Source organism: Schistosoma haematobium, chromosome 6, assembly GCF_000699445.3.
Source record: "Schistosoma haematobium chromosome 6, whole genome shotgun sequence".
Classification (NCBI taxonomy): domain Eukaryota; kingdom Metazoa; phylum Platyhelminthes; class Trematoda; order Strigeidida; family Schistosomatidae; genus Schistosoma; species Schistosoma haematobium.
This window is the reverse complement of record NC_067201.1, coordinates 6,926,421-7,070,599: the sequence shown is the minus strand read 5'-3', so window position 1 is coordinate 7,070,599 and position 144,179 is coordinate 6,926,421. Positions and strand designations below refer to the sequence as shown.

The 144,179-nt window shown below is 33.7% G+C and overlaps 1 protein-coding gene across 2 annotated transcripts; it reads right to left on the bottom strand.

Annotated features, from left to right (window-relative positions):
* Window positions 1-35,150: 35,150 nt before the first annotated feature.
* On the bottom strand, window positions 35,151-126,052 carry CANA14F (Serine/threonine-protein phosphatase 2B catalytic subunit 3). 2 transcript variants are annotated; one of them, XM_051216761.1, is made up of 12 exons: window positions 125,888-126,052; window positions 109,868-110,068; window positions 95,587-95,711; window positions 82,610-82,721; window positions 79,986-80,131; window positions 78,487-78,704; window positions 73,864-73,958; window positions 64,534-64,659; window positions 56,118-56,192; window positions 49,744-49,825; window positions 48,090-48,184; window positions 35,151-39,405 (listed from the first exon to the last, which is right to left on the bottom strand). In XM_051216761.1, exons 1-12 carry the CDS (start codon window positions 125,934-125,936, stop codon window positions 38,789-38,791), a joined length of 1,941 nt encoding a protein of 646 aa, XP_051065370.1. In that variant the 5' UTR covers window positions 125,937-126,052; the 3' UTR covers window positions 35,151-38,788. The 2 variants fall into 2 exon arrangements, with proteins under 2 accessions (XP_051065370.1, XP_051065369.1); XM_051216762.1 differs by lacking the exons at window positions 35,151-39,405; window positions 48,090-48,184; window positions 49,744-49,825; ... (5 more) ...; window positions 82,610-82,721; window positions 95,587-95,711 and adding an exon at window positions 105,601-105,900.
* Window positions 126,053-144,179: the final 18,127 nt, after the last annotated feature.

Sequence of the window (144,179 nt, the reverse complement as noted above, 5' to 3'; positions counted from 1 at the left end):
ATCACAATCTTAAGAAGTCTCGATTTACATAATCCTAATTTAGTCACAAATTCCATAGTAAAGAAAATAATTTATTTCATTTATGTTTCTTTAATGAACACGGTGGATCTGATGCAGATGTGGAGGGGCGGATCGGCAAAGCAAGAATAGCACATCTACAATTGAAGAACATCTGCAAATCAAAACAACTGTCAATCAACCAACATCAAAGTCACAATTTTCAATACAAATGTCAACACGGTTCTACTACGAAACACATCATCCAGAAAATACAAGTGTTTATTTACAGTTGTCTACTCAATATACGTCGGATCCATTGGCTGGACACTATCAGCAACAACCTACTGTGTGAGAAAACAAATCAGATACTAGAGGATGAAGAAATCAGGAAGAAGATCTGGAAGTGAATAGGACACATAGTGAGGGAAGCACACAACTGAGTCACAAGGCAAACTCTCACTTGGAGTCCTCAAGACCAAAGAAGATGAGGAAAACCAAAGAATTTATTACATCGAGAAATGGAAACAGATATGAGAAGAATGAACAAGAATTGGATAGAACTAGAAAGGAAGGCTGAGGAGAGAGTGGTTTGGAGAATGCTGGTCGTCGGCCTTTGCTCCACTGGGAGTAAAAGACCAAAGTAAGTAATTTATCTTTCTTTAATAGATTTATTAATTTTCATTGACAATAGATTAGAAATTTCTTTTGTCAAATAAAAATATCTAATAATTAGACTTTATTCTATTCAATAGAAAAAAATTACAAAATATTGATTAATTGGAAAATTGATGTACTATAATCGATCGATTATAGTTGGTGATAAATAGATTATGATCATTATTATTGAGTAGTCTTATTGTGTTGTATTTCAGGTGAGACTATAATTTATGGGCAACCTTTGAGCGACGCTAAAGTTACCTTGAGAGTGTCTACTTACTTACTAGGGCTAAACAAGGATTATAAACCATTTTGAAGAATAAGGATTATGACTTCCAGTTAATGGTTAGGGTTATGAATTAGATTAAGGGTTTTCATTATAAACTCAAACCATTCATAATGCCAAAGCTCTATTTAGCCAAATGAATGAATGAATTTAGTGCCAAAATATCAGATCTTTTATCGTAAACCTGATTAGTTTGTGCACAAATTATAGTCTTGCCGTATTTTATCCTATTAATAAGTTTTCACAATTGATTGATCACTGGGTGGTGATCAATGTCATGTGTGTCAAGTTCTTATTTAATCCAGATCGAATGCTATCGACCAGGTTTCAGTGTGGCTACCAATCTAGGTGACTCGACACTGAGTGCACTATTATGAGATTAGATGGTGGTTGGAGGTAGTCGACAAGAAACCCTGGACCCGGGTTTTGCGCTACTTCGCACTCGTCAGCAAGGTGTACCTGTAATCTTGAGGGAACTAGTGCTCCCCGGCGAATTCGATCCCGTGTCACTCAGCTTCACAGTTAGAGACGTTACCACTGAGCTCTCCGGGCCGCGACCGACTTGCTGTAGGACTGAGATGTAATCACAGCTGATTGATCACTGGGTGGTGATCAATGTCATGTGTGTCAAGTCCTTATTTAGTACAGATCGATCGATCGGGTTTCATGTCGACTACCTCCTACCACCATTTAATTAATAAGCTATATTTACTAAAAGATTTGTCACATTTTACAACGATGTAGTATTTCTACAGTAAAAGTTCATATTATTTAAAGGTCAATTCTGTTTTGTTTCTAGTTAAAGAACAATTAAAAAGTATGGATATAATTTCAATATCTATTTCCCATTAACCTGATATGATTAAACAATTCATAGTTACCATTTAACTAATTTCATAATCTTAAAGTGAGCTCTCTTTAATCTAACTAATAATTGAATACTAAACATTTCGGTATTTTATTAAAACTTATATCATTAGAGAAGTAAATCAGAATTCCTTAACTTCATTTTCGATTTTATAAGTCACACTGATTTTCATTCATTCACCTGATGATATCATTTATTCATGATTGATTATATGATATAAGTATTTATAAACAGTTGTCTATGCAAGATACTGAATGTCTGTTGGCTGGATATCATCAGCAACTGTCTACTGTAGGAGAGAAGAAACCAGCTTAAAGCTCAAGAGGAAATTAAGGAGAGAGGTTGTAATTGGATAGGACATATATTGAGGAAATCATCAAACTTCATCACAAAGCAAGTACTAACTTGGAATTCTGGAAGAAAACGGAAATGTGGAAAGTCAAAGAACATATTACACCGATAATTGTAAAAAGACATGAAAATAATGAATAGTAACTGGAAAGGATTGCCGAGGACAGTATTGGATGGAAACTGCTGGTGGGTGGCCTATGCTCCACCACGAGAAGCAACAGGCATATGTAACTAATATATGATATAATTTACTCGACATTTTCGGAAAACAAATTGTTGTTTAATTTGACTAATCAGTTTACCAGTTATGAATAAAATAAAATATGATTTCAATACATATTCATTTCATGTTGACATATATACATATACTAGGACGAAACGGTCGTCCAGTGCTTCCAGGTTTTCCATGGTGGTCTAGCTTCAATTGACTCATGATTTCAATCAGTGAAATTTTTAAAATCTTCACAAAATCCCTTCTGATATATACATATAACATACCAAGTGGAAATTAATAAACATCCAAAGACTTATAAAAAGTGAGTAATAATGAATGAATAAAACTTACCAGTTTATGATGAAGTGTTGCTTTATTGTTTAGTGGACTATATATTGTATTTTTAAACCCTATACCATTTGTTTCGTTTTTCATGCTGGTGTATTATCACAATTCTTTAAACTTAATGTTTATCATGAAATTAAGTAAACGAGCATCGGAAACGAGGAAGCACTCGAGTGATATTTCATTCCAGTAAAAAACCGTTCAGTAGTACATACTCATAATCGTATCAGAGATTTGAACCCAAGACAAACAGATGTCACAATGAAACCTTAACCAATAACACCATTAAATTGATTTCCATTAATACATATTTTCAACTTCAATCATATTGTGCATTAACCCAACAATCATTCAATAACTTTGGCAATTTCAACAAATCTGAACTTTACCAGTCACGACTTTTTATTAGAACTTCTGAAAGATCTTGAAGTTGATCATTAATGAATTGACCATTATGAATCAATTCAATATAATTCAACTTAAATCACTGTATGATGATGGAAATAACGCACTCGTCGAATGAATATTCGGGTGTTGATCTCCTATCAGGAGGTCCATTTATTGACTTAGAATATGCAGATGATATAGTCCTGTTTAGTAGACACGGTGATAAAAATGCAGTCTTTTCGTAGCACTGAGTAACAATGCCAAAATGGTTGAGATTTGCTTCTTCCCCTCCGAATACAAGTTGTTGCTTCAGGACTAGATTGTGTCAACACCTGAACTAAGGATAGGGAGTGAAGTAGTCGAACGCGTTGACAACTTCACATATCTTGGAAGTCTGATCAGTCCTAATGGGTAAGTGTCTGACAAAATCTCAGCACGGATTCGAAATGCTCGTTTGGCTTTTGTCAACTTACATCACCTATCCGTCTATCAATTAAGGGATGAGTATACTGCAAAGCAGTGCGTTTTGTTTTAATTTATGGTTACGAAATATGGTCATTCGGGGTAGAAGATACTCGCAAGCTACTAGTATTTGATAACAGATACATTAGAAATATTTCTCGCATCTACCGGGATCATCGGGTAAGTAACAGCAAGGTTAGACACAGGGTATTACGGAATGATGGTAAATTGGTTGATGAGGTTGTATATCTTCATCGACTGACATAGTTGGGCCACGTGTTACGTATGTCTGAACATCGATTATGGCGACGCGCTATACAGACTAGTGTTGGGAATAGCTGGAAGAAAGTTAGAGGCGGCCAATCTGAAACGTGGCATCAGTCCATAAAGTCACTAACGTCTAGTCTGAGCCGTGTTGATAGATGGAGACTACTTGGTTGGAGTCCGCGTAACTATCGACCACAATGGTGTCGGTGTATACACTCTTTGTCTCCCCTTAAACTATGAGATTAAAATTGCTTCATATCTTTCTTACTACGAACTAATTCTTTCTTCCTTACATATAATCTTTCTTTTATATATCACTACCATTGAAGTGACTACTTCTATGAATTTGGTGTTCATCTTGTTGTGCTAATGATGTATGACAACTTGGACCAATGCATATATGTGTGCTTAGTCCTACGTTGTACCTGACTGACTGACTGACTGTATTATGAATACCAACTTACAAATTTATTCAATCTCTACAAATTGCTTCAATGAAATCAAGTATTTTTTAAATTCATCATTCATCATTTTATGAATATTAAATTCAATCAAATGTAAATGAAAATTCTACACTTTTCTTTCCTTCCTTCCTTCCATTCATTTCTTTTTGTTATTGTTGTTGTTGGTGGTGTTGGACGTCAATGGTAAATTTTCATAAAATCACATAATGAGCAGAGAAAAATCTTTTATTATTATTTCTTTTTTTCATTTTTTATCATAAACTCCAGATATTCTTGTTCCGTTTTTTCTTTATTTTTTTAAATTTTTTTTTTGTTTCTAACTAAACAAGTTGATCTTTGTTTTGTTTGTTTGTTTATTTTTTCTTCAGAAAAATCTCATTAGTTAACAAAACATTTTTCTCGTTGAATAGTTTTCTTTCAATTTTTGTTGTTTTTCTTTTCAACATTTTCAATAATTTAAAATTAAAAATAAACTTTTTTAGAGAGAAAAAAATGTACTAAGTAAATTGATCCTCGTCGTCGTTGTTGTTGTTGTTGAAATGTTTTAAATGTATTTGTTTCCTTCAATATGGAAACATTTTAAAATCAATAAAACGATACTTTTTAGTGAAGGTCAATAGATAAGATTTCACTGATTGAAATCATGAGTCAATTGAAGCTAGATCACCATGGAAAATCTGAAAGCACTGGACGGCCTTTTCGTCCTAGTATGAGACTTCTCAGCAGTGCGCATCCGTGATCCCGCCCCTCGCAAGATTCGAATCCAGGACCTGTCAGTCTCGTGACAGGCGCTTAACTAACTAGACCACTGAGCTTGCCGGCATCCAACGGTGTTAATGTCTAACTTCTAAAATCTCCACAAAACCCATTGTGATAATAATAGATAAGATGTCTATAATTTACGTCGTTCTTGGACAATATTAAACGAATTGAGACTTCTTATAAGATTCGAGGATATATTATCAATATGTAGTGACCTACTTTTATCAAGAGAACGCGATTAGTGTAATGGAAAAAATCATCATTATAACCAATTGTACCAGGGATTGTTTTACTGTACTTGTTTGTTTAACTGTACCAAAATATACAAATTCTTTCTTTGATTGTGATCTTGTACGAATTCGGCCACGCTCAGTAACTACACTTGTACTCCTTTAGGCACGATCTCGGTATTTTTTCGATACCACGAGATCGCCAACAAATGCATCTCGACTACATCCATCAACTGCCTTATGATATTTGACTTCCGGGGTTCTTATCGGTTAACTGGCACGTAGTCTTCCTGTAGTGGTGATCATAGTCAACCGCGACACGACGCCACACTACAAATATTATTATTATTATTAATGACTATTAACAATAGACTATCGTTCAATAAGCGACAAGAATTTATTCATTTTACGGGGATATGAAGAGATGGAAATCGATGTATATACAGTGAGATCATCCGCTTATGTAACAAAAGTGTTTTCTGTGGAATATGGTAGATCATACGGAAAAAAAAGTAGGAGTGTAAAGGCGAAAGAACAGACCCTTGTGATACAATTTCTTCGGTTAGTAAAAACTTCTAACACTTTTCTTCAAGTATAGTATATTGTTCGTTTGGTTGTAAAACACACCTAATTGGTTATTTAACTTTCATAGTGATAGGCTTATCAGTGAGCTATCAATAGAAGTTACTTGACCTCCTATAGGGTTGACATTTTTAAACTGATTAGTTACAGAATAGAAACCGCTATTATGTATGTCTATATCTATTAAATTAAAGTGTGGTAAAACTAAGAAAAATTCGACAGCTGTTGCATTCAGTAATCTTTATACATAACCTTGAATAGGATCTGACTCGGAACCTTTTGGTCAGAACATTGCGTTCAGTGTGCCAAGTTATAATCTTTCTGATCTAGATGTTTGTAAATTGAGGCGCCGAAATTAAACTATGTTAAACTGATTTTCTTACTGTGACATCACACTAATTATCCTTTCTTATCATACATATAACTAAGACTGAAAAGGTGTTATAACAATGATCTGTATAAAGCTAATTTTATATGGATTGCATTCCTAAACTCGATAAAATTTATGCTGCTATAGGGACCGTTTAACAATTGCCTAATCTGGTTGTGACATAATCAATAGCTTTTCAATGATCCATCGACTTACATTTATGATTATTTCTAGTAGAATGATTTTGACATATTATGGACAGATGATATCACTATTGAAGATTATTATACTGTAGTATTTGTTCAATAGTTAGATAAACGTAACTTCGAGAGAATAAAACATATACATGTACAAAAAGCTGTATATTTGTGCAAATATAGACATTTGAGAACACTTAGTTAGAGTCAATGTTATAACTGAACAAAATTAACTTGGCTAACTCGGTAATGCCGCTGACAAATTAATGTAACACAATGGAACTAAGCATATTAACAACAACAAAAAAACAAGATCAAAAATCATATTCATACATTGATTATTACAGATTTCATTTACTTTAGTGAACAGTTAGGTTTTACATTGAAATGAATACCACTTCCCGCTGATCAATGGTAAGTTTACTGTAGGTAAAAAATTATGAATATAATAAGATCGAAGGAAATTCTAGAACGAATCCAAAAGGACTGACTAATTCAATTAAATACTTTCCCTTCTCTGTGTTTTTTTATACATTATTTTGTAAAACACTGATAGTTACATACTTACTTACTTACTTACTTACTTACTTACTTACTTACTTACTTACTTACTTACTTACTTACTTACTTACTTACTTACTTACTTACTTACACCTGTTACTCCCGATAGAGCAAAGGCCAACGACTGGCATTCTCTAATGCACTCTGTTCTGAACCTTCTTTTCTAGTTCTATCCAATTCTTGTTCATTCTTTTCACGTCTGTCTCCATTTCTCGATGTAATATATTCTTTGGTTTTCCTCATCTTCTTTGGTCTTGAGGATTCCATATGAGGGCTTGCCTTGTGACGCACTTGGGTGCTTTCCTTAATATGTGTCCTATCAACTCCTAGCACTTCTTCGTGATGTCTTCCTCCAAGGGGATCTGATTTGTTCTCTCACACAGTAGGTTGTTGCTGATAGTGTCCAGCCAATGGATCCGACGTATATTGAGTAGACAACTGTAAATAAACACTTGTATTTTCTGGATGGTGGTTTTCTTGGTAGAACTGTCTCGACATTTGTATTGAAAATTGTAGCTTTGATGTTGGTTGACAGACAGTTGTTTTGATTTGCAGATGTTCTTCAATTGTAGATGTGCTATTCTTGCTTTGCCGATCCGTGACTTCACATCTGCATCAGATCTACCATATTCATTAATAATGCTGCCCAGATATATAAAGGTTTCCACATCTTCCAACGCTTCTCCATCAAGTGTGATACGAATGGTGCATGCTATGTTCTATCGAAGAATTTTGCTTTTACATTTGTGTATGTTCCTGAGGCTTCTGATACACTAGTTGTTTTCTGTTGCATTTGTTATGGAAAGCACTAAAACTATCCAAATGATTATTGTGATCAGTTAGTTGGGGATGTTATGTTTTAACATAACATATGAAATATAACACAACTAAACATTAACAACAAAAAAACTAATGATTGAGATCTTGAATCGATTGATGTTAGACCACCATCGAAAACCTGGAAGCATTGGACGGCCATTTCGTCCTATTGTAGGACTCCTTAGAAGTGCCCATCCACGATCCCGCCCGCGGGATTTGAACCTAAGGTCTTCAGTCTCGCGCGCGGTTGATTAACCTCTAAACCACTGAGCCGGCCGGCATCCAACGGTGTTAATGTCTAACCTCAACCAATCCACAAAACTGGACGACCAACTAATGACAAAAAATTGAATTACCAGAGTAGTAATAAGTTTATTATTATCTCTTTTTGAATACATAGATCGGGTTTGGGTTTTTTTATCACGATCGCCTAAGCAAAACAGAGGGAAGCAGTATTTCTTTGTCTATTAATAATTTTAAAAGCATGAGGAATATTATTGGTATACCCAGTGTCAAGTAAATGCCAAGCTATTGCACTGTTGAGAGCCGTTGTCCTTCGCAGTCTCAATTTCTTTGGAACGTGCTCAGAAATGTGAACTTGTACTATTCTCTCAATTCTTCCTATGTATATGCTTTGGCACGTACATGTATATTGGTAAATGCAGTTGGAACTACTGAAAAAAGAGGACTTGTCGAACCGTTCACTTAAACTAAAATTGACAAGTTCTCTTTTCTTAGTAGCTTCAACTGCATTTACCAATTTACATGTACGTGCCATAGCAAATACATTGGAAAAACCGAGAGAAGAGTAAATGTTCACATTTCCGAGCATGCTTTAAAGACATTGAGGCATGAGGAATGCCAATAATATGCCCGGTGTCAAGTAAATGCAGAGCTGAGTATCTAAGTAAAAAGTGTAACTAAGGGTGTAAACAACTAAATCTTATCTGTTCTAGTTGAGAGAAGTCATAAATTCACCATTGATCCAGTTATTTTCGATAATTTATCATGTTAGTATTATTCTATTTAGAATCCCTGAAACAATAGAAACAATACAACGAAACGGCCGTCAAGTGCTCCCACGTTTTCTACGGTGGTCTAGCTTCAATTGACTTATGATCTCAACTGTTGAAATTAGTACAATCTCCACAAAACCCCATCTGATACCAATAAATTAACATTGAGTAATTGGAAGAAAGAGGATTAATAATAATAATAATCAAAGTAATTATTCGAAAATCAAGCAGTTGCTACGTTACATATTATATGGAAAAGAGAAGGAACAGAATATTTTGATGAATGGTCAGTAGAACAGTAGTTACATAAGAATTAAGAGATGAATGTTGAGAATAAGTAAAATACAAAGTTTAAAAAACAAAAAAGGAAGGAGTAAGAAAATAGTTTATCAATGTTCTGTTACAAACGCCCATATATCGATAGCCAAGGTAGCCAAAGTGGTTGTACAAACTTCTTTTGGATTTAAAGGTTAAGTTTGTGAACATGGATTGCAATGACTTCATCAATATGCAAAAGATGCACTCGTAAACCATGTGACAAGTTTGATGGAATATGGTAGATAACCTCTTTCTTCTAATTACTCAATGTTAATTTATAATTGAAATGTCATTATGTAAATAGAAACAGTAGTCAGAAGGTTTAAAAAATAAGTCATTATAGAGTGTTTCAAGCTGATATATTACTTTAGTGAACTTCATATTTGATAAGTCAATAATCAATTCATATCAGATGGGTTTTTTTGTGGATATTATAGTAATTTCAATGGTTAAGATCATGAGTCAGCTGAAGCCAAACCGCCATGGAAAACCTGGAAGCAATCGATGGCCGTTTCGTCCTCTTGTGAGACTCCTCAGCAGTGCGCATTCATGACATCGCCCCTTGCGAAATTCGAATCAATTCAACTTAAATGTGACTTAGTTCAAGTAATGTTAGTCTTCTATCAATTTTTATACGTATTTGCATGAATTCAATTCATTTGACTCGATTGTTATTACGTAATATTACCATTTCTTTTATAATATGAAAAGTTCATTTTATAATCATCCAACTTTTACTGTCAGTCAGTCAGTCAGCTACAACGTAGGACCAGGCACATATGTGCATCGGTCCAGGTTGCCATACCGCATCAGCACAAGATGAACACCGGATTCATAGCAGTGGTTATGTCAAAGGTGGTAATATATAAGAGAAAGATTGCATATAGAGATATAATACAAGAAGAAAGAATTGGTTCGTAGAAAGAAAGATATGAAGTGATTTTAATCTCTTAGTTTAAGGGAAGACAGGGAGTGTATACACCGACGCCATTGTGATCGATTCTGAGCCATGTCACCAAGAGTCTCCAACCATTGGTTACGATAGTCACACGGACCCCAACCAAGTAGTCTGCATCTACCAACATGGCTCAGACTAGAAGTTAGTGTCTTCAAGCACTGATGCCACGTTTTGGTTTGGCCGCCCCTAACCTTCTTCCAACCATCTCCAATACCGGATAGCATTGCACGTCGTGGTAATCAGTGTTCAGGCATACGTAACACGTGGCCCAACCATCTCAGTCGATGAAGATTCATAACCTCATCAACTGATTTACCATCATTCCCTAATACCCTGCGTCTAACCTGTGTCACTATTACTTACCCGGTGATCCCAATAGATGCCAGCAATATTTCTAAGGCATCTGTGGTCAAATACTAGTAGCTTACGGGTGTCTTCGACTCTTAATGGCCATGTTTCGCTGCCGTAAATTAAAACAGAAAGGACTGCCGCGCAGTATACTCGTCCTTTTATTGATAGACGGATATCTCGCCTTCGCCATAGGTGACGTAAGTTGGCAAAAGCCAAACGAGCTTTTCGAATCCGTGCTGAGATTTCGTCCGATACCAACCCATTAGGGCTGATCAGACTTCCAAGATATGTGAAGTTGTCAACGCGTTCGACTACTTCACTCCCTATCCTTAGTTCAGGTGTTGACGCAGACCAGTCCTGAAGCAACAACTTGCATTTAGAGGGAGAGAAGCGCATTCCAAACATTCTGGCATTGTTGCTCAGTGCTATCAAAAGACTCTGCACTTTATCAGCGTCTTCACCAAACAGGACTATGTCATCTGCGTATTCTAAGTCGATAAGTGGACCTCCTGGATGGAGATCAATACCCGAGAACTCAGTCGACGAGAAAGTTATTTCCATCAGTAGATCTATGATGAAGTTAAACAAAAATGGGGAAAGTGGACAGCCTTGACGGACACCACTTGAGGTTGCAAAAGTAGATGACAGTTCGCCATAAGCTCTGACTCGACTAGTAGTGTTCGAGTAAAGAGCCCTTACAAGGTTTATGTACTTCTGGGGTACGCCTTTCAATGACAGACACTGCCACAGAATCTCGCGGTCTACCGAGTCAAATGCTGCTTTTAAATCAAGAAAGACCACCATTGTCGGACGCCGATAAGTATCCCTGTGTTCTAGAATCTGACGAATGGTGAATATGTGGTTGGTGCAGCCACGACCAGGTCTAAAGCCAGCTTGGTTCTCTCGTGTTTGCAGTTCACGAGTCTTAGTTAGGCGTCTGATAATTATCGAGGCTAGTATTTTAGATATTATATTAGTTAAACTAATCCCTCTGTGGTTGTCACAGGATGATTTTGACCCTTTCTTATATATTGGGACGATAAGTGATTGTGACCAGTCAGATGGAATAACGTCTAACTCCCAGATTTTAGCTAAAATATTAGTCAACCTAATCGCTAAAATTGGACCACCATCCTTAAAGCCCTCTGGAGCCAATCCATCTGGACCAGCTGCCCTTCCTCGCTTCAGATTAACTATAGCCTTTTTAACTTCAGCAAGAGTTGGGGGACCTACTTCAATGTTCCATTCACACTGTTTGGAGATGGAGGGTAGTTGTAGAGTATCTGAAGGCCAGTTGAACTGTTCTCTGAAATATTCCGCCCATCGTTCTAAACGTCTGGACTGGGAGCAGATGAGAGTATTGTCTTTTTCCGAAATAATCTCACTTACACTTGACTTATTAATTCCAGTTTCTTTTACTAGTCTGTAAAGCTGTCTTGTGTTCCCTATAGTCGCCGCCTTTTCCATCTCTTTTGCTTTCATTGCCCACCACTGCTCACGGTCGTTTCTTAGACTTTTTCTTAACCTAGATCTGATTTGTTGTCGCTCTTCGTCATGTTTGCAACCTGATGGGACGAGTTTGCGAGAATCCATCAGTGTGATAGACTTTGAAGAAATCCACTGGTTCTTTGTAACTCTGTGGTTTAATTCACCAATAGATTTCATTGCTGTTTCCACAGCTGTTTGTATATCTTTCCCAGCAACATCTGGGTCAGCCTCGTTTTCAGAACTACCTAAGTGTGACCTCAGTTGTTCCTGGAACCTACTTTTGGTTTTCTCGTTACTCAACTCAGTTCTAATGGGTCTTTTAATGTGGCTTTTTGCGTCCAGTGAGGCGCAAGCAGATGCGTGCCCGTATTAGGGCGTGGTCGGAGTCCAAGCAGGTACTCCAGAATGAGCGACAATCTTCTACCGACCCTCTCCAATGATGACTGATGGCAATATGGTCTATTTGAGTCCATCGTTGGTTTGGTGTAGGGGGTCGCCATGTTAGACGATGTCTCTCCTTATGCTTAAAATTTGTGTTTGCTAAAAGTAAACGATTGTCTGAGCACAAATGCAGCAGACGGTCACCATTATCTGTTCGCTGTGCCGGAATGCTAAAATATCCACCTAAATGCATTTCTGTTTGGTTTAAACTACCTATCTAAGCATTAAAGTCACCCCCTACGAGTACTATGTCTGAGCGTTTAGCTTTCTGAAGAAGTTCGGACAGCTTTCTGTAAAATTCATCTTTCACATCATCTGAGCTGCAGTCAGTGGGAGCGTAGGCAGAAACGACGAAAAGGCAACGACGTGTGTCCCTATCCTTCGGAGTTCTTACGGAGCCGTTTAGCCGATCAGCACATAGACGACTGTTGACGGGGATCCACTCTAGCAGTGCTTGTTCCGCCCTCATGTTTAGTGCTATGCCTACACCTGCCAGTCCACGAGAACTGGCCATCGGGTCACCAGATACACAGAGGGTGTATCTCGTTGGCTCTCCGTTTTGCCGTGGTGAGGTCAAGTGAATGACCACACTGGAATCCTGTATGCGTGTTTCGGAGACACAGCATACATCAATGGAAAGAGACTCTAGGGTTTTAGCCAAGGAAGCCTGCTGACCGATTTGACATAGAGTGCGTACGTTGAAGGCTCCAATGTGTAGTTTGGAGCGAGGTTTCAGTAGACCTGGGACAGAGTTTTGAGCACTAGAATCGTTGGCTATGGTGACACTTTAGGAGGAAGCCGAAAGAGGAAGTTTAGAGTTGAAAGTCGATGTAGGAGGAATAATAGGAATTAAAGAGGAAGGTTGATTATGAATACAGTGGTCTCGAGTGCTGTTAGAGGTATGAGGGCGGTTATCACTTCCCGGTTGCCCACACCGAGGAAGGGTTGTTCTGAAGGTACCTGAAAAGGAAATTGGATTAGAGGTGGTCTTAGTGACCTGAGAGCATGACCGCAGTGCCCAAGGGACAACTGCTTGAGGCCGGTCGCGCTCGGCCTTTTCGTGGAAGGTTTTTAATGTGTTAGCTCCGTTCTTCAAAGGGCCTTACCGCCGGAGACGGAAATCCGTGAGGTAAGGTGAGGTGTGCATTTTTAGGGTCGACAGTCATCAGTACGACTTCGCCTTCGATCCTTGGGTTTGTCGCTTTTAGTCTTACCGCTCTTCAACCGACCTGTCTGACATGGTAGGACCTTGAGGAATGGTTGTTCCAGCCAGTATAGCTCGGTTGCTTCATCACGATAGGCAAGCCCGACCACCACGTCAAGGTAGCAACAACGGTCGGGAACTTTTACTGTATGTGAATGTGAAATTTTGTTTTGCTATTATTACCTAATATTTATACCTGTTGGCGTAAACAAAATCTATTCATCATTCCAAATGTAATCCCGTAAACCAATTCTTAAATTTCTAACGAAAACTCATAAATGATCAATTTTGTTGTGATTAAATAGTAATCATTAATGTTACTGGACAATCATCGTGATATTTAATAAAATGATTGGATTCGAGTAAGTATAATTTTATTTCACTGTATGAAATCATGAGTCAGTTGAAGCTAGACCACCACAGAAAACCTGGAAGCACTGGACGGTCGTTTCGTCCTAGTATGGGACTCCTCAGCAGTGCGCATCCACGATCCCGCACTCCGCGAGATTCGAACACAGGACCTATGAGTCTCTTGCCAGGCGCTTAACCAACTAGACCACTGAGCCGGCCGCCACCGTACACCATTGTCTTCAGTGAGTTGATATCTCCAGGATTTTCAAGGTGATCTAGCTTCAAGCAACTCATGATTTTAATCAGTGAAATTTCTAAAATCTCCACAAAACCCCTTCTGATATACTTTTATTTACCAAATAATCTAATGGTTGATAAAAATTATTATGAAATCTAAAGTTCCATTATTCGATTTCTAGAGAATTCGAGTGTATTCACAGTTGATGAGTCCTATACATGGATGAAACAATTGTTCAGTGTTCTCTGTTTACCAATCGTATCAAGGTTAACATTATTTTATCAAATGAAGAAAATGGTATGATTGTATTATGAATAGTCTGTTAATATATGTTCCACTCAAAGATAAATTTGATCAGAATCTGATATTGATAATAACACAAATATGGAAAATTAGTGAGCACTGGATAATGATTTCATCGTATTCTAAACCTATACACAAGGGAATGTCCCCTACACAATACATTTGTTAATCATGTTTAAAAAACACCAGCATCTAGTTGAAGGGCTTTCGTAGAGATTGGTCTCATTTGTAGGTTGCATCGACAGCAGACTAATTTCATTCAAGGTATTGTTGATAACCAAGGAGCAATTGACAACTGTTTATTATTATTATTATTATTATTATCATTATTATTATTGGCTTTATTCAGTATTATATTTTTGATACGATATAGAATTCTCAGTGTAAAACATTTCAACAAGTTTTCTTTTCTTATCTCTTGATCAGTTCTTGAGATAACGATTGAGTGGCCGCCAGTTAGATGTTAGCAGCTCAAGAATCGACATTTGATTAATGTATATTCTTTTGGATTTATATTGCCAGAAACCACGATGTCTTTGATTGGGCTAGTTTGTAACTTGTACAACGAAATGTCGTAGGCTTTTCACAAACGCACCTGAATAGGTTATGAGAATAATAGACATAATTATGTGTTAAAACAAACAAGAAAACGGATAACTTCTTGAAATATTTAAATAATAGGATCAGATAGCACAGATATTCAAGCAGGTTGCCTTGTGTGAGACTCATGAGCAATGTACACTCAAATCAATTTACAACAAAGCTCACAACGGTGACAACTGCTTCAGTCTCGTCACGTGTAATTCCATCAGTAAGAGCTTTTCATTAGAACCTACAGAACATCTCAAAAATCAGTCTAATTTGTAGACTATATTTTTCATGAACTGATTCACATAAACTTCGCAAATGCCCAATCTACTACGAACGAACCTCAATATAAAACGAAAAAGTTATTGTGGTATCGGTTTTTATGTTAAACCCATATACCTGATTCTAGCTTTCGGACAAGTCAATCTATTTATTCTACTTGAGTCACATTTTGACCTTGTTAATTATTCACTTATCAATCTTGACTGTTTTTATATGAGCGCATATGTATGTGTACATTTCTTATCCCATTCATCACATGTCTAACTTAATATTTGTGTGACTATAAATATTGATTATCGCTTGACTAAATGGAGTTGGCTCACATGCCTTCTCCACTATGCATCGTTTCGCTTTGCTCTTTTCTCTTCGCTTCTCCGATATTTTGTCTGAATCAAAGATTGTATGAAATATATACGTATTCAGAATTCATTCTTGTTATTTGACTTATTTAATTCAGTTATTGACTAACTCGATTTAAGTCGATGATTATATACGAGAATAGGTGACATATATATTTCAGCAACAAACATTCATTACGATCAAATTGGAGTCAGATCACGGGCCACTAAATTGGAGAGCCCGTCAACAAACATCGTCCGATCTAAAAGACGACAAAATCAATGGCTCCACTTAACTATCTAGTCATCTCTAGTATCTAATACTTTCTCAGCCAAGGTCATTTGATTATGAGTATAACCCACAAATATCAATATGGTAGGCTTTAAAATAACTCTCCATATATATGTCAATCTGTTATACAAGTCGGGGTTTTTCTAAAGGGAAAAATATAACAACTAAGATTCGATATACTTCAAAGTTATTTTCTAAGATGGGATAAACAGAAGTAATATGTCTATTATCCAATATATTTATATTACTAATTCCCTAAGGGAATGATACATTTCATGTAAATGACATTGAGTAAAATGAACAAATCAATACATCTTGCAACTATAAAATATTGTCATCATTTATGCTTAAATAAGATAAACAACAATTGAATCACCTTGAATTGTATACAAAACAATCATTCCTAGACAGTAGATTAAAAAAAAGATGGATATTATAGGAATTTTAATAGTTGAGATTGTGAGTCAACTGAAGCTAAACTACCATGGAAAACCTGAATACATTGTATAGCTGTTTCGTTTTATTGTGCGACTCCTCAGCAGTGCGCATCCACGATCCGACTTCACGAGGTTCGAACCCACGATCTGTCGGTCTCGCACACGAACGCTTAATTTCTAGACCATTGAGCCGAACGACACCCAACGGCGTTAATGTCTAACTTCAACTAATCCATGAAATTGAGCAATGCATGATTCATTATTCTAATGATTATCTTTGAATGCAAATTGTATTGTGTTCATCAGTATACTGAACTGACTTACTTAATTGACACTAAAAAAAATCATAAACTAAAAGAAAGAAATAAGAATATGAAGATGATAAAGAAGGATTTATTTGATATTCAAAGTAAATCAAATGATATATGATCCTAATAATGTTTATTTGATTTATATATAGTCATATAGATATTCAGATCTAATCAAAAATCAATCGATAAGTTACTGTGTGAACACATATTTACAATTTCATATAATCATGTGTTTATGGCAGATAGATATAATTAATTGTTCCCAAATGTCCTGATACAGCCAAGAGTGGGGAGAGTCATCTCTCCCTCTCGAAATGCACTCAAATGGCCACGTGAATACAACCACTGCCACGGAAGTCTTACTCACTGCGAATGTTCGGTGCTTTAACTTGGTTGATGGACACGAAGGATCCACCTACAAGAGTTGGAAAAACCTGATTCCAAACCATTGGTGCACATGGGCTCCAGCATCACCAAGGAACAAATGTCATGTGAACCAACCATTGGTCACCGGATACCATGGAACTGCATCTCTTGTAGCTGCTCTATTGCCTTGTAAATCAAACCTTTAGGTTGAAGGCTCCGTGTGTGGCCCACTTAAGAAAACCACCTGCTTCGGTTTGGGCACCTGAGCAGTAACACAACCCACATACAAATCAAGTGACTTATGTGGTGTATATGTATTCGGTGCCCCTTTGTACCAATATTTATGTGTTTAATTAAATAAATAAAATAAGCAATTGACAAATACATGAAAAGTACCTTCAGGTTAGATGTGAACCGCAACATATTTGGTGAACCTGTTTCAAGCTGAATGTTGCAGTACCAACTACCATTCAACTTTTGAATAGTTTTATGGAAGGTATCTTTTGCTTAGTGACAAATTCATTTGAAACTGATTAGAAAAGTCTGTCATGGTATTATCTAATCAGAACAATATGATATTAAACAATAATTATATAAAACGTTTACTTCTTTTAATGTTTATTCCATTCCACATAAAATCCAATAAGCATTTGTACCCACTTTTTGTTTAAAATAGACATTGAATCTAATGATGCCATCACTGATGCCACGAGCTAAAGGTAATTTTGTATTGTTCACTTTGTTGAAGGGATTAGAAATTTCATTTTGCTTATTCAATTCATTACTATTGCAGTTCTTCAGCAAATCTGTATACAACTATTCTGAAAAACATCTAAAATCATTTGCTAAATACAAATACGATCGTATAAAGGACTCAGTTATTTACTGTTTGATTGAATGAATCTCCATAGGAACTGTATAAGGTCATGTAGACATGGGGTTGATAGCCGTTTTGATAAATTGTAATTTGATTTTTAGGTATACATCCTCCTATTATTCTTAATCTTAATTTTAATGATTCAATATTATCATCTTCATATTTTTAATCTATTCTTAATCCTTTTCATATTCATCAAGTGGACAGTTATCTGTGTCATATATCTGATTTGATCTTATTATCTCTATTCAGTTCTAAATGATCAAGCAACTTTCTTTGACATATGATATGATGTGATAATCCTCTCATATATACAATTTGCAAATTAACTATAAATATGGTTGTACAACTTGAGTAAATGAAATCGTCGAAAAGAAACTTTCATTCGTAGAGTTGTCTTTGATTCTTCTTCTTCTTCTTCTTCTTTGTTGATACGATGGGTTACTTCGGTTATTTGAAAATAGTTTTGTCTTATACCAAACCCCATAATTGTATTACTGTATTATAAATATTTATAATATCAATATGAGTTATTAGCTAGACTAAAATTATTTGAATTTCACTTGTTAACCTAAATACCTGATTTTCTTGATCAAAACATTGTTTAGAAACAGTGATTTCTTTGATTCTTCCATTAATCTACATACAAACAATATGAAAGGTATATTCATCACTTATAAAGATCATCCAGATAGAAATTGATTTGATGTCAAATGAATGAGCATTTTAGTTTTAAATCAAAAAATTTAAGAGAAATTATCATAATAAGATCTTTGAGATTGTTGAGTTTTTGATTGAGATCATGAACTGATCAAAGTTAGACCACTACTAAAGACCTGGAAGTACTGGACAGCTGTTTCGTCCTATTGTGGGACTCTTCAACAGTGAGCATCCAACATACCGAGTCGCGAGTTTCCAACCCAGGACCAATGGATCTTGCGTGCGAACACTTAACCTCTAGACCAGTGAGCCGGCCGGCATCCAACAATGTAAATGTTTATCTTTAACCATTCCACGAAGTCGCACAACAATCTTCTTACAAAAGCTATTAATATGTATGATCTTACACAGTACTATTTAAACAATAGATTCTTCATACCATATTTCTGTCTATTCATTTGTAGATGAAGTGTATTATTATTTTTAGTTCATGTTCAAAGCTACTCAAGTATTATCAGCATATATGGCAAATTAATCAATGATAACATTCATTTTATATTTACAACGGTAATATAAATCATTATTTTTCAAACGGTTAGAAATGAACACGTCTTATCATGGTAATGATGATGATGATCATCATCATCATCGTCATTCACGACTTTAAAAAACCTTTGTTTATGTCTGTTTTTTCCCCTCCTCATACACATGAATATACTCAATCATATTTATACTAATAAAAACCAAAAACAAAACAGGAAAGTGTTACAGGTAACTTCCGAGGACTATTAATGAACTATTATTCTATAAATATTCTTATTGTATAACTATTCATTATGTATATTTATATTCCTCTTATTATAAGCTTCATTTTGACCTATAATTTATTATTATACGATTTACTGTCCCTAAACTTATGCTCAGTTTATTAACTACTGACTCCCATGTTCACAGCCACTTTTTGGCTTTATTGTGTACAAATGTTATTTCCTATTTTATGGTGCGTTGAGGTCTGTTTGTTTGATATATAAACACAGTATGTTTGAAATATATGATCCGCATATTGGAAGCTGGTATTTGTGTTCTGGACTCAAGCGGACGGGCTAAGCGGACATGGGACTAATAAATACGCTAAGCTGCTCATACCGGCATAGTGCTAAGACTGAATAAGTCGCATTTTGATTGGTGGATAAACCGCGTGACAAAAAGCCGGATATAAAGTCATAACAGAAAGAATACGAAGTTTTATTTTAAAATGGGTAGATGAAGTTTATTCTTTTTAATCAAGTAAACTTAATCGTTGAACGAACTTTAAAGAACTGATATTTCAGAATTAACAGCAATTGAAGAACTAGTGATAAATTGAAGAAAAATAAAAGTCGTGAATACTTTCTTTGTTTTCAAATTTGAAGCTACTCATTGGTGTGTATCCATGACACCACAGTGAATATGACTGTATGTTTAATAATGACTTGATTTGATAAATCAATTTATGAACTCACGAGTAAACAAATTACCTATGCTACTGAAATGATCAGGTTGATAATGGGACAGGAACTCATCAATAATATTGGTTGAGTATTGTATCATAAGGATAAATAATGTACATTAGATTTGATAAAAATCTAATGCCAATTCAATAGTCTGAAAGTTAAATGCTCATTGCGAAGACTAAAGATTCTCTGTAGGATCAGTGACGTTGATTATTAAAGAATCCTATGCTAGGAAGAAATAATTATTCATTACTTTCGTTTTTTTGTTTTCTTCAGTATTTGTCAAACTACTGTCATTCTGTACTGTGAAACTACAAAAGAATCTTTACCATGAAACTTACTTTCTCTACACAATCACTGAAAAATCAGTATACAGTACATAGCTAGTTTAACCCAGTTTGGAACTCTTCAACAATGCATAAGTCTAAATTTTTCTTAGATAACTAAATCAACATCTACTGTTTTACTTTAATTAGCTAGAAGTATTGTACACATTTACTCACAGCTAACTTCATAAATATCCTGTATTAAAGGATAATACATTCTTACTTTTCAATGATTATCTATTAGAAATCAATTCAAGATATGACATAACTGCAGATTGAGCAATTTTCATCATAATAAAAGAAATCATCATTAATTACCCAACTGAATATCAATAAAATGAATGCTGATTATAAATAATAATAATAATAATAGTGACGATTAAGTTTTCATTAGTTTATGTCTGACGAAATCTCAGCACGGATTCAAAAAGCTGATTTGGCTTTTGTCAATTCATGTCACTATGGTGACACAGCAGTTTGTTCTGTCTTATTTCACACCTTAGAAATGTGGCCATTAAGGGTAGAAAATACTCGTAAGTTACTAGTATTTGAAAACGGATCTGTTAGAAATATTACTCGCATCTACTGGGATCATCGGGTAAGTATCAGCAAGGTTAGACACAGGGTATTACGGAATGATGGCAAATCAGTTGATGAGGTTGTAAATCTTCATCGACTGACATAGTTGGGCCACGTGTTACGTATGCCTGAACACCGATTACCACAACGCTCAACGCTGATTAGTGTTGGGGATGGTTGGAAGAGAGTTAGGGGCAACCAAACCAGCGAAAACGTAGCATCAGTACTTGAAATCACTAACTTCTAGTCTGAGTCATGTTGGTAGATGTAGACTACTTGAATTGGATCCGCGTGACTATCGTAACCAATGGTTGGAGACTGTTGATGACATGACTCAGAATCGATCACAATGTTGTCGGTGTATGCACTCTTTGTGTTCCCTTAAACTATGAGATTAAAATCGCTTAACATCTTTGTTTCTACGAACTCATTCTTTCTTCCTGTACTATATCATTATATGCAGTCTTTCTTCTATATATCACTACCATTGAAGTGACTAATTCTATGAATCTGGTGTTCAGCCTGTTGTGCTAATGAGGCATGGCAACTTGGACCGATGCATATAAGTTTGCTTAGTCCTACATTGTACCTGACTGACTGAGTTTCTATGCATAATTCAAGTTTTTTTTCACCAACCAATCAATAACATTAGTTATTGATTGAATTTCATAACTTGTATATTTTGTTAATCTTTTCTCCCAGGGTTTATTGGGTTCTTTTTTTTGTTAAGGAAAAAATTTAGTGGATTTTATGTATCTGTCTCTAATACTAATTTTGATAGTTTGTTAGACAGTTTTTTTTTTCAAGTTGTCGTTGTTGCTGTTGTTGTTGTTTTTTAAAGACGACAATTTATGAATAAAACTAATCTATTCAAACAAATGAAATGCTTGATTGATGAGAGATAAAAGTTAATGTAGAAAGATAGAATGAATAATAGATTTGGATAAAATAGTAAAATCTATCCGTTTGATACTATAATATTTGATAGGATGACATAATCTACAATTGTGTATCCCATAGACAGAAACACACTAACAATTTCTGCTCATGTTACATTGTTTAACCTAGCTATCAAACAGGTTTTTTTTCTCAGTTAATATATGATGATTGATCACTAGTGTGGTGATAGAAGTTATGTTTGTCCAATTCTCTTATCATTAACTAAAGTCTATCTATCAAGTTGTGAGATGATCACTATTTTGAATGACTCGACATCTCTCAATATCATTTTGAGACTTAAGGTGGTTGTGGATAACCGGCAAGAAACCCTGCTTGACTTAGGTTTTGTGGTGGTTATCACTCGTTACCAAGTAATGTTTGCAAATTTGAGGAAACTTATGAGCTTATAATATTCTCTTATATGTTTACTGGGTATGCTATTTTTTATCAGATCCATGGATACGTTTTATTTTTCCGTCTTTTTATTTCGTTCGAGAAGTATTTCTTGATGTTAGAATTTCTGTTAGTGACTTGGAAGGGATGAAGATACTATCGAGAAATTCTCAAATAAGCTGTGAGTTGAACATGTTAGTGGATATATGGACCCAGTAACTCAGTGGACGATGTAATAGAGTTTGAAGCATAATATATTGTCTTTTAAGGCTACTATGGTCACCAAATGACTGGTATTCAGGTACATCGTGCTGACATGTTCTGAATACAATAATATGGAAGTTCTGTAAAGCATTATAAGCTACAATACATCAATTCTAAGAAATATAATCAGTCGAGAATGAACACAATGAAAAATAATCATTATGTGACACTGACTTGCCGGCTCAGTGATCTAGTGGTTAAGTGCTCGCGCGTGAAACCAGTAGGTCCTGGGTTCGAATCTCGCAGGGGAGAGAGGTCATAGATGCGCACTGCTGAGGAGTCCCACAATAGGACGAAGCGACCGTCCAGTGCTTCCAGGTTTTCCATGGTGGTCTACCTTCAACTGACTCATGATCTTAACCACTGAAATAAATAAGAGTTTGTTAAACAAAATGAGTTTATTCTATTTGATGTTATTTCATCGCATTTGTTAATTGACTTTTGTCCTTACAATCTACACCATAGACTAACACTAAATACATCAAATTTTCATAAAATGGGTAGTATCAGTTATTTGAAGATTACAGATACACTGTACCCACTAGTTCAGACTAGCAGAAATCTTATGTACAGTGCTTCCTGTTAATTGATATCATCACAATATCGAGTTACTTAGGCCACTTAACAACTTGTAATTTGATCAAGAAGATTAACTAAGAACTAAAATTTCAGATAACACAATAATGATTGTTAATAAATATTGTATAATTTCAAAGTAGAAACCATTTGGAGAGTATAACTTATTCTGAATTGATAGAAATGAACCGATCACTTTCATTGATATACTTTTTTTTATTTGAAATCAGCAGATATATTCTTGAAAACTCATGAATTTAAAAACAACCAATTCATAAGATTTTATGATTCCATTGTTCATTTTAAAACATCCCACTTATTATTCTAATAAAATTTGACAATAAGAGTATCGTTTGAAATACTAAAAATACATGTGCACAGACTTATTGTTGAAATGTACAAAAACATCATGTAATCAGAAGATGTTTTGTGGAGATTGTAGTCATTTCAATAGTTGAGATCATGAGTCAATTGAAGCTAGACCACCAGAGAAAACCTAAAGGCACTGGACAGCCGTTTGATCCTATTGTGGGACTCCTCAGCAATGCGCATCCACAATCCCATCTCGCGAGATCTCAACCTAGGGCCTATCGGTCTCGCGCGCGGACGCTTAACCACTAGACCACTGAGCCAGCCGACATCCAACAGTGATAAAGTCTAACTTCAACTAATCCACCAAATTGAGCAACAAACCCACCATTCTCTTCAATGAGTTATTATCTCATGACAAGCTCCAGTTGACCTCCATTAGTCACTGCTTCTCACTAGTTTCGCAATAAGACAAAACAGACATCCAGCGCCCCCAAGTTCTCATGACGATCTAGCTACAGTTAACTCATGATCTTAACTATCAAAACTACTAATACTATTCACGAAAACCCCATTCTCATACAGAAGTATGTATTGTGGGATTCCTCAGCAGTGCGCATCCGCAATCCCGCTCGCGGGGTTCAAACCCAGAGCCTTCAGTCTCGCGCACGAACGCTTAACCTACTGAACCACTGAGCCGGCATCCAATGGTGTCAATGTCTAACCTCGACCAATCCACGAAGTTGAGCGACCATCTTCCATTTTACTGAGGTAGACACCTGTTCCTATCCGACATGGACTAGCTCCACTGTTCACGGCTTTTCACCAGAACTCCGAGAATTTTCTCACGAAGCTAGTCACTAGTGAGCGATTGGTAATTATCAGTTTAGGGGTTGTGGAGATTGTTAATTTGATTTAAGCTAAGTCTAACATCAATCGATTCATGATCTCAATCAAAACCTTAACAATCTCCACAACCCCTAAATTGATAAAAGTACATATGTTGGTGTTTTTAAAAAAAAATTAAATTCACCAATAAGCATAATTAATAATTTAATTAATTCATGGATAATAATAATAACAATAATGAGAAGCGAATGTTCAGTGATTTAACCGGGTAAATGGATACGGAGGATCCACCTAAGGATGTTGGAAAACTCTAATTCCAAACCAATGATGTATATGCACTCCAGGATCCTGAAGGGAACAAACGGTATATGAATCTGTTGTTGGTCATCGGATACCATGGGACTGTATCTCCTGATGTTGCTCCACTGCTTTGTGGATAAGACCTTTAGGTTGAAGGTTCCGTGTGTGACCCTTTATGAAAACCACCTGCTTTGGTCTAGATACCTGGGAAGTATCCTAACCCTTACACTCTCTCTATGGAATATTAATTAGAATAAAACAATAATGATTATGAATATTAGCATTATCATAGAAATAATAATAATGATAATCAAAATGAAAATGAATTTCTTATCTTATATCGAGTTTTTCTATTTGTTTTAAGAAATGATTCTTAATATGATAATTAATAAAACCTTGAATCGATTGTTGTGTAAATGATTTATGGAATTCAAAAGTGGATATTTATTTCCTAAATTTTATAATGCCCTGGTATGATTGAGGGTGGGGAGAATCGGCTCTCCTTCTGGAAATGCTCTCACATGACCACGTGAATATAACCACTGACAGGGAAGTCCTACTCACTACCTTCTCGTACCACGGGTGTTGTTTACGAAATTGAGAGAGCCAAAAGAGAATATTCGGTGCTTTAACTGGGTTAGTGGATACAGAGGAACCACCCACGGGAGTTAGAAAACCGTCATTACAAACCAGTGATGTACATAGGCTCCATATGAAGCAATTATTGGTCACCGGCTGCCATGGGACTGTATCTCCTGATGTTGCTCCACTGCATTGTGGATTAAACCTTACGGTCGAAGGCTCGTGGTGTGGCCTCCTAAGAGATCCACCTGTTTTGGTCTGGACACCCGGGCGGTATTTCAGCCCTCACACAAATCGAATGATTTATTTGGCGTATATCTATTTCATACCTCCTAGTACCAATGTCTATGTGTTTACATAAATAAAATAGTTAAGCTCACTTTGGCTTATCATTGATATGTTATATTCAACATCAGATATATATTTTCTTTTAATTACTGAGTGAGTTTTTCATATTGAAAAGTAATTTTCATGAAAGATTTTATTAAAAGCCCTAATTCTCATAGTATGTGTGTTTATTATCAGGTATTCTGGGTTGTACCATTGTGATATGTTCATAATAATAAACAGTTGTGGTACACCTCTCCTCCTAAATGAGCAGAAAAATAGTTGAAAGTGATGGAGTAAATGCATTTATTGATCATTAATAACACTACAAATAACTTCAGTCATTTTTTTTTATATAAAATATTTTGTATGTACGTACTATTACAAGTAACAATACATTTCTGTTTAGTAAAGGTTTGTAATTTCCAATTGAGGATACTAACTACTTCAATGAATCAGTTCCTATTGTTGTCACAAGTTTTAGTAAATTTGGATTATCAATACCATAGAGATCCCATTCAGAAATCATCAATTATATCATTTAGTGGTTATAAAGATTAAGCAACTCAGTAGATGATATATTGAGAGTTCTCAGGTTAACGTATCAGTTACAAGTCTCAATATATACATATCCGCATTGGATTACAGGTACTTTTAACTGACATGTATCAAACTGAAAGTGACATGTATCTTAAATTTCACTGTTAACTACAATGTAAGTCCACTAAGATATAACCATAACTATGTAGAAATACTTATAAAGTAATGTTTTTAAAAAGACTGACTTTAAGAGATACTCCTAGAGTTCTAGTGAGAAGCCGTTACCAGTGGAGTTCAACGGGGTCTGTTGTAAGATATCAACTCACTGAAGACAATGGTGTACAGTGGCGCAATTTTATGGATTGGTTGAAGTTAGACATTAACACCGTTGGATGCCGTCCGGCTCAGTGGTCTAATGGTTAAGCGTCCGCGCGTGAGACCGATAAGTCCTGGGTTCGAATACCGCGAGGCAGGGTCGTGGATGAGCACTATTGAGGAGGAGTTCCACATTAGGACGGAACAGCCGTCCAGTACTTCTAGCTTTTCCATAGTGGTGGTCTAGCTTCAATTGACTCATGATTTCAACTATTGAAATTACTGAAATCTTCATAAAACCCCTTCTGATAAAAAAAAGAAACAAAAACAAAAGATATATTAGAGTGAACAATTGTTTCCTAATATCTTCATTATAGTTATATATACAATGGATCAAAATGGGTCATGCATGAATTTAGTAAATTAAACAATGTTCTATATTAAAAAATAAAGTCAACTATAATATTTATTACACTTGGAAATATGTTATTTATGAATTTGAGAAGGTCATTTAAGGAAGTTGGTTGTTACATAGGATGAAGTAATCATCGATTGAAATAAAACAAAAACAAACAATGAATGAATTATATGAATATAATAGATGATAAGAGTAATGTTATGTTAGGTTAATTAAAAGACAATAATAATAATAGTGATAAACTTCTGTCAATAAGATGTTCAATAGTAACGTTGTCAAGGTAAATATTAATAATAATGATATGAAATGATGATTGTACATTTAATATTGTGATAGTACAGGTATATATATATATATATATATATATATATATATATATATATATATATATATATATATATATACATATATATTTGTATATATATATATAATGAGAATTGGTTAGAGGTTAATATATATACAATATATAACCTGTTTATGAGATGACCTAATTGTTGATTATGTTAAATAGATAAGTTAAATATATATCTCTTTTAGAAATACCAGTTCGATTTCTTAGAAATAATTCCAATAGTTTTGGCTATAATCATAATTGATTGATCACTGGGTGGTGATCAATATCATGTGTATCAAATCCTTATTTAGTGCAAATCGAATACTATCGATCATGTTGCAATATGACCACCAGTCTAGGTGACTCGACATTGGTAACGTCTCTGACTGTGAAGCTGGGTGACATGGGATCGAATCCACCAGGGAGCACCAGTTCTCTCAAGATTACAGGTACACCTTGCTGACGAGTGCCAAGTAGCACGAAACCCGGATTCATGGTTTCCTGTCGACTACCTCCAACCACCATCTAATCTCAGTTTTGGCTATTTGGCGAAATTAAGATATCGTTCCTCTACATAGGTTGTGTGGAACTTCATATGAAATCGATAACCCTTCTTTTCTTCAATGTAATACATATATATATATATATATATATATATATTATTTTTGTAAGCAATGATGGATAGTGGTTAGCAGTGGAATCCAAAACGCACGTTTCGTCCTATCTCGGCCTCGTCAGCTGGGTGTACCCGCATCTCAGAGTTGATGTTCAATCTGAGACTCGAACCCAGTACCATTCGCTTCAAACGCCATCGCGTTATCCACTCAGCTACTAAGTCCTGATAGCCACTTGCTTGTGCAATGGGAAGAATTTAAATTCACAATCCATATTTGTTTATAATGCTTGTAAATTAAGGCAATATCGAGGCATATGCACTGTATGCACATATGCCAATAACAGACTGATCAATTCCAGTCTTAAACCTCAATGGGAAAATACAAGCAAAACAATACCAAGTGAATCTGTATATTACAATTGTTTTAACGTTTTGTCCCTCTTTTCTTCAAAGTTATTCAAACTTGTGAATAATCCATTATTTTTTTACAACTAAACTGAATTCCTACTTTGTATTTATCCTAGCTAATTACATATTTTTTAAACCCAACAACATATTCATATCTTTCTTTCTTGGAAAAAAAATTACACAATCGATCATGAAGCTAAAAACTGTAAAAATTAGAAACGGAATTTGTATAATTTTCTGCTATTTTACCCCCCCACACACACACACACACAGAACGAGACAATAACAGGACTGAACCACAGCTCTGTTCAGTGTTCTTCTTTGTCGCTGTTATTGGTTTTTAATGGTTGCTTAGTTAGGGCTAATCAGTGGTGTAAAACTATAAAAGTGATTATTGATAATGATTATAACTAACTAGATTTAATAAGTGTGATATGGCTATTTATATTAAAGTTTATCATGAAAGCTAAGAATAAGTGAGTTAACAGGTAATAACATTAAATGTTATTTATTTATTTAAACACATAAATATTAGTACGAAGGGGCACCGAATAGATATGCGCCACATAGATCATTCGGTTAGTGTGAGGGCTGGAATAATGTCCGGATGCCCAAAGCGAAACAGGTAGTTTTCTTAGGGCCCCATACACGAAGGCTTTGACTTAAAAGTCTGATCTACAAGGCAGTGAGACAACGTCAGGAGATGCAATCCCATGGTAGCCGGTGATCTACAATAGGTTCATATGTCATTTGTTCCCTCAGTATACTGGAGCCCATGTACACCATTGGTTTGGAATTAGGGTTTTCCAACTCCCCTAGGTTGATCCTCCATATCCACCAACACAGTTAAAGCACCGAATATTCCCTTTTGGCTCTCAATTTCGTAAACAACAACCGTTGTACGAGAAGGTAATGTGCAGGACTCCCCTGTCAGTGGTTATATTCACGTTGTCATGTGAGAGCATTTCCAGAAGGAGAGCTGACTCTCCCCACCCTCAATCGAAGCGGGGCATTTGGAGGCAATAACATTAAATGATTAATAGTAATCACTGAGTCATGAACTGTTTATCATAACAGTTTATTTTACGTTAAATATTTTTATTACAATTTTTTTAAATAATTTCAGATGTTTCTATAGTATAATTTTTGAGGTAAGAAATGTTTTGTATGTATGAGATAATAACATTTACATCCAGTGACTCTATGGATTCAGTAGCTGAGTGAATAACGTAATGGAGTTTGAGGTAAATGGTACTGCTTTTGAGTCCCAGGTTGAATATAAATGTGGTATGCACGTATTTCCAGTTGACGAGTCTCAAACAGAACGAAACACCCGTTCTAGATTCCACTACCAATCATTATTCATCTCTGCTTATTTATAATGCTTGTGTTTTAAGGCAATATCGAGGTAATCCGTGCAGGATGGTAATATGCTAATAAGAGACTGATCAAGTGCAGTCCCAAACATCAATGGGAAGCTTCAAATAACCAATACAAATGTCTTTTACTTAGTTACTTTCAAATATTACAGTCGACAACGGTCCAATTCGAATTCTACATACAAATTAGAATGCTCTTCGCAAAAAATATTTCATCAGTACTATAATCATGTGCTTACTAGTGATTTGCTTTAAGTAACTTTCTTAAATTACCAGCGACTAGGTGTGAACGTTAGATTTCAGATGTGTTGGCCATAGTATAGTCGTCATCGATAGCATTGAATGATCAGCATGCTCTGTCGGGAATTTATTGATGTTGGTAATGCGTACAACTGGACACTAATACAGTGCTCTTATGATTATTCGCTCACTGTTTAGCTTTAAGATCTTTTGTTGAAGCTCTGGCGAAACAGATGTAACATTTTAATGGTACTTCAACTGAGATGAATTCGTGATAAGTATCATTCACAAATAAAAATACCCTCCATGAAACTACTTGATCTAAACTTTATCAACGAATAACTTCGAAACTTAATGATGACACAAAAATATCATGAAGCCAGATTCATCTAATCAGTAAGTGAGCATCCTAAAGTATTAATAACTTGAATTATGTAATATAATATACTATTACAATATTAAATAAGTTTAAATAAGGCTTATTTACTAATAATCAAGTATCTTATTATGGTACGAACAGTGATCACATAACAACTTCTTTATGGATTTGTAGTGAAGAAGAACGCAGGTGAGGACAACCGAATTATATATAACACAAAATTACAGAGTTACTTGGTAAAATAGAAAAACTATACTATAATACTTAATTTGCAAAATGTCCAATAATTGTCTCGGACTTCATTGTTCTTGCATTTCTATACTAAGTGCTTTCTACTACCGTTCTTTCTTTCTTGATCTTCCCAATCTTTTGCTGCCAGACATTACATTCCTGACTTGCGTTATATACTACTTATATCAATATAATTGGATCCGTTTGTTTATCGTTGACCTAATATTTCGTAAACTTTCAATCAACGTGAAAATTTCTTAATAATTTACGGCAACTAAAGAGTCAGTGAAGGCAAAAGTGCTTGATGTGATGTCAATTTTAGACTTGGAATTTTCGGAAGTATATAGACATGTTCGATAACAGGGATCAAGCAAACTTTGTTAGAAATTGTAACAGGCATACTATAATATCAAACTATCGGGTTGGTTAACTCGACATCATTTGATTTGATATATCACATGTGAACCATATGTATCAATCCTGCCAGCTAGATGGACTAATATGATTCATTCTGAAGTAACATTAGAATGGAATATCTGTATGATAATCTTGGTTTCCATTAATTCTCTGACGAAGCTAGGATTAATCTGTTAGGTCGAACATTGAGACCATTTTATATTTTAAGCTAGTTAAAGCATATGCTTGAAGGTAAACGTTAGACATTGAAGGACATATGTATCATCATCTCAACCGGTTATCATTAGCAAGAAATGTCTTTAATTCTGAAAAAAACTGATGTGCTTGATGGGCCATTGGATTTCTCGTACAATGTATTAGTCAAATAGGTCATCGAGGAGCTATCTGAACGATAATCCGACTGTAACATAAGGTAACACAATCCTATAACGAGGACGAGCTTTATTAAGATTTCAGAAACACTTCATTGTTGAGCATCAGATAGAATGAAACATGATCTCCAAACACCTAGTAACGGATTTATAAAACTGAAGAAAAAAATACAATGTACTCACTATAATGTATCGTAAGATGATTGCGTTGAGATCTAGCCTAGATTCAGAATGAACTCCATAAATGAAATAATAGGAATATATCTTATGCGTAACATTTAATAATCAATATACATTGATTAAACCCAAATAGAAAGAAACATTTTCTTTCCAACCAACATGAACCTTCATTAGTATAATCCAACCTTGACCTTATATAATTAGTATACTATAACTATATATATAATGTATACATATTCACATAATACATGATAACAACTACTCGATGTCAACATAACGTTCAGTTTAATATGTTACAAAAGAAACATAACGAATGATTAATCTGTAGTAATAATTATAACATGAATTATCCAACTGTTTATATTTTGATTGGAATTCAATCAGTTCCAGTTGGTATAGATGTATCCTTTTCTGATTGCCTCGATTTAGTCATTCAGTCATTAAAAAAGGATTAGTACATAATAGATAGAATGGGGCTAGCGACGCGTTTTATTCTAACTGGTATTCGTCACAGTTGTATGTATGCACATCTTGAATTATAGGCAATTCATATCATAAAATAACGTGTAAATGTATCACATGATATATGATTTTCACTTTTTCAGAATTCATGTATTTTATCCGCTATATGTAAAAACATTTATTATGTCACTAGGATTAAAAATGATTGCGTTTTCTTTAAGTTTAGAAGTGAATTAATTGATTTAAATGAATAGATATTCAATAGTTGAGATCATGAGTTAATTGAAGCTAAACCACTATGAAAAACCTGGAAGCATTGGACGGCCATTTCGTCTCCTCAGAAGTACACATCCACGACCCCGCCTCGCGGGGTTCGAACCCAGGATATATCAGTCTCACGCGCGAGTAGTGTTTAAGGTCACGTAAGTGAGGCCCTTCTTTAGTGTTAATTGAATTCCATCGATCACGTTCCAGTGAGACCACTGGTATAAATGACTTAACATCGTTTGTACTTTGTTGAGATGCAAAGTGATGGTTGAAGGTAGTTGACAAAAAACTCTGAACCTAAGTTTCGTGCTATTTAGCACTCGAAAGCAAGATATATATATTACATGGTAGATAAATCAATCATTTTCATCCTAATTCATGTTTTGTTTAAATTTACGATGTTTATGATGAGCTCACACAGAAATCATTTTAGTGATCAATTGAATAATGGACAAAGTGGTGAAGTAGGAATACTGAAATATTTAACTAATTTTAAGCACAAATTCCTTATATCTACGGTTACCCTATAATTTCATGTCTTCCATCTTTTAGGGAGTTTCTTAACAGAGACTTTATAAGAAATAATAAATTTTCCACAAAACTAGTTATTTGTAAGAAACATTCAGAAGTAAACCATCAACTCACAATAATGATGTTATTTGCTGATATTTCTATAAATGTAAGATCCGAAAACCGATTTTCTACCCTGGAAAAACAGTAAGCTTCCTAAAATCACTAAACTCTACACAGGATTCATCGGTTCTGTTTAGAAATACTATGGATTTATACAAACTTTCTACTGACTTTTTTTGAAATAAGGCTTAAAAATCACTTAGACATCTCAGGAATCACTCAAGCTGGTCTCTATATCATACTTTTATTATATACACCATAATATAAACCGATTATTTCTCAACCATTCCCTATCCTATAAGAGCATTTTTAATAGGAAATAAAAGCACTTAATGAGTCCCTTATATGCATTTCAAAACGCTTAATTCATAAATATGAAAGCGAATTATCTGTCAAAGCTCAACTTTAACTGTATGAGTCCTGATGGAGACTTGACAGATGACATCAAATTATTAAGTGATAAATAAATCAACATATACAAAGCTGTATCATTCTTGGCACCATTGTGTTACTATTCTGACTGTTAGAAATCAGATGCACAACGAAGTGGTGAAAGCAGTACTTCATTAAGCTTGCAAAAACTGCCCCTGCACTTTTTCTCCTTACCTTATTTCCTCACAATCTGAGTCTCAATTGTACCGAAATCGATGTGTATAAAGTATTTAAATAAATAGTAAATTACTTACTTACTTACGCCTGTTACTCCTCGTGAAGGAGCATAGGCCGCTCACCAGCATTCTCCATCCAACCCTGTCCTGGGCAAATAGTAAATTAGCAACCAATATTGAATTATTTTAATACAACCATAACATTGCTATTTTTTGATTATTAAAACTATTCAAGTGAAAATTTTCAGTCTAAACTAACCGCTACACTTGCATGGAACTACATTTTTTTTCATTGTCTTTCGTTTTAAAACTAACATTGTTACATAGTTTGATTAGTTTAATGAACTCCATTACCAATTACTTCATGAATTATAACAATGTATGTTTAGTTAGGAGACTAGTTGTTCTTTATTAATTATCTGATTTTTCTTTTTAGCTTTTAAATAAATAAACTTTTTCTCAGACTAATTTGTTTGTGTTTAATTACTTGTGTTTTCTGTTTCGTTAAATTATAATCTAGTCAGTTAGTCAATCTTATCGGAGTTGTTGTTATCAATGGAAGTATAGATACGTAGTGTTAGCTGGTGTTCGACTGTCTGACAAGCCTGGATTTGAGTTGTGTATTATCTAGGCAAGGGAATATAGGTTGAGACTTTAAACTAAGTACATAACTGGGGTCTTGTTTATCATCTACCACCTACTGTCTGACCTTGAGATGGCATATGGACACGGGCATGTAATATATTGGAATTCTCTAAGCTTATAAATGCCTCGGTCTCATTTGAGACCCGTCAGCCAGATGTGTTTGAGTTTCAGTGTGTTAATACTCATTAAGAGATCTATATATATAGCAATTGACAAACGAGGACTTTCTGTTTAATATCTTAATTAAAAAACATTTTCACATCTATGATACTAAAACTGTGACAAATAGGGTAGCAGGGCATATGTCAACTTGTTATCGTGCCGAAACAATCCAACCACACTTAGATTGTGATAAAACTTCAAAAATAAAAGAAAACAGAACCACTGTATATTAAATTTATGTTGAGATATCTCATAGTAACGGATAGGAATTAGTGAATCTTAACAGCTCAATACTGTATCAGCTATGTAGACATATTAGGTGATTGGAGATGTTCGTCAGGAAACCTTGAATCTGTGATTTATGCCGGCCGGAATTTTTTCAGTAAATATTATCTTTGATCTTATTGGAAAGAGCATTACTATCTGTGCGATTCAAATCAACTTCATCTAACATCTAATTCCTAGTTTATGTACAAAAACTAATATATTTGATAAGGAATTCGGCATCTGGTATTTGATATAGGAATATGTCCAGATTTTTGTAGATAATGTTTACAACGTTGTAAAACGTGAAAGCGCTTTCAGTGAATCGATTATCCAAGAATTATCATCCAATGTTTAGAAATGTTGAAAGTTAGATTATGATTCAATGGTTGAAAAGTATAGTTCTAAACATTAGACTTGAATTCTATACACTTTGGATATATATGTGCATACATTGTTTAAGCGTATTGAACTAGGATAAAATAGCTTTGCACCAATTACTGGTGACTTCTAATAGTTTACTGCCTAACAACAGCACTCAATAATTACTATTTGTAATCAAACTAACACAAGATCTTAAATGATCAATTTTGTTTGAGTCCTAAAACTATTAATGATAAAAATGGAAATAATCTTTCCGGTATGAACACTACAATACACCATAGAATTAGTTAGCCGGTCAAAGAAATAGAAAATAACTCAATTTGTCTATAAATCCAAAAATTCATTTATTTATTTGTTGAGGTAAGTATCCACACATGCACCCACACACACACACACACACATCTACATCTACATGAGTATATGTATGCAAGTGAGTAATGTTTGGAAAACAACTAGTAATATTACATTTTTATTATTAAAATTCAACCGAAGGTGAACTGTAATTCAAAAGGAAAACGTAAAACGAATTCAAGGCGAACAACAATAAGGAGGTGGTTGTGAAGACAAGGAAAAACACCTGGCAAATCCAAACGGTAATTGTAATAATATTTTTTTTAAAAAATGATTTCTGGAATAGAGGGAAAAAGACCATATGTGAGAAAGCAAACCAGTTAGGTAAATCATCATCTCTGTGTATATGAAAAGTAGACAAAAGAAAAAAAAAACACCAATCATATTACCAGTTGATAGATGTTTCATTTACTAAAAACAGAGTAAACAGATGAGCACAAAATTTCTTTTAAAAAAAAAGTACTCATTTGTAATTTTGATTTATCAGCAAGAGAACAGCAGTAATTGTAGTTTTAGTATAATCGAAAGATGATACAGAAAACACAAAATGGAACAAAGTAGAAAAATGATGTGTCACCAAACGAATTGGAAGCTACGATCAGATGCGGTACATGTTGAAGGAAAAAAAAGGACAATATAGTAAAATATATTTATGAAGTATTTTATTAGGAAACTTTATTGACTAATCTCGACAAAAGTGAAATATCAAAACCCGATACAAACACACGCACACACACACACGTACACCTACTTACAAGGGACGATTGTGTAACCAGTTCCCTTCTATTGAATATAAAGTAGTAGAATAAAAAAAAAAGAACTACACGGTCACAGGTGAGGAAATATTTAGTTGATATTAACAATATTGGAGGTGATTAGGGATGGCGGATGTAGGATGTAACTAGTACTGATGTGTAGATATTAGTCAAATTCGACAGAGTAAAAAAAAAAATCGAACAAATCAAGGACTGTAAACAATAAAAACGAGACAAAAGTTAATCTGATCATATACAAGTTCAATTACATATATATGTAGTAACAAGTAGTTGTATACTAGAAAAAAAAGGTTAATAATAATGCATCGTTCTTCATTACTTTATATATGTATAAACTTTATGCCAGTTTCATTCTGTTATCATATCGAATTTCATTTTGATCTTTCTTTCTGTATGTGTATGTTAGTTCTTTGTTTAGTTTATGTTATCAATATGTCACTTGTAAAACAATTGACCAGAAAATAAACAAATAGTAATGATATTGAGGAAATGGGAGATAAATTAAAGATGTAAATGAGTAAAATAGAGCAATTATTAGTATCAGTATCAATTAATATGAATAAATAGCATGAAAAAAACTGGAGAATTTATTGAGTCATACATTCATAGTTGTTGTTATCATCATTATGCTTACATTACATTGTGTAACAAAGAAAATAAAAGATAATTCTAATTTGAATCACAATGTTATCCTATACATTTGATGATACTCACAAAGATACACAGAAAGAAAGAGAGAGATCGAGAGGAAAAAAACATCACCAACCTCATTAACCGGTAGTATATATCCAGTGACAACAAGTATGCAAAAACTGAAGACAATAGGTCATGATGAGAGTTGGACACTAAGAGCATAATAATGAAGAAAACAAACCATGATTGTGGTTAACGGGAAAAGCAAAAGCAAATCTATATACGTTCACATTAGCATATACACATACATACAAAAAGACAAGTGAGTCATGTGAATTTTCATTTAAACAGTATAAATGACACTGTACACATCAAGGAAAACAGAAGATACTTGCCAACCTGGATGTACATGGAAATATGTTAAAAATCCATTGACAACTTGAGTGTCAGTAATTTAAAACATAAACAATGAACATAGTAACATAACAGAAGAAAACATTTCAAAAAAAAAGTAGATTGAGAATTAAAGTGAATACATAAAGAAATGAACGATTCATAAATCCGATTTTAGTCTATCTAATTAAATAGCTTGAAAAAGTAATCGAACAAAAAGATTAGGGAAAACATACATTCATATACAAATCAGAAATGAAAGGTGACTAAACAGGAACACTTGGAAACTGTTACCATATGCATTTTAATTAATACTGATCGAATTGAGGATACGGATAATCATTATTATCGTCAATATGTTATCAAAACAAAAGTAAGCCAATCAATGATAGACACAAAAATAAAATTGAACAAAATATTGATCGCCAACAACAATTAAAACAATAGTAAACACAATATTCCTGTATATCCCAAATTTTAAGAAAATAATAATTCAATAGCAACTTTTACCCTCCACCCCCCGCCCAATTACCAATTTTGTAAAATTTAAAAATACATTTTAAACATGAAAAATAAGTGAATCATGTGTACTTCTTTTACATTCTTTGTTTAGTTTGGATTTTTTGCTTAGTTACTGTGCAATTCACGTTTTGCATTCATGTAGACCATGATTTTGTAAGATGGATATTATTATTATTATTATCAAATGTGCATGTGTAGAAATAATAAACAAGACCAAACAAAAAATCTAATTTTGTTTAGAAATTTAGGAGAAAAAAAGCAAGCGACAAGAATCATGTTAAAAATGGAAGAAAACGCATTAATTACAAAAAAAAAACGGAAGTTCCACGCCAAATTTGACGGCGAACAAGACACATACCCAGGCGCACACATGGGGCAGAGAAAAGCGGACACAACAGGCAAACAAAGAGACAATAAATGAGCACTTCATTATTATTCTCATAGAATATAAATTTGCTGATTATTCAAATAGCTATCTACCTTAAAAAGAAAATAACAGTTGACAGGTCGAATACCGCGTGTGCGCGAGAAAGAAAGAGAGAATAACCAACTATAAGATCGGAGAAAGGTAGATAAATAGAAAAAGTAACGAAGCTTGTAAGAAATAGAGAGCAAAATCTAAAAAGGTTTATTTGACCGCGTCTTCGTATGTTCTATGTATAATTTCACTGCTTATCAGAACATAAATTGAATAGTTTTTGGTCCTCAATATATAAGTATAAATTTCTTTTGATATAAGTGCACACATTACTATTATTTTTACCAAGAATGTAGTATATATTTACAGTGTATTTGGTTAATCAATCATCCACACACTATGACTATAATGTCACTATGTTTCCACGTGAATATCCATTTTCAAATATCATTCAGCTAGGAGTGAAGAGCGGTGGCAAACATGTAATACTATCATACTGATGATTTTATGTTGAAATTTAAAACCCCCATCCCAAAAATACACGTAGAGGAAATGTACACAAAGTAATCGAGAAGGAGAGAGAGTCCAACACAAATGAGGAAAGAAACAAAGAGAAAAGTCACTATGATTATTAAACGGACAAACAACAGTAACAACAACTGACCAAAGGGAAAAAGACAACAACACAACCAACCACAAAGAAAAATGAATGAAATGAATTGCATAATATCTAAATATATGTATATTTATAGATTATATATCTATTTGATTATTAGCTTAGTTAGTTAGTTGTAAAATACGAATTTTCAGATCAAGTCATAATAGACATGGATAGATTGAATGTTCCTACGGAAGCACTGATGATTATAGGTTGTCATTTTTCGATTTATTAGGTGTTATTGTCCTTATAATTGTTCTACTTTGTAATGTTGAACTACTGCTACTACTACTACTACCACCAATAGTAGTAGTACTAGGAGTTTTAGTAGTATTGCTTAAATCATTTTTATTTGATTTTGTTGAATCAGCAGAACTAGTCGACTGCTTGGGATCATTTGATGTGTTGATTGTATCAAGTTGATTAGTTAATTTTGTTGATTTGAGATCGTTAACAGTATCGATTTGTTGTCTGAGCTTTCTTCTATCATTTTTGACTTCAGTATCATCATCACCAACATTATCGTCATCAGATGAGTGTTCTTCACAAATCGATGGTGGTTTTGGCATTGATTTTTGTGAGCTAACTGTAAGTAGAGAATCATTATCATCGTCTACAATTGGGTCACGACTAATGATAATATGTGAATCAGACAATTTAATTTCTTGTTCATCATTTGTATTCATTGATGTTGTGGAAGAATATGGCCAACATCGTTTAGAATTCATATCTAAATGTGGTGGCATTCGTTCATTGACTTTGTCAAATGCTTTTGCTTCTTCAAAACATTGAATTTTATGTGGTGTCCATGTTCCAGAAACAGCTATGATGCAAAAAGAATATATAGATGTTAAGGATCACGATTGTGAAAATTAGAACAATACATATAAGTGAACAATAATGTTTATCAATAAGATCACAATCAGAATTTACTTTTATATAATTGAATATTTATATGGAAAGATCAAACCAAGTAACGCAATATTTTTAGGAGACAGGATCGAAGCCCATTAGGAAATGACGAAAGTATACAATAGATCATTCGAAATTATTTGGCTTTATCTACCATACGATGACTGTCAACTAGGTTTCTAAAGAAGTAGCCGCGTATTGTCCTTTTCTAGCCCTTTAGAAACCTAAATGAAAAGTGTTCACTCGTTCGTTAAATAAGTTACATGATAGTACGGTCAATATAGCTTTCTCTTCAAGAACAGAGGGATACGTAAATGCATATCGAAGAGCGAAACTCGGGTAATTTATTCTTTGTTTGAGTAGATTTCACTTATTTACTACAAAATGTCAATGCGAAATCAGCCTCTCAGGATATCCTAATAAACTGCTTTTATTAATTTGTCGTGCAAGACATTACTAACCACATCCACGTTGAATTTTAGTTTTAAGAATAGGGGGTTTCTTATGAGTGCTTAAGATCTCTAACTCATTTTTCCCCCATATACGTGTACACGTTTAAGAAAACTTCCAGGGTAGCCCCATCTCTGTCATTATGTATATTATCAATAAACTCCTTCTTTATAGTAACATCTGAGCAGTGTCCATACACGATTCAAACTATTGAAGATCGAACCCAGGACACTGAGTTCTAATATGGAGCCTACTAAGGTGACATTGAATGGCGTAAATACTTGGTTTCTTTTTAAAAAATCACCAGCGGATAAGTAACGGAATTTTTTTTTATCCAAAATAATTGAGCCCCTTATATAGATTTTGATAAGGTAACAAGAGGACAGAGATTATTAAAATAAAACAACAAATTAAATTAGAATAGACCGTTTATGTGAAAATTACTCCAAGTGGAATAATACAGATTTCATCACTAATTTGATATCCAACTTAGTGAACTGTTGAAAACTACAGAAATACGTACATAAAATTCGCTGAAATAATGAATCCAATGTTTTTTTCATTTTCCAGTTCAGTCAATTTACCGATAATAAAGAAAAAAAAATCACTGTCCATAAAACAGTTATATCGATTTTACTTCAGTTATCCACATGACTTAAACTTTAAGTAATTAATCTAACCTGTTATTAAAATCAATAATCGAAGTCACATATAACTCATGATTAACAGATCCAAGCAACAACAACAAAAGTACGAATAGATAGGATGAAAAAGTTTTATTAATGTTTTTACTTATTGTTCCTAAGAGTTAAAGCATTTGATAAATTGAACGGTCAAGATAATGACTTTCTAGTTAAATAGTAAACTTTCACAATCTACCACATTTTAACCTCAAATGGGAACAGAAAGCAGAGATATGAATGAAACTTTACTCCCAAGGTTGAGTTATATACAGAAAATAAGGGGTATTTGTAAGGCTACAGATAGCCTCGAAATTCAGTAATCCGTTGAAAATGACTGATAATTATCCAATCCGATTACAGTAAAGCATAATGAGTTGTTTTTCATGAGTCAATTGAAGCTAGATCACCATGGAAAACCTGGAAGCACTGGACGACCGTTTCGTACTTCCAGGTTTTCCATGGTGATACAGCTTCAATTGACTCATGATCTCAACTATTAAAAATTACCATAATGAGTTACTTTCTAGATATTTCCTTAAAAGATGCCGAGACCATTAATTGGCCAAAGTAATTTTGTGCATCTTTACCATACTATTTCGAATTATTATTATAGGTATTATAGGTAGATATTATAGAAAACTTCTAATTTGCATAAGATACCTTTTGATTTCACTTTATTTCTACCAAAAGTAGAACATTTTCTTCAGAAGTTTCAAGTTATATACATTAATTGGAATCCATAGATTTTAACGCTTTTCATTAACTAAACATAAATTTATAAACATGTCTTACATACTAATAGTGACATGTTGCAATCACTGATCCTATAGAAATGGAAAGAGTAAAAATTTCCACCCAGTGTTACAATAGATTCAATTAAAACATTTGATTATACGATTGAACCATGTGTCCTGATATTTGATTAAATATGAATAATAATAATAATAATAATAATAATAATAATAATAATACTGCACAATCAATAGGTCAGTCTGTTTATCTGGTCAGTGAGATTGGAACAATTTAACAAGCTTGTGAAAGCATGTATATAATATATATATATATATATATATATATATATATATATATATATATATTCATTTCAAGGGGAAAATGATTTTCCACTAGGCTAATCTCTATTTCTCTCCTTAAAACATTGACAAAAAATGAAATTAATATGATAATATGATCAATATGTTCTATGAGAAAGAGAGAGAGAGAGAAAAAAAAAAGAAAGACAGAAAGTACATAAAGGGATTAGATTAATCTTCATTCATTTCCATCTATTTGTGTATATAATTACGTTTACATTACATATTCAATTTATCTATCTCATCTGACCTTAATATTAAAAAAAAATTCTTAGGAACAAATAAAATCTAGAATCATGATGATCAACAACCATTTCTTTTAATAAAAAGAAAAGTAGACAGACAGTACTTTGAAGGGAAAAAGAAGTTTCAACTGTTTACTTTCTAAAACAAACAAACAAACGAGAATTAATTAGTTAACCAACTTAAACAACTTATCCATCTATCTATCTAACAATATTCATTTATTCTGTAAAACGCTATGTAAAATAAATACAAACTAGAAATAAATGGCGCAAGTAGTGAATTATTCTCCATAGAGAAAATATCTATTGTGTTGTGTGTCAAGAATGTTGAATTTGAAGTTTCACATTATGAACTAATTTAGATTAAATAAACAAGCATTGTACAGAGACATTTAGTTGTAGTATAGAACTGATTATTTTATCATTTACTAGTGACTATTTGCAAGAAGTGATTGATGGAGATCTAACAAAAAAAGTTTTGATTAATGGAATTTAAGCATATAGTTAGTGAGATAACGAACTCTCGCATTAATGAAAATGGATGATAATAATAATAATAATAATAAAGTAATATTAAGAATTGATTGAAATTAGTCCTGTATTAGTATGAAATCTATCTTTCAATACTTCTTGATTTTCAATGGTAGTCAAACTGAAATCAGCACGTAATCTAAACTATAAAGTGATTTTTTATATTGTTATTAATTTGTAGAATACTTACTAATATAAAGATTTCAAAGTGTTTCCCATCACTTGTATTAAAAAATAATTCAATTGTAGTTGATCATTCGTTGACATTTTAGAAAGAATTTGTACAAAACAATGAATTTTTTAAAAAAACTTTTCTCTTCAACCGATGGGAAGGGGTCTTCATTTAGTAGTTACTCATAGATCAATTTTATTTTCTATTGAGATCATGAACCCATTGATGTCAGACCACCGTTGGAAACCTGGAAGCACTAGACGGCCGTTTCGTCCCATTGTGGGACCTCTCAGCTGTGCGTTTCCATGATCCCACTCGCGAGACTCGAACCCAAAGCCTTCAGTCTTGCGCACGAACGCTTAACCTACTGGAACACTGAGCCGGCATCTAATGGCGTTAGTGTTTAAGCGTTCGCGTGCTAGACTGAAGGCCCCGAGTTCGAATCCCGCGATCGGTCGTGGATGTGCACTACTGAGGAGTCCCACGACAGAACGACACAGCCACGGTTAAACAAAGTGTACATTTCGTTTGTAGATTGTATTCTACAATTTAGTTATGAAATTTACTATAAACAGATTACATTATCAGGGGATTATTTGCGTAGGTAATTCAAAAACCACTCAGTTGGTCGGTCGATCGATAACTGAACTGACTGAAACATGTTCACTTTTCATGCTATACAGCTGTTTATTGATATCGATGTAGGATGAAACTATTGTTTGGTCTTTCCTGACTTATAATGATTTACCGACTTATGTCAGTTGGTAACGAAGACGATCTGAAAACTATTAGATGTTTTATGCAAACAATATGAATCATTATGTGCTAACTAAAAACTAACTTCAAGAAATATTTCTTGAAGTATTACTAAGGTGTGATCATTGGAGTTTAACTATGTCAAATGTGTAATATCTAGAACTAACTGAAGTTAGAAGTATACGCCACCAGTTACCACCTCAATGATCTGAAGGTTAAGTGGAAGCTGCAAAACTTGACGGTTTTGGATTCGATCCCCAATGAGTGCGGTCGTGGATGCGCACTGATATATATGTTCTAGCACATTACGACATTTATGTAACAGTCATTAAGATAATTAAAGATAAAGAAAAGCAGAAAAGAGGAAAGAGAAGGGAGTAAAAAACCAACAGTTCGGTCACTAGGACAAATCTATCATAATTGATAATAAATAGAAGTGGATGTATTATAATGTCAAAAAATTGGTTACATTGATAATGTATAACTTCTTAGTATATAACATGTTTACACATTGATACACATACATATATATATGCATCAATACATACATACACTGCACTTGAACTTAGAAACAATTGACTCTCTGATGATTTAATTATTAGATCAATAAAAAGCATAAGGATAATATGCGTGGAATAGGAAGAAGAAGAAGAATAGGAAAGAGAACAGCAAATAAATAAACAAATAAGTAAATATTCAAAGTAGACCACACACACACACTCATGTACACGTACACTCCATATTTATTGTATTGTGTGTGATACTTATACAGACAGATATAAGTAGTATGTATTAAGGATTGGAAGTACAATTCTTACTGTCAGAAGAAGAAAATGAGAAAAGAACGAGAAAACAAAAAGTAATCAGAGTAATAACATGAATGGAAGAACGACACAGTTCATGATTGAATGTACAAAGATAGAGAGAGAGTGAGAGAGAGAAAAACAACAGAATTTTCATTTATTCAGATATCAAATGTATTAATCTTGGATATGTAATGAATAAATATATTTCTATTATATGACAATTACGTAGACAATTTAGTAGTGAATTAAACATTAATGATTTTTCATTCATTATCATCATTAATATTTACAAGATAAGTTATATGACTCTGTCCAAATGAAAATAAGTAGGTTGAAGAGTAAAATCTAAAACAAAAACATTGAAATATGAATCTAATTCATATAACTTTAAAAAAGATTGTACGAATTTCGGACTATTGACAATGAACAAAGATCAGTAATGTGACTGAAGCTGTACATCAATGTAGAGATTTTTTTAATGCTTGAAAATGTAATCGTTTCTACTTTTTTTTTATATCAGTATAGGAACTAACAGAAATATATTTATTTATCGAGTTTACTCTTACAGGTACTGATTATTCAGACGTATTTTAGGTGTTTATGGGCTTTTTTTGACATTTCTTCATAAAATTATTGACTCTGGGATCACATATGAAAATGTATTCGTAATACAGTAAGGATTGAGTGTTTTGACTTTACATCCTGCTTTTGAAACTGTGAGCGTATCTCAATCTGTAGTTATTATCATGATTAGTATCGATAGAGCTTGTGGCAAAATGATTCGTATAATTCAGTAAGTATATTCGCAATTTCACGTAAGAAAATCACTTAACTTTGAAGTGATAAATAAGGCAAATTTTAACACCGTTTGCAAGTAAGCCACACTGATGAGCCTCGACTAGCACGAAACTTACGTCAAATAAAGTTTCAAAACGACTACCTCCAAACAACTAATGTCACAGACTCCAAATATCCTGGTACGGTCAAGGGTGGGGATGGTCTGCTCTTCCTATCGAGATGCTTTTATATGGCCACGCATATATAGCTAATGTCGTGGAAGCTTTACTCATTGCCTTTTCGTAGCAAGGGTGTTATTTACAAAATTGAGCGAATGTCCAACGGGGGCTTTAACAGGGTTGCTTACCTAATTACTTCTGTTACCCCTAGTGGAAGAGCATAAACCGCCCACTAACATTCTCCATCTAGCTCTATCCTTCCCAGTTCTTTTCAGTTGCTATTCATTTTTTTCATATCTGCTTCCAATTCCCGACTCAGTGTGTTCTTTGGTCTTCCTCTTCTCCGTTTCCCTTCAAGATTACAAGCTAGGGCTTACTTCGTGGTGCAGTTTGGTGATTGCCTCAATGTGTGTCTTCTCCACTTCTAACGTCTTTTCCTAACTTCTTCTTCAGCCAGAAGTTAGTTTGTTCTCTTCCACAGTAGGCTGTTGCTAATGGTATCCGGCCAATGTATATTCAATATCTTCCATACAAAATTGTTTAGAAATACTTATATCCTCTGCATCGGATCCTCCTCGTTCATCGATGATGAAAGATTCCACCTCTTCCAGAGCTTCCTTATCAAGTGTGATTGGGCTGGTGTTCTCTGTGTTGTATTTCAGGATCATGCTTTATCCTTTGTGTATGTCGAGGTCTAATGATGCAGAGGTTTCTACCACAGCAGTTGGCTTCACCTGCATTTGTTCGTGTGTATGGGATAGAAAGACTAAATCTTTTACGAAGTCCAAATCGTCTAGCTCTATACAAGCTGTTCATTGTATTCCGTGCTTCCCACTCAGATATCGAGGTCTTTATAATTCAGTCAACCACCAGCAGAAAGGGAAAGAGGGAAAGTGAGCACCCTTGTCTGACTCCTGTCCTCACTTGAAATGCATCTGCCAGTTGTCCTCCATGCACCATTTTGCAGGATGGGTACGGAAGATCTACCTCGAGGAGTTGGAAGACCCTGATTACAATTCAGTGATCTACATGGGCTCCAGGATGATGACTATTTTGCGACACATATATATTTGGTTTCTCTTTTGTGCTACTACTTACGTGTTCAAAATAAATCAATAGGTTAATATCAAGAAATAGTGCGCGTGATTTCAAGTCACTTAGACTGAAGGTGATCACACTGCAACTAGGTCGATAGGATTTTACCAGCAATCAAAAGAACCAGACAAACGTGACATTAGTCACTACTCAACGGTCAATCAATAATGATATACATCATGATTGGGAAAAATCAATAAGAAGGAGAAGAATACATACAAAGTACAATAGTGAAACAAATTAGACATTAATGCTTAAATTATTTAAAAAGAAAGGCGTGAATGTAAAAAAGACAGGATTAACTTTGTTCTTTCCTTCTGAACACTATCTGTTCCTATCTTCTTAAAAATTCTGCCCTTCTTCATTCCTCATTACTTCCATAAAAAATTATGTATTTTTATGGGCTGTATTCACTAGAGGTTGGTCTCGCTCAAGGTTCCAGTATGAGATTCCGCAAGAGTAGGCATCTATGATCCCACCAGGGATTGAATACATGCCATTCAAATATGATAAAACGTGGTTTAAATTATCACATTTATCAATCGATTGTTGTTTATTTATTTGTCTATTTATTCGTCTGTCCTTTTTAATAACAATGAAAGTGTATAACACATTGTTGATCAGGAACAGAATATAACAAGTTTTAATCAATTTACCATGAAGTAACATATATTAAAGTAAAACAAAACACAAACATCAAAAGCCACGATTGTTTCGCGTTTTGTCGTTGTTATTATCTTTGTTATTCCTGGTGTTATTGTTATAATTGTTTGTCTTTCCCCCGCGTTACGTTTATATCTACCAACCTAACTAACTAACTATCTGTAAACATCGAGCGCCGTATGGCATCTTCTCTACAGGTTTTCAGACAATGGTAGCGACAATTCAAACATAAATCCCGATCCAAACACACATGCACACAAACACTTATACACAAATGTTAAAAACAGAGGAACAGAATGACACAAAATAGAACAAACTGAACTAGATTATAAATAAATGAACAAAATCCTCGTTTAGGGATTTAATCTAATTGGATCAATAAAACAGCCCGAAAAAAATCTATTAACTACTATCCGGATATATATATATATATATATATAAGCTTAATTGCTAAGGGAATGAAACAATACATATAAGATTATTTGAAGGTGTAATTCCCGAAGTTGTAAAACGAAGTCATAACAGATGGAGAACAATTCAGTCAGATATGAGGCAGTTACCCTCCATTAACTTTGGAAGATTGATGGTCGTGGGTTCGATTCCGCATGTAGGGTCGTGGATGAGCACTGATGAGTTATAAGACAAAATGGCGTCCAGTCCTTCCAGGTTTTCAATGATGATCTATCTTAGATCGACTCACGAATTCAACAGTGAGAATTAAAGTATGACCCAGTGCTAAATAACTACTAATTTATTAGCTTTACGTTAATTTTATTCATTAACCAAGTGTGCAAATAATACAGATTCGAATCTCACGTGAAGTACCAATTCTTTCAGACCACAAGTTCTTCTTTTTGGCAAGTACCAAACCTACGTCAAATAAGGGTTCCTGTCAATTACCTGTAACAACCTAGTAGGTTAATGTACGTACGGCTTGAAGCTACACTTTGTACATGTGTACAGATAAATGAAACAAATACCGCAACAAACTGAGTAGGGACGTAAAATGCCAAACGGTAATATATCTGAGAGCTGGAAAAACATAATGATTTAGACAGTGACTAATTGCTGTAAAGTAGTAGATAACACCAAATAATAATAATAATTCCAATAAAACAATAAATAACAAAATTACAACTATATTTACCTTTGATAGCTTCTCGACCACCGGCTAATGCTCCTAATGGAAGCATACCAGTTGGAGTAAGTCCTTTGAGTTCAAGTATAGTTTCACTCTCCTCTCTGAAAATAAAATACAACAATATTAGTAAAAAGAATAATGCAATTTTGTTTTAAATAAATGACTATGAAGTAATACAATCCATTTGTATACGATTATCACACAGTTGAATATACGGACAGAATAGTAACAGTCAGTAAGAACCTTGTGAAAATGTAAACTAAAGAAAAATGGAGAACATACAACTGCGACATGATAAAAACGGTATCTTTGATGCAACATATAATAAAAAGACAATTAAGTATAGAGGAGTATGTGTAGATTACATAATTTTCATAGTCACGAATTGATCTTAGTTAAACCAATATTGGAAGCCAGGAAATACTGGACAGTTGCTATTTCATTTTAGTGTTAAAATCCTCAGAATTTCAAATCCATGATTTCACCAAAAGGAACCAACACCAGGATCTTCAGTTTCACAAGATATTACTTAACCTATAAACCAGTAAACCGGCACCTCATGGTGTATATGTTTAACTTCAATAAATTTGCTGATGATTCTCATACTACGATGAAATAGATGTACAGTTTTTTCCGGCTTTCATTGGCGGTATAGATAAGGTCATTTCGTAATTTAAATTATGAAAAAGACAATTTGACAGTTACATCTACATTTACACTAATTGATAATCGGGTAGTAACGAATATTATTACCCTTATAAAGTGCTTATTGTTAATCAAATTAAATAGACCAAATTTTAATGTACCCACTAGCAACCGTAATTGCAATATTCTTACAGGAGGTGGTCAGTCACTGTGTACAAGAAGGCAATAAGCTCAAAGAATGTTTATGTATTGTGAGAAGTGACAAGGTATTTACATAATACACATACATAGCCTTCAATAATCCGTGTGTATTTTTTAATTTGTTCTGGAATCTGCAGTTTTCTAATCTGACCTTCAAGTGTTCTGCCAACGCCGTGCCTTCACTGTACTAAAACCATTCACTCCATCCGACAACTTCGAGGCCACGTTCTGCAACATACTACTTACAGGCAATCTTGTGAGTTGTGTCCACTACAACAGCCCAAACAGTTTAACAGGGCTGTCTCAATGCTAGGCCACGCACGTTCTAATTGCATAAGGAGTATCAGTTCATGTCAGATTCCAAGTATACCCTGGTGAGAAGTTCTAACTACTAATACGAAACATAAGTCAAACAGAACTTCCTGACAAACTAACGTCCACCACCACCAAACATCCAATTATATATATTAAAGAAAAAATTTTGATGACTGGTGAAATGTCAAAGAACTAATGAAATAAGTCACATTGAATTGAATAATTTATTAAAGTTATTTACCAAACAAGATATTAATCTAATCAAACAACAAATTGACTGACATCTAATATTAAATACAAACAACAAAAGAAGAAAAACACAGAAACAAATACAAACACTACGGAAGAAAAAAGATCTTAACAAATTGTACACAACATTACTTTTCTATTCCCCTAAATTATATTTCATTATTGACTAATGTATATTCAGTTTAGTTTTTATGAAAACATGTAAATATTATTGGAAATTTGTTACACATATATGACTAGGGAAACTAACCTTAACACAGTGAATACACGAGCCATTTTACCAATTGCTCGAATTTTATTCCTGATAACATCTTTACGCGCTGTGATTTGTGCTGTAGTGAAGAATTGGAAATGAGAAAGAAATTACTTTTCATCCCAAAAAAAAAGAAACGAACAAACGTAAAGAAATATTTGGGTAGTGGCACCCTGAGAAAATCATCTATTTAGGTTTAGGAGCCCAAGCAGTATCCCAGCCCTCACACAGATTGAATGATGAAGTGTGAAGTATATATATTTGGTGTCCACTTTTGCTAACATTTGTGTTTATATAAATAAATATTTACATTGTGAAGTTGGTATGATTTATAATAATAATAATAATAATAATAATAATAATAATAATAATAATAATAATAATAGCAGCGATTAAACTAGGCAATTATCAATAATTACACTAGTTGAAATCATGAGTCAATTGAAGCTAGACAACCATGGAAAACCTGGAAGCACTGGACGGCCGTGAGCATGCACAATCCCACCCCCCGCGAAATTCGAACACAGGACTTATTATTAATAAGTGTGATCAAAGAATAGTTTACAACTATTCTCCGTCCGTTCATAAGCTTCAAAATATCTGATAGTTGTTGAGCGTAAATAAAAAAAGATCGAAATTTCTAGCATCGATCTTTGTTAGATTCATGGATCCGTACAGCTAACGAAACAACTGTCCAATGCTTCCTAGTTATAGAGATAAAATCAATAAATGTTTTTATTTCTAAGTTAATAGTTTTTAATGAATAATGACTGGTCAAAGGTTTCTATTCAATCTGTAGTGAAATTACAACTAAACGTAATGATGAATATGAAACGGTTTATTTTTAACTACATCACAGTGAGAAACAGTCCTGTATTGAAAAAAATTTATTAAGACGATAATACATTTGCAGAAAAGATGTTTTTGGCATTACATTAAAAAAATATGTCTGAAATGAAATGAAACTTCAGAATAATACTGAGTGTTTATGATAAAATTATTAGGTGTAATTGATGATTGAAGCAGTCAATGAATAATGTATCTCACAGGTCAAATGATCGTCTAACATAATGTGCAATACCAAACGACAGGTGATCATAAACTTTAATTACATAAAATGTAGAATGTTGCTGAAATCCTGAACTAACCAAAGTTAGATAACCGAAAAAACTAGGAAGCTATTTCGTCCTAGTATGGAAATCTTCAGCAGTGAGCATCCAATACCATACTAAGTATAGGATCAAGGACCTTCAAGTTTCGCGGTGAGAGTTAAACCTTTAGACTACCGAACTATATTTCTGACTTCAAACACTTCGTGACATTTTGCGCCCATCTTTCAATGCCATTGAACTCCACTGATCCCGGTTCGTCAATAGGACTCCCGAACCGGTGATTAAAAAGATGTCAAGTAATTCCTTATTTTCAATGCTTATCTAACTAAGATCGATTCGTGATGTAAACCATGGAACTTAACAAACTCTAAAGACTAATATCAAAAACGTTTTAGCTGATTTTTATTAAAGAAACACTAAAAATAGTGATAATCATATATGGGATTGCGAATAGGTATTTTTTTTGTAAGGATATTGTTTATTATGAAGATAAATAAATCAATAAACATATTGTGTTTAAAAAATATGGAGAAGAAGAAGAAGAAGAAGAAGGAGAAGAAGAAGAAGAAGAAACGGTTATATATGACTCTTTAAAATGTCACAATCTAAAGACATGTAACTTAGAAAGAAAAGCAACACAACATCTACAGTGCAAATTGGGGAAAAAAAGACAGCCAGCTAGCTAGTTTATAAAACATGAAATTGTTTCCTTTCATTCTGTCGGTTCTTTCTAACATTATTACCACTATTATTATTATTATTATTATTATTATTATTATTATTATGATAGATAGATAGATAGATAGATAGATAGATAGGATAGATAGGATAGAAAGGATAGATAGGATAGATAGGATAGATAGGATAGATAGGATAGATAGGATAGATAGGATAGATAGGATAGATAGGATAGATAGGATAGATAGGATAGATAGGATAGATAGGATAGATAGGATAGATAGGATAGGATAGGATAGATAGGATAGATAGGATAGATAGGATAGATAGGATAGATAGGATAGATAGGATAGATAGGATAGATAGGATAGATAGGATAGATAGGATAGATAGGATAGATAGGATAGATAGGATAGATAGGATAGATAGGATAGATAGGATAGATAGGATAGATAGGATAGATAGGATAGATAGGATAGATAGATATAGGATAGATAGGATAGATAGGATAGATAGGATAGATAGGATAGATAGAAGGATAGATAGGATAGATAGGATAGATAGGATAGATAGGATAGATAGGATAGATAGGATAGATAGGATAGATAGGATAGATAGGATAGATGGGATAGATGGATAGATAGGATAGATAGGATAGATAGGATAGATAGGATAGATAGGATAGATAGGATAGATAGGATAGATAGGATAGATAGGATAGATAGGATAGATAGGATAGATAGGATAGATAGGATAGATAGGATAGATAGGATAGATAGGATAGATAGGATAGATAGGATAGATAGGATAGATAGGATAGATAGGATAGATAGGATAGATAGGATAGATAGGATAGATAGGATAGATAGGATAGATAGGATAGATAGGATAGATAGGATGAGATAGATAGGATAGATAGGATAGATAGGATAGATAGGATAGATAGGATAGATAGGATAGATAGGATAGATAGGATAGATAGGATAGATAGGATAGATAGGATAGATAGGATAGATAGGATAGATAGGATAGATAGGATAGATAGGATAGATAGGATAGATAGGATAGATAGGATAGATAGGATAGATAGGATAGATAGGATAGATAGGATAGATAGGATAGATAGGATAGATAGGATAGATAGGATAGATAGGATAGATAGGATAGATAGGATAGATAGGATAGATAGGATAGATAGATAGATAGGATAGATAGGATAGATAGGATGAGATAGGGATAGATAGGATAGATAGGATAGATAGGATAGATAGGATAGATAGGATAGATAGGATAGATAGGATAGATAGGATAGATGGATAGATAGGATAGATAGGATAGATAGGATAGATAGGATAGATAGGATAGATAGGATAGATAGGATAGATAGGATAGATAGGATAGATAGGATAGATAGGATAGATAGGATAGATAGGATAGATAGGATAGATAGGATAGATAGGATAGATAGGATAGATAGGATAGATAGGATAGATAGGATAGATAGGATAGATAGGATAGATAGGATAGATAGATAGATAGGATAGATAGGATAGATAGGATAGATAGGATAGATAGGATAGATAGGATAGATAGGATAGATAGGATAGATAGGATAGATAGGATAGATAGGATAGATAGGATAGATAGGATAGATAGGATAGATAGGATAGATAGGATAGATAGGATAGATAGGATAGATAGGATAGATGGGATAGATAGGATAGATAGGATAGATAGGATAGATAGGATAGATAGGATAGATAGGATAGATAGGATAGATAGGATAGATAGGATAGATAGGACAGATAGGATAGATAGGATAGATAGGATAGATAGGATAGATAGGATAGATAGGATAGATAGGATAGATAGGATAGATAGGATAGATAGGATAGATAGGATAGATAGGATAGATAGGATAGATAGGATAGATAGGATAGATAGGATAGATAGGATAGATAGGATAGATAGGATAGATAGGATAGATAGGATAGATAGGATAGATAGGATAGATAGGATAGATAGGATAGATAGGATAGATAGGATAGATAGGATAGATAGGATAGATAGGATAGATAGGATAGATAGGATAGATAGGATAGATAGGATAGATAGGATAGATAGGATAGATAGGATAGATAGGATAGATAGGATAGATAGGATAGATAGGATAGATAGGATAGATAGGATAGATAGGATAGATAGGATAGATAGGATAGATAGGATAGATAGGATAGATAGGATAGATAGGATAGATAGGATAGATAGGATAGATAGGATAGATAGGATAGATAGGATAGATAGGATAGATAGGATAGATAGGATAGATAGGACAGATAGGATAGGATAGACAGGATAGATAGGATAGATAGATAGATAGGATATAGGATAGACAGGATAGATAGGATAGATAGGATAGATAGGATAGATAGGATAGATAGGATAGATAGGATGATGGATAGAGGATAGATAGGATAGATAGGATAGATAGGATAGATAGGATAGATAGGATAGATAGGATAGATAGGATAGATAGGATAGATAGGATAGATAGGATAGATAGGATAGATAGGATAGATAGATAGATAGGATAGATAGGATAGATAGGATAGATAGGATAGATAGGATAGATAGGATAGATAGGATAGATAGGATAGATAGGATAGATAGGATAGATAGGATAGATAGGATAGATAGGATAGATAGGATAGATAGGATAGATAGGATAGATAGGATAGATAGGATAGATAGGATAGATAGGATAGATAGGATAGATAGGATAGATAGGATAGATAGGATAGATAGGATAGATAGGATAGATAGGATAGATAGGATAGATAGGATAGATAGGATAGATAGGATAGATAGGATAGATAGGATAGATAGGATAGATAGGATAGATAGGATAGATAGGATAGATAGGATAGAAGATAGATAGATAGATAGATAGATAGATAGATAGATAGATAGATAGATAGATAGATAGATAGATAGATAGATAGATAGATAGATAGATAGATAGATAGATAGATAGATAGATAGATAGATAGATAGATAGATAGATAGATAGATAGATAGATAGATAGATAGATAGATAGATAGATAGACAGACAAATTAACTTCGATCATTATATAACTTTTGTGATAATGCTTAAGTTAATTCATTTGATGTCATACTAAACAACTGGCTATGATGTTAGACAATGATAAGGTAAATAACTCAATTATCATCAGGTACATATTTGGTATCAAGACATATTCTAAACGTAAGGATTAGTGATCTCACTCGATTGTCAGTCTGAAATGGGTAAAATAAAATTCAAATCTTCAACTGTAATGACTGGAAGTTGAAGGTACTGAACTCTATCACTGATTCACTAAAATGGAAGCAATTCCCAGATTGTTCTGAATCTAGATTTTATGTTAGTTAGCATTCCCTCTCATCAGTGCTAATACTTCTAGGATTTAAACACATCATATAGTGTCAGACATTACCACAAGGTTGTTTGGATCATAGTCGATAATATTTGGAAATCAGTACAGAATATTTGTGGAGATTATCGAATTTTACTTTTACGTCACAGACTGGTTTCAGTGAGACAGCCATTAAGAAATCCAGCAAGTAATGGACAGAGTCTTTTTCTTATTATTAGACCCCTCTTAACATTATACACCCATAGATTCACTAGGTGGGATAGAACCAGAGTTCCTTCAGGAATTGTGATGAGCATCTGAGCTTTAAAATAATGAGTTAAGGTCTAATAGTTCACACTTCTAAATTCGATCAGATTATGATATTGCGTGTCCATCTTCTAATGACATTGATAGATAACTAGCCCACATCCAACATGGCAAAACTCCATTGGTTATAGTTTTTCAACAGAACTCCAACAGTTACCCCTTTAAATCGCTCACTAATGACCAGATGGTTATTATCAGCATAAACGGCCTACAGAGATAATATAATTTTGACACAACACCTGTGAGGTCCTGGAGATCAACTCCAAGTACCTTTATCGATGCGAATTGATGAAGATTTCCGTGTTTTAGAAATACACCTGTACAATGTTTCCTGGTCTTCAAATACTTAATTTCTTAAAGTATTTAGCCTTTTCAGGAAAGTATTTTTATCGATAAACGTAACTACCTCTAAGGGAAAACTATGATTTCAATTAGAATAAAGCTTCAGTTTAGATTGGATTTTAACCGGAGGTCAATAGACTACTAGTATACTTCTCTTTACTACTATTAATGTTACTTCCACTAATCCCATATTGATTGATCCTTGAGTAACAAAAACAGTTAATCAAAGAGGAAATTCCAGATTCAACAGGATTTCCGTCACATCCTTATATAACTTGATGTTCACGTATTTGACTAAATTAATGAGCGCCAAGCGCTGAAATTGCGCAGAAAGCATTAGACTACAACAAGGTTAAAGATATCAAAGTTCGTTTCAGCATGAAACTTAGGACTGTCATCTAACCACCAAGTAGTTCTTTAAAACTGTCTAAGTAGTGATCTCCAACTGAAAAAATAAAAAAAATAAAAGTAATCCACTCAATATATATATAAACTTACATTCATCTTCTGGTGTGTCCGATAGCAGTTCATCATCTGAACATATATTAAGTACATTGACCAACATTTCGGTAACTAAATAATACAATTTAATAAATAAAATGGTAGTTCTATTAACTTAATTTATATGAAAATAGTTTTCAACAATCCAATGATAAAGAGAATTTACAGGTCAAGTGGATTAATAATATTTTTGGTGATGTATTCTCTGAGTCAAATAACATAATTGAGATTTCTCTATTTAGACGGCAAATCATGGACATGAATTTGGTTGAAGAAACACCAAAAATCTGAATCTAAGGAATTCTAGGAATCCCAGAGAATTTCTACAAACCCGATAACCAGATCAATTGGCAATCAAAAGATACCTCAACAAAAATCCAGTCCATCAATCTATAAGGAAGGGGTTAATCGAATAAATAGTTAGAGATCGACCATAAAGGATCATCAACAGGAATCTGGTATGATGAGCCAATCAGAAGTAGCTAAACCAGAGGGTCACTCGATGACAAACAGAAATGACCTGAAGGACAAACGCATATCATTGGTTAGGAAATGAATTGATTGTCTAAGGGGTAGAAAAAAATATATATATATTATTCGGTAGCTCAATAGACTTTCTGTTCTACTCTTGACATATCGTTCAGCTAGTCAGTTAACGTGTAGCACGTTGTATATTAGTATCAGATCTCGGACAGCACCCATCACAACAAAATTCAAAAACAAATGAAGGACAACTAATCACAGACAAGATTATCAGAATGAACTGAAAAGCTCATTTCTATGTTAAAAAGAAGCTGATGGTATCTTCTAGAAGACAACCAAAGGTTTAAAATCACATCATCCAGCTAATAGAAAACAACGCGATCAAGAGTTTGCATTACGAAGTTTTATTTATTTGACACATAAACATTGGTACAAGGAGGCACCAAATAGATATGCCCCACATAAATCATTCGATTTGTGTGAGGACTGGAATACCGCCTAGGTGCCCAAACCGAAACAGGTGGTTTTCTTAGGGGACAACACCCCGAGCGTTTGACATAAGGGTCTAATCCATAAGACAGTGGAGTAACGTAAGGAGATGCAATCCCATGGTAGCCGCTGACCAATAATTGGTTCATACGCCATTTGTTCTATTAAGATCCTGGAGCCCATGTACAGTAAAAAGGGGTATCATATTATAAATAAGTCATAGTAATCTTAAAATCTTAAACAATATGGATCGAACACAGCTGTGAACATATTATTGTAGGCCCACGCACTGTCCAATAAATCCACACTACAACGAAATAACTGTTGAATCAGTGCTCGCTAGTTTTTTTTTGTTGTTGATTATTTATCAAATGCTCTACTACATCGTGATACAAATTAGAAATGTGAAAATATTACTCGAAAAAAATTTATAACCACAATATTTTGTAAAGCAGACAAACAATAGCTGGCAGTAGGATCAAAGAAGCACATTTCTTCCCATATAAAACTCAACATTATTTTTTAATTATCAATTATTTACAAGTGACAAACAATTCAATGTTCAGTGATGGCATGTTTTTTTTAGAGAGATAAACGCTTATTCCAAAGAAGAAAAAAAGAATGCGAATTCCTCACAGTTTGTCATGAAGAGAGACTCAATGTAATAAAATGATCAACACAAATTTGAGAGGAAAAATGTGGTTATATGTAGAAATGAGAATCATCAACCCCGAGATGAGGATAAACATTTACAAGACCCACATGCGAATTTTACAGATGTCTTTTTTCTCTGAGCTGTATAGTTTAGTAGTGTATATTGTACTATTGAGGAATTTTTCATTATGAATACGTTCTCTCGTTTCCAAACAGTAAATGTATTGCACAGTTAAACCATTCAGCTCAGAAAATAAAACATCTTAAAAATCCCAAACTTTTCTCATTTAATATAGAAAGAAACACTGTTCTATTAGAACAAGACTTTAGATAAAAAAAATCGGGAGTATGTTCATTGATAATGATAAAAAATTTTACATTAAAACGAAGCAAATATCATTGAAGTGTCAATTTATCATTTAGACATGTTCTTGAACTAAACAAATAATTCAGTTTAACATAAAGTTAGTGCTCACATTCACATCGTTATTAATGGATAAAATGGTGACTCTGAGGTTGAGGCGTTCAATTTCAACCACTATGATCCAGATTTCAACCCCGTCTTACATATTTCAGTCTGGGCAACCAGATACGGTATGTGATATGTCAACCCGAACTGATGTACGTACGTATGAAGTTCTACGTTGTTGACTGACTAGGCAACCAGGTAGTATTATAAACCCTTCCAATCAGAGTTGATCTCATAGCCAAATACATAAACATGTAACTGGTAAATGAGCATAGCCATAGTTTAGCTGTATTCAAGAAGTTATGACAGTCTTAAATTCAAAGGATTTGTAAAGGCTGTTCAAAGTTGAGAGTTATTTTACATTATGAAACTTATAAACACAATTAGAGAATATTGAAGGATAGTCTTTTCAGTTTAGTGTTTTTACAACTCCAACACTTAAAAAGTATGCACCATTCAATGATCAACAAGGACTTCAAAGTAAGATATTGATCTATTCACGTCACGTTACAAACATGACATAATCATTGAACTACTATTAAGTCACAAAAAATTGCTTATATTTCCAATTTTAATTAATATTTACAATTTCTACGTGAAGTAATTTCTGATAATTTTGTTGCCAGGATTGACAATGAAAGTCTTGGAACTGAACCATTTATCTCAGAGAACACAATGTAACCAGCCCCCCTCCCCATCTATGCGACAAATTTACTATAAATTACTGCAAATTATGAAATTATTGTAATATGACTGAATAATTCTATTCTTTTTATGGGAAAAACAAAACAATAAAAATTAATTCCTACTTGTAAAACCCAAAACAATATAACGTTTACATATTTATAATTGATATGTAGTTAGTTAGTAAACCTGTTTTTCCCTCAAAAAATAATGTACACACACTTTATATTTGTGTTCCATTTACTTCATCTCATCCATAAATCAGAAAAGAGAGAGAGAGTGAGAGAGAGAAAGGATGAGAAACAGAGAGTGAACAACTGAAAGAGGAAACATTTTAATTCTCATGTCAAAACGAGTTAAAATATTTACAACAATAACAAATTGAGCGGAAAAAAACTGAATTCTCTGTTCATTAATAATAATGAATTAATTCTCGTTTTTAAATATCGTCACGAACACACATATACACAGAATAAAAGTACACTGTAAGAAAGAAGTCAACAAAGATGGAGAACGCAAAAGTGAGCGTGAAAGGGAGAGAGTACTCATGTAGATAAATCACATAATCAGTAAGGAAATATATTGAGACACGCATATATATGGGTTGTATTCCCCCCCACACACTTAGTAAACACAACGTACATTCTAATGTTACGAAGAATTATATCACAGCGATATTTTTTTAAAGAAAATACAGAGAAAATAACATTTGAAAAGCAATTGATAACAAGTAAGATATTGACGATGTAAATGTAAGCTGTCAAAGTGTAATAACAACGAAAACAATAACAAAACGAAATCCATCATCATCAGTTTATTTTTGTGTGTGTATCACCACCGAAGATAGGCGACCAATGGAAACAATGATGCATACAAATGGAAAAAAAGGCAACAACAAGGAAGGCGAGGTGAACAAGTGACAAGCGGCAAAGACACAACACAACACGAACAGGATAATGACATAAGTAAAGAGACAACTATTCAGGAAAGAGTAGCAAACGAAGCTGAGAAAAAGGAAGATCAATCTTTGTTCGGAATTATTATTATTGTTTTACTATAATTATTAATATGTAACGTAAACAAGTGGGACTATTGTGAATAGACTGAGTGAATGTGATAAAAACATTTGGTCATCATCATCTCAACGACATCAACAGTGTGAAAGTAATATTAGGCAAAATATGAACAGAATTTTGAGATTAATAGTATAAAAGCAGTTTCTAATTGTTTTGTTAGGAGAAAACACACATGCACACCACCAACATCCACCAATCCAGTCTCTACCAGTTGGAAAGTAATAACATCAGGAGATTGAGAACAACAAGAGACAGCCATGCAGTGTGTGAAGGACATTGAGGAGATAAGGAGAGATAGGAAAGAGTATAGGATACAATTTAGAGACGAAGTAGCAGATACGACGCTATTTTATTTAGATTACCAAATAACATAAACGAAGTGGATTCAATGGTGAAAGGATGTTTGTTCCCAGTTATTTTTTCCGAAAATAATTAAACAGTGTGCACAAACAAATCAATAATCGTTGATGATAATGACGCTGATTGTATGAAAGGGTTGGAAAGATCGAACTAAATATAATACTATATGAAGAGTAGAACGAAAAGATAGTGTTAGTGAAACTATCAACATATTAGGTACAGGGAAGAGGAAATAAGGCGGAGTAGAATTACCAACTCTTGTAAATAGAACATTTTTTAATATGTAACTAACTGATCGACTTTTAGTACTGAACTTCAACCAACAATAAAGTAAAACCATATTCAAGTGTTCTTGACAAATATACAGATGCATCACATGACTGAGCTATGCTATATTCGGACTTTAGAAAGCCTGAATAGTGTCTAGTTATCCTGAAAAGTAATGTGAAAGTACCCTCTTACAGGTTGCGTCTATAATTATCTAAAGACTAACATAGATCACTTGATCTCTTAACGTTATTCTTAAAGACTGGATGATTTTGTTTCTTATATCTAATCATTATTTTAAGAAACATTAAAACTTTGGCATATGCATATATATATATATATATATATAGGGTTGTGGAAATTATTGAGATATACAAGTGCGCAGTGCAAACAGACCTCGACTAGAAAAAACAATGAAAATCAAGAATCATAGGGCAGCAGTTTCGTGAGAATATAGATTTGTCAACAGTGCGCATTTATAAAGCCACTAGAGATAGAAATCAGGACCTGAAGGCCTCTTAGTCTGAGGGTTAGAAACCCGTAGAGATATTAGAAGGCTTCAAATTTGATATGCATATCTCATCATTACGGTAAATAGATTTGATGTAAATGTCAACAATTTAAAGATTGTTACAAAAGAGATCCAATATTAATGTTAATCAAGAATTCCAGATACAAAATAATATTTATAATAAAATTAACAAGATAGAAACAAATTTTTGTACAACTAAGCAAGTAAGCTGTTTATCATATTCAGGAGCACCCATGTGTATAGGTATAATCAATAGGTGATACAGAGAAATTAGGTCATTTTATTTTGCAAGAATGTTCTGTGTTTTTTTTATATCATTTGTAGTGTTCAATTGAAAGATTCCATCTGATTTACACTTTAACCTACATTACACTGAAGAAGCTTTGACAGTTGATGATTGGAAGTCAAAATAATGTTAGTAAAGCGTTTAATAAAATTTTCTTTTTCACTCTCATTCTCTTTTCATACAGTATACTCAATAACTATCAAAAGATCAACTGTCTTAGTACTTTTGATGCTTACTAATAGCATCTCAATAAGCCATTAAAAGTATAATGTAGAGCGCAATTCGTTTCTTTTAAAAACATTCTGTATCATCTTGAACTCTACTCAACTAGTTTATCGTAATAGGAATAGACATTAATGCGAGATGTTATATGATTAAAAATAGTCAACAGAAAACCCTGAAACTACGTTGCCTGTTGGTTACCTCTAATCGCTTACCATCCCAACAAAGTCCATGTGCTGTTGGGTCACCTAGGTTAGTCGTTACATTGGAACTCAATTGACAGAATTCGATTGGCACATGACACTGGTCGCTACTGAATGATTGAACAATTGTAACTATTAAATTATTTTATGTGCAATCATACTATAGCTAAAATTAATAAATAATAATCAGGTTTATAAACTGCACATTTTCTGTCACTTGAGATTGTACTCAATACCCAAGTATAGTCATTTTAAAATGAATGACTAATCATCTTTCATTTGTGTCATTTTGATGATCGTCTTTATTGATATCCGCCCGTTTTGAATGACACCTTTATGTTGAAGTAAACGAAGATAAATGTCGTTATCATCATAATCATCATCAACAACAATTTTTAAGGCTATTTAACTATCATTTGGGACGAGAAGTAAATAATTTTTTTCATTTTAAAACCTTTCTCAACTTAATTTATTTACGAAGTAACAAACAAGCTGCTTATTACTTAACTTCTGTCAATAGTGGTAAAGTCTTAACAAAAACGATAATAAATGATTCCTTTTAATTAATTCAAGTTTTCTCATGACCTTACCCTTTTCGGATTGATAATCACTATATTGATTCAGCCAATTTTCGGCGTCATTCAAGGTCAACCCCCCTCATTACTATATATATACTAAGTTGTACCTTCTCAAGTTAACTGCTTTAATGACAAATTTTCCTATACTTCACCTTTTCCTGAATTAAATGCTAATTATTGAAGTGTTGTGTATCAGCTGTCATTGTCGAATCCATGAGAGAATTAATTTTTGATTAGACTAGTTCAATTATTTCTTAATTTACAAGTATCGTGGGAAAACCGGAGATCACAACACTGTAACCCTTGTTACAACGATTTAACACAAACAAACAAACATTGAAATAAGTCCATTCTTTTCTACTTCTACCAATAATAATAGTAATAATAACAAAAATTATAATAATACCGTCATTTATAGGAAAACCTTAATTATGATAAAATGAAAGAATAAAAATTAATTAAGCTCTAAAAACGTTTTGCTTTTATTATCATTTTTATCTCTGTTTTTTTTTCTTTCTGTAAAACCGGGATTTTTGTTGACCATAATTAGGAACAGAGAGTTAATGAAAATGTAAGGGAACAAAAAGAAGGGAAAAAGAGAAAAGGAAATTAACAATGTAAAACACACATATACACAACAATTTAATTGGAACAAAACTGATTATTCTCGATCATGATAAAAACTGATTATAGAAAAGAAAATAAACAAACGAAGACTGAAAAGAAAGTGTTTTACTACGCTTGGACATAAATCTATTTTTTTCGATCACATTGAAGATGTTAACCAAATTCAATATCATTTAAATTACAAATGATTTTTTTCTTCTTTCTTTATTCATTTATCTAATAGAAATTCATGGAGTGCACTTTAAGTCATCCGTTAAATGTGTGAGCTATTAATAATATTATTTAGTTGCTCAAATGGAAATAAATAGAATAGGATTCAGAACTGTAACTTAGTGGATGAAAATCGAACAACTTAACCATTAAATTTCACTGGTTGAAATCATGAGTCAATTGAAGCTAGACCACCATGGAAAACCTAAAGGCACTGGACGGCCGTTTCGTCCTAGTATGGGACTCCTCAGCAGTGCGCATCCACCTGCTCACTAGTGACCGACGTCAGGAGATACTTCTAGAGTTCTAGTGAGAAACCGTTACCAGTGGACTTCAACTAGGTCTGTTGTGAGATAGTAACTGAAGACAATGGTGTACGGTGGCGCAACTTCGTGGATTGGTTGAAGTTAGACATTAACACCGTTGGATGCCGGCTCAGCGATCTAGTTGGTTAGGCGCCTGGCGCGAGACTGATAGGTCCTGGGTTCGAATCTCGCGGGAGGCAGGATCGTGGATGCGCACTGCTGAGGAGTCCCATACTAAGATGAAACGGCCGTCCAGTACTTCCAGCTTTTCCATAGTGGTGGTCTAGCTTCAATTGACTCATGATTTCAACCAGTGAAATTTCTAAAATCTCCACAAAACCCATTCTGATATTAACCGTTAAATCACAGTAAAAACAATCGAACTAAGTTATGTCATATTAAAAAACCTGTAAAGTTTAACTAATATCACTATTCTTTATGATACTTAGTAAATGAGTTATATTACTCATCAGTAGTGCTATCCTACAATTTCTTACTCATTGTTTTCATGAATAATTAAAACAAATAGTTTCATTTTATTCATGTGTTTAAACTGTCATTATATAACTGTAATTATTACGTATAAAAATAAATGTATATTAGATAGAGAATTGAATGTAAAATCGCTCATTCCATATACAATCTTGACTACAGGTGGACTGTACTGTGTTTTGATGATCAGTTGCACAGTTGATTCTTTTTATGGGTATATGTTATTATATGTTATTATTAGCACCAGTATACTAAGTTGAACTAAGATTCTTTCTGTTTAACTAATCAGTTATTCACTTTGACCAACTTTTTCTGGAAATAACGAAATCAAGTTCCGTACAACTCTCTTGATCTTTATATCTTCTACATATATAAACATAAGAGCAATCAGTTTTTATTTTAACCTCACCAATTCATTTTATAAACATTATAGACACAATTTTCTTTTATTTAAATAAACAAACATCATCACCTACCTTTTTCACCAACAAATGGTAATGACCAAGTAAATACATCCATGAAATTCGGTAGCCAATATGGATGTGGTGAACAATTAAACTGACGTATATTCATTACATTATTTTCATATTTTAATATAGCGGCTAAAAAAACATTTAACAAAAATTATCAATTTAGTAACCAATCATTCCATCGGTTGGTTGGTCAGCGAATTGACCAAAAAAAAAAGAAAACAAAACATAACAAATCAATAAAGCTAGGGGAAAATTAGTCACAGCATAAGTAAATAAAGAATAGCAGACAAAAATATGGGAGAGAAACAAATCCCAAAAAACACACGAGATTTCAAGTGTTATTTTAAAATAAAACACTCAATTAGGGAAAATATCTAGAAAGAAACAAATAATTTACAAAAATGAGCAAATATAATCACTAAGCTAAAGTAGTATTCAACGATGTCTTGGTAACGTTAAATAGTAGTTTGGACTGCAATAAATGATGCGCGTTCCTCCTAATTTGAGACTCGTCAGTTAAATGTGCACCTGTATCAAACTGTGTTGATGTCCATAATAAGACTTGAACCCATTGCCTTTAACTTCAAACGCCTAGTGTTATCTGTTGAGCTACTCAGATCAGACAGAAACCAAGGTGAGCAAAATACAAACCCTTAAAAATAAATCTCACACCTCTTGTACAAGTTAACGTCTCTTTTGACTTAGTAGTTTAGTGGACAACAAGTTGAGCATCTGAGGTGAAAGGTATCGGGTTCGAGTTTCAGTCCAGGCATTATTATACTAGGATAAAAGTACATCCGGTTGATAAGCCCTAAATCGCAAGAAATGTTCGTCCTAGATTCCGTTGATTCCCACTACCCAACTTTATTAAAATACCTGTGACTAAATGGAGTTATCAAAACAATCCACTCAATGATCCACATATACCAACAGAAACTGATCAATTGCAGTACCAGTACCGTACTAGAGTGAAAGTTGTCTTGCTTAAATCGGTTCATGAGTTCAGCAACCGCTTTTTTCGAAAATCCAATATACCAATATAGATGAAAAACACTTCTGTCATTATTGAAGTTAGCCATCATTAAATTTGAGAATTATACTACAAAGCAATAGAACACTAGATGACCGTTTTGTCACAATGTAGAATATCCCAGATAATAAATAAATGAGCATAATTCTACACAAGATCATTTAATCAGTCATAATCAACAAAAGAGTCTGGTAGAAATATCCGTTAACTCAAGTTGACATATCTCATTAAAACGACAAGATAAATAAACACGCGTCCTGGATTACACTACTAGCCACTATCCATCTTTGTATATAATGCTTGTAAATTAAGGAAATATAGAGGCAATACGCACAGTATGCACATATGCCAATAAGAGACTGATCAATTGCAGTTCTAAACATCAATGGGAAGATTCAAGTAAAACAATACCAAGTGAATTAAAAGAGACATCTATCTAAAGCAGGCATAATTATTCTCAATTTAGTAAAGTATGTATAATGTTATATGGTACGATGTGAATAAAAAAACAATCATGTACAAGTCTGTGTGTGTGCGTGTGAATGCGAATGTATGAAATAAGAGATACAACTTTATGTTCACGAAGTAAAATAGTTTAGAGTCAATAAATCATGTGACTACAAAACACTAACCGAAGGTATCTTCATTCATGTCAGTAAATTTTTTTTTTCTTCTTAAATAATAATTCTGTTGTGACCGCTTCTTTGACCTTAAAGTAACTTTATATTACTAAAAAAAATCGTGGCTACATCTATAACACGTAAAACAGTCAATCATTGTACAGTATGATTATTTTTTATTATATTTATGCTGATTTATACAGATTAATGAGTAGATGGTTCAGGCAAAGAAATTTTGTACTAAATGATGTTGTGATGCATGCTACTTGTACAGACAAATAAAAGTAGTATGTAGCATCAGTAGAAACTGAAATGCCTGGCAGCAGAAGATTAAAATGAAGAGAATAGAAAGAAAATTGGAGAGCAATAGAAATAATAACAGAATTTGAGGAATAATGGGGTGTGTAAAGGATAGCACAAATAGGATGTGCAAATGATGCATTTAATGTATGGTTTTCAGATTTTACTAACCCACTGTGTGATTTTGTTTTAGACAATAAATTGGTCTTCCCCACCTAAGTTCTCGTCCACTACAATGTAATTTACTTAAACTATCTAAAAGTATTTATTTTTCTAAACAGCCCCCAAAAAGAGAGTGAACTGATAAATGAACACCGAAGTGACCAAAAGCGCTAGTATACGATGAACCATTCTCCTGAATAAGATGTTCAATGGAGAAAACAATTACGAATTTTGATAAGTATATATATATATAGTTTACAAGAATTATCTTGTCGATGTTTCACTGACGCAAGATTCGGAGTTGATTAATAATTGATTGAGATAAAAAAGTTATGGAAGGGGTACATCTATTTGGAAGACATTTAACGTAGGATGTTGCTCTGATTTGGATACGATTTCTACTTCAACAGGAATTACTATCAAATAAACACTAAGCTTAAGGCCTGAAGTTCCTGAGTTCGATCCCAGATGGGATTGTCGATATTCTTTGTACAGTGCTTACTGATTTTCAAAGGTTGTCTAATCAAGGTCAGTTCTTGATATCAACTACAAAATGGAAATGGTCACAAATTGATGATAATTAATGATGATCACGTTATCTACATTTTTAAATTTATTACTGAAGTCAGTAAAATATGAACTGTTAGAAATTGTGAATCGATGATACAAGAATACTGTATTCGCAACAAGGTGATGGAGAATATTTACATCTCAGAATGAGGAGTTTGGTGGTGTTGTGTTTTATCAGCAAGATAACTCAATCACGTAAAGCTTTCATTGGCCTTCTAGAGAATATTTCATTTTCCCCCCTAACACAGGAAACACACAAAAAAGTCCGATTTTTTCAGAAACCTGATACTCTAATCACATACGCACTAACCAGTAGACACATCAAAATCCGTCTAATCTGTAAAGCAGCAAGAAAAAGAAAAAACAACTGCAATATCAGGGGGAGAAAACACTTGGAATAAACATCCAAACAACAATCACACGAAAAACTGATAACATTTCAAGTGAACAGAATAAATCGTCAACCGACTATCGTAAAATTCTAATAAGTCGCAATATGCGCTGATGCTGATGTTTAGAAAGCTTCATACGAATAAATCATTCAATTAAGATATCACAACACGTTTCCAAGATCACTACCAAGTCTTCAGTTCAATAATACATCAAGAAAAGAAACATAATCACCAAATTAAATCAATAGACAAGTAATTACATCCTATAAGAATAAATCATCATCTTGATAAGAAAAGAATCAGTAGATTGTTTAGCTCTCTACTTCAAAAATACAACAAGAAAACAAAATGATGTAAGTGTAACGTTTAAAATATGTTAACATTAAAGATAAGAAGTTAATTTAAGAATTTCAATAGAATTCCTAGTACAGCAATCCTGACGAGTAACAACTACCATAAAATTTAGATTCAAGATTTCCTATCAATTTACTCTGACATACATATTAATTAACAAAGCTCATTGGTCATATTAAGTTCTGTCAAAAACAAAAACAAAAACAAATCTTTACTTCACTGAAACAATTCTGTTTGATGTTAAGTGTTATGTGAAATGGAGATTTTTTGTTGCTTAGCTGAGTAGATTGATCTACACTACACTATGGATAAATAATCATGCACTAAGGCAAACAAGTTGGTTAATTATTATTTTGTATTACTTCCAATCATTTATACATATGAATAACATAGTTTGATAATGAGATACAATTATCTGTTATAGTTATCTGATAATAAAATCTCTTTATACTTATTATAAACAGTAAACAATTTGTATCAATGTTTGTTTGTTTTGTTGAAGTATCCGGTTAATCTTTAACAAAACAGTGAAATTGAACATATCATTAATTATTTTAGATTGTTACCAAAATGTTTGTAGGACTAGATTTTCTTTTTTCTTTGAAAAGATTTCTTTTCATTTAAGAAAAAGTGTGAACTTTATTCGATCTTCATTTTATCTTTTTCTATCATGAATTATTGACCCGATTGAATTGTCTTTATTCTGAAATAATTAACAATTATTTATCATCCGAAGGGGTTTTGTAGAGATTGTAGTAATTTCAATAGTTGAGATCGTGAGTCTATTGAAGCTAGACTACTATGAAATACCTGGAAGCACTGGAAGGCTGTTTCGTCCCACTGTAGGACTCTTCAGAAGTGCACATCCACGACCCACTTCGCGGGATCTGAACCCAGGACCTATCAGAGGTTAAGCGCTTGCGCGCGAGACCGATTGTTATCTTAATTTTATTTAAACAATATTATAAATATAAATATGACAAGAAAGTATTTTTTTAAAGAAGAAAAAAAGGAGTGTTATTTTGAAAATCTACACTCGAAAGAGAACATCAAATAAAACAAATGAACATGAAACAAAATTAGTAAACAACTAGAAAATAATTGATATCTGGAAATAATCTAAATGAAGAATTGGTTGACTTAATGATTAAAGTATTACATTTTAAGCCATTAAATCGTAGATTCGAACTCAGTTCCATCTATTATGATTCAAGCAATTGAATAGTACCACTTGTTTTCATCATACTTAAATATATATATATATATATATATATATATATATATATATATATATATATATATATAAATCAGTATCTCGTAAATGAGTTAATAGTCAATAATTCTAGTTTGAATGAAATGGTTTTTTGTGATGATGATTTTAAATCGTAGGTGGTTTTACTATAGACTAGTTGATTTCATTCGAGGCATTACTGAAAATCAGGAAACATCTAACAGATGTCTCATTCTAGAATAAGAAGATTTAGTATTATGCACCCATAACCGCATCAAGAACAGAACCTTGGATCTTTAAAGTATAACCACTAGACTACTGAGTTATCATGTATTATTACAAATTTCCAGATTAAATCAAATTCATTACATTGAATATCACCCCTTAATGCCACTCTAGAGAGAACTGCTTCACATGTAATATGTCTTAACCTAATCAGTTACGATTCCTCATCAGAATTTCAGGAATTCATCTAGAATTAAATCACTAACAAGTCAATGTCTCCTTCATATTGAAGATGTTAAAGAAGTTTACAAATAAAAAAAGAAACTTATGATGCTTTTGTTAGTCTATATACGTCTATTAATAGATGTGAAAAGAAGGAATGAGATATATAAAACTGATTTACAATCAATCGACATGTAACTATATTTAGTTAAATAAACCATAAATACCATATATTAATAACAAATAAAAATATGTAACTGATATCTTTAACATTCTTATGAGTCAAAAGACAGATGAACGTTAAGAAAGACAAATTATGTGGAACAGAACCCATCAGAATATATCAATTATTAAGTATACTTCTTAAAACTATAATTAATCAATAACCATTTTACATCAATATCGTTTATGAAGTATTTGGAAATAATTTTGATAACATTAAATAGACATTTCAACGATCACTGAACCGTATAACAAAATTAATCGAAGTTAAAGTACTGTAAAGTATTCACATCTTCGAATAATGTTATGTTTACTTTTATGATTTCAAGTAATAGATCCTATTAAGAATTCTATTGAAAGATAACACATAACCGAGGAAGCCAAACTATGATAAGCAATCTGTCAGAATTGATCTTTTAATAATATTCACAAACTTTCTTCATATTCTATAGTTGTGAAAAATTCGACACTAATAAAAACTATTATAATTAATATAACCTTCGTAAATTCATGTCAGTGTTTAAATGTTAGCTATTCACAAATTAAATGTGATATATGAGATGGTGGAGAAGATTTGTAACTCAATAAGAACCAACCAACGTCGAGGTGTACAGAACAAGCTGTGAAACGCATATGGAGAAATTGGAACACTTCACCTCTACCTGAAGTTTGTGCTAATGATGTCGTGCAGAAGAACGATGAAACCTCCACGACCAAACCATCCAGCTTAGAGAATAAAACTCCATCAAAATTTGTACACAAACAGTTTACTAAATTTTTGGATTTAGTTCGTCTTAAAATTACAAAACATGTTTATTTTGCAATTTAGGCGACTCAATAAATTCTATTTAAGCATCCATCATAAACCAGTAAAGATTGGACAGTTACATTATCCTAGAATGAGATAGTTCACAAATTGGTGAGCACAACTTTATCACAAAGCAGGCAAAATATCTTAAAATAATCTAGCGAGAGTTTAACCTTTAAACTGTTGAGCTGGTATCATCCATTAGTTTATATACATAATCTTTAGTAATTGAATTCATGAGTTGATTTAAGCTAGATCACCAATGAAAATCTAGAAACACCAGACGGCCGTTTCGACCATATATAGGACTACTCAGCAGCGCGCATCCATGATCCCACAAACAGGACTCAAACATAGGACATTCGGCTTCGCGCGCGAACGATTAACATCTAAACCACCAAGCCGAGATCCAACCGTGTAAATGTCCAACTCCAATCAATCCATGGTCCTGCGCAATTCTACATCCAGTGTTTGATATGGATAACTGTCTCACACCCAACACTGGTCACGGCTTCTCACTAGAACTCCAGAAAATACATCTTAAAACCAGTCTTTAATTTGACAGTTTTGAGATCTTCAAGCTAGACAGTTTAATTCTGAAACTCTCATTGTCATTCTAGACAATATCTTTGGAGGCTGATTCATGTACAAGTGATTTTTTCTAATTACTTCACAAATATTATATCAGCTCATTTTAATAGCTTTATTTGTGTTTAACTATCATCATGGGTTTTTCCATCTTCATTTTCCTTAGCCTTATTCACACTGACTATCTTAATTGGTTTACCTCTATCCTTGTAATTAATTCGCAGTTCTGTTCGGATTCATAGACTGGATCAATATCAACTTGTGTACTGATTGTTTATTACTTTAAAATTCTTGTACTTTCTTCAGTTAATAATCGGATATTTCAAACAACGATAGAAAGAAAGAACAGTTCATAGAAGACACGAATCAGATTCTTCAAAAGCCTGATATGTTCTTCTATTAACGACAGTTAAATATTCATGACTACAAAGTTTAATGAACAGAAAATAGAGACTGATTTGCAATCAATTCTACTTGTAGTGAAAGTTCCAAATGAGAAATAACACATTAATATCATGAGTCGATCAATGTTAGACCACTGTTGAAAATCTGGAAGCACCAGACAGTTATTTAGTCCTAGTATGGGATTCCACATCAGTGCGTATCCTCCACGACCACCGAAGTCGGGAATCGAACACACGACCTTTCATCTCTCGAGCAAACACTTAACCTCTACACCATTGAGCTGACATTCATACTAGGACGAAACGGACGTACAATGCTCCCAGGTTTTTAATGTTTGTCTGACATTGGTCGACTCATGATTTCAAAAAAACTCAACAATCTCCACAATCTTATACTTACATATCAATATAATAAGAACAGTGAATAAAGTCACATGGTATTCGAAGTAATGGGTGCACATACAAGTTCCCAATATTGATATGAACATCAACATTGAGACGAAGATAGATGAGTCTTGTTGAGATGTCCCATATAGGCTGAAATAAGCCTCCTGAATCTCACCATACAGATTGTTAATATTCCAAAGTACAAAACATAGTCACAGTTTCAAACTAAACATACAATTTTGACTTGACTTTTTTTCTAGAACACTAAGATTAGTTGCATGTGTTTGAAACGGGAGATTAAAAGATAATAAATATAAGTCGGATAGTAAATGGAGTAAAACAAACTGTCGGTAAATAACCTGCACAAATTTGTAATGACTAATACGACTGATATTAGAATTACACTCATTTCATTCATTAGATAACTAGCAAAGTTTTATGTGTTAAAAGCTTGTTCACAGTTTTATGAATGTATTATACATTTAAGTCAAGAATCTTTATTAAAGTTTGACTGTGAGTGGGACTGAAGTTCAAGACCAAAATTTCCTATTCGGATGTGACAACATCACAGTATTAATGTTCAAATCGAGATTTGAGTCCAATAATCATTGTTTCAAACGCCATAAACTATCCACTAAGCTAATGACTTTAGATTATTACAGCTTAACACAAGAGGATTAACAAGATTTTATTTTAGTGAAAACAAATTTTAAGTAAAGAGGAAAAAAAAATTTTTTTCTTATTTTTAAAGAGATGGATATTAAATTTCAACTAAGGTTTATCACTGATAATGTTAAACACATAGAAACACGAAACAAATTTTTCACATTTCCAACTTGTCATTGAGTTGCTAACATGTTTATACAAACAAACAAGCAAACATCTAGTCAAGTAAGATCTAACTAACAAAAAAGTAAGTAGAACAATATGAAATAACATGATGTGCTGTTGTTGACCATGATAATGAAGACGACAATGCCAGGAACAAATTAAAAGCACACATGTACACAGAGCGTGTTTACAATTACACATGTTTCTTTTATAACTTTTATCTTTGTTTTTTTTATTAAGGTTTAACTTCTTTTAATAGGTTTAAAAGTGGATCGAATATGTCGTTTTATGTCGACATGATTGTTGTTGTTCTTCTATTCATCGTTTCTCGAATTCAGATTCTTTTCAATTTCTTACTATAAAAAGTTGAGTTGATTAACTCATATAAAACAAGCCTGAATAGGTCAGAGATAAACAACATAGACTGTGAAATTGGATAATGTAGGCCCAAATCTTAAAAGGGAATATTATATGTTCCCTGAAGATTACAAGTTTCAACACTAGCATCAAATTTAGACACAAGGTATTTTCATATCAAATGCCCATCAATCACTTTTTTAATGTTGATTATTATACTGAAATGATCAGCAGTGTAAAATGTGAGCAACTCTAAACAACTCTACGTGATTCAAGAGATTAGAAAACGAGTGATTGTACAAACCATTAGCTTTAAGTCTCAAATTTTATTCAAACAGTAGTGTGGTGTATGCTACTTATCTAGACAGATATAAGTAGTATGAAATGTCAATCGCAGGTGGAATGAATGTCAGAAGATTGAGAAGATTGAAATGAAGAGGACAGACAGCAATTGCAATACCAACGGAATTGAAGAAATCATGAAGAATGTAAATGACAACTCATGGAAGATGTGCAAATAATGTATTTAATGTATAGTTTTCATAATTTATGATAGTACTCTGTAATTCGATCCCCACCAAGTGGTTTGTTCACTACGGTATTAGTAAAATAATTATTAACTGAACTTACCTTTATTATTATACACATCTAAATAATTTGGTGCTGAGAAAATTGTAATTAAAGCAGGAAATCCAGTTTGTCGACTTTTTCTGTACATTCGATAACTAAAATTGGAGAAAACAAAAATAATGAAGGAGAAAAACAATTCAATCAAAATGACGATATTCAAACAGGTTCCTTTATTAAAGGATTGATAACGTGCATGTATTTTTTTTCAAAAAAATATTTTTAAAAAAGTGAAATATAGTTGAAACATGGATTATTTATGTCCAACTACCACCTACATCGACGCATAATATTTGTCAGTGATAGCAGTAAGTTGAAAGAATGCTAGAAGTGGATCAACTAAGACATAGAATCAACCAATGAAGTCATTAACAGTTAGATTGAGCCATGTTGGTAGTTGCAAACTATCTGGTCGAGGTCTACATGGCTATTACGATGGATAACTGGAAATAATGGTTGTTATGGTTTAATTATTGGTCGCGATGGAGTAGATCCACATACTTTTTGTTTTTACTCAGATATTGGGGTTTGAAAATTATCATAAACCCTTAATTTATTCTTTTCGAACCATCCTATAGATGCCTGACCTTTTTCAGTATCAAGAATATTATCAACACTTCCACTACTCTGACATTTATCTTGATAATGTTATTTCTCTGTACTGATACAGTATGGCAACTTGAACGGATTTAAATATGTGTCAGGTTCTATGTTCCATGTGACTGTTAAATGTGTCTGATCAATATTAAATCGTATCTTTCTAAATATAGATATGCATATTTTTTTCATATTCTAATTACTAAAGGTATATTTTTTCTTAAATTGTACAAAACGTCTTTATTATTATCGATGATACTAAAACATATCAACACAAAGACAATTTATAACATCAGAAGAGAATGAAGTATATGATATTAGCTAGAGCACCAATGAAAATCATTAAGAAATGAATACCTGTTTCGCCCTAATAAAAGACTTCTCAACAGTGCGCACCCACGGCCTAACCACGGAAAATCGAACCCAAAACCACCAATTAGGTATATACACTATTGGACGCTGGGAATAATGGTTTAGGCATTAGGAATTTGCACGTGAAACCGATCCTTCATGATTTTCGACAATGGTCTAGCTAAAACCAGTTCGTGATTTAACCTATGAAAAATACTACAATATCCATAAATCTCTTATGCTAATACAATAGATTTGCAAATATGTTTAATAATGATAGGTTGTACATTCACTTTGGGTTTCGCTTATATACTACAAACATTTAATGACAACCAATTTATGGTTTTTTAAATGATTTAAGTGAGAATTAATGTAAATACTTCAAAACAATTCATTAATTAGCATTATTCACTTCACACTATGTAATTAATGCCAATAAATTACAATAGATTATGCTAACAAATGATCAGTATCCCTTGAAGACGATTTATGCTAATAATAATAAGCATCATAAGTTTTGGTACTCTTACAACCACAAAAACATACATATTGACATAAAAAATTTGTTCAATTTATTAGCTAATGTAATTCACAATGAAACTTAACAACAAATGAATATGCACTACTGAGGAGTTCCATCGTCAAATATGATCAACCCATAACAAATATGACCTAAAAAGCCCTTCATCAGTTTCTCTTTACTGAAGTTTACATCATGGACTGGCTTTAATTAGATAACCAATGGAGACTATGAAGTATTGGATAGCTACTTTGTTCCTGGTATGGGACCCCTTAGGAGTGTATATCCACGACCCCATACATCGAAAACCGAACCCACAACTTTTATGTCTGGTGCCGGACAATTAATCTTTAAACCATTGAGTTAGCATCAAATGGAATAAAATAGCAGAACTATATAATAACTGTGTCAGAATTGAACAATCTGTGAGCAGAGAAAGGATCAACTATCCCCACAAACCCCCTGTAGAGTACTAGTTACACATTTCCAGGAATAATTACTGGAGTACTGGTGAAAAGCCATGAACACTGATGTTCAATTATATCAGGTATGAGGCCCAACAATGGTATTGGGAGGTGGTTGTACCAGACAGTACTTACTGAAGTTATACATGTAAATCATCGGATCCCAGCTCAGTGGTTTGGAGGTAAAGCGATCGCTCAGAGACATGACGGTCTCGGGTTTGATTCCCGAGTGTGGGTTTGTTGATGCGCACTGGTGGGGAGTCCCATACTAAAACAAAACAGATTTCTATTGTTTCTCAGTTTGCGGTGATTGTTTAACTAACATTTATTCAATAATTTTCGATCGTTCCTTCTTCACAGGATAGATACATTTTTATAAATAAAAGAATCCATCAACAATGCAGAAAAAATCACAAAAACCTTAAGTATAATAGTATAATAGTAAATTTGTTGGAAATATTACATTTATTGTAATTAAAGCTTTCATTTATCTACACAAAATGTTACAAAATTACGTCCTATTAGTCTTGGCATTCTTATAAACAATTTTAAAAAGACAACTGAAACCAAAGATTGTTTTTTTCTGCAAACGATAACGGAAGTTGGGAAACGTTTATTAATGCAGTGTATCTTGAAGTGCTACGATAAAAGCTAATAAATTATTGGCTACTCTATTACAATCGACTTTCATTATGAATTGTTTTCATCTAGGAAATTATTGTTGAAAAATAAAGAGCACTTGTAAGCTATTTCATCCTACCTTGGGACTCCTCACAAGAATAAACCTACAACCTGAAAGCATCTCAGACAATATGACACTATTCAACAAGAAAGTCACGAAAAATATAGTATATTTCAAACATTCTACGCGATTAACGTTTGAATTCAATTGTAACTTGGATCATAGAAAGGTATATATGAGAAATCTCAAACCATGATAAAACAGCTTTCTAATGTTTTCTGAAATTCCGACCACCATGAACATTAAAAGGTGATAAAACTGGTGATGGAGAAAAAACGTTACATCGACTAATGTAGTTCCGTGTTATGTATTACGTATTTCAATGTACCGCTTATTGTATATCAATATCCAATGTCAATTCACAAATAACTACATTAAAATTACTACTAAACGATAATTGACACCAGTACATGGAGTTAATGCCTACTGAACTAGGATGCAGACATTTACATCATAAGAGTCCGTAACATATGTGTAAGTGAGAACTTAAGTGGAAAGACCAATTTATTGTTTAGTGCGAAATTACAGTGCTTTCCTAAAATGTGAAAACCCTATATCAAATACATAATTTGCACAACTAACAGTTGTTTCTCACAAACTTCCTTGTCCCTTCATTCCAATTATTGTTGCAATTACTCTCTGTTGACATTCTTGTTCTCTTCAATCCGATCTTCTCAAACCTCTGCTGCCAGGAATTCCACTTGTGATCGGTATTACGTACTACTTATATCTGTCAACATAAGTAGCATACACCACATATATATACAAGGTATGATTAGAGAACTTAGTTGATATAGTTTGAAAGTGATTACAATACAGTGTATGTATTCAATTTTTACTTAACTCCATGCTTTGAAACATTTTCACTTATATTTTCCCTTGAAACTTATTACAGTCTCTACTACTATTAAACAGAAGTATCTTGAATTAAAAGTTTTATATTTCGGTAATACGGTAACTGAAAATCACCAAAATGTATCCTGTTAAAAAGATAATAAAAAAATTACCAAAAAAACTATTGAAAGTCTAAATATGAAAAGTGATCAACAGTTGCTTAACGAAAAGAAAGTCACAGAATGACTAAAAGGAATAAAGACGATTCTCAGTGATGACAACTTTCTTTATGAAGATATCATTTTCTGAAGACGTACAATCGTATTTATAGGTAGTTTTTTTATATAGGTGATAGTCCGCGGTAAAATAGTAGAGTCTTACAAAATTGTTAAAGACAGTCCAACTTATTCAATTATTTGAATGTGAAAGTCAAGGAATTAGTGTTGCACAATATAATCAAGATAATCGGGTCACATCCGACCACGTGAATCATAGTTCGAAATCCTCTACAAAGTAAGACGTACTGACTCTAAAAAAGGTTTGGATGAAAAACTTGTGCATAACGGAGAGTATACCTATTCTCCATTTCAAACCCGATTTCTGGGTACAAAAGAGTCATGTTCAATCCCTCATTTTCCTATGGCATTGTCTCAGCATCTCTTCGAATATTACAAATCGCAAGTACTGATTATTTCCTTACTCTTCACTTTCTACTTCGTAAAGCAGATAGTTATCTTCTGTTTTTGTTCTATAAATTATTACTTCTTCTTACTTCCAACACTATTACACAACTTTAGGTCTTAATGATTTCTGATTACCTTACCAAATGGTACAACTTCCATCCCTTCGATTTGTTCAATACTTGAAATCTTTTAATAATCTTGAATATATTATGTAATACCACTTCATAGTTTTTGACTATTTTTGACAATTTTGTAAAACTCCTCTGTTTTGCCGTAGACTATTACATGTATTTAAAAAATTACCTATAAACATTACGATTGTACAACTTCAGAAAATGATGTCAACGAAAAGAAAGCCACCTTCTCCGAAAATTGTCTTCATTCTTTCTTCTTAATTAGTTTAATGATAAAATGCTAAAAAACAAATCAACTAACCCGGCATCTTGTGCTTCATGAGCTCGTATAATAGACAGTAAATTATTAGCTTGTAAAAAATGACAACATGCATTAAAGCTGTAGAAATATGAACATCCACGAACTGTATTATGACTGAAATGTTCCGAATTTCTTTCTTGACCAAAATCTTCACATGGATCAGCCCATAATAAATCACACATTGCACCAAATGCTGGTGGTTCTTTAAATCGATCCAACTTTGAGAGAAAAAAAACAGTGAAAGTTATTGTATAAGATCTTCAAATTGTTGACACTATCATTAAATTGTACATAACTGCGATTGATTATGAAATGAATTTACACCATAGAGTAGCATTAGTTCTTTCAAAATTGACGGTACACTTTACTGTGGACAAGTACCAAGCAGTATAAAACTTGGGTTAAAAACGGTTTACTGACAACTAACATCAACCATCTAACATCTTAACATAGTGTACACAATATTGACTGTTACTTAGACTAGCAATAGTCACATTGCAACTTGATTGAAAAATGGACCATACAAACGTGATATTTGGTCACTACTGCTCAGTCAGTGATCAATTCATCGTAAAAGTGTGAATTTAAAAATTAGTTCAAATAAAACACTGACAGTGATCTACTGAATAAAGAAAAATACTCCAATCCCATTGACTAACGTTGAAATAGTTCTTATCGAAAAAATGGAAAAAAATTCCCTGCGTACATTTAATTCTCATTACAGATTAATTACCAGAAAAAGAGAGATGGAGAAAACAGTTTCAAACATATAACAGCAATAAAAAGTCGTCTTCCTCTAGTATGAGACTTCTCATCGACAATGTTCCAACAGTTTTGGTGAGATTAAACGGCATTACATTCTCTTTTTGTGCATGGAAATATTTCAGTATGATGACGATGTGTCATATCAGAGGCCAAAACAGCACCTCACACATATTATTTAACAAACAGGAATTATTTGCTTGCTATGATCAAATATTTCTCTAGATTTTTGGGCCATTCAAGTCGTCGCCTTTCCCAATCTATCTCATCTACACACACACTCAAACCTATGAATATAACAGTTTTGATGTTATGAAAAACTAAAAAAAAAGACGACGATCAATTAAAATCACTGAGTATCACTAAAACAGATTAATGGATGATAAATATATTTTCATAGTTTGCATTAGGGATTGATAATAGTTAGACCATCATCAAAAGCTAGAAAGCATTGGACAGCAGCTATTTCATCTCAATATGGAACACCTCAATAACAGTGTGCAACCACAATCTAACTGATTATCAAACTCAAGACACTCGTTATCTTACAATGATTTCCTAACCTTTGAATCAATAAATTAAGTCAGTTAATTTTCAACTAATCTATACGCTAAAGTAGATAACTATTCAACTTGTCAGTTATACCATGTATTTTCAAAATAAAATAGTTAGAAAGATGTAACAAAGTAAATAAGTACAAACAATAAGAGGACGAAAGAAAAGGAACACTACATTACCTTACGTATATCATTTAATGTATGCAATTCAGGCGATAGCCCACCATGTACGCATAGAAATTGTTGATTGATCAATGCAGCTAATGGTAAAAGATCAAATGCTTCCATACAAGCTTCATAAACATGTTCCGTACTCTTCATGATACCTAATATTGTTCAAGCACAAAAATGTATACATTTATGATATAGGAACCAGAAATAATGGTGATAATAATAATCACAATTATATTACTACTACCACTATATACGATATAAGTATAACGTTGATAGGAAAAAATAACAGATCAGTACAATGCATGTATATTTGTCAAGATTTACTCTTATTATGACTATTACTAGTATTAACATAATACTAATTGCATTGTGTAATACGATATACAGAAAAATTGATTATATATATATATATATATATATATATATATATATATATATATATATATATATATATATATATATATATACTTGGAAAAGTGTTGATAAGATCTATTAATTGTGATAAGTTGAACAATCGTATTGAAAGATTAGAACAACATTTATTATCAGTATGGAGATTTGTGGAGATTGATAGATGAATTCACAAGTCAATGTACGGTAAGCCACCGTTGAAAATCTGGAAGCATTAGACGGTCGTTTCGTCCATATATAGGGCTCCTCAGCAACGCGCATCCATGATCCCACAAACAGGACTCGAACTCAGGACATTTGGTTTCGCGCGCAAACGCTTATTATTTAAACCACCAAGCCGAGATCCAACCGTGTTAATGTCCAACTACAATCGATCCATGGTCTTGCGCGATTCTACATCCAATGTTTGAGGTGGATAACTGTCTCACACCCGACACGTATTGAACTCCACTGGTCATGGCTACTCACTAGAACTCCAGAAAACCCATCATGAAGTTAATCACTAGGGCATTATTTTCACTGACTCGTGAATTCAACTGTTAAAATGCTATAATCTCCATAAATCCCCATGGTGATAACAACTCTATCAGTTAATGGAAAAAGGTTTGTCTTATTTAAAACTACATTATAGAATAATTGAAAAATTATTTGTATGAAGAGGTGTTATGATGAGAAAAACAAAGGAAAATTGACAAACTGGATAACATTTTTAAGATATTTGTTCATTATGTGATATTACGAACAACTGGGTTATAACTTTTTTCTTATAACGCTAATCTTCAGTTTTTGTCTGATCTATAAACTATCGCTATATCTTATTCGATTCTCAAACTATTGATGTACTCTAGTCATAAGATTATTATTCTGATTTTCACCCTAAATGACCTGCTTTCGACATACATCGTATTCTTTTTTACTTTATTGTGCATCGCAATCTATATGGCCTTGTACTTAGCCATATAACCTTCGAGTGAACATAGCTACGCATCATTAGCTAGTTCAGTTACACCGTTTTTTCACTAGAGTTGTCTTATGTTCTCGCAAATCAATCAGCCTCCACTTAGTCGATTATTAGTCGACCATTAGGAAAATTTTTGATCGTGAGGCCAAATCGGTTACAACTGAAAGCACTCATTCAGTCTCACAGTCACAGAATTCAGTTCGACTATTTATTATATGGTCATATGTGTGTTAACTACATATCCTATTCATTATGTGTCTGATTTATTTTTGTCTGAATATAAATATTAGGTCACGCTTGATGAAATCGAGTTGGCTCACTCGCCTTCTCCACCGCCCGTTATTTCGTTTCACTTCACTTCGTTTCTCTGATCACCTGTCTGGATCAACAATCGTATGAAATATACATATTGGAAATCCATTCTCATATTTGGCTTATTTAACTCCGTTATTCACTAACGCAATTTAAGTCGATGATTATATACGAGGGTAGCCGGGATTTATATTTCGATAGTAATCACCATACAGTATAACTGGAATCAGATATAAGGCAGCTTAAAATTACATAGACTAGGGATAAGTAACAGAGAGCTCGATAGAAATCGATTAGTACCAAGGACCAGAGAAATAGATGAAAGGAGACCTTAATGAAGACCTCCAGTGACTTCTAAAATGATCTTGGGACAGTAAAGCTCGCTTTCAACTAATCGGAATGAAGATAATATGTAAAAAGTCGAAAAAAGGTTTCAGTTAGGATTTAGGATTGAAGTTGAGTTTGTGTTAGGATATTAACTAAGGCTTAGGATTAATGGTTAGGAACGGAGTGAGAAACTGTTAAGCACCCAGACGAACGAATACAGTTGTAATTCTTTGATTATAAATATCAAAACTCTATAAAACACAGGTTCTGTTCTTTATTCTTCTTAAGTTTACCAACACTGAGCATCTTCATAACCAAGATTTGGTAATTTACTTATTTATTAATTAGCTTTTAATAAGATAGAAGTTATCAGTCATTAAGCTTTAAAATTCATGCAAATTCCCAATAACCTCCATCTTAAAACTGATAAATTCATCGATAACGTATACGTTTTCCGACAAATATGGTATTAGTTACTACTACTCTTTGAAAAACCAGCGTAAGTTCAACACGTTTTCTTGGTTTAATATAGGCTTTATTCTCTAAAGAATTCAATAAAAGAATACAAAAACACTAATCACAATAATAATGATAATAATGATATCAATAAAACACTTACATTCTTGTCGGAATGTAAAATATTGTGTCAAATGACGACATTCATGATTACCACGTAGAAGAAACAGACTGCGTGGATATAGAATTTTCAAACTAAACAAGTAGATTACACACTAAAATATTAAAAAAACAGTAAACAAAGATTATTATTATTATTATGACCCGTTTTCTTTCTGTAATAATTTACACACAGGTAATACAAACTATGTTGAATATTTAAGAAAAAATAACTCATTTCATCACTGAAAATTCATATTAAATATCCATTTCAAAACGTCAAGTTATTCGACCTCAGTACACATGCATAAGTTGATAGTTGATACCTACTTAGCTATCCCATCAACTAAATATACAAAATGAGGTAAGCAGAACTGGATGGTTTAAATCTAAATAACTAAACAGGTAAAAGCTAAATATCACAACCACCAAATCACAAATTTTACAATTTTAATGTATATATATATATGAAACGGTAAAACGAGTAAATCTGAGATTAATAGGTCTATCTATACTTCCATAGATTAGTAATAATTCGAATCTCCTAACTACCAACTATAGCTTCTGTCTCAAAGTGATGGTTAAGGGTTGTATAATGTGGTCAGTCAAGTTATATTAGCTGGGAAACTTATCTCTTTAGATGATATCATGCCACACATGGTTATAAGATGAGAAGACTAAAAAATTGGGATCCGGGGCAAGGTCATACGACTGACAGTACTGGATCATGGTGGCAATAAGGCGTTTCATTCAGACAACTAGTATCTGAGGTAATTTTGCCATCTCACAAAGAGAATAAATAAAATGTCATATCTTAACTAGACCCACAGTTTTCCGTTACCCATGATAAGGATCTTAAAGTATGACCGTAACACATCTAGAACAACTAGCAAACAAAGGTTGTGTGTGAACAGCCTTAAGCAGTTATCCCCTATGAGCTACGGTCACACTCCTAGATTGTCGAGACCACTACTAACGCGGCCGCTTTCTGAGGTTTTTCAAGAAGTACTCTTCCATGATAAATGCGACCAATAAGTCACAACCGCCTACATACCTCTAAGAAAACTTAAAATAGTAGTTACTAGTAGAAAATTACATCATTATCAAAATGCTTTTAGCACAATAACAACAAATCAGAAGATTTAATGATTCAAATATTATTCATAATGACAAATATATTGCACACACACACACAGCTACAACAATTAGCTTAATCACATTCTCGATAATCAAGTTTGATTTAATATTATACAGCAATTTGTTTTTTTTCTTTTGCTCAATCAAGTAAAGATTAAACCTTACATAGCCAAGTAATTCTTTATGAACTACTCTGTTTAAGTTTTCTTTAACTACTGTTCACCTATACTTATATATACAACTGTGTCGGTGTTTAAACCAGATTTGCAGTTCCGCGATGTTCATTTGTTTATTATTCCTTGTTTCCTATATTATATAGTGTATGGAATTAAAATAATTAAAAACTAATTAGAATACCTTTAATGAGGTACAAATATATGGATTGTGATCTCATTAAATAGTCAGGTAATATTGATTAATAATGTTCAATATTGTGGTTGTTTACTGACTAAGCATCAATAAAAAGTTAAGTAGATAGTACCCATTCAACAATAATTATTATTTTAATTTAACCAATTTTTTTTTTAGAAACGAGAAAAAGAGTGCAAACATTTTAAATATCACAATCTTAAGTTGGATGAAAGTCTTTATTGTCATTCTAGACATTATCATCATTAACGATTACTTCATGCTGTTCAGAAAGCCAATGGAGGCTGTACGATTTAATCGACCAGCTCAGAAATCACGTCTCTTTAGTCCTAGTATGAATGTCAGCTCAATGGTGTAGAGGTTAAGTGTTTGCTCGAGAGATGAAAGGTCGTGTGTTCGATTCCCGACTTCGGTGGTCGTGGAGGATACGCACTGATGTGGAGTCCCATACTAGGACTAAATAACTGTCTGGTGCTTCCAGATTTTCAACAGTGGTCTAACATTGATCGACTCATGATATTAATGTGTTATTTCTCATTTGGAACTTTCACTACAAGTAGAATTGATTGCAAATCAGTCTCTATTTTCTGTTCATTAAACTTTGTAGTCATGAATATTTAACTGTCGTTAATAGAAGAACATATCAGGCTTTTGAAGAATCTGATTCGTGTCTTCTATGAACTGTTCTTTCTTTCTATCGTTGTTTGAAATACCCGACATAACTCATTATAAATCGATTTCATATCTGACTAGAAAATAATCTATTGTTAAATGAAATACTTTTGAACACGTTCATTGTCGAAACTTCTGTGTAATCCTATATATAACAAATTGTAAGTCTATCAATCATTATTGTTCGTTTATTCGTACTCTCTCCTGAATGGATTTGATAATATTTCCTTTTTATTTACAGAGTTTAGTATTAAGTGTAGGAAGAGCAACCGAATTTAAAATGCACAATTCAAACACACTAATATTTGAAGATTCAAATGTAATATCGAGGCATCTACTAAGAACTCACACACACTAAAAAAGACAGATTAAAAATTAGTCCTGGATATCGACAAAGTGATCGTTAAGTTATTCTACAAATGCAACATTAGTTCGTCATGATAGCCTATTTAGTATATGTGAGTTTTTGTATGTTCTGTTGTTTTCATTTTATATAATACTCATAGAGTAACTGAAAGGTTCACTCTTATTTAATGTAGGTAACGATAATCTTGTCCAAAATGACAAAACAAATCCGTAATCAAGTCATCTAGTTCACTTGAACACAACATTTATTTATTTTAATGACTGTATTCTAAAATTTTTATCTTCTGACACATAGGCTTATAATCAAGCATAAAACAACTGTAAGTTATCGATCTAACATGGATATATCACATGTCACATTAAATAAGTTAGTAAAGAAAAGCATCTAACAAGGGAAATGACAACATAGTTTCCAATGGAAATATAAACATAAATTATATATTTTAAAAAGAAATGGATTAAATGGAACGAAACTTCTGAAATGCCACTAAGCTTGAGATATATAGAAGAACAATAAGGAAAATAATACAACTACAGTACACTTGGATATACTATGGATTATGTCACTAGATTTCTCCATATTCTAGATTATATATAAAACAACTGTTTAGAGAATAAATATGTAATTGGACCATAATTAGTTCTGTACAATTAGATAACAAACACGGGTAATTCTTTAATGATTTGACAATTTTCTAAGAATGTTATAAGGACAGAAAATTACATGTCAGTTGTAACGTAGAACCTGATGTGTATGTATATCGTTTCAAGTTGTCAATTCCGATTAACAAAGAAAGATGAAAACGTTAGAGTGAATCTCAGAGTATTAGAGGTCATGAAAGAAAAGATTCGGCATCGAACACATGATTCAAGAAAATATAAATTAATGGAAATAAAAATAATTACGATGAATTTAGAAGCTTAGCATTCAAGGGAAAACAAAAAATGTAATAAGCACCATCGCCAGAGTGAACATCAACTCTGAGATGGAGGTGCATCCAGCTGACGAGTCCCAAATAGGACGAAACGCGCGTCCTGGATTTCACTGCTAGCCACTAACCATCTTTGCTTATACTGCTTGTAAATTAAGGCAATATAGAGGCAATACGCACAGTATGTACATATGCTAATAGGAGACTGATCAATTGCAGTTCTAAACATCAATGGGAAGATTCAAGTAAAACAATACCAAGTGAATTAAAACAAAAAAATAGTTGCACCTGTGTCATTTCCAATGGGCATATCTCACATTCACAAAATAGAACGGAGAATAAATTCAAGTAACGATTGAAAAATAAATAAAACAATAAAATATTTATGACCTAAGTATCAATTGTTTTATAATATTATGACCAATATTATTACTAATAGAAATTAGAATCATTCCATGTTGTTAAGGTGAAGAACAGTAAGTAGTTTAAAGATTGAAATGTGACAATTATGATTTAAAAATACCATAGCCATCTCTATAAAACCTTTTCAAATAAACTATAATAGTCAGCTCACTAGGGACTTGCTTCAGTTATGACTGGTGGAGTTCAGTTCAATATTTTATGCCAGTGATATTGGTTAGTCATCGGGCTATATCTCAAATCGATTGAATTTAGTAACATACACCAGTGTATTTCGACCCACTGGTCCTAATGACTATCATCAAACCTAAATTCTATGTGTTTGAACTCTGACAAAATCATGGATTCGAAGTGACGAGGAGCTTCATACTAATATGAAACAATTGTCCAGCTATCCCTGGTTTTCAATATTACCCAAACTGGAATCATAATTTAACAGTCTTACAGAACACAACTCTTGTTTTATCATCAATTAAAACAATCTCTTTCATGTCTCAATATTTATTTTAACACTAAACATAATTTATACTGAGTTGGTGAAAAAGATTTGTAGCTAAGGTGGATGATTTTGATGGAGTTTTGTTCTCTGGGCTGGATGGTTTGGACGACTCCATCAAAACAATTTATACTTATAAACCAATAGAAAAACTATTCTTTCATGTTTTTGTTTAACAAAAATAGCCGGGAATATTATAGACTTTAAATATAACATATGTAATTCCTGGCAAATATAATGGATAAGATCATTGAAAACAAATTTTGGTAGAAAATAAACAAAAGTTCTTCTTTTTTGAAAGTGAGAAATCTTAGACTGAATTCGTTTAAAAGTAAACAAAATAAAAAGTCATTAATTATGAATTACATGTGCTATTTAAGAGGTCGATTACAAAATTAAATCAAATCACAAAGGAAATAATAATAATGATAATTTTATATTATCGCCAAAAACATCCAGGCACATACAAACAAATAAAAAGATCAACACATTACATTTATATTTCCACTGATATGTGCTACCAGTATAGAAAAATGTGTAGAGTGAAAAAATTCATCGATCGGGGTAATAATTTCTATTAAATTATCATTGATTCGTCCAAAAAATCGGTGAACAAAGTAGAAATTGAACCATTAATAAAATGAATTCATGGTTCACCATATCTACATGATATTTGTTTGGGGTTAAGCAGTCGAAATACTAATCAGTAGAAGAATTTAAACTTATTCAGTGTGTTGTGGAAAATAGTTCATTTTCCAATTCTTTTTTTCTATTCATGAAATCCATATACATTCTAGTAGAAATGGGCGTTAAAAAGTATATGCTACATAAATAAGGAAATGAGATTTTGAAGAAATAAGGAAAAGAAAGTATACCGGAACAAAAAACCATAAATGAACAAGAAGAATATAATGGAAGATACAGTTCAGTTGAAAATACAAACAAGGACTTCTTTTGCTTCAGGTAATACATCTCACTTTTATGAAGAATACAAAACTATGGCAGGAAAGACCTGGGTTTCTATTCTGATCAATGTCTGATAATTTCTCAAGCCATTGAGTTGCACTTTCTCCAGGACCCAAGCCAGGGAGTCTTGATGAACCGACAAATGCTAGTCTTATATAGTTTTCTTTTATGCCACGGAGCCGTATCACAAGCTAGCCACTTCCTATCTAACTTTATTCTGATCTCAGCGTCGACAAATGATGTGTGATATGGAAATTGCTGGAACGATGTTTGCAAAAGATATTCTGTTTTCAAAAGGACGAATATCGCGAAAGTCGGAGCTTTTAGAACTATTTTCCAGATTATTATTATCGATTCTCTTTTTATCACTTAATTAACAGATAACGGTATAGATGCGTCTCGATAATCTTCTTATTGTAAGCTTTCAGCGGACCTATTAACTGACATTATATGATTTCTTAGTTGGTATCTGTGTCTTCTGATTGGCTACTAATGAGTTAGAGAGAGTTCAAGGGCTAAAAAGAATATAAAGCCTTGATTGTGGTTCATTAGTCAATGTGTAAATTTGTAAAATAGATCATGAGTCCTACTGATCATATGGGTAAACTAATCAATAATCAAAATCATGATCAGGTACTTAATATCGATTGATATAATAAGCTATAATATATTCTAACCAGAAAAGACAATATTTCAAAATAATTACATTGTACTTCAAAGTTAAGTACTAAGTTAAACGAGATAATGTAAAAGTTTCTAAGATTTATTAATTTTGTAACAACCTTGCATGAAGTAAAAAACGGAAGAAAAAGAAATAAATGTAAAATGTGACAATCCATTCATTCATAAAGTACACATATATTACAAATTAACAGAAGAATTCATTTTAATTAGGTAATCAGAAGAGATAGATGTGATGTATTTACGTTAAATACTTCGAACAATCTGGTGATGACGTATAGATACATATAGATACATACATACTTGTCAAATACATTACCATGTTGTTTTTTTCTCAAAACCAAAGAGTACTTTCAATGCACTATCCAAACTCACTAACCAAAAAAAACCGGATCAAATACGTATATTAATTTAATGAATTCGTTTTTATTGTTAGATTTCGACGAAGACAGAAAAAGAATTGTTATTATGAGAGTAGACAATGGAAACACCACTGTTGTTATGAATAATTCTGACTATGAAAGAAAATCAATGAACATCGCCACAATGAACCCTATGAAATAATTCGTTTTCAGTTGTTTTTTTTTAAGAAGGAAAAATAAATCAATACAGATAGTTGAACACCTTGAATATCATTCTTTTGAATTAAGATTTTGAACATGATATAAATATGAATATCAGTTTTTAACTGAATATCATGTAAGTAAAAATAAAGAGAATTCAGCTAAGAAATCATTTACTTAAGCTGTATATTCGTATATACATATAGTTATATATGGAAGATATATGTCTATCGAAGAATAGAAAAGATTGCATCATAAATCGATTTGAAACTCTTATTATCAAATAGAGTTACATAATATTCAGGCAGTTAGAGAAATATAGAAGGAAGAAAATAATTTACGGGTCAAAATTACAATAGGACGAAACGGCAGTCCAGTGCTTCCAGGTTTTCAATGGTGGTCTACCATCAATCGGTTCATGATCTCAATCAAAATTTAACAATCTCCACAACCCCTAAACTGATAATTACCAATCGCTCACTAGTGACTAGCTTCGTGAGAAAATTCTCGGAGTTCTGATGAGAAGCCGTGACCAGTGAAACTAATCCGTGTTGGGTAGAAACAGGTGTCTACCTCAGTACGATGGAAGATGGTTGCGCAATTTCGCGGATTGGTTGAGGTTAGACAGTAACACGATTGGATACCGACTCAGTGGTCCAGTAGGTTAAGTGTTCGCGCGCGAGACTGAAGGCACTGGGTTCGAATCCCGCGAGCGGGATCGTGAATGCGCACTGCTGAGCAGTCCCACAATAGGACGAAACGGTCATCCAGTGCTTCCAGGTTTTCAATGGTGGTCTAACATCAATCGGTTCATGATCTCAAGCAAAAATTACAAAAGATAATTGTTCACTTGACAGATGTGAAGAAAAACGTGAAAAAACATAAAGGTTATAATAATAAGTGAATAGTAGTAATCGTAAAAAAGTTGTTAAAGGATAACAATAACTGATTACGGTTTAAAATTACAAGACACGAATTTAAAGAAAAAGAAAAATGAAACAAGACAGATACTCATTAGAAATGATTATCTACCTAGATTCGTCGATAGAAACTTAACACCAAGATAACTCTCTGTATCATTTGATTACTAAATGGTTAGTTGGTATTTTACAACCTGTTAGAAATCATATCAATAGATACAACTCTCTTGATCCATTTGATTTCATCGACTCAATTATAAATATCAATGTAAATGGTAAAAAAACTGATCTCATTGGATGTCACTTCTCTTTCTATAAATGTTCCACTCATAAAAACTATGTAATTTCATGTGACTATATTGAAAATAACAACCTTGATATTTGTATCTCAAAACATTATCTAAAAGATCTACTTCTACGATGTATTTTCAATGTGCAATTTAGAGTTAACAATGATTTCCATAGACAAACAGATAGAGTTACAATGGGTTACATCACTGGGTCCACTTTTGGCTGACTGTTTCATGACCAATCTAGAAAATATGGTACTTCGACCAATATTTGAGTGCCTTCATTCATATAAGAGATATATTGATGATACCTTCATTATCTGTGAAATTCTGAATCGATTCAATAATCTTCATCACTCAATTCAATTCACATTGGAAGCAGATGAGAACAAGGAATTTAATTTTCTTGATTTTTGGTTGGAAAGAAAGTCAGATGGTTCTTTACAGAAACCCATATATAGAAAACCGACCCGGAATGATTAGTACACAAATTTCCGTAGCTGGGTTCCATTGAGTAGAAAGAGAAACTTAATTCACTCTTTATCCTCAAGGATTAGGCGAATATGGGCTAATGACTCAATAAATGGCGAACTACTTCAACTACAACAGATACTCATCAGAAATGGTTAACCACCTAGATTTGTTGATAGGAACTTCATACCTAAACAACATTGTAAAAAAGCACCAACAGTTTAAAAGAAAACTCTTTATAAAAATATCGAGTTTAAAGGAGATATAGCTGCCAAAATCTTGAATAAACGGATGTCAAAATCCCTGAATAAAACCTTTTACTCAGCTAAGCTTCGCATTGCCCTTCCAAGTCGACCTACCATTCACGCATGTGCTAAGGAGTCTCAAATCACTTCATGATGCAATCTTTTCTATCCTTCTATAGACATATATTTACCACACAATCGTAAATACGAATGTGCAGCTTAAGCAAATAATTTCGTCGAAAAGAAAATTTCCTTGACTGAATTATCTTTATTTTTACTCAATGACACAATGGGTTATTGTAGTTGTTATGTAAGTATTTTAATGACTAATCAAGTTATCAGTTAAATTCAAATCGTAGGTCACATTCGTCAAAGACTGATACATGGTTGTGTACTATTGGAAATCAAGGAACACTCGACAGTTGTTTCGTCCAAATGTGAGACTGCTTAACAGATTTAGTTTCTGCGATCATATTATAAATCTGATGAGTTCCTAAAATTTATTGATTTATTTTGTGTAAAATACACATAATATCTGATAGGGGAAAAAAGCCAAAAATTGGGTCACCAAAGAAAACGTCAAGAGATAACATTGCGAAGGAAAACAAAGAAAAAAAGGAGTATAACTGAGGAAAAAGAGAATAAGTGAACAAGAATAGTACATCGTAAAAAATACAATTCATCGTTAACAATATAACTGAAAAGCATTCCTTCAGTTAAGGCAGTTCCTATGATACTTTATCAAGAATATGAACGTAAAATACAAAGTCGACAATAGATATCAATTACTGGAAATTACACCAGAAGGAAGATATGATACTTCTTAATGAATGATAGGAGACATTTAAAGACAGTGAATAACAACGATGACAATAATATTGAAGTTTTATTTTTAAAAAGAAATATGGACTTACATGTGACTCAATGTGTTAATGTTTAGACTAATATTTAAATCCAATACAAGCTTGTTTTAAATTCTTAACGAGTTATTCACTGTGCTACTTATTTCACGTAGCCACTAACTTGTTTAACGGGTATGAAGGTAACGGAAAGATTTTATGATTACCATTTGCCTCATAAATGACTGACCAGTTACAGTTCTGAACATAAAACAATAAGAGACTATGGTTCTTCACTAAAAAGACTATTTTAGATCTAAACATCAACAACTGTTAACACAATGATTTATTTGTATTGATTACTAGAATTATCCCGTTGATGTTATGAACAGTAGTTAATCAGTCAATTTTGGCATCAATATTACCATTACGTCACAAACATCTTTAAGTATAATTGAATGGTGATTAGCTGTGGAATAGAGAACGTTCTTTTTATCAACACTAGGTTAGGGATACATCCATCTGAGAAGTCCCGAATAAGTTAACACTGCTTTGTATCATAGAAAATTAAGTTTTAGAATTCATTTCACTACATATATATCAGCTAAGTTACTTTAAATAACTTATGAATAGAATTTTATTCTGATAACAAAAAAAGCACATAGCAGTAATGAATGCGCTTTATTTATATTACTACAATACCAGGTCACATATGCCGATTACTTGGTGTAATCAACTTTCCATGAATAAAGTGAAAAGAAATGTAATGATGTTGCATTGGTTTGAAATAATAAAGAAAAACAATGACAACAAGATGTTAAAAACATCAACACAGTCACACACACACAAACACACAAATATTTGTATGGAATGTTAAAAGTGGTTAAATTTTTATTAGTTTTTTTATTATCTGTGTAGATGGCTTTCATAAATGCCTGAAATCTGTTAGAAAAATTGAGGATACCAAGTAACCTATAGGTTGGTTTAGTCATAAATTAATCTCAGTTTAGGTAGCGTTAGAAATTAGAGTGAACTGAACAATTGCTTAGTCCCAATATGACACTCTTCAGAACTGCAGTAAGCGTCTATGATCAAGACGGGGATAAAATCCAGAATCTTAGGTTGTGCGACGACCACTTAGTTATGAGGATCGTTGTCCGACTGTATCTATTTCCAACTTTAGCCAATATCTGGTATGGAGCAATGATCATTCAATAACATTGTGACAAATATTTGCTTAACGACGTCTGAACTTTGGAGGAAGAGGCGTGAGATTGCTCTTATTAACTTCACACGACTAATCAACACAACCACTGTCATTTTGAAAATTTCAAACGGTTTATAAACGAATAAGTCAAGAAACAAATTTGTTCGAAATTTTGTATTACCACGTAGGGAAATTGGACGATGCGACACGTAGCAAAGAAACACTATGAACTAACGTTTTCAATGGTGGTTTAACATTCATCAGTTCATGATTTCTGTGAAACTCACCAACCTCCAGAACCCTATACTGATAATTAAAGTATTATTGAATGAGTTTTTATATAAGGTTTAAAGTATTTTATAGATAGGTTAATAAACAAACACACATCGACAAAGAGCCCTATACGAAAAAAGCGCCTACATAGAAATTATTGATTAATTAAGCGAGAATAAACACAAAATGATGGATAGGACTGATATAATATACACTCGTTATCAACGTGAGTTATTCTTTAGAACAATCGAGACAATAATAAGACTGTGTAGATATAGCCACTATTTAAGTCTGCTTAAAAATGCTTCTGACTGATGATAATGTCGAAGACGATCCAGAACGAAGTATCAATGATATAACAGAAACATAATAACATTTTTTTGTCAACCGCATCTAAATCAATTACAATAGTGATATAAACAATTTCACTTGATTAAATATTTCTCAAACTGAACACTATCACTGAACTGTTTCAGCTTAATTCTTACATAAATAATAATAACGCTGAAAATCAAGTAAAAAACTGATATAGGAATATGGAAGAACTGAAGTATGCACAACAAAACAAGACAAAGATTAATATAGAATGAAGATTTTATGAATCCTGTAAAAAATATGACGAATACTTTATCATTTTATTTATTTATTTTAATTGAACACAGATATTAGTACAAGGAGGCACCAAATACATATGCGCCACACAGATCTCATTTGATATGTGTGAGGGTTGGGATACTGCCCTGGTGCCCAAACCGAAGCAGGACGAATAATTTAACCGAATTCATTCATTTATATATAAATCTTACTACTAATATTTAATGATTAGTTAACATATAATCAAAATAGAAGGAAATACATTCATAGATTGTACAAAGAAATAATATAGAACACAAACTGTATGTTAGAATGAATGAAATTCACATCATCACGGTAATAACGATACCAGATGAATATTATACAGAGTAATTATCATACTAATTTTTTTAAAAAACCCAGAAGTAACTATTGAACAGGAATCATATTGAGTTATTAAATGATCTCACATAGTTTTATTCTATCCTAACACCAAGTGTACACAAGCAAGTGTAGTTTGATAATGAATCTTTAATAATAATAACACATTAGGTTGAATTATTATTACAATCACTATTATTATTATTATTATTATTATTATTATTATTATTATTATTATTATTATTATTATTATTATTATTAGTTGACAATAATAGTTGGAAAATATGGGGCATGACATTAATCACTTATCTTCAATCTAATTCATTCTTGCAAAGAATCAATGAATGTTTCTATGCACATTATATTTACTACCAGGTTACAGAGATAGAATTTATAGACTCTTAATATCCTATTGATTGTCTACAAAAGTATCTAACAATGAATCAACCCATTAAACCATTGATTGTATTGAATAAATTAAAGTTTCCGGTGTTCAATAAGTTCGTATTGTATCCAACACTGATAAGCAATTTTACGTCTATTCAATCAATGAGTCTTGAAAACTAGAATTCATTTCAAAAGCTAATTTTCACCATATTTGCTTATATGAGATAGATACGGATACTTTTAGAAGCTTGAAATGAAATCTTTAATGAAAATTACACTCTAGAATGTAATGTTCACCCACTAAAATAAACAGAAATTCAGTCGAATATTGTTGGATACAACACATACACTGGAAATCGAAAACATTGAAAATAACTTCAACCAAAGTAGTTTTTTTTCACTTTATGAAAAAACTATGATTTCAGATTTAAATAACTAAAAGAAAATTACAAAACAGTACATAATTTTAATATTAAATTATAAGTGAAAATATATGCAAAGATGGAAGGTGGTCAGCAGTGGAATCCAAGACTCTCTTTATAATCCTTGTGACTTAAGGCAATATCGAGGCAATATGCACTGGATTCGTATATATATATATATATACCGAAAAAGATTGATTAATTGCGGTCCTACAACTCAATGGTAACATTCAAACAATCAATACAAATGGATAATGGAAATTAAAAACAATTATTCATAGTGTATGTGTATTCTTTAAATGAAATAACAAATAATAACAATAATAATAATAATAATAATAATAATAATAATAATAAATAGACACACATACCTCTAAGCTAAAATAACCTCTGTCAACATAATCTCCAAGAAATAGATAACGTGTTGTTTCAGGAGGACCACCAACTTCGAAAAGTTTCATTAGATCATAAAATTGACCATGTATATCACCGCAAACTAAAATAATAAGTAGATATACACATACAATATTATAATGATTTTAAAGCTTAATATTATAAGTTGTTTTAAATTATAAATGAATGAATTGAGGAGTAGTGTATTAGAATCTTATCAACATTTATTTTCACAGATTGAAATCATAAGTCAATTGAAGCTAAACCACCATGGAAAACCTGGAAGCACTGGACCGCCGTTTCGTTCTATTGTGGGACTCCTCAGCAGTGCGCATCCACAATCCCGCACCCCACGAGATTCGAACCCAGGACCTATCGATCTCGCGCCAGGCGCTGCTGAGGAGTCCCATACTAGGACGAAACGGCGGTCCAGTGCTTCCAGGTTTTCTATGGTGATCTAGCTTCAATTGACTCATGATTTCAATCTGTGAAATTTCTAAAATCTCCACAAACCCCTTCTGATAATATTTATTTTAACAGTAACGTCAAATATTTAATTAATTTTTAGATTAAGCGAACACTGAAAATTACCACCAATATTCAATACTTAGTTTATCACGTCAAGAACATTTGCAAGCAATAATAATAGTAATAATAAAGACGTGATTCATTTATGATTTTCAACGGTTAAATGATTCATTGATAAACATTATACACAAACTAAGCTAAAAACCATTAGGTAAAGTAATTTGAAGAGATTGTTGTAATACGTAAATATTATAGCTTGAAGAAGTGACTTTAGTCAGATAATGATTGTAAATCAATTAGGAATAAGTAGTTGACTTGCGTGATATTTCATAATTGTACATACAAACAAATTCCCAATCAGGAAGAAACACTTTCACAAGCCTTCAGAGTGAATGCTGCATTTGAGTCTTGTCATTCTCAAAATGTTTATTTGTTGTATAAAATTCACAACCGAATATTGATTATTATCATTATGGGGATTTGTGGAGAGTGTATTATTTTAATAATGGAATTCACAAGTCAATCTAAGCTAGACAATTATTGAAAAACTGTAAGCACTAGGGGTCGTTTCGTCCGAATGTAAAGCGCCTCAGCAATAAGCATTCAGGACCCCCTACACAAAAGCTTCACCTTTAGATCACTGAGCCTGGATAAAACGATGTTGATGTCTAACTCTAATCAATCCATGATCTCGCGCAAGATGGTGGATGCGCACGGCTGAAGAGCCCCTTACTAGGACGAAACCACCGCCAAGTGCTTTCAGGTTTTCAACAGCGAATTCAACAGTTTGAATATTAATTATTTTTAAATGTATAATATGCTCATCTCAAATGGTTCAATTCAACAAAAATTTGTAATTATGTTAAGAGATGTACACACTCTTATATTTCAAGTATAATCTACTGTTGTAGATGTTAAAATCCACAAGTACAATTGGTTAAGAAGAAAGTACATAAAAGATTATGTAATGATTTAAAGTGTAACTTTTATATTGAATTAATTCAGTGTAAAATTTCTATTCAGTAAAGTATTCATTCATTTGTATTCATTAATCCCATGTGACTTTTTCTTATTCATTTAGCATAATATTTAATTGTATTAAATTATATTTAGAAATTCGTTTAGTGTAACCAATTTCTATCAAAAATAATCATAATGAATAGCTTTATTGAGAAATGAATATGTTCGAATGATCAGTATTCTGCTTGAATGTTTTTTTTAGTGGGACCCTTTATTTTGTTGTCGTTTTGATCGGACAATGTTTGTTGATGGGCTCTCCACTTCAGCGGCCCAAGATCTGACTCCAAGTAGATCGTATGAATGATTGTTATTGAAATATATATGTCGCCTATCCTCGCATGTGTATATAATCATCGACTTAAATTGCGTTAGTCAATAACGGAATTAAATAAGTCAAATAACGAGAATTGACTTTTGAATACATATGTTTTGTATATGAAGCGAATAAAATAGAGAGCAGAGAAACGACGCGCAGTAGAGATGGCGTGCAAGCCAACTCCATTTAGTCAAGCGTTAATCAATATTTATAGTCACACAAAAATAACTTACAGACATGAGATGAATAGGATAAGAAATGTACACACACATATGAGCTCATATAAAAACAGTCAAGACTGATAAGCGAATAATTAACAAGGTCAAAATGTAACTCAACTAGAATGAATAGATTGGCCTATCCGAAAGCAATAATAAGATAAATGGGCTTAACATGACAACCGACACTACAGCTTGACAAAAAATCATCTAGACAATTTAGAACTTCCATCTTTACTTAGCCGGCAAGGTGAAAAAGAATAGGAATTGATTTCATTCAATACTATTAAAACTAGATTTGGTTATCACTAACTCAATGTGAAAACGTATTACCTACTTAGTATAATTGTTATACCAGAGACTCAATATAAAAAGTAGTTATGAAATACCAAAAAACTTTGTCACAGTCAGGAGCAATTTTGACCAGTTAACATCATGGTTACTTTTATCTAACCATTTATTATCTTATGAGTTAAATTATACGAGTTGATAGTCTTATTTTAGTAATGTTATATTTATGGTCAATTAATCAGTGGCTCTTTCGTTCGTAATCTGTACAGTTGAGAGATTTAGGGAGAGTGTTTCACGGGCAAACTACTACATGTAAGATAACTTTAATTTCACTAATTCTACCATTATGACATTTGTAAACCACTGTATCGGAATATAACTCTGATGGAAATCATAGATACGTACACTATGTAAGCATTACAGAAAATATGGAAATTGTCCAGTATAGATTGGGTTTTTTTGTAAGTACTTTACTGAAATAGTGTTATAGTAATGAATAGTTTTGATTTTGCCGTTTAAAAAAAAGAAACAAAATGAACAGACTTCTCTGAAGCAGCACACCTGACATGGTAAGAAAAAGAGGATAATTACAGGAAGTCAACAACTAATCTTGGTAATATCAAAAATGGTATTCACGATATATATATATATATATATATATATATATATATATATATTATACACTATCAGATATTGTAACCCATTGAGACTAGTGAAAACCATCTAACAATTCTGTTAGATATAATTATATAGTTCTTAAACATTACAAAAAATGAAACCAAATTCTTTACAAATTACTCGAAACAATACAATTTGATAGACAATTTTCACTTCCACCAAAACACAATAAAAAGGGATTTTGGTTAAGAACGCAAATGTTTCATTTAACGGTATATGAGTATGAACGTCTTAAGTTTCGTCTCTATGAATAATTAACTATTTTTACTGTATTCTAAATCATGAACTGTTCATATTTGAATAATCATTAAAAGCCAAGGAATAATAGACAGCGTCTTTGTATTATTATGGGACCCCTGTCAGTAGTTTGCATTGACTACTCTATCATAACACGATCAGCCCCAGAATGTTTCAGATGTTACAAAAAAAACGCTTAACCTCCCGATCATTAAGTTAGCATCTAACGACTTAGTTCTAAGTCTAATTCATTCATTATATCGTGCAGCTTTCATTATAATTCATGAGTAACTGTTTCACAGTTAACATAGTTGAACTCCACTGGTCATAGTCTCTCAGTAGAACTCCTCGGAAAATTATCACCTATAACTAGTCACCAATCAGCATGTAATGATTGCGAGCGTAAGGAATTTTACAAATAGTTGAAATTTATTACAGTTTACACCATGGATTGATTTTAGTCAGACAACGATCGAAAACTAGGAAATACCACTAAACAGCCCTCTCCCTTGTGGCTTACTAATGATAATCAATGGTTTGAATTAAGTTTCCTTTGGTTGTAAAAAACTTATTCGAACTATAAAACAACGACTAATGACCATTGTAATTTAGATAGATTCGTTACTATTTTATAGAGATACACTACAATGACTATCGTAGCATATCTAACACAGTGTTACTACAAAATTCTAGTGATTTTCGCGTACTAAAACAAAACATTTAAAACAGACAACTAATTATCAAAACAGTAGTATAACACTGTTCAATTACAACTCAGAATAAATCCACCGTTATTCTTATTGTGTATTTTTTCTTCTTCCAAAATTATCTTAGCAAGGTGTTATAATAACTTGTGGATCTGTGTGCCCTGTATATTGAATAACGCAACGATACCGCCAATCATAGAGCAGCGAATTATCGATCGAACCAGTGACCAGCCTAGAATCCTGATTAGTCCTGCTTTCCACCTAGCCCAGCCAGATAAGTTCAGAACACAAGTCTCAGCCTCTGCGATGTGAATCATTTGTTTCAAACATACGGGCTTTATATACCAACCAGACAGACCACATCGAACCATAAAATAGGAAATAACATTTGTACAAGATTTAGCCAAATGCAGCTGTGAATGGGGGAGGTAGTAATTAATAGACAGGGCATAATTCAGGAATGGTAAATCGTATAATAATAGTCTATGGGTCAAATTAAAGCTTATAATAAGAGCGACATGAATATGAACAGTTTAGTTACACAACAATTATACGATAAAAATATACTCATAGTATTGGTCCATAAATGGATCCCAACAGTTACCATTCATTATTCTTATCGGGATATAACACAAGGTTATACAAACCTCCATATTGTTGAGTTTGTTTATTTATAAATTATTTATATTTCTTGAAAAACAATCGATACATTATTTACAAATTTCTGCTCATCTGTTCTTTTTTTATTGTCTCTATCTATCTTTCGTGCTCGCTTTATACCATTCATAGATGAATTTGTAGTGGTCACTATACTGGATGGCATACATGCAAGCATAAGTTCTTTTATAGGTTGTACACTATATATATATATTCTCTCCTCTTTCTCATCTTCCTCCCTTTTTCAATGTATAGATACGTATTTATCTTACATATTTTTGTTACGGATCATAATAATTACTGATCGAACCAACTAAACAACAACTGATCTATTCATTGGAAAATATGAATCAATAAAAATAAAAATTCCAGTAGAAAATGTTTTGGAATTTTCTTCTATTCGAAAATATTCTGAACTGTTTTACTTGTAAACTGGTGGTCGATAAGACAAGCAGTCACGTGTTGATGTAGAATACAGAGAAGAAAATACGTTCGTCGATTTAAAGCACACAAAAAATGAAAATCAATTGTTCGTTGTTGAATTACTTACTTACTAACTTACTTTCGTTATTGTTTCAGTAGGTCTGGTCTATTAAAAAGTTCCTCAAAATACTCTACCCATCTGTTCCTCTGTTCTTGAATTTCAGTGATTTTCTTGCTTTCTTTGTCCTTGACCGGTCTCTGTGGCTTAGTATATTTCCCAACCAGTTTCTTCGTTATATCATATTTTCTTCTTCTGCAGTTCCATAACATCTTCATATCTGGTGATGTCCGTTACGACTTTGATGTTTAGGTCTCCCATCAGGATGGTCAGGTCCTTTCCTGTTCACTCTCTCTACGATCGATTGCAGCCTCCCATGAAACTGATCCTTATCGTCGTCATCGCAATCATTGGTGGGTGCATAACATTGGATAACATTCATTGTTATTCACTCCTTCTTTGTTTTGAAGAGTGTTTTGATTATTCTGGATCCATGAGATTCCCATCCTATAAGAGCTTTTTGTATTTGTTTGGATTGCATCAGAGCAACTCCCTGAGTGTGTGAGGCATCTCCTTCTTTGTGACCAGAGTATAGCAGCATCTTTCCTGAATCTGTCCTTTTCTGTCCAGCTTGGATCCAATGAGTTCCACTGATCCTGAGCTCCGTCAAGTTTTATCTCCTCATTTCCGTAACCATTTGGTTGGTCCTCCCGGTCTCCTGCATTGTCTGGACGTCCCATGTACCAATAGAACTTGTCGCTTTGGTTGTTAGAAGGGGCACCGGCTTCGTGACTCCCGAGTACTCTCGGCTTTCATCATGAAGCGCCATAATTCTTCCTTCAACTAGGAGGGCAGAGTTTAAATGGTTTAATTTGTGTAATCCGGTCGGCATTTTTTAGCATGGTTGTTTTGCACTGGAGGAGGTCTCTGACCTCACACCCAACCCTCCTCCTTTACCTGGGATCGGAATCGGCAGTAACTCTAGAAGTGCTCATGTCAAACATCAGTTCAAAGGAGAATGTAATCGAAATAGTTGTCGAAACATAGACAAGAAATAATGTCAACGTTAGTTAATTAAGATCAAGGTCGACAGGATAATCTGTCAGTCATATGTGGAGTACTAATGACAAAATACTGAATTCTTCTAAACTAAAAAACATATTATTATCATACGAACTGCGGTCTCTTTTTAACCTTGAAAAGCCTTTAAACCATATTAAAGAAGTGCATCAACTCTATTTTTTTGCTTTTGCATAATATATTATTACTATATACCAATTGTTTTCGGATTGACTGAAATTGTCTCAAGGTCACATACGGTTGGTTCAAAGGTCTCCCGTAATTTATAGCGGCGCAGTTTTGTTTTCTGAGCTGGATGGTTTGATCATGGAGCTTTCATCGTTATTCTGAACGACATCGTCATCACAAACTTCAGGTAAAAGTAAAGTGTTCGAATTTCTCCACATATGGCTGACAGCTTGTCATGTAGACCTCGATCTCGATTGATCACTGTTGACCTCTAACCTGTCATTGTTTACTTCTTTATTTTGGTTGTATGTCCCAATAATTTGATTTTTGTTTCTATATTCGTCCATAATTTTTCTGATTGGTTGACAGGTAAAAGGTCAACAATAACTAATCAAGATCGAGGTTTACAGGACAAGCTGTGAACCACATGTGGAAAAATTCGAATACTTCACTTCTAGCTGAAGTTTTTGATCATAATGTCGTTCAGAATTACGATAAAAGCTGTACGACCAAACCATCCAGCTCAAAGAACAAAACTCCATCAAAATCATCTACATGGGCTTCAAATCACCTCCACCATTTTATACCTTTTAGTCTCGCTGATTTTCTAGATATTCCCATTAGAACTAGTAATGAAATAAAAATTAACCTACTAAACTTTAATATTCGGAGAGTTCATCTAACAAGTATAAATCTGTTTACTCGATCAAATTATTGAATAGGGATAGGCTGATCAGAATGTGACTTTTATTTTTGCCTGAATATTCCATTATGATGTATAGGAAGCAGTAGAAATATCTTTGTCTACTGTTTAAGATGTTGAAAAATAATAGCGAAAAATCTTTTTTTTTTCTTTGACATAATAAAGTAGTAGTGATTAATGTATCAAATGCTCAAGTTTATCTCTATAAATTGCATGTCACAGGCAGTTCAACACTATCTCAAAACTCTAACCCTTAATTCTGAAAGAAACCTTAACATGGTGTCAATTTACTTATTTCTTATGATCTAACTAATTAGATAAAACCTTTCAGATTTTTCGGCGAAATTCATTCAACCATGTATACACAGAGAATTTTTATATTATAACTTATTTCAGTTCATAATGAAAACCATAACCCTTACCTTAAATACTTAATCCAAAACAAGAACAATATGGAGAGTTTAAAATCTATTTGTGTAGTTCTAAAGACTCAAGAAGAAAGAGATTTTTTTTCAAATGACGAGTAAGGTCTACGCACTATAACTTTATTGTTTTATTTTCTGTTTTCCATTCATTTATGATATTTTATGATTCGTTAAAAACTAGCCTAAAATTTGTCACAGTCGTCTTCATCCCGTCCCCATACCGTACTTTTACCTTATACTTTAGCTATGTGTGACGACCAGAAATAATACCCAGCTGCTTAAATCAAAATAGAACCGGATTCGAACTTGCGACATAGTGTTTGTGAAAGTAAAACGCTGTAACTATGAAGCCGATACTTTTGAGTTAATCTTATTCATTTAAAGTCTTGTAAAGATGTGTTTTTTATTTACTTGTTTTTTTGTCACAAACATAGATATCAACGGGGAGAACATAATTGAAAGCTAGCGAGGAATAATCCTTACTTGTTTCATTCTACTAAATTTTGAAACCTATCACCAGTGTTTATCCTACACAAGACCGGGTTTCCAAGCTTTAGGTTTCACAATAATCACGATACGACTAAGTCTTATTAACGTTTAAATCGAACAGTATACATTTTCCGATTTCATTTCAACCGGTTACAGTTATCTACAACTATCAACAACGAACATTTTTACAGCAATGCAGATCAACACACCGGACAAAAGTACAAATCTACTAGTGAACGTTAAAGTCTGAAATAGAATCTTTGATCGACTAACAAAATTACTGAAATTATAATGTATGACACATTCGGTAAACACTAAAATATTTACAAATAACCTCAAGAGTTTTCAATAATTTTCCGCCGTTTTATGTCAGTTGACGAGAACAAAATCTGATAATCTAGATTTTATTCTGATTTTATCTTTGCGTATGTGTATTTATCACACCTATAAACCGATAGAAACAAACAATTTTTGAATTGAGAACAACACCATAATTTAGTCTACTAATTCAATATGATCAATTGATCAGTCTTACAACCATTATGAATAAATGTATATCTGTTTTCTCATTTTTTTTTAATTATTACAATAGTAATCATTAAATGACTTTGCTAATGACAGTTCTACTGTGGTATACCTTCACTCTCTTTACCTTTCTGTTTTCAAATATTAAAAAAATAGATTGTCTATTTTTTGAATAAAAGTAATTCCGACAGATACAAATTGATATTTCTTTAAAAAAAATAATGATGAAAACTCTTATATAAAGAGAGTAAATGAGGGGAATAATTAACAATAAACAAAAAAAACGATAATAGCTAATCTGAAAACAAGAACACTGAAACTGAATAGGATAATGCTGGAAATGTTTGAGAATGATAGTTCAATTAGAATAGTTACATAAATTATGAATACTAAATCTAATTCCATACCATTGACCTAGATCTTTGATTGTCCCAATTTATAAGAAAAGACAAATTATCTGGTGATAACCACTAAAGAATCAGTTTAAGTTATTGTTGAAAATATTTGCATCAATAATCATCTCATATTTAACTAGAACATATAAACAATGAATTCAAGAAAAACGAGGCTAATTTCAAAATTAGATACCGAAGTATCGATCAAATATTCACTCTTGTCGTACATTGATACACTTACCGATACCTGACAAATATTCAATTTCTCAGCTTAAGGGCATCACTCGACTTTGTAGACCAAGAGGTTCTGTAACAGTGTTTGTCATTAAAATTTGTACTGAAGAAGCATGTAGAACTTATGAAACCTCTTTGTCCGAACAATATTGGCCAAGTAAAAGATTATGTAGAACTGTTACAAAAAAAGGCCGACCTCAAATTGTCTTCGTCAGAAATGTCTACTTTCCCCCAATTGATTCAATTTCGTTATAGACATTACTTTTACAGATAAAACACTTTTCTAACTTTTTAAGACTGTTACTCTACTGGGAGATTCGCTTATCAACTTGGAATACGCAGATAACACCGTTCAGTTTCGTAAATATTTACAATTCATTTCTGTCCCTCCATACGTAAAATCTCCCCTCAAGACTGGTCTACGTCAATCAAGAAACTAATGACGGGGAGTGAAGTAGTTGGAGATATCAACCATTTCACTGATTTTCAAAGTTTTATCAACCCAGATGTTTAGTGTCTGACAATATCTTAACACAGATTTAGAAATCTCAATTGGCTTTAGTCTAAAGCTTTACCTAAAACTACCAATCAGCCTATTAAAAAGACGACTAACACATCATTGTAACAACTTCCTCTAAACATCAATGACTTCCTTCGACTATTATTGTTTGACTAGCATAAGACTAGTTGACAGAATAACATATTAATTTCTCTCAATTAAAAGAAAACCATAAAAATGAAGAGAAAAACAATAATTTTCACAATAAATCATTTTATAAAATAATAAATATACTGGATAAAGTTGTTCATTTTCAGTGCATAACAATAAAACAACACAACTGATCATTCTATTTATTTATTTATATAAATGGATATAAATGAATAACAGCATCATTGTAAGAATGCATAACTTAAAAAGTTAAATCACTTCTATCTTATTTTAGATTTATAAAACGAAATAACAACAAGAAAGACATAGTACAAAGACAGAAACAGGCACTGATATCTATCGAACTTCAAGAAATATTTTTTTTTAAAAACGTACAGCGTATCAAATGATGAAAATGGTTTATAAGCTCCCTTTTGTTTTAATATTCATCTTCGATTTATCTATCACTTTCATATAAAGACAGAGTTTATCTTAAAACAAGATAATATATTATTTCAGTATATTGAAAACATTAAAAACATAAATTACACAATGGAATTCTGTATACATGGTTCAAAAGGCTAAAAAAAACAAAATATACAATGATCGACCATTTATACCTTATTATTAAGTGGAGGAGAAAATTTTGGGGCAATTGTAAGAAAATTGATTGGATAAAACATGAACTCTATGGTTGCATTTATAAAAGATAATTGTCATTATCAGTAATATATACATATACAACAGATTATTTGAAAGTTTGCCCATACGAAGTAGTATGATTATATTTGTAAAATAGACAATTATATGACTAGTATATGTTGTTTTTAAATAACTTGTAATCATCTTAAAGGATACATTTATACATTCTGATAATAAAAAATATATTTTGATCTATTCTAAATTTATACTGTTGATAACATCATTGTTTATAAAGTAGATAATTTGTTTTATAATTAAATCAGATTTAAATTTGTAGATCATGTTCATCAAGGATCGATAGCAGGTAGAGTGGTATTAGCAATTATGGGGTACTGAACAGCTGTTTCGTTCTAGTATGGAACTCCTGAGCGATGTTCCTCCATGAACCTGACACAAGAAATTGAACTCATAAAATTCGGTCTCAGTTTTATTGAAGAAATCTTGTCGAGATTACTTTTATTTCGTAGGTTATATTCGTCACAGATTGATCCCTGATGAGTTGTGGATGCTCATTGTTGAGGAGCCCTTTACTAGGAGGAAACAGGTGTTCACTACTTCTTAGTTTTCAATTGCTGTCTAAATAAGATCAGTTCCTGATGTAAACTATAAGTTTTAAATAAACTGGTACACCTATGAATTATCGCTAAAACGTTTAATACGATGTATATAGAAATAATTACCGCTAGTGTATAAATTATTGTACATTAGCAGTGATCGCATCGGTACCAACAGTGGATCTCACAAATACATTTGTTTATTTTCTTCGCTTACAACTTAAAAATGAGTCGCATTTTGAGTCAATTGTTAGACTAAAAAAGTCGAAATGATGATGAGAAGTGAAGCAAAACTTATAATCATAAACCTCATTTTAATAGTATCAGCTTTAAAAAAGTCTATCCAAAACTGAGTTAATCCTCTTATACTGACTATGATTTTAAAAAAGATTGAAATTAAACAACTCCCCCTTGAGAAATCCAGTTAGCTCAACGACACATATACTATATTACATTGAGATAAAAAAACGAAGGATTTATTCAACAGTATGGGAACATATAAAAAATAGTCAGTACGTAGTTGTGGGGATTGTTAAGTTTTATTTGAGATCACGATCAATCAACCAATGCTAGACTCGAACCCAGGACCTTCGGTCTCAGTTCATCACTTCAATTAAAACATAACGATCTCAATACCTCTATACTAGTAATCATATGTTCACTAGTAACTGGTTTCAAGAGATATTTTCTGAAGTTCTAGTGAGAAACCGTGACCAGTGGAGTCCAACCACATCAAGTGTGAGGCAGTTACCCACCGAAGACAATAGAAAATGGTCACGTATTATTACAGATTGGTTGAAGTCATACACTAACACTTTTGGATTCCGACTCAGTGGTCTAGAGGTTAAGCGTTCACGCGAGACCAAAGGTTTTAGGTTCGTGTCCTGAGTGCAGTGTCGTGTATGTGCGTTGCTGAGGAGTTCCATACTAGGACAAAACAGGATTCCAGTGCTCTCAGGTTTTCGGAAGTGCTCTAACACTGGTCGGTACATGATCTCAATGTGGAAAATATACCAGACATAAGTAAACTGTTTAAACATTAACTTGTTGGTTTGAAAGAATTCAGACCTTCTTGATTTTCAATAACGCACAAGTTTGTCTTTTTCTACGCCTCCCTCTCGTGAATTAGTCCAAAAAGTAACAGGCAGTTGAAAAATCATATTGTCTAAGTGGAACATGAGAGCTGTAATATTTTTTCCAAGTAGGAATCGACTAGGCTGTGAAAAATAGAAATGACTCCCATTATTATAAAACTTAGCCTCATATTCAGTCTCTCACAGAAATAACACTAAATACATCTCTGGCGACATATAAGCAAAGGTTTCTTATAGATAGAACCGTTTTTAGAGTCTTATACTAACTAATCAATAAGCGTGAACTCATTCCGGTTGGTAGAGGGCATAAAAATAGCTTAAACCCAATTTAATTAAAAATCTACATCATAATTTCAACCAATAGTGATCATTAGATGTAAAATAGATTGCTCAATAGTTACTTATGATTTAAAAAATATATCCAAGAAAAAAACGCATGGTCAATAAAACTATTGATAATAAACTGTCAAAGTACTGAGACGTAACGAAGTTGGGTGAAGTATTTTAAAAAACATTTCTTTATGAATGTTCAATCGATCTGTCAGGACAGTGAAACAAATGTGACAGTCAAACCGACAATTTCTTAGTGATGTTTTGTAGAAACAAGCTATCTTACTTGAAAAGAAGTTAAAATTTATGAGATATGTAAACGATGAAAAAAACCAACAGATGATGATGATGCTTTAATGAGGATTTTCATTAAGAGACGCTTTTAGGGATCACTATTCAAGCTAACTCAAATTCTTTATGAATGGTCATTGTATAAAAAAGTAAGTTTATTTTATTTATTTATTTATTTTAACATATAAACATTGGTACAAAAAGGCACCAAATACATATGCGCCACATAAATCATTCGATTTGTGTGAGGGCTGAAATACTGCCCAGGTGCCCAAACCGAAGCAAGTGGTTTTCTTAGGGGACGACACCCCGAGCCTTTGACATAAAGGTCTAACCCACAAGGCAGCGGAGTAACGTAAGGAGACGCAGTTCCACCGTAGCCGGTGATCAACAATAAGTTCATACGCCATTTGTTTCCTTAGGATCCGGAAGCTCATGTCCACCATTGGATTGAAATAAGTGTTTTCCAACTCCCCGAGGTGAATCCTCCATATCCACTATGTAAGCTTCAACAATGATCATTTCACTTTATGAAGCAAATATAATTTTGTCAAAATTACACATAATCACGTTTTTATTAAGTCTTTAAAGTCAATAATTAACCAAGAACCTGAATAAGTTAATTTAGTGAGAATCAAACTGTTTCGGGGTAGCAATTAATGCCTACTATGGTCTACCAATTATCAATCCTTCTTTGGCATGAACATAGCATTTGACCCAAAACGTCTAATCATCTTACCCAGTAGAGAGTGATAAATTTTATACTCTGAGGTACATAGACGTGTACAGGTTTATACAGGATTGTTACATAAGGTGATGATAACAACTACTAAAGACTGGGCAAAAAAGTTTGTAAATCAACGTTAAATGACGAGTCTGTTTTATGAGCTATACACAGTTTAAGTCATAAATGAAGGACCATCTAAAACACATCATTTTATTGGAGAGCTATGATCTGTAGAAGTGAGGCAGATACTTAGCGATAACATTGACTCTACATATTAAATTGGCCACTGCTTGATAATATGTACCTGCAGGTCATGAGTTTCAATTCCATGTGAGGTCGTAGATGCGCGCTACTAACACCCAAAAGACTCCTACTTCCATCTAACCTTGTTTATTTGGAACAAAATTACGTTCCTGTTCAACCCTGTTTTGATTTGGGAACTTGTCGAGTGAAGTAGCGTCCAATAATTCTAAGCAATAAGAGTAGATGGGTTGTAATAAGCGAATTCCTAACAATGGAGACGAAGATGGGATGTTAATGGTGTTAACATTTGCAAATAACATCAACTAACAACATAATCATTATGATAAAATATTCAATAACCCAGATCAGAAATCCTGCTATAATGGAGTAAAGTTGAAACAATCAACTGATATAATGTTTATCAAAAAAATCAAAATATTTTGAAAGAATATTGTTAAGAAAAAATTCACAATAGAATAGTGACAGAGAGAGGAACAAAAACAAAGAATGAACTAACTTGTAATTGGAGCTTCTAATTCAAGCATAGTTTTTTCTGATTTTAAAATGGCTGAACAATCATTAATAATTCTTAGTATTGCTTCTTCTGTCAGTCGTCCTTCAGAAATTAAATGTGGTCCAATTACATCCAGTTGAGGACGACCCTTAGAATCGAACACTGTACTTGAAGGCATTAATTTGCTCGGAGGAGAAGGTACACCTATCATACACAAAGAAATAATAATTAAACAAAAGAAAGAAACATTAATGAGAGTAAGCAAAGTTGATTATGTAAAAACTAGACGATCCACAAAAAACCATTCACATAACCGTAAATGACTTAAATACAGAAACAATAAATCTCCTGCTAACGACTAATCATTGCTCGTATAACCTGGGACCATCGAGTAAGTAATGCAGTTGTTAGGAAACGGGTATTAGGTAAGGATGGCAAATCAATTGATGACGTAGTGAAACTTCATCAGTTGAGATGGCTGGGACATGTGTTACGTGTGCTCAACACAACCACCGACTGCTTCGACGTGTGATGTTCAGTGGTATAGAAGTAGGTTGGAAGAAAACTAGGGGCGGCCAGACCAAAACATGGCACAAGTTCATGAAGTCACTGACAAGTGGACTGAGTCATATCGGTATGTGTAGACTACCTGGTTGGGGACCGCGAGATGATAGCAACCGATGGTTAGAGACCCTGAATGACATGTCTGGAAATCTTTGCAATGGCACAGGTGCATCCACTCTTTGTGTTCTCCCAAATTCTAATCTTCTGAATTCTTCATGTCCCTTTCTTTCTTCTCTTTCCAAATTTATTTCACTAGATTATACTCCTTGAATAACATCTTCAAATCCTAATCTTTCCGATTACTGCTTATACTCTTGCTACCTCTACCACTACGGGATTTGAATCGACAACTGCATCTCTGTGCTAATGTGGTATGGCAACTCGAACTGATGTACGTACGTACGAAGTTCTATGTTGTTACTGACTGACTGACTGGTGACGACTATGTATTATATACATATATATAAATATGTTGCGTAAAATGCAATAACCAATAATACAATTCTTTGTCATGGGTCGGAATTAACTATAGAACTAAAGTAAAGCACTGAACATCTATTTCACCATAGTACGAAACTTCTCAGAAAAGAGCAAACATGACGTTAACAAAGACCAGAGCCAACAAGTCCATGTTTAGTGTTGATCGCTCAACCATTATATCATCTAGTTGAAATTCAGTAGTCGAAGTTTCTGATTTGCGATACTGATGACGCTTTTAAATAACTCTTTAACTCGAAATGTTTTATAAACTCCATTAAACACGATATCATTATAAAACTTTGAAGATCACTTCCAAAAACAAAGTAAACAAAACAATTGAACACATGATTATTATTAAACTAATGATTGTTCAATTCTTTCTGGTCTTCAACGGTCATTACTACAGTAGACGTTGATTCTTTGAAATTCGATTATTCTTTTATAAATCTTTTAATCAATTTCTAAATTACATACACACATACATATGGATAGTAACAATTAAACTTAAATTGAGTTAACTGTTTGATATAAAACGTTTTCAGTATTTACTTCTCATAGAATAAGTTTACCTAACAGTACATTACATACATTGATACATAAAGCACTGGACAAGGGGGTAAAATTTCTCGTTTTCAACCAACAACAAAAAAACAACAACCTAATTTCCCAAATGTTAAAATCACTGGCTATTTAATCTAGGTTTCTGTAACAAGAGTATTTTTAAAAGCAAAAAAAGCAGGAATTCATTCTATAATGAAGACAATTTCCTTGATCTAGCTTAAAGAAATATATATATATATCGATTAAACGAAAAAATAGGACAATTCACGTGCTAATACATATAATTCGGATCTAGGCTCTAGTTAGTTGACAATTCACTGTGTATTTTCTATAATATTACATAAATATATGTATGTGTCCATAGTGGCACCTACGTTTTCTACGCCCCCACACCCTACAAAAACATATAAATATAAACAATATACCCTTTTTCATTTATCACTAAACACCATATTCTTAAGACCTGATGAATTTTTAAAAGGATCACTAACACTTTATTGAAAAAAAGAAGTTTCTAGAACGGTACAACCAAAACAATGGCATTATTATTGGGTTCTTTATATTTGTTTTAAGGAGAAAAAACAATGGATCAACAAAGATAAGCATGAATACATGCACATATAGATTATCATTATATAAATTTATATTTAATCATTTTACCCAGGGTTGATTAAGGCAGAAAATAAAACAGAGAGAAGGAAAGAATTGAACAGAAGAACTAAATATATATGTATTGGTGTTTCATGTAAAATGAAGTCGTTCGCATGCATATACATGCACTCACACACACATACACACACATAAAGAGAGAGAGAGAGAGCGAAAGACATTCTAATTGACTTTTTTCCGGAATGAAAACGACGCATTGTAAGAAAAGTCATATGTATGAGAAACAACAGAGAACAAGGTAAAATAAAAAATAGAAATGAACAAAGTTTTATTACGTAATCTCTTAACATGGAATAAAATACCTGTTCGTATTTCTACTACTACCACTGCCACTATTTTTTTTTCAGAATATAAAGGATAGTTACCATCAAGAGATATATTGAGTGAATACAAAACATAATGAAGCAGTGAGTAGCTCAGGGGTCAAGGCACTCAACTTTCAAACACTATGCATCAGGTTTGAACTCTGCTCCGCCTACTTTGATTTGAGTAATTAAATAAAATATTACTCATTAGCTATGATCATGCCTAAATTGTGTCTCAAAGACGATTGCACAAATCTATACTTGATAAATGAGCTAAAAATAAATTAGTAAATAAGAACACAACTACAATAGAATGAATATAATGTGATCGATTCAGGCTAATGAGGCATTACACATTAAGAAAAAATAATCCACAGTAAGCTTTATAATGGTATACAGATCATAATATAATTAATAGATACCATTGATTAAAAGGTCTTAAAATGAAATATTTTATTTGGTTTGTAGTACGATACAAATCTAAAAACAGAGGCTCACTACTAATCGCTGATAGTTTACACTGAATCAAGAAAGTGATTAGAGATATAAATCAGCCAGTCAGTCAGATATACGCAATGTAGAACCCGACACATATTTTCATTAAATCAAGATGTCACACTACATGCTCATAATGAGATGAAATTATCAAGAAAAATCCCAGGGTAGTAGAAGTAGTAATGTTGTTTTAGATGCTACTAGCAAGATTCATTGTAATTAGTATGCAGCGGAGTGTCATTAGGAGGTTGCTGCAGTAAATAGCCAAGGACAAGGTTCTCAGGAAACAAAGAACACGGCAAGTTCGGAATACTTTTGAGACCAGACGAGGGGCTAAAAAAGACAGTCTACAACCAGCTTGGATTGCGGAACAAATAAAAGATGGAAATGGAAGATTGAAGACTAAGTAAATGCTTCATAAACAATCTGTGTTCGCATCTAGACTTAGCTTTTTCGTAAATTACAGTGGTAGAAGTAATCGAAAAAATAAGTTATAGATAACATGATTCGAGAAGCATGAATTTGTGGGATGAGAAACGTTACGATAATTTTGAAACTGATGGACAAACAGTGAATGCATTAGAACTCAGTGTGACCAATTCTGAACCATAGTACCCAACGTCTTCAACCACTGGTTACGACAGTAGAACGAACACAAACCAGGTTGTAAGAACACACCAACAGGGTTCAACCCAAATGTTAATGACCTCATGAACAGGCACAACATCTGAGTTCATTTGCCTTTGTTTTTCTTTAAACTCACTCACATACAAGCTAATATAGCACATCGAGATAGGCAGTGGTTGGGCGTAGATAATACATGTTCCTATGATATAAAAATAAAGTTTCAACTAACTGACATAACAATAACACACCCATTGCATGATTTAAGCGATCTGATCACTATCTCGTGAGACAATGTGTGTGATACAGAGAGATCGCGACCATGTGATAAAAATGTCAAAATAATAAACTTGGATAAATGGAAGTAATAAGAATAATTTAGGCAAATGAAAGACAATGATTAGAAATAAAAACGGAAATGAACACAGAAAATAATAGTAGCATATGTAGCAGAGGTAAATTGACAAATAAATCCCTCTCTCTTAATTGGATTACTTTGAAATAAATTACCACTACCACTACTATTGATATTACTTACTTATTCGTGTAAATGATCATTTTAAGCAGAAATAAATTATTAAGTAGGCGCTTTATGAGGAGAACGGAAAGAGAGAGGCAGTGTTGAATACATATTGATTGACTGATTTCAAATGGAATATCATAAAATATGAAAATAATTTAGCTACTGCAATCCATACATTGTAATTTTACTAAAATCTATTGTATAACTAATGATATTGTGTTGTATGCTACTTATGCTGGCAGGTATAAGTAGTATGTAGCATCAACAGGAAGTGAAATGTCTGGCAGCAGAAGATTAAAATGAAGAGAATAGGAAGGAAATTGGAGCGCAATCGAAATAACAACAGAATTAGAGGAATAATGAAGTATGTAAAGGACAATACAAAGATGTGCAAATGATGTATTTAATGTATGATTTTCATATTTTACGAAGGTACTCTGTAATTTTGCATTTAACATTAAATTAGTCACCCCCACCAAGTCTTCGTTTACTGCAGTATATTAATATTTTTATGTCATTAGTCAAAAGGTATTCTATTCTATTTGTGTGTCGTTAAGAGTTAAGACAGAATTAATCAGTCTCTGTTAGCACATATATAAAACCATCTTAAATGTATGCTTCAATAGTTTGAAGAGAGTAAAAAAGCAATGACTGATGCAGAATAATATCAATTCGTTTTATTCTGTACCAATCTTAGTTTTTTTCTCTCCTCAAGATAATAAAGGGAACAATGCGTATGAAACCTTAATATGTGTTGAATGATAGCTAATAGTAAAATCTAGAACATATGTTTCACTCTATTCAGGAGATCATTAGATGAATACACTCGCATTGTATAAAAAAAACCTTATGAATCTTACAGAAAGTATCAATTCCTTCAAGATTACAGGTATATTTTACTAACGAATACCAAATAGCACGAAATCCATATCCAGGGTTTCGTGCCGACTACCTATAACCACATTATATATATATATATATATATATATATATATATATATATATATATATCACAGATTGAAATCATGAGTCAAGTGAAGCTAGACCACCATGGAAAGCCTGGAAGCACTGGACGGCCCTTTCGTCCTAGTATGGGACTCCTCAGCATTGGGCATCCACGATTCCGCACCCCGCGAGATTCGGACCCAGGACCTCGCGCCAGGCGCTTAACCAACTAGATAGTAATAAATTTGCAAATCAAATTGTTAATATAACCATTTGCACCTTTCAACTCTTTTTAACAGATAATTGATTATACAACATAATCACTAAGATAGAGATTTATGTACTTGATTTTTGAGATACTTTCATTTGAAGATTAATAATATTATCCAATTGTTCAAAAACGGAAATTAGGTAATGTATGCTTTAAATATATACCATTAATGCTTGAAAGATAATAACTACCTTAACGAACAAAAAATGCAATCTAAACAGAATTTGAGAATCAGATTAATTTTTACCATTATCAATTGATGTATATCTTTGCAAAACTAATTGGGTTTATTTTTTTCTTTTAAATTCAATATTTCTATACCTTAGTTCACATTCATATGTATATAAAAATTACAAACATAAATCGACATTATTTTGTACAATATGATCAACTATATAACCAGAATAATATAAAATAGTAGTCGAGTGAAACAAAACAACGGAACTTTTAACAAGGGAATAGATACAAACTGTTATAAATGTTTTTTAAAGTAGATGGTTCAATTAAAGAGTTGTTATTGTTACTTTGAACAACAATTGAAAAAAAAAAAACAAAGTTAGCCTGAAGAATAACCTACCTATATACACAACCATATACAAAGCCAACAGAATGAACTGATAAAACACTTATCAAACAAATACAAGGTTCACTTCTACATGAAGTAGGGCGCTGATGATGCTGTTAAGAACATAGAAGAAAGCTTTGAAACTCAGTCATCTAGTTAAGACAACATAACATCATGAAAAAGCATCTACATAAGCTGGAAATCTTCTCTATCATATTTCATAATTTTTGAGAATCCATTTCACTTATTTTTTCTTGAAATTATGTTGTTTTATACTGAGAATTATTTACTGTAAGTAAATTTGCTGGATAAGCCAGTCAATCGGATACAACGTAGAATCAGGCACATATATGCATCGGTCCATGTTGTCACACCTCATTAGCACAAGATGATCACCAAATACTGAATATGGTGAGCATTATTACTAATATAGGCGTTTACTCATAGGTTTACTAATATGAAAGTGACTGAATCCCTACAACTACTAATGGGATTGAAGACTTCTAGTAGTGCTATTTTAAAACATCACTATGACATAGGGCATCAACTTGATAGACTGAAATCTTTCAGTATCATCAATCGACAGTCAGATTCTATTCTTCTCGAATTCACCGAAACCATATCCATCAAACGACTTAAGCCGGACTTATATATTTAGAAGGAAATAGTTGGAAATATTTCCTTACCACAATGACTTTATTGTAAGTTTATGACATCATCCTTGCAATTTCCCTCTCTCTCGCGCGCGCTTATTAGAACTGCATCACTTCTTTCAAATTCGTAACTTGATTTTTTAACTGACTGATCTCAACTTATGCTATGTTTAATTGTTATTAATTTGGGCTCAACTACTTCATTATAGACAAGCCCTCTCATGGAATCCTCAAGGCCAAAGGAAAAGAGGAAGACCAAAGAACACATTACGCCGAGAAATGGAAATAGACATGAGAAACATGAACAAGAATTGGATGGAACTAGAAAAGAAGGCCCAGGACAGAGTGGGTTGGAGAATGCTGGTCAGCGGCCTATGCTCCATTGGGAGTAACAGGCGTAAGTAAAAGTAAGTAAAAAAAAAAGTAACTTCATTATAGAATCAATTAGTTATTTTTTTTATTATGTCTGATGGTTCAGAATCTTCTCTTATATATTTATTTACAACACTCTATAGGCCTTTAATCTCATTACTCAACCATAATTGACACATATCCATTGTCACTGTTATACGTATGTAAACTTTACAATAACTTTTGATTTTAAGTATTATAGATTGTAAGCAGTTGATGAAAATCTTATGAAATAAAATGAATTCATGTTATTCTGCTAAATTTTCTCTTAACTCTTGTACTCTTTGAGAAAAACACAAAATAATACAATATTAGACAATAGAACACTAGTTAACGCTTGATGATTTAACGAATGTTAGTCGTTGATTTTGTTACTAGATGAAATCTGTCGGGATAACAATTAAAAGTATCAATTATATCCCCATCACAATAGATATTACCTTGCTCGACAATATAATTATCAAATATCATGAAATTTAGATCTAGGGTTTACTGCTAACTGGTCATCTCCAACTAACCCCAAAAAGGTGTGTGTTTATTCAATAATATAAGTATAGAAAAATTTACATACACACTTATTTACAAAACAGAATATACAAAATATCTGACTTCTAGAAATTCTCAATAAAATATGAATCATTCTACCGTATACATTTTCCCCACTTTTAAAGCACAAACAAAAGAATGCCGATTATATATATTTATATATATATATATATATATATATATATATATATATCCAGTTGCTTTGTATTATTAATAGTAGTAGTATTTTTAGCTAGATGTACAGTGTAAAATCCAATCGTAACAACAATCCAGCATTACCACCAATCAATCAATTTTATACACGATCGATCAACTGTTAAAGCGTCTTTTCCTCAGAAGATGAAATACAAGCACAAAAAGAAGAGGTAGATTAGGGAGAAAAATACTTAAACTCTCATCCTGTAAAAAAAATCGAACCAGCAAACAAACAACAACTATTAAGGATATAAGACGCAAAGCAACTGTGCACTGTATGAATGTATGTATCTATGTATGTATGTAGGTGCACCCAGAGAAAACAATGTTCATCAAAACAGCATATATATATAACTAGGGAATTTTGTTGCCAGCCTGTTTACAGCTGCTCTTTCATTTATCATTATCATATGTTATTTTTTCGCTTGTTTTCCCTTAACTAACTAAATATGAATAAATCAAATTGGACGAAGAAAGAGGTATTTAGGTCATGTGTATAGCATTCTTAACGCTGAGAGAAAAAATGACATAGTAATATTATTATTATTATTAATAACAAAACGGTGACATAATTAGTTCACTTATTTATATATATATACTTCTAAAATACTCTATGCTATAAACATTTGTTAGGATAAATTATTCCCCACGGGACAAGGTAATTAGCAATGATACTATGATTATCAGTGAACAAAATAGTGTTTAAAACACCCCTACCATGTAAACAATTAAATAGTAATTTAAAGAGTCAAAGACAATATCAAGAAAAGTCAGTAAGTTTGAATATGGTTAGGAGTAGAATAAAAAAGAGGAGTTTTACTTCATTTTAGAATACGATAGCTGTGTGTTCATTTATTCTAGGTTTTGATGTTCTCATTACGAGTAGAATCCAATGACTTTTTGCTCCAAATGACAGCTCATTACCAACTGACCTACTGTATCATTAAAGTTGATAACTATGACGGTTAAGATGTAGTGATGATATTTATCATAGTGAATACCTGACATAGAAAACAATAACCTTATACTATGACATTATGTGAGTGAAACAAGGAGACTAGTACAGAGTATATAGCACTCCATCTCACTTCATTTTTGGCAGCCAAACAACATCACTACCTTCATCATGAAAAAATAAGAATAGCTCACAGCCGGGTGTACAGTTATGCTACCAGTGTTTGTTTGTAAAGATCATCAAATAGATTTTATGATTAAACTGTATTTCCAAACGAAACAAGTTAATTATCTGATTTATCTGGTGTAGTCAGTCATATATTCATTATAGGGGCTAGGCAAGAATGCGGATTAACCTAACCTGTCATGCACCATTACTACAACAACAAAATAAGTAGTACGAGTCGAAACGACAGTAGTTTCGATTATGGTAAGAAACAATTAATTTTGAACGATACAGTCCAAAAAGTATGGAGCAATATTGAAGCTCAAGATTCATAGAAAGATAAGTTAAGTCGCTGTGAATGGTTTTAAGCCACATCATCAAACGTTTCCGACTACTGGTCATGATAATCAAAAACACTTCAATCTGGTAGTCTATCTACCAGTATATCAAGAAAAACAAACCAATTCGACAGATGATGATTTCATGTATTGGTCCAACATCTTTCTTTGGTCGCCCCCAGTTTTCATTCACCATATATTCATACTCCATGGAGCACTGTGCATCAGTGTACGTGGTAGTTGTCTATAATCAGCACATCATATATATATATATATATATATATATATATATATATATATATATATATATAAACATTAACAATGATCCATTTATGTAATCAGCTTTAAATCATATACATTTACTGCAAGGAAATAATCCTCAAGCCATTCACCTGCGCAAGCTCAAAAAAGCGATGGAACAGTATTTCAGCCTGTAAATTAATGCTCTTACCACCTAATTCACCTTTGTTCTATACGTGAATGAACACAAATTTGTCACTTTATAACTAGTTTCCTCTTGACAATAGTCTTCATAAAATATGTTAGTTAATAACCACATTTCAATACCCGCAAAACTTTTTACTACAACTCATCTATCAACAAACCCACCTAACCCATTAAAAAAGGAACAGCAAATGATGATGTACAGAAAACGTCTTATTTTAACAAGCAATAACATAGCAATATAATGATCTTTAGCGTTGCTTTTGAATAACTAGACCTGCAAAGTTTTATTTAACTGTATCCTTTCGTACTGAAACTTATGAGTACGCATAATAATTATCATTTTTGTCAATTGTTTAGTTCCCCTACGCAAATAGCATATTTTCATTTCATGTACTTGCTTATCGTTGTTGAGAAAACCAAGAACTGAATTATTTGTTTGAATCTTCAACCGACTATAAATCACATAGATACATCATATAGAAACAGAAAGAGAGGAAGAAAGAAAGTTATTCAACTCGAACTGAATATTTTTCAAGATTCTCCATTCAGTCATCCGTGACATAAACTGCTTAGATGTATAGATAACATAATGAAGCAGTGGATGAGTGGTTAAGGCGTCCAACTTTCATACACTAAGTCCCAAGTTAGAACCCCGCTAAGCCCACTTCAGTTTGGGCAACCGATTAGTACCACCAACCGATACTTAAGGTATAACTTATGCCCAAGTGCCTGGTGAATGATTTAATTACTAAAGATAACAAAGAAACTGAATAAAAGAACATGAAACTTAGTTGTTGTTAGAAATACTATACAGTAACCATACAAACCATCTTTTATCTATTGTTTGCCGACCCTCTATTTTTTTACCTTACTTTGTTGATTGAAAATTTACTTTTGTCTAAAAATGATTATGATCATTATCAAGAATACTTTTTAGGTTTTTTCAGAGATTTAATTTTTCAGTTAAAATTAATAAAATTATCATCTTTACGTAAAAACTAATGTGACAATCTGCCTGAAAAATAGTTGAAGTAAAACGCAAACTATAGAACAATCGGTACCAACTGAAGGACTAAATAAAAGTACTCACCATATACGACTTATCTAATAAATCCACGAACAAAGATCGTTAGGATTTCATTTCTTGAATTTTAAAGTATATCACCTTTAATTTTGTTAAATACACACCATTTGTCGACTGTCTTCATCTTCTTACATTGTTTTTACATTGTTGTGTTCTTCAGACACCATGTAATTTTATACAATTTTCTCAATCGCAAATGTCTTCTTAGAGTCGTGTGTACAGATAATTCCCTCAGATTCTCTTCCTTATTAATCATTCATACAGTAAATTAGCAGATGGAAAGAAATAGATATACTGCACAAGTTAGACATTTTTATCAACACTCGGGAAGTTGACGGTCGTCTTGACTTTGCAGTACTCATCCAGCCTTAATAGTCCTAAATGAAACGCTCGGTTCATTTAAAAAGTTTTTTTTCTCTAATATGTTATTTTTATAAACGGCACTTAACATTTGATAAACTTGCAGTTTTTTTTACAGGCTTTTACAGTTTCCCTAAATAGCTAAATTCGTTTGTTTGTTGGACAGACAATATATGTCAAGAGAAGATAATGATATGAGCAAAAAGCCAAATGATTACTATGGTAGACCAGAATGGATTATAAAATTTAACGGAAGTATTGAATGCAGTGTTCAATAAACAAAACACAAAGATCGTTTATGGTCCGAAACACATCTGACTATGAACATTACATCACAAATTATTTACATTAAGGAAAAACTGAACACTTGATAGCTCTCCTTAAAAAAATACAAATAAAATCCCTAGAGAAACGAATATCATAGTTCACAAAACAATTTGGCAATGACTATGAAATAAGTATTTTTAACAACGTTCGTTAATTGCAGACCCTGTTGTATATCCGCCTGAGCATCTAAATAGTTAATACGGTGAATAATTAAGGACACAAAAACTGGTTGGTTCACTCTGAAATAATTTAAAGCAGAAAAAACTAGTTGATAGAGTTATAAAAAACAGTAGTGATAAAACCAGCAGGCACTGACAGGTTTACCCCTGAGATTTTTAAAGATAGTGGTTCAGTATTAGCAGTGAGATTAACTGGGGTCTTAGGTAGAATTTGGGAACTGGACGTAATCCCATCTGGCTGGTCTCAATCACTGATTGTGCCAGTCTATAAGAAAGGACAAAAGTCCTCTTGTGACAATCACAGAGGAATCAGTTTGACTAATATAGTGTCTAAAATATTAGCTTCAATAATACTTCGACGCCTAACTAAAGCTCATGAAGAACAGACTAGAGAAAATCAGACTGGTTTTCGACCTGGACGTGGTTGTATAAACCAGATACTCACACTACGTCAGGTCCTAGAATACAGACACACATCCAGACGCCCCACAATCGTAGTATTTCTCGACCTTAAGGCGGCATCCGACTCTGTAGATCGTGAGGTTCTATGGCAGTGTTTGTCACTGAAAGGAGTACCAAAGAAGTACATTAACCTTATAAAGGCTCTCTACTCGAACACCATTGGTCGAGTGAGAACTTATGGCGAACTGTCATCAGAACTGATTATCTCAAGTGATGTTCGTCAGGGCTGTCCACTCTCCCCATTCTTGTTCAACTTTGTCATTGACGTACATTTAGAAATTACACTTTCCTCATCTAAATTTCCAGGAGTTGAACTTCTACCGGGAGGTTCACTTGTTGACTTAGAATATACTGATGACATAGTTTTATTTGGTGAAGACGCTGACAAAATACAGTCTTCTGACCACTCTAAGCGACAATGCAAGCATGTTCGGGATGCGATTCTCCCCCTCGAAATGCAAAATGTTGCTTCAGGATTGGGTTGCATCGGCACCCGAACTAATGATAGGGAGTGAAGTAGTTGAGCGTGTCGATCCCTTTACTTATCTTAGAAGTCTTTTAGAATTATGGTCTACTAAGATATTAATATTGCTCTAATAATAGACCTAATCCTAAAATTGTAGATTTGTCATGATATAACTGCCTAATCTATAAGATCTTACATGGAAGTCACATCATCGTCTACACCAGCTCACTGCATAGTAACAACTACCAATACATGATGAAGAACAAGCTTAGGCTAGAGAAAAAACAATATATTTAATATAAATAAAAGATATAAGGTAACATTCAGCAGGGACAACGCCTGCATGGCCGAGCCATGCCATTCGATCAACTCTAATTCATTCAATTCCTTGTTCGCGCCTTCTCCATCGTTAGGTATCTCCCGCGGTAAATATTGAATATCTATTTTCTGAGTAGTCTCGTGTTCTGCTTTGTGGGTTGTGTGGTTATTGTCCAATGCCACTACAGTCTCATCAGCCCTTGTGGTCTGGTGTGTGACGAAATCTCAGCACGAATACAGAGGGCTCGACTAGCTTTTACCAACTTGCGTCATTTATGACGTAGGCGAGATATCCGTCTATCAACCAAAGGACGTGTTTACTGTGCAGCAGTTCGTTCTGTCCTACTTTATGACAGTGAAACATGGCCGGTAGGAGTAGAGGATATTCGTAGGTTACTAGTATTTGATCATGGGTGTCTTCGAAATATTGCTCGTATATCCTGGGACCATCGAGTAAGTAATGCAGTTGTTAGAAAACGGGTACTAGGTGAGGATGGCAAATCCATTGATGACGTAGTGAAACTTCATCAGTTGAGATGGCTGGGACATGTGTTACGTATGCCCAACCACTGACTGCCTCGACGTGCGATGCTTTATGGTATAGGAGTAGGTTGGAAGAAAGCTAGGGGCGGCCAGACCAAAACATGGCACAAATCCATGAAGTCACTGACAAGTGGACTGAGTCATGTTGGTAAGTGTAGACTACCAGGTTGGGGACCGCAAGATGATGGCAACCGATGGTTAGAGACCCTGAATGACATGTCTGGAAATCTTTGCAATGGCACAGGTGCATCCACTCTTTATGTTCTGCAAAATTCTAATCTTCTGAATTCTTTATGTCCCTTTCTTTCTTCTCTTTCCAAATTTATTTCACTGGATTATACTCCTTGAATAACATCTTCAAACCCTAATTTTTCTGATTACAGCTTATAATTTTACTACATCTAGCACTACGGGATTTGAATCGACCACCGCATCTTTGTGTTAATGTGGTGTGGCAACTCGAACTGATGTACGTACGTATGAAGTTCTACGTTGTTACTGACTGACTGACTGATTGGGTGATAAAACCAACAGAAACCAAACTTTCACAGGTAAGATAAACTTAAACACAATGCATGAACTATTTGTCTCAGAACACGATTATCATTTGCTAAATTACTATATCCGCTATCTTCAGGTAGATCAATGAGAAAAAATAAATTCCGTAACATCATAAATAGGTAATTCGACAACAATTTGATTTTATATGATGACTCAAATGTCAAACATCTCTCTTTGAGATGATATAAGACTCTCTGCTACAAACACCGTTCGATTTCTCGTTTTTAACGAATTAGAAATAAAGGTCAGAGTCTTACCACAGAAAATAAAATTCATTATAAAAGGTATTCACAAATTCAAATTAAATAATACGTTTAGTCGTATTACTTTTAAAACACATCTTGTCAACTTTGAACAAACCAAAAATCAATAAGTTTATGAAACAGCAAGGATAATTATTTAGCACATTTAATTGTCATTCACAAATAAATGATTTCCTTTCACTTTGAAATGATAATACAAATTCAAGTACTTCTCCCATTCCATAAACTCATGAAAACCAGAATGCCAGACCATGAGTTACGGAACAAAATGTTGAGCAAATCACTCTTCTAAGTCAATAGTTTGCACCTACAGCCATTGGCAAGAAACATTTTAAAAAAACTACGTAAACAACGTAGATTGCAGGGAAGTTGGTGTTCTAGTCATGCTGAAACTCGGGTTAAATAATCTTACGATATGACTACCAGATAAACATCGAAAAAAATATCCAGTCATAGAGACTTCGTAAAAATCAACAACAGAAAACTAAAGAAAATGGTTTTATTCGAAAAATATTACAAGTCTGAGTTATTTTAGCGGCATTTTAACAAGTGAAGAATAGAAAAAACCTAACCAACAATTACGTTATAACTTCCCGAGTTTTGTGAAAAATCTACTCATGAATATAAAACTCTAGGCAGGTAATAATTACTCTTAGAGTCCTATACATTTCCAAGATAGTAAAGCGGAACAAGTAGATGAAAAACTTGAAAAATGTATGATTAATTCATGTCAATACATATTATCAACAAATTTCATAGCAAATCAAATGCATGGACTACAATAGGTTTACTGAGATACTACATCAGCACACAAGTATATTTAGTTTTATGTATTTGTTCCTACGATGAACATCTTAGTGGGATGCCTTGACTGAAAAATTTGAAATTTAATCAGTTAAGGGGGTTTTTAAACGCCTTATTAAAAAATAAGCGCTTAATTAATTGCTAGCTAGTAAGGATTTTCGAACAATCTCCGAGTCCAAAGGCATTTTGAACCCATGTATGAAATTAGAAGCTTGAATCGCAACTACGTAACTTTTCTAGATTATAACAGCCACTAACTCTGGATACAAATCCCGAATATATTAAACAAGAATAGTTTAGCCGGCGAGACTATAATTTACGGTCGAACCAATCAGATCTAGGATGACAGGTCTTCAATTTCGGCACAAAATTAATTCATCCATTTAGTTAAAGAGAGTTTTGACATTATAAATTGGGTCAGTTCAAGATGAGAACCCTAACTATCAAATGTAAATATTATTCTTAATTCCTCACATTGGTTTATAACCCTGATTTGGCCATAGTATGTAGGTGGACATTCTCAAGGTCTTTTTAGTGTCGTTCAAAAGGAGTCCATAAATTATAATCTCATCTATATCAACCCCTGAAACATTTGCTAGAACCATTATTACAAAAAGATATTAGGCACCATCCACAAATACGGCAATGTACACAATTCACAGCCTTCCGTAGGTAAATAAAAGGCGTAATACATAATACTTTGTCATTTAGGGAGGAAATCACACACAACTTAAATTATTTGATCTATCAGTGGTAAAGTTAGGTATGTTAAATATTAAAGTACCAAGTCCAACAAGAACCCAGAGATATTCCTCTTTAAGTTGCGGCCACATCCTAATAATTCCAACTAAATTTCTTTATTATTCATAATAATGAAGAAAAAAGAGATTTTCCATCCATAAATTGTCAAATGAAAGAAAAACTGAAATTATAAACATTCTCACTTGTGACAATGCGATCAACTGTCGGCAGTTTTGTTTCTGATCGCGTCATTAGTGTCGGTTAAAATATTTACTTAGATATTTGAAATTCTGACTGACAGTGGAAATATACGGATCTAAGTAATGAGCGATAAATGTGCTGAGTTTCGAAGTTATCGCGAAAACAAGAATAACCTTCTACGCTACAGGGTTAAACAAAGCATCTGAGACCAATCACACATACTTAATGAAAAGCTTACCAGCAGGAAATATAGCATTAAGTCAAGCAAGGTAACGATATGTAGAGGATCGATCGAAACTTCAAAGTGTTTGAAATTCATGTTGTGTCACTTTTTCAGCTGAAGGGTTTGAAAATTATTCACACACCGTACCCATCTGGTCATGAATGTTCTTCATTCGTAAAAGTGATTCACTATTATTCGTGATATTATTTATTCGTAGACAGGTTATAAATTAACGGGACTGTAACAAACATCTGTATGAGTTCAATGGCAAGCAAGTGATGAAAACATGTTGAATACCAGCATGTCACAGTAGTTAGTGTCATAAACTAACACAAATGTTGCATATAAAGTTTATTTTTATCTGTTTATTACTTAGCAAGGCTAAAGTTCTGTTTTATCATGGTGTTTCTCATGATTTTTATACTAATTATGTTACTCTATCCCCAACCTGCGTTATTAAGATCTTAGAGGCAACCGCTAACTGAAACTACAGAATCGTATTGTGAGTTACTAGCCTTTGATTCAAAAATTCTGTTTCCAAGTATCCATCATACAGTCTACTACTGCTACTAAGATCTTGTCCTGAACTGCTCGTTCCATACAGTACTTGAAGATGCAGGCTAATAATAAGATTGGACTTACAAATGGGATAATCTTTAACAATTCAAAACTGGACTAAAAAATTCAGTTGTCACTGAAATCGAAATTCGGAGAGAATATGGGGAGTAAGAAAGCAATTAATGGAACATTTTCTTTTATTTGTATGGTCTCCGCATTGTCTTATTACTTCGCAACAGTGCCTACACAAACATCAATGAAGAACCGACGTTTAGGAACGAACCAAACCAAATGAACACGTGCCAGTTAATGTCATCTCAGGACTAGATAAGGGTCAATAGTTTCAGTACACATCTTCCTTGACAATTACTCTATCGGACGTGAAGATTTTTATGCAAAACGTTATAGGGAAAGTCACTTGAGATTTATGAACAAAACAAAATCTTCTAAAATACCCAGTTTGCTTTCGTTTAATGTTAATCTAGCTACTCTGATAACGCAGATCAGCTAAACGTAACAAGTTGCTTCTCAAGCGTATTTATCAGAAACAGTCCTGCGAATAAAATAATATGAAGTTCCTATTTATTGTAGTAGAGATCAACCTCTTGAGAGTAATTGATTCCAAAAGAATTATATTATTGTATTAGGCTGAATGAATACCCAGGTTACCTACTCAAAACTTTTAATTTTCTCACCTCGGGACTCCTCCTACAATTCATCTCAATAAGACTATTAATCTGATCAATTCACAAAAAACATGTCGGTTCGGGATACTGACAAACTCAACAAATTTAAGATAGCCCTCAGCAATAAATTCCAGGCCTTTCATGATCTGGAAGTGGATAAGACACACATTGAGGAAAGCACGCAAGTGCAACACAAGACAAGCCCTCACATGGAATCCTCAAGGCCAAAGCAGAAGAGGGAGACCAAAAAACACAGTACGCCGGGAAATGGAGATATACATGAGAAAAATGAACAAGAACTGGATGGAACTAGAAACGAAGGCCCAGAACAGAGTGGGTCGAAGAATGCTGATCAGTGGCCTATGCTCCATTGGGAGTAACAGGTGTAAGTAAGTGAGTAATGTCGGTCTGGTGTCTATAGAAAATGACTCAGTCCAATGGAAAATCGCCGTACTTTACCTCAATATATTTAAATAAATGACGACCGCTGACCTAATATTCGTAAGCCAACTGTAGATATCACAAACTTTCATAGTATGTTATCTTTTCTTCATAGCATTTATCTACTTACAACAAATCATCTCATATCACTTATTATATGAGCTAGGGAGAGGACGGAAGATGAAAATATGGGACAAGAATATTTGAGAAATTATTGCAAGAGAGCTATCTAGCACCATCTTGGTGAGGTACGACTTTCTTATGCTTTGTCCAGCTATCACGTGTTTTATCGCTCGGCTCTCGGACCATCCTAAAGTAAAAAGTAACTCGGAAGAGAAATTGATAAAAAACCAGCCAAACATGAAGAATTACTCCGCTACCCTTATAAAATATTTACATGTCAACAGGAAATATAGTTACAAGAAACAAATGTCAAGTTTCACACAAACTTCTTGTCTCGCAGAGCATACAGATGATCTAGAAGGAAGAAGGCAGGGTAGGAATCTCCTTAATAAAAACATATATTAAAATACAATGTTACTCAAAACCTTACATTATTGCAAACCTGGCAGTTGTAAAATATGTGACCTTCAGTTTGCGACAATCGCCTTTTATGACCTGATTCATAACTGTTATATCCTTATAAGAATAATGAATGGTAACTTTTGGGATCCATTTATGGACGGATACTACACTTATATTTTTATCGTATAATTGTTATGCAACTAAACTGTTCATCTTCATGTCCCTCTTATTATGAGTTTTATTTCGACCTATGAACTATTACTATAAGATTTACTATTCTTGAGTTATGGCCTGTCTATTAATTACTATCTCCCTCATTCACAACCACTTTTGGCTAAATATTGTACAAATGTTATTTTCTATTTCATGGTACGCTGTGGTCTGTCTAGTTGATATATAAACTGCGTATGTTTGAAATAAATGAATCATATTGCAGAGGCTGAGATTGGTGTTCTGGACTTAACTGGCTGGGCTAGACAGGAAGCGAGACCAATCAGAATTCTAGGCTGCTCGCACGTGTTTTATGTGTCACTGGTTCAATCGATAATATCGCTACTCTCGGATTGGCGGTATCGTTGCGTTATCCAATATATAGGGCACACAGGTTCACAAGTTATAACAGTAACTGCCGATAGATATAGTGTATTCTAAGCAAGAATAATGAAAAATAAAAAACAATGAGCTGAAGTCATGTCAATAGCCCTACTAGACATCAAAACATCTTAGACTTAGTCTTTACCAGTGGCCTCATCCCCAATACTTTGTATATTAGAAAAAAGTTCCCAGGTAGTGATCATAACATTGTCATATGCAGCCTTAATGTAAAAACCACAACCGATAGAAGTAAAACCGTAACACTTCGTAGAAACTATCGCACGGTTGATTGGAATAACTTCCACAATTACCTAAGAAGCACTGATTGGAGAACTTTCTTTGCCTCAAACAATACCGACACATTAACCAATATATTTTATCACAACATCAAAAGTATCATCAACAACATCGCACCTTTAAAATACTGTAGACCTACGTTCTCCAAAGATCTTTATATACTGGTCAGTACAAGAAGACGTCTTCAAAGACATTGTACTCGATTCTACAACTTAAATAACTTTTCCTCTCTAGTAACGATGACAGAAATACTTGTCCGAACAGAGGCAATAAGTGCACAAAAAGCAGTCGCACAGGAAAAACGTGCAGTTGAACTTAATAATAACCCCTCTGCACTCACCATGCCCCTCCAAAATAAAATTAAACGTTCTAAATCGAGAGGGAGTATATTCATTAAAGACAAACAAGTGTATGAAGATCCCAAACTTGTCACAGAATTATTTAGTGAACACTTTTGCTTCTCACTAACGAAAAACCATTTAATGATTCAGAACCAATCCCAGTAACTCCCTGTGAAATTACCAATGTAGAATTCAATGTACAAAATATCTCCAAGGCAATAAGTACATTGAAACACTCCTACACTGATGAACCAGATGGTATTCCATCTAGCATGCTAAAACGCAGAGGTGATGATGTGTGCTTTGCTTCTCAAACCATTCGCGATATCACTCTCTACAGCGTGTTACCCTAATGCCTGGAAAACTACACATATCATTCCCAAAATCAAAACAGGACCTGAAGCAAACGTTGAAAATTACCGGCCCATACACATAACTTTAGTGGTATCCAGAGTGATGGAAAAAGTAGTTAAGGCGGCTGTAGTCCAACATCTACTTATTAATAATCTCATCTCGACCTCGCATCATGGATTTCTTAGGTTCAGATCATGCGATACATGCCTAGTAGACTACCTGAATGATATAACTCTGAAACGAGACAGTGGACTCCTTGTATCAGTCCTGTTCTTAGGCTTTAAGAAAGCCTTTGATAAGGTCCCACATAAAAGGCTACTCGTCAAACTAAAGTCCTTCGGAATAAACAACCCACTGTACTCATGGTGTGCTTCATTCTTAACAGAACGTAAACAGATGGTAAAGTACAACGACTGTCTCTCGTCACCTAGACCAATCACCAGTGGAGTCATCCAGGGAAGCGTATTAGGTCCACTTTTGTTTCTTATGTATATAAACGATATATGTAACACCACAGAATTTGGGAAACCATACTTATATGCTGATGATCTCAAAATAGTATACAGCTATAAGCCTGAGAAACTAAGCGAAAGTGTATCCCAGATCCAAAAGGACCTCAATAACTTAACTATCTGGAGTGAAAAATGGCAATTACCATTTAACCTCAACAAGTGCGGGATCATCCACTTTGGAAAGCATCCCTATAAACAGCAACTTCACTTAAATGAAAGTAGAGTCCAAATATTCGAATCAGTACACGATTTAGGAATTAATTACACAGGAAGCCTGAACTTTGAAGAACATGCCTCCTCTATTATTTCTAAATCTAGACGGCTAATTGGTTTTATAATGAAAAACTTTTTCACATCAGGCGGTAAACTTACTCTCTACAAAATATGTGTACGAACCTTCCTTGAATACTTCTCTTTTGTCTTCTCTAATATGAATATCACAGACTAGATAAGAGTAGAGGATGTTCAAAGACGTTTCACAAGTCAACTACTAGAATGTAACTCGAATCTCGATTACACAGACAGATGTAAGCATCTATCTTTAGAACCTTTATGGCACCGTAGGCTAAAAAACAATTTAATATTTCTCGACAAAGCGATATATGGGCTCTCCTTTCTAACCTCCTGCCCGACTATCACCCAGGACCCAGCCTATAGACTTAGAAACAACGCATATACGCTACTTACCGTAAAACACCGAAAACAAATGCGTTGTAAGTTTTTTACAGTACGGTATAGTTTATTGTGGAACAGGCTGCCAATGCCTATCCGTAACTGTGATACGCTTACCAGATTCAAAAAAGCTAATAACCCTATTTCTAGATTCTAAAGAGCTTAAACATTTCCTTGAACTCCCGCCCACCAACGAGGCACTTTATTAGGGACCGCCTAGTATCTAGACAGAACAAGAATATAACGAGCCCGACTGTTGTTAATATGAATATAACGAAATCACAGAATATATGTCTTATCCTTTCCTATTATTCATTGTTTATTAATCATGGCCTTATGCTACTAACCCTCACTTTCAGTTCCCAAATCTCTCTACAGGCTAAATGTACGATATTCTTCCTAAAAGTCATGCTTTTTTTATTGCAAGTAGACAGATAACTCACTAATCTTATGGATGCTGATCTACTAAGGCCGATCATACAAAGCTTAAAATCTGGCCACAAAGTCTTGTGGGTTTCTCAATGTTTTATTATTCTTACCCTAAAATCTTTTTTTACAATTTTATACCCTCTCATATCTTTTGATTTGCTATTAGTCCTTACTTCTTTAAACCATTAGTTATCTTCATAGCAGTTTGATATACTATGTGGACATCTAGCCCATACAACAAACTTTTTAACTATCTGATTTGCTTGTAATATGGACCTAGTAGAGACAGTGTATTCCAACTATGGGCTTTGACTAAAGCAGTGTTTATACTTACCACAAACGTAAGAGAGCCTGACATCACAAAAGGAGGGAGGGTGGCGTTACTGACCAGCAAACATGATGGTAGGGAGACAAATTCAATCCACCCATGTCTGTAGGGAAGGAAATTTTGTTTAATTACGGTTCCTTATGGCTTAGTGGGATGTCACGAACTTAAGGTTTTAATGCTGATTTATCATGCAAAATATCTCTATAAATCGTGTTACGAACGTTGAATTGGTTTCACTTCCTACCCAGTAATCCTATTACAGGCAAACTAGACTATCCGCTAATATACGAAGCCAACTCAAGACCCTATAATACCTAAAAATAATAATAATAATAATACAAAGAAAGATGAAAAGGGCTCCAATAGGTTCGATAAAAAAAGGAAGATAGTCAATTGTATATCACAATACTGTTTTTAGCACTATATTTTATTTTATAATCACACATAATCCCATACTCTCAGCTCCTTTCTGAACCGCCTCCATTTTTCAGTTGTATGTCCACTCATACCTTATTAACACTTATTTTCTTTAACCTATTAAGATTCTCTTGCTTAACAAATACCTTAATAAAAGAAAATTAGACTGAGTGATCATACTTTAGACATTCCTTCATGAATATTGGCTACTCTGCCTCGCGTTCTTTCTTTTACTTGCTCCCTCTTTCAGCCCCCTTGAGATATGGAACGGGTGACTTCGTCCTGCACCATCCTTAAAGCCTTAGATATTCCAAATGGACATAAGGTTGCGACATTTAGAAGCTCCCACCTTCAATGGACCTATCCTTGACCACCAGTTGCACATTCGCAACGCAACTTCCATGAAGCGCGCCAACTGTGATACTGACCAAAACCATCTCCATCCATATCTTTTAAATTATCAACCTAGCTATGTAATTTACTACAGTGGATATTGTATCTTTTGTAACAATTTGATCTTGCCTGTAAACTGGCATGCCTGATGTAACAAACTGTTATTTGAGAATAAATTATTATTAAAAGAATTGCGATCGAATCTGGTAGACATCTTTGTCCGTGTCACAAAATTACATTTGTCAGCCACTGTAAGAGATTATTGTAATAGAGGTAGACGTATGTATGCATGTCATGTGGCTACCATGGCGGCACTGAGCTCTAGGCATAGAAATTGCCGGTTCTGTGTTCTATGTTGTAGGATTAGACAGGAAACTGTAGAAATGTTAAGCAGCCCTTTCCTTTGCTTCTGTTTTAGGTATGCTGAAAATAGGCTTATTAAAGCCAGTGAAATAATCAAGGTCTTCTTGACTATCCATCTGGTTAGCTTGACTTTATTACTCATAGTACAGTATGAAACACAGATTTCCTCAACCCAATCCGAAACCGGGTTGGTTTCCACCTTGCAGTGTGTCTGTCATACCAGTTGCAACTAATGCTAATAGTTGGTCAAATTAAGGGAACATAATAACTGTAATCTCCATATGTGGATGTGGTCTACAAGTTGAATACGTGGTAAAGCATCTTACAGAACAATGATCTGAGCGTGTGGGGAGGACGTACTTTGGTTTATGAAACTCGTAGCCATATGAAATGTTCTTTGGATCCTAGTTACGCAGACATCAAGAAATATACGTAAGTACTTTTACTCGGAACAAGTCATTGTTGCCCGAATATAGGCAGCTTCTGTGACTTGTATACACCACTTTGCATATGCTTGAAAAAATATAAATCTTATTACAAACACAATGACTGTCTATAAAGTCTGTAAATTCATAATAAAAATGAAGTGGTTATGATTCCTAACATCAACGACTAATAACAGTGATAATATTAATCGCAGCAATCACAATAAATTACTCTATAGGTCCGATGAATTGTCACGGCTGTAGCAAAATGATCCGGCAGCCAGATCACCAAATATCTGGCAATTTACCCATCTCCATTATGGCTAAGGACAAGCAACGCGGATCAGTCATACGTGCACCATGAACTGCCCCGTGCTGCTTTGATCTCAACCAATTTCGGGTACCTATTCCGACTGATATATTTCTGTAACAAAGTTGTGTTGTACGGTAATCAAATTAGTCATGGTACCTAAATACGACTAAAGGGTAGTCCAAGTTAGACATTAACTATGACGCATGGCTTTGAAGTAAGCTGTTCGGTGACATTATTTCTGTCCACCTTGATTATGCCTCCAGTGAACAACACAGATGGCCTACATCGATGATCTTTAACTCCATTCAACTAAAGTATTCCCTCTTGACTAAATTATTAACTTTACTCTCTTTTAACACAAACTCCAGCTATTGCCTTCTCGTATAAATTGGAACAAAGAAGATAGCATGTAGTTATGCCGCTACTACAAGGATTATTAAATACATTGTTTCTATCTTGTTGCTCAATCGTAGGATATTCTTTGCCACAACTATTCTTTTCGACCTCATTATAGCTGTCGCATCATGGAGAGATAGACAGGTATTGGACTAAGGTAGCAATTTGAGATACATAGCGATGAGTTAATGTTAATATGGCAAATAGAATTTTCATAATGAAAACACTTATGGATGTATGAATGGTTTATGTTGCATTTTGATGTAATATATTTTGGGGTAAAAAGTCTGCTAGAACGAAGTCTTTACTCACTCGATCCCGTCTGACACTAACACAGATTAATACAATTAGTAAATAAGTGAAATAGTATTACTGGCTGCAATCTTTGCAGATGTTACTGTTATGAGTACTGTCGAGATTTATGTACGGAAAAGACGATGACTTCGAGTCAGTCATTTGTAGGAATCGGGGGAATCATAGAAATCGACGAAACACTGGTAGGAAAAAGTGAATTCAATGGAAGAATGAATAAGCAGCTTTTACTAAAGTATACTTAGCAGGTATATTGTTTATGTGGTTGACAATTACAAAAGTGATAATCTCAGGATTCCAAAAACCAGTAAAAACAATAATAATAATTTATTCTCAAATAACAGTTTGTTACATCAGGCATGCCAGTTTACAGGCAAGATCAAATTGTTACAAAAGATACAATATCCACTGTAGTAAATTACATAGCTAGGTTGATAATTTAAAAGATATGGATGGAGATGGTTTTGGTCAGTATCACAGTTGGCGCGCTTCATGGAAGTTGCGTTGCGAATGTGCAACTGGTGGTCAAGGATAGGTCCATTGAAGGTGGGAGCTTCTAAATGTCGCAACCTTATGTCCATTTGGAATATCTAAGGCTTTAAGGATGGTGCAGGACGAAGTCACCCGTTCCATATCTCAAGGGGGCTGAAAGAGGGAGCAAGTAAAAGAAAGAACGCGAGGCAGAGTAGCCAATATTCATGAAGGAATGTCTAAAGTATGATCACTCAGTCTAATTTTCTTTTATTAAGGTATTTGTTAAGCAAGAGAATCTTAATAGGTTAAAGAAAATAAGTGTTAATAAGGTATGAGTGGACATACAACTGAAAAATGGAGGCGGTTCAGAAAGGAGCTGAGAGTATGGGATTATGTGTGATTATAAAATAAAATATAGTGCTAAAAACAGTATTGTGATATACAATTGACTATCTTCCTTTTTTTATCGAACCTATTGGAGCCCTTTTCATCTTTCTTTGTATTATTATTATTATTATTTTTAGGTATTATAGGGTCTTGAGTAGGCTTAGTATATTAGCGACAACAGCAACGGCACCAATTAAACGGGCATACGTGCAGCTATGTAACACAAAACACATGTTCGGCTGGTGTCCAAACGTATTCCCACCTAGACTTGACAAGTGGATCAGGTTGTTTTCTGAAGAGACATTTTGAAGACCCCATCATAATAGTGGTTACAAACAATATATAAAAAGTGTGATCGAGGCCACGTTTTCGATTGAGACCTTATCATAGCTCCAGAGGTTAACTCTATCTGTATCAAAAAGCTAAGTGCTCGTGTCGTACACTTTAGGATTGCAGAGCCATATAGCAACTTTATAACCTGTAGAAGTTTTGAAACCCTATAAAAGCAGCGTAGTTAATTTAACTTTTCTGATTTTTTCTGACAAATTGTGAATCTAAGCCAACCTCATCCTGATTTACTGAAGATTACCAACACTACTTAATATTCAATCAAAAGACGCCAAGTAGCTTTCAAGGATAAACTGTAGCTAAAGAGGCAATCGACAACCGGTGAAACGGCATTACAAAGGGAAAATATTGGCTTCATTTGAGACACCGACAAACTCAACGAATTCGAGATAACTCTCAATAACAGGTTTCAAACTTTGCAAGATCGATTCAAAGAAGAAGAAACTACTGTGCTGGATAATTGGAAAGGGGTTAAATAAGCACTAGTTTCAATGTGTCGGGAGGTTCATGTCTGGGTCGCAAGAAGCATCATCATAAGAAAAGGATCTCTATGGAAACTCTAGGCAAGATTTAAGAAAGCAAGGATGAGACGGCAATTAACAACAGCTGAACAAAAGTAAAGAAAGTCAATGAACGATTCAATAGACGCCTAAATTTAGGGTGAACTAGTTTGACTACGTTAGGATCAATCCTACACAAACCTAATTGCAAAACTAGGAATCGTCGTTGAAAAGTCAACTGAACGGAACCCATCACTAAAGACTTTCCCTTGTACTGACAGTAATGTGATTCCTCTGTAGTTTTCACATCTGTTTAGATCTCCTCTCTTTGAAATCGTGATGAGGTGTCCTTTTTTCCAGTCCATTGGCACTTGGTCCTCCTCCTAAATCACCTTGAATAGAAGGTGAAGCATGTTTGTAGTTTCTTCGATATCTGACTTCAGTGCTTCGGCTGGTATGTTGTCGGGTCCTGCTGCTTTCCTGCTCTTGATTCGTCTGATGGCCATTCTGATTTCTTCCGTCGTTGGTGGATTGACATCTACAGGAAGGTCTGTGTGTGCTGCTTCCATATCCGGTGGGTTCAATGGAGCCGGCCTATTCAGGAGTTCCTCGAAGTACTCTACCCATCTGTTCCACTGTTGTTGGATTTCAGGGATTGGCCTGCCTTCTTTGCCTTTGACTGGTCTCTCTGGTTTACAATATCTCCTTTTCTTGGTTGTGTCACAAAGCTGTTTCATATTTCCTTCCCTTGCAGCTTTTTCCGCCATCGTTGCTAGATCTTCCACGTATTTCTGTTTGTCGACTTTAATGCTCTTCTTCACTTGCTTGTTTGCTTCTGTGTACTCAGCTTGTGCTTAGACTTTCTCTGCTCGTTTTCGGCTGTTGTTAATTGCTGTCTTCTTGTTATTCCTTTTTTTGATCTTGTCTAGTGTTTCTATGGAGATCCATTCCTTATGATGACGCTACTTGAGGCCCAGAACCTTTTGACAAGTTGAAGTTAATGCTTCTTTGATACCTTTCCAGTTGTCCCCTTTAGTAGTTTCTTCTTCTTCGAAATACATTGCAGGAATCATTACAATGCACTGTGAGGCAAGTTCTAACTTAGAATCGTTAAGGCGTAAGGAAAACAAGGAGACAAAATAACACATTGGAGGTAGACATCGAAAGAATGAAAAGCACTTGGAAGCTACTGGAAGGGAGAGTCCAGAGTTCGGATTTGGTTGCAGAAACCTGGTCGGCGCTTGTAAAAAGGGTAAAGAATTCCACTAAGTAACAACAAAACATCAACCTAATGAATCTGTAGATTTCATAAAACATCAGCCTCCTACATGTAAGTTAGTTCGCTACGACAAAATACTAGAAAGACTACTGTTATGGTTACGGTATGCAATACTACGAGTTCTCGTGGAGCTTATAAAAGAAAGGCTATTCTGCATACGTTTTGTCGATATTTCCGGTTCCCAAACGATGAAAACTTAAAGCTTCATGAAAAGTTTTTAATATGTTGTCCAAGCAACTTATCAAATGGAGAATCTTATCTAGATTAAATACTAAACATAGTTATCTGCAACCTTAGTTGAGTAGTATGTTATTCCTGAACCCGCTCTACAAATGTCTGCCTTGTAGCAGCTGAAGCTCATTCACTCTGCCACTAAAAGGCATTTTATTTGCGTGTACTAATTAATAAGGTGGTTGCTTTGCTGTGTTTAAAATAGACATACATAGTTATTTTGCCGTTAATCCGGGTTCAAAAAATGATACGTGTATGACTAACCATTTGGTGACAGGATTTCTCATCCCAGATACATGTCTCCGCAGTGACTGGTAAATATGGTTAGCCTCTATTGAAATCTAAAAGGAAACGAAAACTAACAGTATCTGCGATTTTTATTGGGCGCAAAATATTAGTAAAGATGCCTTCTATTTAAAACAAAGTGGTGAGTTATATGAGGTTTTTCCAGACACCTTTCGTCTTTTGAACTCGGTAGATTCAGGATCCACATCATGCTCTGACCCGTCAAAGTTAAGTGAAGTATTTTTATTACTGGAACTTGGAACTGGAATAGCAATCAGTCGTCACCGGGGTTTCCTAAAAACACTTGTTGGAAATAATGTGATAACTTGTGATGAAACTTATAGTAACGTTGTACACAGTTGATCCCTTTGTCTAGCAAACCGAAAACATATTTTTTAGTGAAAATTTGTCACCTACATAATCTCGTATCAGTTTTGAGATCATATAAGGCTACTGAAAATGACTAACATTGCTTAAAGTCATTTATAAGGAAAGTATTTGATGTGTGACAATAGTTTACAAGATAAATGGAGTCAGTTTGTATATAACGAGGTATCGGTGAGCAATATCCCCTCTAATGATAAATTACATTCAGGCATTTTGACCTTGCGTGCAAACTGGCATACGCTGTGTAAAATATTGCTATTTGAGAATAAATTACAGTTGGTATTATTATTTACTTCCAAAGTGTAAAACTTTCACAGAAGGTCAAACAATGTGGTAGCATAAACTCGATTGACAGTGTTTTTTAGTTGTATGATGCTTGGTTGAATTGGAGGACAAAATTAATATTAACACTCAAATATGAATCATAACTACTATCAAATACGCCTGCGTAATGTGATGGGACCTCAAGTATCAGCACATAAACTACGTAAATAGTCGTAAAACAGCGAACATATACGCTGGAGATGAAGAATAACGGTCTTTAAAAATATGCGACAATACGTACATGTGCGTTTGAAAGTACTACGAGATCTTATATCGTACCTTTTATGAAACCATTCAAAATGTGATCCTCAGTGAAATGAAAGTTCTGATGAATAGGATGCTTTGCGATATAAGGTGAAGAAAACCTGGCAACAAGTTCTTAACTTTTGTGTATCGTACTTTTCAAGAACCTCAGTTCCCAGCATACAAGGTTGTTCCAAAATTAATATCTGAATTTCTAACCAGTAGTTAGTAAGTGAAAACTTAAAAAAATGAAAACATCAGATGGCAAATGAATTCAATTTTAAAAATACCGGATAGTACAAAAGGTAATATAGGACTTGGCGCTGCTTCTAAAGGTTGTAACCTTTTCTCATGTAGTTTCATTTTGTCTTCCTATTAGTTTATCCCTTTAATTTAACAACATTTATTAGCAAAAGAGACCTCATTTCTGATAGGGTTCTATTAATTTGACACCCTATCTTGTGACTCAACGTCGCGACGTTCGCTATTTTTCATCAATATGTTATTATTTTAGCTCTTAACGAATACTGGACCTGATCCTACCATAGAACTTTATACATCTAATAAGTTAAGTCATAACAGTCTCTGTTCACTTAAAACTCCCAATAATGTCCAGGCAATCTAAAAAACATATAATCTCTCCTGATGCCTAAAGCACCTGAAAAAGATTTAAATCAATCACTAAAATGAATAATGTGAAGTTTTATAAATACACTGACCAGTTTGCATCATACTCTGATCTTTCTACAGCTACACTAGACGTGCACCATGTACTTGGGCATGACATCACTACCTTGCATCTCGCTTGTAGATATAAATAAGAGCAGTCACATACCGTTAGAGTCGACATCATTTGGCAGCTCACTCTATAGAATCACATATTATAAGCAGTATTTAGACAGCGTAGTTGACCCCGAACATACAAGAAATCCACAATCGGGCCATCCTGTGTAGCGGCCCACGGAGCGCATGTAAGCCTATCTCGAATACTCACCCAGACATATACTCCATTCCTCAACTAAGTATGCACAGGGTGACCACCCGGTAGACACTTGCAACAAGTCTGTATGCAACCATATAGACCCTAACAATGATGATTTAAATTTCACTAATTACACCATTGGTAGTTCTAAAAGCAGCCAAATAGAAATTGGCTTCACCCAAACTATTCAAGACTTACTACCGTACAAATATTTAGTCAGTGTTCCAAAATATCCTGATCTCGAAGTTATAGAAAACACTGAAAAAGTAACTGACCATATATCATCTGAAATGTTGGAAAGACTACAGTGTATGCACAGTGTCACTGTGTATAATGTGCCTGACAGTGCGAACGCGAAGTTTGCTAAAAATACTCCACTACAAGAATGAGGATTGTCGCAGTCTTGGTGTGAAACAAGAAGATTACGTAAAGTACAGACTAAAGCCTCTTGTCCCATTCCATTTCGGTTTGGTAGTACCGCAGAAGCTAATCACCTTCTTAGTAGTCAGTCATTACTGGGGCGTATTCCATTGTTTAAAACGATTAGAATCACCCATGACAGGACTGCTATCTAGCGTCGAATCTTCAATGAATTGCAAAACAATCAACTTAGCCTAAGTAGTAGCGACAGTTACAACGTTGGCCACTGCACAATTCCTAAAACACCATACCCTCATCCTCCCAAAAACGGAGGCACGTCAAATACTGCTATTAGTCCTGGGAGCAAGACTGAACATCAAGCAGCTGCAACGATCCATCCTGAGCCCAAACACTCAGCTACCCCAAAATTCCAATCCACATATGCCTCAATAGTGTCTAAGCATTTCCCTGGCGGCTCCGATAAAAAGCCAAAACATAATTTTCCCAGGAACTGCCCAGACATCTCAATACGAAATGATACTAAATTCTCCGTAGAAACCCTCAAGCACTCCAACACCCTTAACCTACCACATGCACCTTTTCACAGCAGTAGAATGCCCTACAACAAACATGGTGAACTGGCAGTGCTCACTCATCGTAACGTGAGGCTACACCCGACAAATCCACACCCACACGAGATGCTAGTAAGCCATATAATGTGAATATTGCAAGCTCCAGGAACCAATACACCACATAAAACACGAACTCTTCTCTTGACAACAATGTCACGCACTCCTCCATCATTTACCAGAAACATACAATCCCACAACTACCCATAATAGGACTAAAATTGCCTACCGAACACAAGGAAGCTACAACGTTGGCCTAATTGGGCACCCACCTATTGATTTTAGATACTATAAAATTCAATTCACCCTTTACAACTCTTTGGTATCCCATAATTCGACAAATGCACCACCTCATCATTTTTTATCTCCCTCTCCCTCTAAGGTCTCCAAATGTTGGGGGTGACAGTTCCACTATTCTGAGACCATCCATATACTCCGACCTGATGAAAAGTGACACATCTTTCTCGCCATCAATAACTATCTCTAGTCTTAAAAGCTCCTTGACGGAACTTTTTGATCACTCCCCGAATGCACTACCTATCCATTCAACCTGTCGCTCCTAAACACACTTCTTTCGCCAAACTAACTTTCGATTACCTTTCTCCCATTAACCTTATTTGTAATAAACTAAACGAACATGGATATGGAGCCAATAGTTCCACTTCTTATGACAAAACACACAATTCACTTGGTTTATATTTCAGCCTTCTACTAGGTGAACACTCACCATACCTGACACTTATGCTAAACAATGCTTGATCCGTACAAAATAAGATGAATCAACTAAACACCCTGTTACTTTTGAACAACCCCTCACAACAAACTAAAACAGGCAGAAGAACGTACTGCGCTCACTGCTGCATCTAAAGTTCAAAACTAATGTCATCTCCTTGCAAAACGCATAAGAAAGAACACAGATCCTAACTGCACGATGGTGTGACGTATTATGACCAAACCGTCATATACGAACTGTTAAGTGAATGGTTTTCCCACAACGGGAACATATCTCATACCCCAGACATTAACGTAAAGTGCATCAGCACAAATTATCTTAGTACCATAAACTTTGATATAAGAACTGTAGCGGTAAACAAATCCCTAAAATAAATAGCTCTGTAAGTTTTCGACATTGGATGCTGACCATATGTTTTAGTGGACTCATCTAGCTGAAGGCGCTCGGTCAGGCATCCGCACCAGATCACGTGTGGTAACGCCGTGCTCAACATCAACCGCAATCGCTAGCCAGATTAGATCAGAGAATTCCGGTATATTGGTCATCGCCAAATATACTCTTCCGATCTCCTCGACTCTGTCTTTTGATTTCTCTTGGTGGGAACGAAATATATTAGAAGGTGTTACTGGTAGAAGCGTTGTCAAACACTGAATACCTGTGACATCATCATTGGTGAACCCGACGTGACCTGGTACACCTAATTGCAACTGTCTGTTCCTTTTTGGGATTTTTACATATCATTGCCTTATTTTTTATTTTTTTTTTAAACATTGTGTTTTTTTTTCGTATTTTTTCTTGGATATATATATATATATTTTCCCCTCGTTCATTATCGTACTTCATACTTCATCATGACTGAACAGACACCTAAAGTACTCAAGCTTAAGACTTTGTCCCCACCTTCGTTTCAACTGATGCCTTTCTGGCCCGACAACATCGAAGCCTGGTTTTGCTACGCAGAAGCCGACTTCTCCGAGCACGGCGTGATCGACACACGTGCACAATTCCTCGCAGTAGTCAAGGCACTACCGCGCGAATTCAACAGGTACGTAACACCTAGTATGTTTACTAGTGATGTTTCCGATCCTTACGAAATCTTAAAACGCTCGATTCTTAAACGAGGAGACCTAACCGATCGACAAAGGTTAGATCAACTCTTCAATAACATCGACCTGCAACACGGTTCTGCGACGGACATGTTGCAACGGATGAGAGAGGTTATAGGCCTAAGAACTTTCGACGAAGGTCTATTCAAACAACTCTTCTTGTCAAAACTTCTCCAACAGGTGCAAGCAGTTCTGGTCTCGTTCCAGAACAACGCCCTAGACGAGCTAGCTGCATCTGCCGACCGCATTCTAGAAATTACGAAACCTTCTACTACCGAGGTATTTTCAGTCAAAGAAAAGCCTCACACGACTCAGAATGATATAACCGACTTATGTCACACACTCACGCGTTATCTTAGTCTTCGTACCGACCGTAAGAGATCGCGCACACCACGTAGAAGCATTTCTCGTAAGCGATCTGTCTCTAGACCACGAGAGACAGATAACCCCGACTGGTGCTGGTATCATAACCAGTATGGAAAGCTTTCCAGAAATTGCAGAAAACCCTGCAATTTTCCCAACACGAAACCGACTGATTCGAAAAACAATTCGGGAAACTTCCAAACCGGCACGCGTTAACGGCAACCGTAGCCGGCGAACAAAGCCGTCTGTTATTCGTCACAGATGTGACAACGAGAGTTCGCTACCTCGTCGACACTGGCGCAGAAGTTAGCGTTCTCCCAGCAAATCCTAACGACCGACTACACGAATCGACTCTAAACTTACAGGCGGCAAACGGAAAACCGATCGCTACGTATGGCAAAAGGTACGTTTACCTTAACGTGGGTTTACGCAAACCCATTCACTGGATTTTCGTTGTTGCAGATGTTTCTATACCAATCATTGGTATGGACCTTCTACAACACCACAAGCTGATCATCGATACGCGCAAACGGAGGCTAGTAGACGGGAACACTAATTTGTCCGTTTGCGTAACTTCTTTTACTGGTTGTAGAGTATCCCCAGTCACAGTTAAACATATGATAGACCCACTCTATCAACCACTACTCGATAAGTACCCTGGGATACAACAAACTCAACCGAAACTACCGTGTGTAACCAGCAACGTTACACATCACATCACGACTACAGGACCACCTGTATTCTCTAAAGCACGACGACTAGCTCCTGAAAAGCTAAGGTTAGCGAAAAACGAATTCGATCACATGATGGACTTAGAAATCATACGACCGTCAAGTAGCCCATATGCATCTCCGTTGCACATGGTCCCTAAAAAGGACAGCAACGATTGGCGTCCAACTGGTGACTATCGGCGATTGAACGCGAAAACCATTCCCGATCGTTACCCGTTGCCTCACATTCACGATTTGACAGCTACCTTGAAAGGTACAACTGTCTTTTCGAAAATCGACTTGGTTAAAGCGTATAACCAAATACCTATGGCTACTGACGACATACCGAAAACAGCTATCATAACTCTTTTCGG

Excerpts from the sequence above, each read along its gene's own strand:
- CANA14F (XM_051216761.1), bottom strand. The coding sequence starts at position 125,936 with ATGACGCGATCAGAAACAAAACTGCCGACAGTTGATCGCATTGTCACA. Across the intron at positions 73,959-78,486 it reads CATGAAGCACAAGATGCCGG|TTATCGAATGTACAGAAAAA; the intron begins GTTAGTTGATTT and ends CTCCAATTTTAG. Across the intron at positions 64,660-73,863 it reads AGATGTGTATAATAATAAAG|CCGCTATATTAAAATATGAA; the intron begins GTAAGTTCAGTT and ends ATGTTTTTTTAG.